At 43.3% G+C, this 144,179-nt stretch overlaps 2 protein-coding genes across 4 annotated transcripts; one reads left to right on the top strand and one right to left on the bottom strand.

Annotated features, from left to right (window-relative positions):
• Positions 1-45,546: 45,546 nt before the first annotated feature.
• Positions 45,547-109,036, bottom strand: LOC147881860 (zinc finger (C3HC4-type RING finger) family protein / BRCT domain-containing protein). 3 transcript variants are annotated; one of them, XM_087401820.1, is made up of 8 exons: positions 108,957-109,016; positions 108,728-108,861; positions 101,352-101,488; positions 101,118-101,251; positions 63,790-64,966; positions 63,506-63,694; positions 63,174-63,334; positions 45,547-45,763 (listed from the first exon to the last, which is right to left on the bottom strand). In XM_087401820.1, the coding sequence occupies exons 2-8, from the start codon at positions 108,819-108,821 to the stop codon at positions 45,709-45,711; spliced, it is 1,947 nt and encodes a 648-aa protein (XP_087257946.1). In that variant the 5' UTR covers positions 108,822-108,861; positions 108,957-109,016; the 3' UTR covers positions 45,547-45,708. The 3 variants fall into 3 exon arrangements, with proteins under 3 accessions (XP_087257946.1, XP_087257947.1, XP_087257948.1); XM_087401821.1 differs by having other exon boundaries at positions 108,728-108,870; positions 108,957-109,015; XM_087401822.1 differs by lacking the exon at positions 108,728-108,861 and having other exon boundaries at positions 108,957-109,036.
• Positions 109,037-132,148: 23,112 nt separating this feature from the next.
• On the top strand, positions 132,149-137,235 carry LOC147881859 (casein kinase 1-like protein HD16). The gene is made up of 16 exons (XM_087401409.1): positions 132,149-132,811; positions 133,015-133,140; positions 133,239-133,312; positions 133,413-133,482; positions 133,637-133,692; positions 133,784-133,855; positions 133,968-134,062; positions 134,147-134,213; positions 134,347-134,476; positions 134,617-134,835; positions 134,985-135,115; positions 135,378-135,552; positions 135,652-135,742; positions 135,864-136,021; positions 136,266-136,454; positions 136,551-137,235. The coding sequence occupies exons 1-16, from the start codon at positions 132,215-132,217 to the stop codon at positions 136,608-136,610; spliced, it is 2,310 nt and encodes a 769-aa protein (XP_087257535.1). The 5' UTR covers positions 132,149-132,214; the 3' UTR covers positions 136,611-137,235.
• The last annotated feature ends 6,944 nt before the right edge of the window (positions 137,236-144,179 follow it).

Genomic DNA, 144,179 nt, shown 5'->3' with positions numbered 1-144,179 from the left:
GTCTAATCTCCTCGGCCAACAAGCTACCCACAACATCATCAAATTTCAGTACTCCACTAGGTGCAGAGTTACTGACAGCTGTACGGAAGGTATCCCATGAGGATGGCAATGAAAATAAGGGAAATATTGCCTTAGTCTCCACATCGAAATTCATCTTCTGAGCCTGAAGCTGGCTGAAAATAATATTGAATTCATTCAAGTGAGAAGCAATGGAGACCCCTTCCTTCATCTGCAGCTCAAACAACCTCTTCATGAGGTAAACTTTATTAGAGGCAGTTTCCTTCTCATAAGTGGCACACAGTTTCTTCCACAAATCTTCCGTAGTCTACTCATTTACTACTGTGAAATAAATTGACTCTGCAAGATGAAGTCTAATAGTAGACTTTGCTAATGCATCCAACTCATTCCAATCATCCTCAGACATATTTGCAAGCTTAGGTTCAATCCTTGCCAAGGGTTTAATCTGCTTCTTTTGAATAAGCACATCCCTTATTTGTTCTTTCCACAAAGAAAAGTTTGTCCCATCAAACTTTTAATGCTGAAAAACTCCTTTTCAGACATGGAAGAGGATGCCATGATGCAAATGAAACAAAATCCCAAATGCTAGTGCCTGCAAGAGAGAATCACACCAAATACCAGGTGCACCCAAATGTGTATGCCACAATAGAGTGAAATATCACCAAAACTCAAAGCTCAAAGCATCAAAAGATGCATCTGACTCGTGCATACACTATGCATCCATATGAGCAAATCTGGCCCAAAAAAAAATGCCAACTGCAATGGCAATCCAAAATGCCAATAAGTGCCAAATGACTCAAGCATAAACACCGTCCACTGGCATATGCATCAATAATATCTCATCCAAGAGAGCATAGCACTATCAGTGCATTACCTGCAATGTGTCAAAGCTGTCCCTCAGCATAAAATAGCATCCATGTGCAAAGCGTCCATAAAAAAATGGCATCCCATAAGGCAATTTGGGCCTATCAGCGCATCTAATAAGGACCGTAATGCATCCAAATGGCCTATAAATCATCCACTGCAACCCAATGCATACCACGAATGAGCGCACATTGCTCAAACTACAACCAGAGTGATCTGTATAAGATATGCTTAAGAAATCATAGTCTCAGGATAATGACCGCTACTGAAAATAGAACCTGAGATGCCTCAAAACATGGGCACCATTGCATAATCGGACTCAGCAAGAAAATTTGCAAATATCTCTCTTCTGCCAAAACTCCAAAATCCCAACCGATGAGTGAGAAATGGGAGTCAACACTTATCCACTGCCATGTGGCATAAATCTAAGTTTTCAAAACCTTAGAATGAAAAATGCATAATAGAGAGACGAAATCGAATACACAGAGATCTATAACTCTGAAAATCCTCCACCGAATCATGCAGAAACTGATAGGTAGGGGTTTTTGGGCGTCCGGAACGCAATGGGACAGACGGTTTTGGAAACCGTGATCTCACTGGGTTCAACACACGGACTAAAAAAAGTTTTTGGAAATAGAGCTATTTGTAAACTCCACCAGAGTGTGAATGATGAGCAACATAGAAGTTTTCGAACCTCCTGAGTCCACCGAAACTGACAGATCTGCAAATGGTTGCTCCAAACTTGAGTTCCGACACCCGGGCAAAAAACGCAAGAACTGACACAGTGAGTCAGAAATCCAGTGACATGATCCCAGATTCAAGAATGAAGGTGTTTCCAAGCTCCTGAAGTGAAGTGGACACCAAAAGCAAGCAATAGGTGCCTCTATAAGTTAATATGGAGTCTCTGTCATCGACCGGAACAGGGAAAAGCTCAAAAAACGACTTTTTCTTTGAAAACACTTAACACGCTCTCAAAACCACTTTGCAAAACCAAAGTGACTTTTCCAAAGGTTCCTCCAAGGTCTCTACACACTCGGATGCAAGTAAAGTCACCCACAAAGCTTCCCATAGAGCTTCTCCTTCATCCCACAGAGCTGTGGAGCTTCAAGCATTCACGCACATCAGCTAGATCACCCGGGCTCTGATACCAGTTGAGAGTGCTCTCAATGAAAGCAAGAACGAAAGAAGGAGAGAGAGAGAGACAGAGAGCCACACAAGTTTTGGTGGGTGCAGAACCACCCTAATCTTCTTTTTCATTCATTTATATATGTGTTTGAGTATTGTATATAACCGAGGTAAAGGCACAGTGACCTTTAACCCCCACATGGATAAGGTGATGTGGCACTAGGCAGGGCTTGCTGACATGACATATGAAAGATGACATGGCAGGACGAAACGATGATATGTCCTAACAAAATCTCAGAGATGCCGACAGATTTTGTCATCTTTTTCGCTTATTGGTTGATGAAAATTGACATAAAATGAAGAATAAAATGCCGCTTTGTTATAGACGGTGTCGCAGGAGGCGTTGTCGATGTTGATGTAGTCCGTGAGCATGGAGGCGCTAGAGCCTGTTGATTGAAGCTTGTAGTAGGCGCACTATGTTGCAGGAGGTCGTGATGCTTTGAGATCATTGTTTTCCTGTGGGTTGGAGTGGAGAAGCTCTAGAGTTGTCTGGTAGTCATTTGTAGGAGGACTTGAAACACAGGGAGGAGTCGTTAATTGTCTTCATTGAAGGAGGTGACTCGCTTGAAGGCGGGGCTATACAGTCCGTTGGTTGAGAGGCTACATGCAATGGGAGCTACTGTTGGTGCTGAAGCTTGCTGGTGAGCCGTGTTGAAGAGTTGCTGGCATTGAAGGAGGCGATTGCCTTTGTTGTTTGGGGAGCATGTCGATTGTGAGGTCCGTTCGCTATCGATGCATCGTTTGCAGCAAGTGGTCGGCCGTTGTGCACTTGTAGTTTGCCATTGTAGAGGCTTGGGAGGCATAGGGAGTTGTCGCCCTTCGTAGGTGTTGATGTTGCACTGTAGCTTAAGCTGCTTGCTTTAGCTTAGTTGTTGTAGGTGCTGCCTTTAGATGGTCGTTGGAGTCTGGGTGCTGCTCCTAATATTCCAACGCAAGTACCAATTTTGGCAGAGACTGATTCCTATGAGCTGTTGGCTTCTTTGTTGCTATAGAAGGCTTTGTATACTAGTTGATCGCGGTTGAAGGCTCAGGAGATGAAGGCCTTGTTGAAGATGATGAAGGCCTTGTTATTGGCTTCGCTCTGAAGATGGCAGGCTGAGGAGCAGACTTGTAGATACAACTATCAAGGCCTTGTTGAGGTAGGAGGTTGCTCTCTCAGTAGAACGAAATTCCTCTCAATGAAATGCAACAGAAATCTCTCAATCCTCACAAAGAAATCACACATAGAGTCAACAAAAATCTATGGACAAAAATCACTTCCAATGAATGGAAATTCTCTACGGAAGTGAACTCTCACAAGAACTCAAGAGAACTCTCAATCTCTCAATCACTCTCACTCTCTCAAGAATCGCAATGCCTCAGCAGAAGGCAAGGGAGCTCTGATACCATGACAAAATATGAAGAGGGGAGAGGAGAAGAGTGGAGATGAGGAGAGAGGGCACAGCTAGAGAGCACACCACAAATGACTAACTGTACACTAGATTTAGTTGAAAAATAGAATATATACAAACCCATTTAGGGTTAGGGTTGTGGTTAAGGGATCTAACCCTTGTCACATCGGGGGATCGAGCTCTCCTAGTCATGAGACAACATCCTAATAAAACACTAATCTAAGGAGGATTCAACCTAAGTGCAAACATGATGAAGAGAGTACTCATGACATGTACCTCAAGTCAATTAGGTTCCAAGATAGATTAGCTTGGACTCATAAAGAGAATCTTGAGATAGTGCAAAGTGCTTTATTGATATTACTTCAAATGAACCTCCCTTTTATAGGTGAGGGTACCTACATCCATATGCTTGCTCACATGTGGGATATCTCCTCTATGCCATATGGTAGCTTGCCCTTTACTCATACCTTTACTCTACATGTGCTCATGGCACCACAACTCTCAACAACCCTTTCCTTTATAGCACTCTATAAGGTTAGTGCTATGCACATATGATCACATGATGTTGAGCTTGGACTCTCAATAGACTGGTAACTCTAAATAAAAAATCTCTCTAAGAAACAACATGCAGTTGTAGGCAACTCTCCACCCACAGCTATGCCCATCTTTTTGCTCCATTAGTAGATGTTGTTTGAATTATACTTGGTCTTGTTGCTCCTTAGTTGTTCTTACAATAGATACACAGCATTGCCCATCATGACATATGAAATATATTAATATATCTTGATCATAAGATACAAATAATAAAGTAACAAAAAAATTAAGAGAACAATTACCTTGGGGAGTTGGCATGATAGCCTGCCATTGAATTCACTAGCCACAAACGGTTGACTTCAAGGTTCCAAGCAATTAGACTCCAATGTAAGCTACATGACCAAATTAAAAATGATTATTGTTTAACACAAACTTACCAAAGAACTAGTAAAAATAAGGTTGGAGTTGATACTTACTCCACATGATATGGCATAAAGATGACTTGCACCCCATCTAAATTCAAAGGGCTTAACCAGGTACAAACATCTTCTATAGTCTTTTAAGGAGAACTAAGAATAGAAGAAAGGAGAGAATCGAGCATGTACACATGATTCTACACTGCACTAGGAAGCTGAGATATAACTACACTGCACCAAGAAATAAACAAACATTAGCTCATAGACATGATTCTGCACCTTGCACTAGGAAATTGAGATATAACTACACTATAAACAAATAAACAAATATTAGCTCATTTTAGTAGCAACAAATAAACAAACGTTACCTGAGAATGGCCAGGATAACATCATCATTAACCTCTTTTAAAGGATTGGAGAGGATTGAAACCTCCTCTCTACCAAAGCTCAAATACTGAGGTTCTCGTTTCAAAATGATCCTAACTTCAAATGAGCTTTCCATTTTATCCAATGCAGCCAAATTTGTAGAATGGGTCTCTATCATAGCTTGCATTCTATGTTTGTGGTCATTCTACTTTTCTATGGTGTCTTCAAAGCTTTTCTGCTCATGATGGGATTCTTCAACCAAATTTAGAGGTGGTTGCACTACTGAAGTAGAAGGGAGTGTCTCCATATTGATTTCATCCATTTCTTCTCCCTCTATTGCCTATAAAAAACATGAGGGATTAGATTCATTATCTTTACATTTAAATCTTATTTTAAAAATGCTATTTAGTTGAGAAATAGAGACTTCATACCACTAACTATAATCGTAGTGGCCTTTTTACATAAACCTGAGAGCCATAATTATCAAAGAAGGCATCAGCATCTTTCTCTTCATCCACCAACCTCTCTCTAAATGGGTCATGTAAGTCCATCTCTTCATCCTTCAAGGTCATCATCCATGTCATCAGTCTCCTTATGCTCTAGCTCTTTTTCATAGCCTATGGTTAGATCTGCTTGAAGCTCAAAATAGGCCATGAAATACTTGTTTTCAATAATATTTGTGGAGTTTCCTTTTTCAAGGAGATTCTCAAATAAATATCCCATCTTGCACAAGGTGACCTCCCAATCTACCAGCAGCAAATTCTCCACCATGGTAAGCAAGAGACTCCCACTTTTTGCTGGACTTCCAAAGTTGTTTTTTTGATAATGTATGGACTGCTTTTCTAGCATCAATCTCAAATTATTTGAATTCCCTAGATTATGTTCTTTTGTAATGAGTGATCAGGGTTGGGACTTCACATACACAAGAAGAATAATTCAAGAGATTGAATCGCTATGCCACCTTCTCTCTTGCCTCTCTTTGTTGCATAAACACCACTATAGATCTTCAAATCTGATTAATATGCTCAATCTAGAGTAACCTGCATGGCTTCTTTCTCTTGTTTATCAACAAAAATGACAATGTTGCAAATTGCCACTTTGCTAATGGTGGTATATACTATTCTATCAATGGAGTTATGGATGTTATCACTAGAAACTTCATTGATGAAGAATAGTTGTGGCTTGTCCCATGTGACTCATTCTTGATGAAGTCATCTTCTACTTGTGTGTTGATAAAGAAGCTATATGCTTGACCACATTATAGTCAATGTTACAATGACTAAGTGGGATTTGTTTCTTTGACAACAAATACTTAATGGCACTATACACTGCATCACACCTCACCTGTACATTAATGCATTGTTCCAAGTAGTGGTCTTTATCTTTCTTTCCAAAAAATCATTCTTTCTTTAAAAGTTTCTGTGCTGCTAGGGATGCATACTTGTTAGGTAAGTACTTTATAGGCCTCCACATCCTTGCAGTCAACTCCTTATCCATTACCTTTGACTTTTTGGAGACAAACAAAGGAGCTTCATAAGTCAACTCTCCATGCTCACATGCAATGCACACTTCAAGCATCTCATTGAACAGTTCAACAGGATTAAAAATGATGGAAGTGTAGTCAGCATATTTGTCTCTCACCACCTTGAGGCTTGTAATATTTTCTTCTCACTCTTGAGTTCCCCTACACACAATTGCACTCAAAGAAGTATAGAAGTTTGTGTGTCAGCATCTACTTTTGTGACCTTTCTCTTCAAATCAGGGTTTGGAGAACCAAATGTTGTCCATACAACCCTTGCCTTTTGTAAGACCTCTGATGTTGAGGATATCTTACGCTTTCCATGGACATAATGATTAAGTCTTTTGGACTCAATCAAATACTTGATCTCATGCTTGAATATACAAATGGTTGTAGGATAACAATGGAATGAAGATATCTTTGCACATTGTTCTGAAGTGAGTCTTTTTACCTCCTTTGCTTCTTTGGTGATCTAATGAAGCATAAGCCCAATGTTGACCATCAACGGGCTGGAATCTTGGGCTGGAATCTGCAATTAAGGAGGAATTCCTTCTTTGCTTCCTTCAACATATTCTCACCTTGTGCCTCTTGGCCTTGTTCATGTGGAATATTTTTAAGAGTGTCTTTAAAGAATTGAGTGAAGGTTTCCTCAAAATGTCTAGGCCCTGTAAGTGTAATTTGATCCAAAAAGCTATTTTTGATTGGACAAAACATTATTGGATGCAGGACCACGTTGCTTGCCACAGGTTTCTTTCCATCTCTCAAAGCCTCGTATACTTGTAGTGCATAGGATATATCAAGGTTCCGGCTATTAGTAAAGATAGCTGCAGCTTCCACATCTCTGGCATTCACAAACCATGTCCTTTGACCCCAGATATATCCCACATCATCATCTGTTACTGCTTCATTTTGACGTAGATTGAGATTTTTTCATCCTGATCATATTCAACTTCGAGTTCTAAGTCTTTTTCATCTTTCTCTTCTTTTAACCATTTCCCATCCACATGATCTTTCTTTACAAAGGGACTATGCCTTTTTCTAATGCCTGGAACCTGGCTCTTATAGTACTAGCCTTTTGCATTTCACATCATGGTTTGCCACCAGAAGGAGCTTCTACCATAATTGCCCTCCTCTCTTCTCTCTCATTTCTCTCTCTCTCTCTCTCTCTCTCTCTCTCTCTCTCTCTTTGGCAGCCATGGCCGCTAGGAGCCCCTCTTCTCTCTCTTAATCTCTCTCTCTCCCTCTCTCCTCTCTCTCTCTTTCTTTCCCTCCCTACTCTTCTCTCTCATTTCAAGAGCCCCTCTTCTCTCTCTTAATCTCTCTCTCTCCCTCTCTCCTCTCTCTCTCTTTCTCTCCCTCCCTACTCTTCTCTCTCATCTCTCTCTCTCTCTCTCTCTCTCTCTCTCTCTCTCTCTCTCTCTCTCTCTCTCTCTCTCTCTCATTTCTCATTCTCTATCTCTCTATCTCTCTCTCCCCCTCCCTACTCTCTCTACTCTCTCCCTCTAGTGGCCATGGCTGCTAGGAGCTGTGAAGAGAGTGGGAGAGAAGTAAGGACTCTCACTTGCAGCTTTCTCACATACACAATGGGGGAATACACACAAAGGTGGAGGCTGAAAACAGTTTTCCTCTTCTTAGTTGTGAAATCCAAAAGAACTCCCTCTTAGTATAAAAGAAATAGGTGAACCCTATATGTGGGTCTCAAACCAAACTCACCTAACTAAGGTGGCATACTAACTGAGCCACTTACTAGAGTACATAAAGATAGCTATCATCCAACTATTATTCATGGGCAGTGTACCAACCGCATCTACAGTTAACAAGTCAGTGATATAAATGCACAACGGTCACCCTCACATATCACGAGTGGAGCTCGATATTTCAACACTCCCCCTCGAGCTCAATCCCAATTCCTACACACCAAGCAGATCTCTGAACTTGTGCAGCTTCTTTGCACCCAATGCCTTCGTGAATATGTCAGCTACCTGATCCTCTGTGCTGACATAAACTAGATCAATAAAACCTACTAGAACCTTCTCCCGCACATAGTGATAATGCACCTCAATGTGCTTTTTTCTAGCATGATAGACTGGGTTATTTGCCAAGTGTATACTATGCGGGGGTTAAAGTCACTATGCCTTTACCCCAGTTATGTACAATACTTAAACACATATATAAATGAATGAAAAAGAAGATTAGGGTGGTTCTGCACCCACCAAAACTTGTGTGGCTCTCTCTTTCTCTCTCTCCATCTTCCGTTCTTGCTTCTCTTAAGAGCACTCTCAACTAGTATCAGAGCCCGGGTGATCTAGCTGAGCGTACGTGAATGCTTAGAAGCTTAGCAGCTCTGTGGGAGGAAGGAGAAGCTCTATGGGAAGCTTTCTCGGGACTTTACTTGCATCCAAGTATGCAAAGACCTTAGAGGAACCTTTGGAAAAGTCACTTTGGTTTTGCAAAGTGGTTTTGAGAGCCTGTTAAGTGTTTTCAAAGAAAAAGTCATTTTTTGAGCTTTTCCCTGTTCCGTTCGATAACAGAGACTCCGTATTGACTTATAGAGGCAACTATTGCTTGCTTTTGGTGTCCACTTCACTTCAGGAGCTTGGAAACACCTTCATTCTTGAATCTGGTATCATTTCATTGGATTTCTGACTCACTATGTCAGTTTCTACGTTTTTCTGTCCGGGTGTTGGAACTCAAGTTTGGAGCAACCATTTGCAGATCTGTCAATTCCAGTGGACTCAAGAGTTCCTAAAACTTCTATGTTGCTCATCATTTGTACTCCGGTGGAGTTTACAAACAGCTTTGTTTCCAAAAACGTTTTTCAGTCTGTGTGTTGGACCTAGTGATTGAGACCATGGTTTCCAAAAACGTCTGTCCCATTGCGTTTCGGATGCCCAAAAACCCCTACCTGTCAGTTCTTATGCAATTCGGTGGAGTATTTTTAGAGTTATAGATCTCTGTGTATTCGATTTCATCTCTCTATTATGCATTTTTCATTCTAAGGCTTTGAAACCTTAGATTTATGCCACATGGCAGTGGATAAGTGTTAACTCCCATTTCTCACTCATCGGTTAGGATTTTGGAGTTTCAGCAGAAGAGAGATATTTGCAGATTTTCTTGCTAAGTCCGATTATGCAATGGCATCTATGTTTTGAGGCATCTCAGGTTCTATTTTCAAAAGCGGTCATTACCGTGGGACTATGATTTCTTGAGCATACCTTATGCAGATCACTCTGGTTGTAGTTTGAGCAGTGTGCACTAATTTGTGGTGTGCATTTGGTTGCAGTGGATGATTTATAGGCCATTTAGATGCATTGCGGTCCTTATTGGATGCGCTGATAGGCCCAAATTGCCTTCTGGGATGCTATTTTTATGGACGCTTTGCACATGGATGCTATTTTATGCTGAGGGAAAGCTTTGACACATTGCAGGTGATGCACTAATAGTGTTATGCTCTCTTGGATGAGATATTATTGATGCATATGCCCATGGACGGTGTTTATGCTTGAGCCATTGGACACCTATTGGCATTTTGGATTGCCATTACAGTTGGCATTTTCTTTTGGGCCAGATTTGCTCATATGGATGCACAGTAGATGCACATGAGTCAGCTGCATCTCTTTTTAATGTTTTGAGCTTTGAGTTTTGGTGATATTTCAGTCTATTGTGGCATACACATTTGGGTACACCTGGTATGTGGTGTGATACAAACTTTTCTTTATGGAAAGAACAGATAAGGGACGTGCTTATTCAAAAGAAGCAGATTAAACCCTTGGCAAGGATTGAAGCTAAGCCTGCAAATATGTTTGAGGATGATTGGAATGAGTTGGATGCATTAGCAAAGTCTACTATTAGACTTCATCTTATAGAGTTAGTTTATTTCACAATAGTAAATGAGCAGACTATGAAAGATTTTTGGAAGAAACCGTGTGCCACTTATGAGAAGGAAACTGCCTCTAATAAAGTTTACCTCATGAAGAGGTTGTTTCAGTTGTAGATGAAGGAAGGGGTCTCCATTGGTTCTCACTTGAATGAATTCAATATTATTTTCAGCCAGCTTCAAGCTCAAACGATGAATTTTGATGCGGAGACTAAGGCAATATTTCTCTTATGTTCATTGCCATCCTCATGGGACACCTTCTGTATAGCTGTCAGTAACTCTGCACCTGGTGGAGAACTGAAATTTGATGATGTTGTGGGTAGCTTGTTGGCCGAGGAGATTAGACAGAAGTCTATGGATGGCAACAAGTAGGATGCAGCCTTAAACATGCAAAGGGGTAGATCACAGTTCAGGGGGAAGTCCCAAGAAAGAGGGAAGTCTCGTAGCAAATCTAGGGCACGGAACATTGAATGTTACCACTGTGGCAAGAAGGGCCATATGAAAAAGGATTGCTACAAGCTAAAAAGAGAGCAAAAGGATAAGAAAAAGAATGCAAATTGGGGTGCAAATCAAAAGGAAGAGAGTCCAAGGGAGGACAAAGGAAAAGTGAAGATCGAGGAGATCAATGAAGTCACACATGATAGTGACAATGAAGTTCTCTTCATGTCTAGTTTATCTGTAGAGTTGCTTACCACTTCAGATGATGCATATTCCCAGGATTGGATTTTGGATTCTAGTGCTTCATTCCATGTTGCTCCCCATAGGGAATGGTTCTCCACTTATGACAGTGGAAAGACAGGTTGTGTGCATCTTGGAAATGACTATGCATGTGATAGTGGGAGTAGGTGACATAAAGTTTTCTTTTGCAAATGGGTCTACATTTATCTTGAAACATGTGAGACATGTGCCTAAGTTGACCAAGAGTCTTATTTCAGTGGGTCAGCTAGATGATGCTCATTTTCACACCACTTTTGGCTCTATGCTTTTGGCCAGGGGTGCCAAGTATGGAACTTTGTATCCCTTACATGTATCAGGGGTACTTGATCATGTTGTGCAATAACCGAGCAGCAAAGCACTTCTTTGTGGCATTGCAAGGTGGGGCACATGAGCCAGAATGGAATGAAACTCTTATGCCATTTGGGTTATGTACCGCATTTGAGTTTCTCTGATTTTGAATTTTGTGAGCACTGTCTCTATGGGAAGAAAACTAAATCATCGTACAAAAGAAGGGGAAAGAAAGAGTTTGAAAAGCTTGATTTGGTGCATTCAGACGTATGTGGTCCCATGCCTACATGGTCATTAGGCGGGGCTGAATACTATGTGACATTCATTGATGATGCAACTAGGAAAGTGTGGGCTTATGCTATAGCTCAGAAGAGTGATGTGTTCCAGGTATTTCAAAAATGGCTGGCCTTGGTTGAGAATCAGTCAGGTAGAACGCTTAAATGCCTACGGACTGACAATGGTGGAGAGTATCTCTCTCATGACTTTCAGCATTTCTGTGATACACATGGGATTAAGACGGAGCTCACATCCCCTCGTACTCCAGATCAAAATCCAGTTGCAGAAAAGTTGAACCGTACCATTCAAGAAAGGTTGCAATGCATGCTTTCCAATGCAAGTCCTTTTGGTGGTTTTTGGGCTAAGGCAATGAAGACTGCAGTGCATGTGATCAATAGATCACCTAGTAAGAGTTTGGATGGTGGTATTCCTGAAGAGGCATGGAGTGGCAAGAAGCCCTCTTACTCTCATTTGCATATATTTGGGTGTGAGGCATATGCACATGTGCCAAAACAGCTTCGAAAGAAGCTAGATCCTAAGTCTAGGAAATCCATCTTTCTGGGTTATGGTGAAAGTCTCTGGGATCCAGAAGAAAAGAAGATCATACGTAGCCATGCTTGGACTAGTGACATCAGAGGATATGGAGCTTATGCAAATGCATGTCAAGACAGCTTTCTTGCATGGGGATTTGCATGAGGAAATTTACATGGTGCAGTCGGAAGGCTTTGAAGAAAAGGGCAAAGAGCATTTAGTTTGCAAGCTGAAGAAGAGTCTATATGGTCTTAAGCAAGCACCTAGATAATGGTATCAGAAGTTTGATGCTTTCAATCCATCCCAGGGTTTTAGAAGGAGTGAAATTGATCACTGCCTCTACACTAAAAGGGCTAAGGATAATAGCCTGATAATCTTGGCACTATATGTGGATGATATGCTATTGGCTAGCAAGAATACTTATGAGCTAGATGCATTAAAGGCCAAGTTGCATGAGGCCTTTGATATGAAGGATTTGGGATTTGCAGGTCATATTCTTGGTATGCGCGTCACGCGTGATCTGAGTAGGAAACTCCTTTGGCTTTCACAAAAAGAGTATGTTACAAAAGTATTGCAGCATTTCAATATGGAGGGGGGGAAGGCAGTGAGTACTCCATTGCCTCCATATGTGAAACTGTGTCATATAGATAGTCCCAAATCAGATGAGGAAAGGGCCATGATGGCCAAGGTTCCTTATGCATCAGCAGTTGGGAGTCTTATGTGTGCTATGATAGCTACTAGACCAGACATTGCATTTGCAGTGGGAGTTGTTAGCCGGTATATGGCTAATCCAGGAAAGAGGCATTGGGAGGCAGTTAAGTGCATCATGAGGTACATGAAGGGTACCAAGGAGATGTGCATCTGCTTTGGTAGAGGAGACATGCATGTACTTGGGTACACAGATTCAGACTATGCAAGGCATGTGGATAGTAGGAGATCCACTTCTGGTTATGTGTTCACCTTTGTAGGTGGCGCAGTGTCATGGACCTCCCTCCCCTCACTCCCCTCACTCCTCTCTCTCTCCTCTCTCTCCTCACTGTTCTCTCTTCCCTTAATTTCTCTCTCTACTCTCTCTCTCTCTCATCTTTCTCTCTCTACTCTCACTCCTCTTTCTCTCTCTCTCTGCTCTCCCTCCCCTCACTCCTCTCAACCTAGAGGCCGCGGCCGCCAAGAATTCTCTCTCTCTCTCTCCTCCACTCACTCCCCTCACTCACTCTCCTCACTCACTCCACTCACTCCCCTACCCGCCTCACTCCCCTCAGTCCTCTCTCACCTCCCTGCACCACCCTCTCCCCTCCCCTACCCGTGTAGTGCCTCCCCTACCCTCCCTACCCCTGCAGTGCCTCCCCTACTTGCCCCCTCTGCCCTCTCTGTGCCACCCTCTCCTATCCCCACAGTGCCTCTCCTCCCCTCTCCCCTATCGTCCCCCCTGCCCTCTCTATGCCTCCCCTACCCTCCCCCCCATGCCTCGCTCCTTCATGCCTCCCTACCCCGCATAGTGCCTCCCCTACCTGCCCTCTTTTGCCCTCCCCGTTCCGCCCCCCTCTTCCCCCTCCCCCTTCGCCTTGCTCCCTCATGCCTCCCTACCCCCGCACAGTGCCACCCCTACCCGCCCTCTTCTACCCTCCCCACGCTGCCCCCTATGCCCTCCCCATTGCCCCTCCTTGCTGCCTCCTCCCTCCCAATGCCACTTTCACCACCTCCCCCCTCCTCGCCTCCTCCACCTCCCCTCTGCCTTCCCTGCCGCCCCTCCTCGCTGCCTCCTCTTGCCTCCCGCCGCCGCTCTCATCGCTCTCACTACCTCCTCGCCTCCTCCACCTCCCCTACGTCCTTCTCTGCTCTCCCCCCCCTCTACCGTTGCGCCTCCTCCCCCAGTGGCTTCCTCCCCTCCATCCCCCCACCTCCCTCTCAAACCTCTCTCTCTCATACCCCTCTCTCTCTCTCCTCCCTCCCTCCTTTCCTCCCTCTCTCTCCCCCCTCCACTTCCCTCTTCCTCCTGGAGGCCGTGGCCCTTAGGGCTCCTCTCCTTCTCTCTAAACTTTCTCTCTCTCTCTCTAGTTCCTCTCTCTCTTTCTTTCTTTCTCTCTCTTCAAATTTTAGAAAAACAAATCTACAAAACTTAGATAAAAAATTAATCAAAACATTTTACAAGTACCTAGAAAAAGTTTGTAACTTTGCTGTGTCTTGCTTTCTTGCTCTTCCTTCCTTGCTTTCTTGCTCGTCCTTGCTTTCTTGCTTCAATGATATGAGGGGAGAATGAATGAAGGCAAGGAAGACTATATATATATAAGAAAAACTAGGTTTTCCTCCTCCTCTCCTATTGGCTTTCCATTCCTCAGATCCCATTAGTCCCCCTCTCCCATTGGACCCCCATCTCTCATCCCAATTTTCCATTGGACCCCCATCCCTCATCCCAATCTTCCATTGCCACCACTCCCATCCCACATTTCCACCACGTCCCATACTCCTCCCATTTCCCCATCCCACCCTTCCATTTCCCAAAATCCCATATTTCCCCATCCCACCCTCGTCTTTTCATCCCCTATTAACTCTCCTCACTCATTTCACTCCCTTATTATCTGACTCCCCTATTACCTCCCCCTCTCCCGTTCCATTCCTCCCTCCCCACTCTCACTTCCACTTCCCATTACTCACTTGCCATTTGCAGACATTTAGTTTGCAAGCTAAAGAAGAGTCTCTATGGTCTTAAGCAAGCACCTAGAGAATGGTATCAGAAGTTTGATGCTTTCATTCGGTCCCAGGGTTTTAGAAGGAGTGAAATTGATCATTGCCTCTCACTTCCACTTCCCATTACTCACTTGCCATACACATTTGCAATCTATTAATATATTATTATATGATTTTTATACTATTTGCAAACTTACATGTGGGCAAAATCACAGATGTCAAAGCGAGCCTATCGTGGTCATACAAGAACTGTGCTTTTATCCAAGGGCGTATTTACAAGGGTGTATTTATCCTCTTCAGCAAGCTTATTTCAGCATTTATTTCGACACAATACTCAAGGTATGAAGTGCATGATTTGTGCACGAGGTGTTTACTTTGTTGTATCAAAATTGTTTGCCACACACACACACATATATACATACTGAGAATTTGCTAATATTATCGCATCTACATTTCTTTGATGGGCACAAAACTTTGTACACGCCTCAACCTAGGTGATATTGACTTGCATACAAAGTGGCACACCCATCCCATAAGTACTTGTTTGGATAACACACATGCAAATGTATTTTATGACGATTGTGCATAACACTAGGATAAAAATGGTGTAAAATGCATGATCGACTATGGAAAGCATATCCAATGGGCACAAGACTTTGCACATTCCTCAACCTAGGTAGTATTGAGTTGTGTGCAAAGTGGCATCCCCATCCGATAAGTACTTGTTTGAATAACATACCTAGGATCATGTTTTTTCATGGTTCTGCATGACACTAAGGCAAAAACGGTATTTAATGCCCGGTCGGCCATGCCAAGCATATCTGATGGGCACAATACTTTGCATGTGCCTCAAAATTGGTGCTATGGTGTTGCATGCAAAGTGGAACACCCAGTCAATAAGTACTTGGTAGGATAACACACCTAAGCGCATATTCTTTGTCGGATGTGCATAACACTAGGGGGGAAACAATGTATAATGCATGATTGACCATGCAAAGCATAACCGATCAACACAATACTTTGCACGTGCATCAACCTGGTCGAACTTGACTTTCCTGCAAAGTGGCTCCCCCATCCGACAAGTACTTGTTTGAATATCATACCTAGGACCATGTTTTTTTATGGTTGTCCATGACACTAAGGCAAAACCGTTGTTTTATGCTTGATTGATAGTGCAATGCATATCCAATGGTCATAACACTTTGCACACACCTCAACCTAGCTGTTATTGACTTACATGCAAAGTGGTTCACCCATCCCATAAGTACTTGTTCGAATAACACATCTAGGACCGCGTTTTTGATGATTGTGCATAACACTAAGGCCAAAACAGTGTTTAATGCTTGATATGTGTACAAAGTGGAACCCCCATCCGATAAGCATTTGTTCAAATAACACACCTAGGACCGTGTTTTTTTATGGTTGTGCATGACACTGAGGCACAAACGGTGTTTAATACTTAATATACCATGCAAATCATATCCAATGGGCACAATAATTTGCATGCACCACAACCTAGGTGGTATTAAATTTCATGCAAAGTGGCATGTCCATCCGATAAGTACTTGATCAGATAACATACCTAGCAGCGTGTTTTTTTACGAATGTGCATGACACCAAGGTAAAAATTGTATTTAATGCTCGATCGACCATGCAAAGCATATACAATGGGCACAATACTTTTCGTATGCCTCAACCTATGTGGTATTGACTTGTGTGCAAAGAGGCACACCCATCCGATAAGTACTTGGTCGGATAACACACCTAAGAGCATGTTTTTTTATGGATGTGCATAACACTAGGGGAAAAACGGTGTATAATGCATGATCGACCATGCAAAGCATATCTGATGGGCATGATACTTTGCGTGCACCTCAACCTAGTTGAACTTAACTTGTGTGCAAAGTGGAAACCCCATCCGATAAGTACTTGTTTGAATAACACACCTAGGATCGTGTTTTCTTATGGTTGTGCATCACACTAAGGCAAAAACGGTGTTTTATGCTTGATCGACAATGTAAAGCATATCCGATGGGCACAATACTTTGCACATGCCTTAAACTAGGTGGAATTGACTTATATGCAAAGTAGCATGCCCATCCCATAAGTACTTATTCAAATAACCCATCTAGGACCGTGTTTTTTTATGATTGTGCATGACACTAAGGCAAAAATGGTGTATAATGTGTGATTGCCTATGCAAAGCATATCCGATAGAAAAAATACTTTGCATATGCCTCAACCTATGTGGTGTTGAGTTTCATGCAAAGATATGCGCCCATACCATAAGTACTTGTTCAGATAACACACATAGGAGCGTATTTTTTGATGGTAGTGCATATCACATAGACAAAAATGATGTGTATAATGCATGATTGACAATGAAAATCATATTCAATGGGCATAATGCAAAGTGGTACACCCGTCTGACAAGCACTTGGTTGGATAAATTACCTAAAGGCGTGTTTTTTATGGTTATGCATGACACTGAGGCACAAATAGTGTTTGATGCGTGATATACCATGCAAAGCATAGCCAATCGGCACAATACTTTGCACACACCTCATCCTAGGTGTTATTGAGTTACATGCAAAGTGGTGTGTCCATCCGATAAGTACTTGTTCAAATAACACATCTAGGATCGTGTTTTTTTACGGTTGTGCATGACACTAAGGCAAAAACGGTGTATAATGTGTGATTGCCTATCAAAGCATATCCATTGGGAACAATAATTTGCATATGCCTCAACCTACATGGTGTTTAATTTCATGCAAAGTGACGTGCCCATACCATAAGTACTTGTTCAGATAACATACCTAGGAGCGCGTTTTTTGACAGTAGTGCATATCATAAGGATGAAAATGGTGTATAATGCGTGATTCACAATGCAAATAATATCCGATGGGCACAATGCTTTGCGCACACCTCAACCTAGCTAGTACTGACTTGTGTGCAAAGAGGTGCCCCCATCCGATAAGCATTTGTTCGAATAACACACCTAGGACCGTGTTTTTTGATGGTTGTGCATGACACTAAGGCAAAAACGGTATTTAATGCTCCCTCGACCATGCAAAGCATATCTGATAGGCACAATACTTTTCATGTGCCTCAAAGAGGTTGTATTGAGTTACGTGCAAAGTAGTACGCCCATACTATAAGCACTTGGTTGGATAACACACCTAAAAGCGTGTTTTTTTATGGTTGTGCATGACACTGAGGCACAAACAGTGTATTTAATGCTTAATAAACCATGCAAAGCATATTCGATGGGCATAATACTTTTCACGCACCTCAATCTAGGTGTTATTGAGTTGCATGCAAAGTGGCATGTCCACCCGATAAGTACTTGATTGGGTAACACACCTAGGACTGTGTTTTTTTATGGATGTGCTTGACACTAAGGAAAAAATGGTATTTAATGCTCAATCGACCACACATAGCATATCCGATGGGCATAATACTTTTCTTGCCTCAACCTAGGTGTTCTTTACTTTATTACAAAGAGGCAGGCCCACCGATAAGTACTTGGTCGGATAACACACCTAAGAGCATGTTTTTATACGGATGTGCATATCACTAGGGAAAACACGGTGTATAATGCATGATCAACCATGAAAAGCACATCCGATGGGCACAATACTTTGCATGCACATTTACCTAGTTAAAATTGACTTGCGTGCAAAGTGGAGCCCCCATCCGATAAGTACTTGTTTGAATAACACACCTAGGACCGTGTTTTTTTATGGTTGTGCATCACACTAAGGTAAAAACAGTGTTTTATTCTTGATCGACAATGCAAAGCATATCCGATGGGCATAATAATTTGCACGCACCTTAAACTAGGTGGAATTAACTTACATGCAAAGTGGCACACCCATCCCATAAGTACTTAATTGGATAACACACCTAGGAGCGTGTTTTTTTTACAGATGATCGACAATGCAAAGCATATCCGATGGGCACAATACTTTGCACACACCTTAAACTAGGTGGAATTGACTTACATGCAAAGTGGTGCACCCATCCCATAAGTACTTGTTTAAATAACCCATCTAGGACCGTGGTTTTTTATGATTGTGCATGACACTAAGGCAAAAATGGTGTATAATGCGTGATTACCTATGCAAAGCATATCTAATGGGAAAAATACTTTGCATATGCCTAAACCTATGTGGTGTTGAGTTTTATGCAAAGTGATGCATCCATACCATAAGTACTTATTCAGATAACACACCTAGGAGTGCGTTTTTTGATGGTAGTGCATATCACAAGGACAAAAATGGTGTATAATGCATGATTGACAATCCAAATCATATCCGATGGGCACAATACTTTGTGTGCAACTCAACCTAGGTGATATTGACTTGTGTGCAAAGAGGTTCCCCCATTCGATAAGCACTTGTTCGAATAACACACGTAGGACCATGTTTTTGGACTGTTGTGGATGACACTAAGGCAAAAAATGGTATTTAATGCTCGAGCCTCGACCATGCAAAGCATATCCAATGGGCACATTACTTTTCATGTGCCTCAAAATGGGTGGTATTGAGTTGCATGCAAAGTGGTACACCCATCCAATAAGCAAGTGGTCGAATAACACATCTGAAAGCGTGTTTTTTATGGTGGTTATGCATGACACTGAGGCACAAACGATGTTTAATGCGTGATATACCATGCAAAGCATAGGTGATGGGATAATACTTTGCACGCACCTCAACCTAGGTGTTATTGAGCTGCATGCAAAGTGGCATGTCCATCCGAAAAGTACTTGATCGGATAACTTCTCCCACCAATAAATTAAGTACTAATTAAAAATTATAATAAATAAGTAGATTATTAAAAAGAGACTCATATTTATGTAGTTGTTGCTGCTGCAGCTTGTTTGCAAAGGACTCTCACAAAGGACATGGCTATAGATTTTGTTCCAAGGATGGATGTGATTTTATGTAGCAAAAGAGAAGTAGTTGCATTTGCTACAATCCAGATCCATATTCAGCTTGCCACTTTCGAAGACTTGGCGAAGATAAGGTGGTAGTTACTATATCAAAGATTCTTAGTGCACATGTTGAGCTAAAGTATAAATGTGGACATATGGAAACACTTGGAGATGTTATGCCCTACAATACATCCAACAAATCATTTATAGCATGGCACAGAGACGAGACTTTTGCAACAGATATTATCAAGAATACAAAGTGCACCACCTTGAATTTTACTGTAGGGGACATTTTACGAATGAGGTCATTTGCAAATAAGAATGCAGTAGAAGGTGAAGTATTGGGATCTGAATAAGTGGAGCAATGGTCATTTGCATAGATGAGGATTCTAAAAGCCACTAGGTTGATAACATCCTTATGTGATCCCTACTATGAGGTAGGCAAGAATATGAGATGGAGCATGCAATTTTTAAACATGAGAAAGAGGCATGTGGTTTTCAATGATAAAGACAAGATATACTACAATATCAAAGGACCTAAAAAGCCATGCCGATGTGCCAAGCTCTATCACTTCAAACATGGATGATTTTAATGTACTCAATTATAGAAGTGACATCTTATCTGGAGTGGATGAAATCGTTGGTTCCGAGAAACAAAAAGATTTTAGAAGCGAAGCCTTATCTAGGGTGGATGAATTCTTGCACAGTGAGAAGGGAAAAGGTTTCAATAGCGATGTCTTGTTAGGTGTGGATGAGTTCATGCATATTAACAAACCTGGTTCAAACTTGTGGATTTGTGAAAGCCATGCAAGATGTCCCAATGAGTAATGTTCTCTCAGGAGTGGAAGAGTTTCAAGGTTCTCAATACTCTCGTAGAATATTAAATTCATTGAATGGCCCTAAGAGTATGTTAAAAATGAGGATGAGATCAATAGAGGATTATTCAGTATTTAACTTTGATTGTGATATGGCCAAGGATGCAACGACCAATCATGGATGCTTGGTTACAAACAAACGTGAGGAGAAGAAGTGCATAAATACAGATAACAACATGCACGAGGAACAAAAACAGTCATACAAATGCATGAAGAGAAAGTGAATCTAGGAAGATCCACAAAAGCAAGCAAAGAGGAAGAGAGTAATGAAAGAGAAGAACATGTTAAATGCATTGGGATATCTATGTTGCAAGCGAAGATGTATGCACTTCATTGATCTTGCAGACATCAGTGGATGCATGGTGTGGAGGTATGAGAGAGGCATATGTTGACGGCGGTGCACAAATAAGTGTCATGACGAAATGAGTGATCAAGACCTAGTGATAACAAAACTTAAAAATCCACTATACAAAGGGAGAGAATACCTGGCCCTAGTAGTGGATATCTTTATCACTATTCATTTACCTTAGGAGCTTAAGAAGAGTCACAAGTATCACTTCATATGAAAGTGCAGATAGTATATGATGATTGATGATGTGCTCTACATGAGAGGGGTTGATCAAGTTTTGAAGAGAGTGACCTAGAGAGAAGAGATGTATTATATACTGTCATCCAGTCATGAAGGAGCTTGTGGAGGACACTATGCTTTTAAGATTACATTGCGAAAGATACTTCAAGAGGGTTATGTGTGGCCTTCAATACAAAAGGATGTGCAGCACTGGTGTAGATCATGCCATGAATGCCAAAGGATGGGAAGAAGAATTCTTAAAATGGAGCTGAGAAATATAGTGTTCGTTTATGATATTTTTGAGAGATGGGGTATAAATGCAGTCGGTCCTCTACCAAGAACTGCTAGAGGGAAGTGTTACATGCTTATTGTACTGGATTACTTGTCAAAATGGGCAAAGGTGAAGACAGTAAAGAGAGAGTGGGTAGCAAAGGGGTTGTTGATTTTGCATATGAGCATATATGCTACAAATTTGGGATTCTCCTAGAGGTACTATCAGATAATGGTCCTGGATTCAGAGGAGAAGTGATGGATCACTTGTGCAGTAAGCTGAATATTAATCATAAGTATATCACTCCATATTACCCTTAGTGTAATGGCTTGAATGAGAATTTTAATGGATATTTCAATTTGATGATGACTAAGATGACGGGAAGTCACACCAAAAACTAGGATTTAGAGATGAATCGAGTTTTGTGGGCATACAAGGTAGTAATGAAGCACAACACTCAATTTTCTCCATTTCATTTGGTGTATGGGAAAGAAGTAATACTACCACTAGATGTGGAAATACTAGCCTTAAAATTTTTGGTTGAAGAAGGATATGAGCCTGTAGATAGTTACAGGGAGAGATTATTGGCACTAAGGGTGATGCAGTTAGATAGGGATTTGGCTTTTGAGCATTATGCCAGAGTGCAAATGCGGAGGCAAGAGTTGGAGAATGCAGAAATTAAGGAAAAGGGAATCAAAGATGGAGACTTGGTCCTCAGATACAATAGCAAACTGGATAGTACCTTTCATACTGCTTTCCAAACTAAGTGGGAAGGTCCATACAGAGTGGAGAAGAAATTTGAAAATAGCAATTACTAGCTGACTGATTTAGATGGCAAAAGACATAAGAAGAGAGTCAATGGTATCCATTTGAAGAAGTATTTTGTACAGTTGATGGTAGCACTAAAAGAGGAAGATCGTGAAAATGATGAGCTGTGATAGAAGCGGTGGAAATCAGTGCAAAGTGAAGAAGAAGAGAATCTGGATATATCATCTCTTTTCAACTCACTGCTGGACATGAATGTCATAGCAAAAGAAAGGGGTTGCTAAAGGTGTGTGGATAAAATTATATATAAGTTTTTCACTTGTTGCATGCTGGTGGATAGGCACATAGCTAGTGGATGGTAGTTTGGAGTTTATGGACACTCTCATCAAAAGACTCTACAGTGATGTAAATACCTTTTGAGATTGTAAATGCTTTTGTAGGGACTCTTGCGAAATGATGATGTGCAGTGTGGGTGTACCAGACATTCCAGAGCATGGTATCCTATGTGTGACTGTGTGCTTGTGTGGGATGACATGTTTTTAATAGTTGTCCCGCGCCATTCATGCATGAAAGCATGAGCATTTTTTTGACGTGGGTGTCTTGTAAATCTAGTGTGTTGGGATTGTATTCATCATAGGGTGTGCAATTAGATACTAAGTATTTGTGGCAAGCATTTGTGTACAGTGAGTTTATTGTGTGGTGCATTAAAAGCCTCGAGAGTGGAAAAAAAAGGCAAGCATGAGGTGGCTAATAAGAATGACGTGGCTAATTTTGAGAGCAAGTTGGCTACGTAAAGAGGAAGGGTAAGCTTCTGGACTTGGAGCTGGCACGTACGTGAAGCCTGCGCTTCCAGTACAATTCCGGAAGGTTTCGTGGGCACACAGAGGATGGACACGCGAGCTCAGAGGCCGGAGGGAGCAGTGGAGGTAATCGATCGTGGAAGCATCTCCAAGGGGAGGAGCTTGGGGACGGTGGGGCATCGCTACTTTACGGGGGGAGTGCTCTGAGAACAGGAGAAGCCGGGAGTTCGTGAGCTTTGAGTGCTCTGTGAGAAGGAGGAGTTATGGCGCAGCTATGCTCTCCAGCCGGTTAGCAGATGAGAGCTTCTCAGACTACAAGAGACATGAGCCCCGTGAACTCCGTGATGACGGGAAGTCTGCTCAGTTAGCTATCTTCTCGTAAAGGACGAAGGAGGAAGTAGTAGATGAGGCTGTAGCAATTGGTTGTGGCTGGAGGATCATAGCGACAGCTATTATCGTAACGGTCAGGCCGTGGCTACGCTGAAGAGCCGGGGAAGAGCTCTGTTTGTTTGAGTCAGAGTAAGTAGCTGTGTTGGGTCATCACGTAAGAGATGATCTTAGATGACGAGCTTGACGGTTGGGAGGCTGGGAGCTTGGTTGAAGGGCATGACTGTTGTTTTGGAGAGCTGCTCGGATCCGGCTGAAGGAGTGTGGCTCTTGCTGGTCGTGAGTCACTGAACAGAAGCATGGCGTCTCTATTGTGGAGGATGGGATACCTTGGACGGAAGAGAGCGTGTGCGCCAGGTCGATGAGAGAAGCCGCGACGCTGGAGTTCTTGATACAAGGTAGTTGGTCGTAGAATGCACGTGAGCAAGAGAATAGCTACACGGTAGCTATTATAGTATGAAGACAGAGATGGATAGGAGTGCTGAAGGGAGACCACGGGCTGGACAAACATATATAGAGGCTGGTGGAGAATTCAAGGGCTGAGGTGGATCTTTTTGCACGGGTCTTGAGCTTGCTAGTCGTCATATAAGCGCATAGTAGTTTATAAGGCAGAGAGTGGAGAAGCTTAACCCAGGTGAATGAGATTAAGAATCATTTTGCGACGTAGCATCTCGGGTATGTCTCACTCAATAATCCCGACCAGTGAATCGTATGGCTTGAAGGAACCCAGTGTTCATTGTTGTTCATGGAAGAGGCTTTGCTTGTGGCAACAGAGACTATAGGCAGGAGATGGCTGTCCATGCAGTCCAAAAGAGCAAATCCATTAAGTGCTTATTAAGCTATTGAAGTGGATTCACTTGCACGGTGACAACTTTGGATACATAAGGCAATTGGCAACTTGAAGATCAAGCCGGGATTGTTCAAATGTTTTGCCATCATGCGATACATGATGGCAATCATGTGTATATAAAAGTCTTCATGTTGTGCATATTTAAGATGTGGTTTTGTGTATGTCAGAGTCTTTTCTCAGTCTAACTGCAAGAGTCTGTTTAGAGTCCTGGTGTTGTGGATACATGCTGAGGTTGCTAGGATATTGCTCTATGTATAAGCTACCCACACTACACTGATCCCACTCGGTCCTGGCCTTAAATGTTTTTTACTGTTACAGTCAAAGAGAAAAATGATTATGTCACTTGAGCTCGGGCTGGAGACATTCACTCAAAATCTTCATCCCTACACACATCTACACCCAACACATCCTCTGGCCACATATCATCATGAAGCCATACAACCTCTGCCCACTCCTCATCACTCACATGTATCACTAAAGTCCAATATACCATGGACCACTGAGAGCAAAATCTCAACATAGAATCCCTCAAATAAAAGACCGCATATCCCCAGCCCAAGCTCAAGTGATATAATCATTTTTCTCTTTCACTGTAATAGTAAAAAATATTTAAAGTCAGGACCCAGTGGGATCAGTGTAGTGTGGGTAGCTTATAGATAGGGCAATATCCCAGCAACCACAGTATGTATCCACAACACCAAGACTCTAAACAGACTCTTGCAGTCAGATTGAGAAAAGACTCTGACATACACAAAACCACATCTCAAATATGTATAACATGAAGACTTTTATATACACATGATTGCCATTGTCCTCCCATCATGTATCTCATGACAAGACCACATTTGAACAATCCCGGTTTGATCCTCAAGTTGCCAATTGCCTTATGTATCCAAAATTGTCACCGTGCAAGTGAACCCACTTCAATATCTTAATACGCACTTAATGGATTTGCTCTTTTAGGCTGCATGGACATCCATCCTGCCTATAGTCTCTGTTGCCACAAGCAAAGCCTCTTCCATGAACAACAATGAACACCGGGTTCGTGCAACCAGCCAAGCATACACTTCATCTGTCAAGCCATACATGGAACTACTCACAGCCATGGTCTCTCCATCAAAGACCCGCCTGACTTAAGCTTCTCCACCTTTGGTACTATGTGCTTATATGATGACTAGCCAACTCAAGACCCATGCAAACAGATCCGCCTCAGCCCTTGAATTATCCACCAACCTCTATACATGTTTGTCGAGAGCCGTGCTCTCCCTACAACACTCCTATCCATCTATGTCTTCATACTATAATAGCTATCATGTAGCTACTCTCTTGCTCACGTGCAATCTACCTTGTATCAAGAACTCCAGTGTCGTGGCTTCTCTCATGGACCTGGCACACACTCTCTCTTCCATTATCCTAGATACATTATCCTACCTACATATTATTTCACCAAATGGATGGAGGACCGAGCCACAAGGAAAGATGATGCGCAGTTTTTATATGAATAAGTAATCACACAGTTTGGTTGTCCTTTGGAACTAGTCATCGATCGAGGAACTTATTTCCTCAATGAAATAATATCAATCCTGACTAGCGAATTCATGATCATACATAGGAAATCTATGCCGTATTATTCAGAGCAAATGGCCTAGCCAAAAGCTTGCACAAAACATGTTGCACAATTATAATTGATACACTTGAAGCCAGTCGTACCAACTAGGAGCACAAGCTCATTGCAGCGCCATGGGCCTACTGAATGTCTTACAAAGTGGCAAAAAACTGTACCCCTTCAGCTTAGCCTTCGAGGTGGAGGCGGTTATGCCAATGGAGTATGTAGTACCTAGCCATTGCATCACAGTCAAGGAAAGGCTCACCAAAAATGCTTTGGCAGAGTGCTTAATTGATCTTGAATGGCTAAATGAGATGCAATTGTGCACAACCTATTGCCTTTGAGGGGAGAAGGCAAGGCATAAAAAATGGTTCGACCACAACCTCAAGAACAAGGACCTTAAGGAGGGGGATCTGGCACTGCTCTATAGCATCTACAACACCAACCACATACTTAAATATAGGGGCATGGGTCCCTACTACGTACTGTCCAGATTAATTCACAAGACGCATGTCGAATAGCCACACTAGAAGGAGTCAAGATGGACAGCTATCTTAATGGTAGCAAATTGAAAAGATACTATGGTCCCCTCACTCTACAGGCCCTCTAGACCATACACAGGGAAAAGGAGCTCAAGGTCGAGGTAGCCCGAATATTAACGCTAGGCCATCCAAGAAGCCAAGATACACAATGCCAAATCAAACAATGAAAACAAATGGCTTCAATGTTTAAGGCAACAATAGAACACCTAGGCCCGACTGATGAGCTAACGGTAGATTTGACTAGGTCGAGTGTCCAATTGCAAGGCCCAAGAACAAGCATCGAGGCACTCATGGATCTCAGAGCGAGCCACAACGTCATCTCTCCCGCGAGGTATGGGAAGCACTAAAGGTACCCCTAACCCTTACTGTTGCTTCAGTTCAGGTTAACAACGATCAAATCTTAAGTACATTGGGGTATGTGGACTTGAAAATAATTATTGTCTACTAGGTGGTAGAGATTTGTTTATATGTTCTTCCCACAAACATGATCGATGAACAAATGATCCTAGGAAGGACCTAGTGCTATGTCATAAATTGCAAAATCGACTGAAGAGCAAGAACTACTACTCTTGCATACAGTGAAAGAACCTTAGTAATTCCACTCTGAAGACCGTTCCACTTCCCCTCTTGGGGGGGTCACTCATCATATGTAACCCTATCACGTGAGTTCAACAGAAGGATAATTTTTATTTCTAAAATTTACAGAAATAAATATACATAAGGGACTATTTAAAATAGTTTTGGGAAAATTTTACAGATTTGTATAGAAAAGGGGTACGTTTTATTAACAAAATCTTTTACAGATAAGGGATTTCAAATATAGGCCTTGAACACATGTGATATAGAGGGTTAATACATAGTGACCCCCCCGAGCTTCCCCTACAGTACGACCACCTACAAGAGGCAAGGAGCTTTTAAACAAAGACAATTGCAAAGCTCCAGAGCCCTCCAGCGCCTCTTGGTCCAATCCCCAAAAGGAAATCCATCCCAATGCCGCTCAAAGTCCCAACCCTAATTGCACTAAAGGAAAATCTTTTCCACAAACTACTCTCTTGCCTCTACTTCCCATGCCCAATGCTATGAGCATGACCCAAAGATTCTGTGAACAATGGGTGTACAAGGCCATCCTCCTTTGTGCACAACACTACTCTGAAAGAGGTCAACAACCTTGGAAGACCAAAGCCATTGAAGGGTTTTTGACCCCTCTTACCCTGCACCAACACGGGCAATTCCATCAAAGAATTGGGCCCAATGATCCCAATCACCTCGCCACCAGCAAGTACAAATTCCAACACTCCACGAGGAAAAGTTTCACAAGCATTGGGTTGTGATAAAGCTCCTGAAAGCCCAAGGCTACTATCAAGGTGAGCGATGCATTTGGGTTCCAAAGCTTCCAAAACCACAGAATACACAACCTCAACTCACTGGGATTGGTAACATAGTAACACAATAACCTGTGTCAACTCTTGAGGCAGTCCCACAAGAACCTACCCTCAAGCCCAGCCCGACGAACAATTCCACGAGCCCAAAGAATATCATGATTCCACACACATTGCAACTCAATAATAAAGTCGCCAAGGTCATTGAGTAGGCAACACAAGAACTGACCCCTAAAAGCAGGGTAGTTATACAAGAACCTTCAAAAGTCACCGTACTACTTAGGGTAGCACCCACAATGTTGCTTGGACCTACTCGTTGAAAGTCAGCGTACTCAGGGTAGCACCCACACTATCACTCGAACCTACTCCTCCTATCAAATCAAAGGTCACGGTACCACAACAACCTACCCTCTCTTTGGGTACAGCCACACAAGAACTCTAGTGCCTTGTTTTGAGAGAGGTCCATCAAAGTGAACGCCGTAGCACCGATACACACCTGACAACTAGAATGATGCACAAACTCAGCACATGCTTTACCTGGCTGATGATGAGGTATGTTGCTGTTCAACATTCAACTCCATGGCATTCCACATAATTGACCCTTCCTTAAGGTGCGAGATGATCAATTCTACGTCTACGTGAGTCCGTACGGTAGGCATATCACCCACATGCACTAGTAGCTCACAAGTCCTTGGTATTCACAATGCACCCACCCACATTCATGGTCAGCATTAGGTGAATATGGCCAATAAATTTTTGCATTTTCATATTTTTTGCATCGTCGCATGCTGACCTCACAAGTCTATGCACCCCCAAGTCTGTCTATCCCATTTCATCTCCCAGGCAACATCCTCAGCATTAGCAGCCCCCCCTCAACAACTCTAGCAACAACTGTCAACCCGACAACCCATCGCCATAACTTCCATCCCATCGGAGTGTCATCTTAGCCATCCTGTTAGATCATCATCTTAGCCAACCCGTTGGATCGTTTGCCATACAATCATCCCACCAGATCATTGTCTTAGCCATCCCATTGGATCGTTGCCATACAATCATCCTATTAGATTGTCGCCTTTCTACCATTTTGTTGGATCGTCACCTTAATGCTATCCCCCTGGTCGGTGGGATACTGAAAACTATAAAATGACCCCTAATCCCCCTAGATCGTTACCTTAGCAAAAACAACTAGAATTTCCACATCTCCTTACCTCTTTCCATACTACCCACGAGCCACTGTTTGAAGGTCCTCAACCTAGTCCTCCTCCATAGACTCATTCATTACCTGCCTCTCCTATTTCTTTCCAAGGGATCCTGAAAAAGAATTCTTCAAATTTGAAAGGGAACTTGGTCTCCACCCCCAAATCCAGCACCTGTCGATCCATTGCCCATCGGCCCATTTGAATCCGAAAGCACATGCTCAAGGTCAATCAAGATGCCATCTGACATCCCTACATCCAGAATACAAACCGAGGAGGAGATCACAACTCAATAGACCTCTTAAGAGCCATCAGTAGTGGCTACCACCCCTCCTTCTCGATCATCTAGGAAGTGCTTACCAAATTTAACAAACGGGGAGTACAAAGTCATAAGGTCATTGGCACACTCTCCACTCAAGAAAGCCTGGATCCACAGCAACTTAACAGATGTGCTATCTACTCCAAATACTATATGAGGGTCAAGATTATACCCTCTATTACCACAATGCGGCCGCATACCAAGCACTCAAGGATACTAAGGTGCAAACATCCTTGGTGACGATAGGTCTCAAACTAGTTGCAGACCAACTGCCATGTCACCTTAGCATGAAGCTGCTCAGGGAGTTCATAAACACTTATAATTCAAATTCATAGGTTGGCATAGTCCGTGATGCAACAGGGACCCCCACTTCCACCACCTCAATGTGGATAAAGTGTGCTCTACCTTCAGCCTACTAGTAGTTGTAGAAAAGTATACACACAAGAAGAATATGTATGAGCCCCTAAGCAAGATGTGCAACTTCGACAGGAAGAAAAGCAAGGGTCGCATCCACTTTTCTGAGATCTCACATTGCCCGAACTAGATAAATCGGCAAGAGTGCTCCAGCTATTGACCCAAGTAAAACACTTGGACCACCATCAATCTATAGTGTCAAACATCCTCGTGAGGCTGGTAGAGCCACAGGTCACCAACTGGGTAGATTATCTCTACACTTAGATGAGGGAGGACCTCAAGACACATGGCAATGTCTTGGGCAACCCAATGCTTTACATGCCCATACTTTACCACATGTTGGAATAGCAGCCGCCAATCAAATATGGGCTGGCTAACAAAGAAGCCACGAGAAATGTGCCAATAGAAGAAGAGACAGCAGCCGCCACCCCAAAAGGTTCAGAATTTATCCAAGTGCGATCCATCAAGCCACCTTGCTCAACAACCACTCGACAGTCAACTAAGGGAGCAATATGAAGACCATCAATTGTAGAAATTCTTGGAGATACAGAGATGCCTCGAGGCCTCAAACCATAAATCTAAAGTTAAGGCAAGCAACAATCCAAGCCCCCATTGATGTGGAAATGTTTCAAGGGGAAGATACATTAAATATTGTCCTCCACCCTAGGGCAGAAAGTATTTCTTTCCACCTCCTCTCCTCCCCAGACTACAACTACCACCACAATATAGCCCCAAGAGCCATCTTCTTTTATCACTAGCTCTTCCTCTTCTCCATTGGTGGGGCTCATAGAAGCCCTACATTTTTATAGTGCACCTGAGTACCAAACGCCTGGAGGATACAACAAAATATCAACTGAACAATTATCAAAGGCAAACAACATGGAACTCCAACTACTGGATTCCATGACTCAAATCCCTTAGGTAATGCGCACAATTTTGCAATGGAGGTAAGAGCACACCTCCCAACTATCCTCCTCTCTACTACAAGCACCAAGTCAGGGCATGCAAAATCCACACCCTCATGGTCACGACACACGCTACCAGGCAAACTACCCTGACAGAGGAGTACAGGGCCAAGGTCGAGGACTTGGAGGTTACTATTACAAAGCGATGGACCATCTGTCTGACCATCCTCCACCAAAATCTTGACCACTGTCACCCCATTCTAGCTACATGTCCTACCTCTCCTTAGAGCTTCAGCCCACCAGCCTACTGTCCCTTAGATCTTCAAGCCTTAGCCACCCACCCCATTCTCTTAAAATTCCAAGTGTGGTGTCGAGTAATCATTGAGTCCACCAATTATCCACAAAACGATGATGTGATGCAACTAGCCAACCCCGACGAACTGAACCCATGGGTCTATACTCTCGAAAGCATACAAGTCGACATTGACAGAATGTGAACCTATGGCTAGGCTTCGGTAGTTCAAACCCAAGGGCATTCAGATGCCTATTCCTCCATGACCTACCACCCCCTTGGCATCATCATTTTGTTCAATACGGTGCTACAAGCTCTCCAAGCTCACACTAGTCCTTGGTGAGCAATTTTGAAACAATTCTTGTAGCATACCCTGAAGCTATCACCGAGGAGGATGAAGCCATCTCCTTCTTTTAATGCTACCTTCCCCCCTGTTGAGAGATATGGTGCCATAAGCACATGTAGAGCAAAGGTATGAGCAAAGGTATGAGCAAAGGGTAAGCTGCCACATGGCATGGAGGAGATATCCCACATGTGAGCAAGCAAATGGATGTAAGTACCTCACCTATAAAAGGGAGGTTCATTTGAAGTAATATCAATCAAGCACTTTGCACTATCTCAAGATTCTCTTTATGAGTCCAAGCTAATCTATCTTGGAACCTAATTGACTTGAGATACATGTCATGAGCACTCTCTTCATCATGTTTCCACACAGGTTCCATCCACCTTAGAGTGCTCCATAGATCCTGAGGCACGCATGTTTTGTCATGGTATCAGAGCATAGGTTTAGCTCTCCTAGTTTAGCTCATTAGGATTGCTCCCATTCGTAGATTAGTTGTAGGCATGCCTTAGGAACTCATGAGTTCTCCTAGATTAGTTTTTAGTTTTTTTAGATTGAGAGAATTCCGTCCATTGAATGAAAATTCCGTTCATTGCTATGAGATATTTCTGTCATTCTTGATGAGAGAGAGAGAGAGAGAGTTCCTTTTAGAGATCTATTTTGTGAGATAGATCTGTGAGAACTTCTTCTTCTTCTTCTTTTTCTTCTTAGAGAGAGCTTGTGAGAAAGAGACTCTGTGATTGTTCAGTTTGTTGAGAGTGTTGAGAAAATTCGACTTCATCGACCTACGCAACTACAGTAGCCAATGAAGAAAGGACTCCACGAAAAGTTTGGGCAGCTCCACGAATCCAATGAAGGTGATTGAGTGGCTGAAAACAGAAGTCGACGTTCACACAGGGCTCTTGCGCCTCCTACGTAGCCTACGACCTCCAAGCTCCTAACTCCAGCGAAAGCTTTAGCAATTCAGCACTCCAGTGGCTCCTCGATTAGTGCCAACCCATCATCTTGACCGCCTCAACCTTGTCTTTGCTCTACAGCAGTGCCTACCAGCAGCCGTTGCACCTGATGGCAACTGCAAGCCACTAGAAGCTAAGCTACTACGACGGCTCACCTGTAGCTCACAAAGCTCTACAGCTGCATCTACAACAGCAGCGACTATTAGATGAAGGCGCCTCCTCCGTCAACCGGTTGTGCAACGAGATGGTCTCCTGCAACAACATCTGTTAACAAAGCAATCAACTGCGCTTCAGCAGCCCAGCTGCCACCGCGAATGTGAAAGTCGAGCTCCCGCAACTCCACTAGCCTTCGAGCGGCTAAGACGGCTCTGCACCACCGCTCCTACAACGCCTTCCCTCATCAAACCGGCATCCTAGCATACTTTAAGATTTTGCCTGGCCTTCTTTCATTTGTAAGGGACGACGACCCACTTCATCGAGCTCGCTCTTTGCTGGCGTCTGTTGCCTGAACGTATTCTGCGAACCGCTTTGAACGTCATCCAATGCCAAACAAGCTCCTAGCCTCCTATAAGCTTCACAGCAGCGCTACCAGCGCCATCTACATCCTCGAGCAGTAGCATCGTTGGTCTACGGCCTCCACAGACGACTCGCCTCAGACGACTCTCCCACTCCAGCATGGTTGTGTCAAACCCTTTATGGCTTCTCCACAAGCCTCAAGCCACAAACCTCCAGCATAGGATGCTCTCCAGCTCACTTCAACGGCTTCTTCAACAATGCTCCAAGCTCCCTCGACTCCATTCGACCTCCTTCGTCCACAGCGCGCCACCGGCAGAGCAAACGACCTTATCCCTCAGTCTCCAAAGAGACACGTGGCAGACCGTGGTTAATTCTAGGTTAAATTAATGCTTTGGTTGAAATTTTGCCACGTGGCAGATAAGGGTATGGTCAACTTAACAGACCATGGTTAAATTACAGTTAGAGCTAGTTAAGCCACATCAGCATGCACAGTCAGCAGTGCCTTCTAAGCACACAGCCTCTTGCTAAGCACAGTATGGAATTCAGCATGTGAATCCCTGTGCCACATCATCAAAGGCTGTCTTCTTCATAGAATCTTTGACAAGCCATAACTTGCAATCCAAGAAGAATTTGTATATGCTCCAAAAAGGAAAAGTGATCGTCTTTTCGAGCTCTACACGTTTGTCAGATCAGAATCATTGTATGCAATTAGACACTGCCAATATTGAAAGAATTCAATTGGTAAGACCTTTGCAACCATTGGAAAAAGCAAAGCATGAATGCAAACATCGATGTAAAAAGCAAGCCAAAAGCACAAGTGCATGAGATGACCATAGCAGGAAGCATGGCATCCACACAAAGCATCAAGGCACATGGAAGAACAAAGCATCATGCATGAAGCTACACCAAGCAAAGAAGCAAACGACATCGTCATCAAGCCATGAGCCAAAAGGTGACATCAATGGAATGTATTGAAAAGCAAAAACCTTGCCAACCTTGCCTATGTTTTTGTAATCAAACCTGACCACCTGAGAGTAGCTATGAAAGCACCCAGGGGAGGTATTGACATGTAAAAACCACACTTGACCACCTTAACTAGCAATGTATGCACTAAGGGGAAGTGATGGATTTATAACTCACATCTGACCACCTTGCAGTAGCCAAAGGATTATGGCACCAAGGGGAGGTGTTGAGAGATATGGTGCCATAAGCACATGTAGAGCAAAGGTATGAGCAAAGGTATGAGCAAAGGGTAAGCTGCCACATGGCATGGAGGAGATATCCCACATGTGAGCAAGCAAATGGATGTAAGTACCTCACCTATAAAAGGGAGGTTCATTTGAAGTAATATCAATCAAGCACTTTGCACTATCTCAAGATTCTCTTTATGAGTCCAAGCTAATCTATCTTGGAACCTAATTGACTTGAGATACATGTCATGAGCACTCTCTTCATCATGTTTCCACACAGGTTCCATCCACCTTAGAGTGCTCCATAGATCCTGAGGCACGCATGTTTTGTCACCCCCCCGGCAGATATTCCTAATGTAGATCCCACACACCCCACAAATCCCCCCACTGCCCTCAGCAACTTGCCAATGCCATCTTGCCTCCCCTGTCCAATTGATGACAAACTTCACAATCTCAACAAGCAGATTGTCTTCAACTCGGACATCGGCCCCTTCCAATTCCAAGACTTACGCCTGTAACTTCCGGTTCGAAATCTCCATGGCCATCACATTCACACATTCGAGGACATGCATGCCACCTACTCTGGCATAGCTTCCATTGTTTCAAAGTTTCAATGACCTTATAATTATCAAAATCTCCCATGATGCATGCACTAGAAAAGCAAGAGCATAAACAGCAGTCCCATATGATGTGTAAACTTCATATCCCATCAATGGTGTTACAGTCATATATATTCCTCCTCTCTACTTCATCGACCTTCACCTCGCGGAACACTCTATGTTAACTATGCCCTTATGGAGAGGCTAGACACAAGCCATGTTGTTGCATCGTGGGCATTTTGCAACTTCTTTTGAGGGAATGTTAATTGATTCCAATAAAGAACTCACTTAATAATAGCACCACATCCATCATGTTTCCCCTTATCATGGTGGGATCCAAGGAAATTCAAGCATATTTAGACCCATGAGTAATTTAAACCTTACAACAAAATAGAATCGATGAGCTAATATAGGCTTAAAGGAAGCACTATCTTACCACAAACAATGTTGTTTTATCATTTCCTTGTCTTGGGAATCATCGTCTTTTGTTAACCACTCCTAATGCAATAGAAAATCATGATGGACAAACAACGTGTAACGTTCTTTGTCATCCAAACTATAGAAATGGTATGTGTGTTGCATGTTCTTGAACTCTTTTGAGTCTACTAGAAGACAAGTACCAGTCATAGAGTCCAATAGGTGGTTGTAAATGATATGCACAAGAATTATTATATGCTCGTTGTTCCAATGTGCACTTTGTATTTCATCTTGCTATCGAAAAGAGTGGTTTTCAACCAAATCAATCATAGAGATAATTTCATCCTTGAGTGAATTGGCAAGGCACATCCTGAATTGCTTGTCTTGTGAGTGTGTTGTGAAATCATAAAGCACATATTTTGGGATGGATTTTACTATGTGGCTGATGAGCTCCTGTGGTGGAATGGTCTTGCAAGACAATACCCATCTCTTTTTGTTTGATTCTACAACATCAACCATTTCAAATCTCCTCCATGCTAAATGACAAGGCTGTCTTTCTTGAATTCATTTGGGTAGAAAATTTGAATTTGCTTTACACCATTCTTCACACCAAACCATGAACATTTTCCACAAATGCATTCACTTTGGAGCTGCTTATAATCTCCCTTTAGAAAAATTATTGGCTCCCACATAGAACATAGTGTGATAAACCTGATTGCAAGCCCCAAATGCATTCAATTTTGTGCCACTCAAAATCTCCCTTTGGGCTAACCACTGGCTGCACTTGATAATAGTATGTCAGGAGCAATTTCCCTCAAAGTCTCACAATTAATTGCAAGTGCACACACAGCCAACATCATATAATGAAACACAGACACACACTCCATAGGCAACATCACACCATAAATGAAAGATCCCAACATGCATGACAACACATACACTCTGTGAAATAAGGGGATAGATCCTATTGGTGTTACTCATGATGTTCTCACACTGGAATGGAGAATATAGATGAAACAATATCTAACTATGATGTTGGTCATGATGTTCTCACTCAAGTGGAGGATATAGATGGTCTAACATCTAACGATGATCATGGTCATGATTCTCTCCATAGAGTGGAGGATATATATGCCAAGACATCTAGCTATTAAGGAGAAGTAGTTCAACCACACAATACAAGAGGCATTGGCAAGCTATTGACTTCAATGAACTTGTCTATACTAGATTTCCATTTCCAAGATATTATAAACCATGAGATAATTCTCAAGGCCACTCAATATTTGACTTTCAAGACAAAGATTTAAGAGAAATCAGTTCAATGGGTAAGATCTCATGACTAGGAAACAAAAGACACTATTCTTAAAAATAAAGTATGTGTGTCAAGGCATGTGACTTTTTTGCAAGAAATTTTGCATTGTATAATTCACAAAAGATGAGGCCATACTCCTAGGTGTTTGGAGTATGATAGGGACTAATAGACATAAGCATCCTTATAAAGAGTTGTCTTGATCCTTCAACAAGGTCATTAGGACTTGAAGACAAGATATTGTAAAACTAGATTGAAACCCATGGTTAATGGGATAGCCATTTACAAGCAAGGATATCAGTGGTGTGGTTAATACGACTACCACATGGTACATATTGGAGCATTTGAGACAAAGGTGATAGATAAAGTTGCTCATAAAATTCATTGAAATTCCCACAAACTTAAATGCCATGGAAACACTAGAAATGCAATTATAGCATTAAAGAAAATCCTTGAAGAGCATGCATTGCCATAGCTTCATCTTCACCAAACGATCTTGGATAGAAATGTAAAATGCCAGCATGATCTTCCTTGGGGAATTACAAAGAACATTGTGCTAGAAATCGTTTTTAGTAAAACATTGTGATAGGGAAGAAAACATAATTTCAAGGTCAACCTTGTATGTAATTTGGCATGGATAATTTTTTAAACATTAAGAACTATCAAATGGCAATAGGGGAAAGTAGGATCAGCCCCAAACCTGGATCTCCATAGGTTCATTGCATCCCACCATTAATCAAAAGCTAGAAAAAGAGAGTTATTTTTCTATTCCTATGGGATTTCGAGAGTCTCCTCCAAAAACTTTTCTATAGATCAGCAGAAATATGAAAAGCATCCTACAGAAGAGCTCTGGAGGGCGTCCCATCTCTATAACTAAGCAAAATTCTCTTGGCATTAGAAAATCTCTACAACTAAGCTGAAATCTTTGGAGGGTCTCCCATCTCTACAACTAAGCTAAAATCTCTTGGCATTATGAACCATGTAATGAAAGAAGGGGAGGGGCTCGGTTCACTCACCATGACTAACTAAGTGCAATACATCATAAAGGATAGAGTATAAATAAGAGGAATTAGCTAAAATTGATCTACGATTTATAACCAAGCCACCTCGGCTTGCATGAACACCCAACTTTCTAACCTAGCAAGCTCGAGATAGAACTCGGCACACTGCTCTCTTGTTCTCTTTACTCTCCGTGTTACAACCGCATCTTTCTAACTATGCAAAACCACCTTTTAAGAGAAATAAAATTGGTGTGACGTGATGCTACTTGCAATTTGGTTAATCTACCGCTATCTCCTACACCGTGATTGCAAAATAGTGCTCGGTCTACAATGTTCCACCACTTTCAAGCAACATTCAGTAACTACTTTGAACCCTGCACACACTGAGCCTAGCCCGAGGACTAACATTTTTCCTTGACTATTAGTGAGCCATGTCCTCACGAACAAGCAAGAACCAACTACTACTCGAATGCTAAGGCTCTTGGATTGAAACCACGCTAGCATCGGAAAGGATGGCATTTTCGTCGGGGTGGTGGATTGGGGTGAGCTGGCTGACTGGAAGGACCAGCTTCATCTACAAGTGAGGCTCAAGGAGGAGAAGTTGGAGGCTTGGTGTCAAATCTTTGTTACCCTTGGGGAGGACATGGATGTAATGAGATAATGTCAATAAGGGGCCGCTCAAGGTTGGTGAGCCAATTGTTGACAGTCCACATTTTAGCCACGGGATCCTCATGTGGATTGAAGATGCCTGGGCCGTCTTAAAATTAGTTATGTATGATGAAACACGATAACCCTCTCCTGCTATGTGGTGAGAAGATCCTTACATAAGTCTCAAACCTGATTCCTCATTGTTGCTGTCTCAGTGACATGGCTATAATCAGCTTCTCAAGCTCCACAGAATCTTTAAATAATAGGAGGGAAGCTCAGGAATTGTCAATTTAGGTAGCTGGCATATCTAAGCAGCGATCAATCGTCACTCAGACTTGATAATATTATCTTCTATAAAATGGTTAAAGGCTTTTATATCTTGGTCGTATACGGATATAATGGGCTACACTGGCCAGAGTACACCCTGAATGGGAGAGCAGTGAACTCGATCTCTTCAATCTACCACCATGCACAATATCTAACAGGTATCTTCTCCCGACCTTGTACTCGGTGCAAAACTTCGGTAACTAGCACAGCCTTAGGAAGATTCTCCCTATGAAAATTTGGTTTGGCATCCAAAACATGCTCGATTGTATGGACTCTCACATCACGTGTTTGTCAAAATTGTGAATTGAATTGCGACATCTACAAAATCACAAAAAGTTTAAGTGGTCATACTCCTACACTTCACTCAGCCAACTAGATCAAGTAGTAGTAGTGCTTGGGTTGTTACCTCTCTACTGCCTTAGACCACGATAGAATTCAATCCCGAGGTACTTGCCTATGTGTTTTACTATGAGAGCATGCATACTAGCCTGACCTACTGGATCTCCTGGTCTAGTGGCTAAGGTCAAGGTAGCTTATGGGCGTGTTCATCTAGAACTTGGAGGAGACGGATAAGTGATTGAATTTGAGCATATTACTCCAACTTTGCTCGTGTGTTCTCCTCCCTCAATTCTTTAGTGTCAGTAGTTGCTTGTCGTAGCCAGGTGTTCTCCTTTTCAATCATCTCTATTTTAACTTGGGTCACCTCGTAAAGCTTTGGATCGACCCTTTGTTGCATTTTTGCCAACGTATGTTGCAACTAGATGTTAGACCCTACAACACCCATGAGCTCCCTCTAGGACTTGGCAACGATTAGTTCTAGTCTGTCTACTTTGAACTGGAGATTGCCAAAGTCCGTTTGCAACTTGCTATGGGTTTGGCACAGCTGGGCGTAGCTCTAGAGTAGATGTTCATGAATCACTCTCCTGTTGTCCAATTGCTCCTCGAGACTTTTGTACTCTCTACTAGATCCACCTTGAGTCGTCTCAAGCTAGCTATTTGATTTGAAAACAACTTACCCATCTCCTCTCGGAACTCATGACATGTGGTTGATTCATGCTCTCTAGATGATATTCATGGCCAAAACCTTGTGTAATCTGTGTCTCCATGTTGTTGTTGTTCCATGCCTGTTCAAGTTTTCTCTAGGTCTTAAAGCCCTTCCAAATTGTTTCGTATAGCCTGTTGTAGATGTCGGTACTAGGGCTGACATCATCACTACCTCTTCGTAGCCTTTTCTTATTATTTTCCCTATGCAATTAGGTCCTCTCCACCTATGGACAGCCTTGTGGCATAGCCATGCCAAATCTACCCTCCAGGAGTTATACCATTTGCTAAGTACTTGTTTCTTTGTGATGTCCACATGGCATCTTGTTTTGGTATCCATGTGGTAGTCCCATTGTAAATCCTTTTGTTCTATGGTTCACCCCTCAGATGCACTCCTCATTTGGGGGCTCATAGATGGGAAGGTGACCATCCCTATTCGAACATCCCTTCTCACTAACACATGTGGCATGATGCCAACCTGTCGATGAAGATGCTCCAGTAGATCTCATGTCATAGCCCTCTATATCACTGCAGTGTCGATGTCACTTCTTGGCTTTTCATCCAGTGGCTCCCGCTCCACCAAGTTCGGTTTCGCATAAGCACACCTTCTTGGTACACAGGTCCATCCAAGGTAGCACTTGATGGCACCACCACCTTCAATCATGTATCGGCCTTTAAACTTGAGTACTCTATGTGCCAGTATCCTCCAACTATCCCCCTCATGATGGTTGAATAACCTAAAGTCCTTGAGGCACCATGCTCTCATACACTATTCAAATTAAATTTACTCTCACTTCGTTTGGACTTTTTTTTGGGACTGGTCACCTCCACTCAATATCACTTAGTGAACTACAAAATTGAATTTTTTGGAGCACTAAATGGGTCACTTCAACAAAAGTATGGCCTAATAAAGCTCAAAATTCCCCAAAGCCACCCAGGTGACTATACAAGGACCTTCACGAGTAGCCACTACTAGGAGGAAGGTTTTTTAAAGGGAGTCGAGCAGCTTCAAAAAACTATGCAAGGTGGACGTGGCACTATCATCCTCAAACTTGGTTGGCTTTTAGCTCTTTCACTATAGGAGCTTGATCTTATATTTTGTTCTTTGATGTATTGCATGATCTATTTCTCCCTTGAGCCTTGCTCTTGGAGTTTCATTCATACTTAATAGAAGTCTCTTTTTTTTTAAGAAATAATCAAAATTCATGCTCAAGATGTGCACAAAATTGCTTTCAAAAGAAGGTTTCATCAATATAAGTTTTTGATCATGCCATTTGGGCATACAAATGCTCTAGCTACATTTGTCATGTTGGTGAATTATATAATACACCCATATATTGAGGAGCTTGTAGTACATATTATTGACTATTTACTCTTTTATATCAAAGTCTTGTTAAGCATAGCAAACATTCAAAAGAAGTTTTTCGTACCTGATATAAGCCAATCTCTTTGTGACTAAGAAGATATTTGTATTATGCATGGCTCATGTATAATATCTTGGTTTCATTATAACTTTTTCTTGGGTTGGAATGGATCCAAAGAAGGTGACTACAATTTTAGTGTGGTCGGTACCTAAGAATATCATAATTTTACGATCCTTCTTAGGATTTTAAAATACAAATAAGAGCATATTCTAATTTTGCCTCTAAATTAATTGAGGTGACCTCAAATAGCATACCTTACTTTGGGACGAATCAGTAAGAAATCTTTGTGGCAATAAAGAGAGTGGTAGCTCAAGGACCTATGATAAGGATTGTTCATCTTCAAAAACTATTTTCCTTGGAAATTGATGCAATTGTCATTACGATAAGAACGTTTCTATTGCACAAACGGACACAATTCTCCTTCAAAAGAGGGAAGCTTTCATCTTCTAAAATAGTGTATGCCACAATCTATGCATTGAAATCATAGAGACATTATTTATATGGTATAGAATTTTATGTTGATGTCGATCATGATACTCTGAAACATTTTTGACACAACAGACAAAAGCAAATCCCTACGAGCTCCCATGACAATTGTGGCAGCCCCGACCAATGCATAGATGACCACAAACACAAAGCTCTCCTCTACAACACCATTGCGCCATCGACGGAATGCCCCAACGACGGCCCTTTACCTCCACTACTCATAGAACACAAATAACCCACAGGTCTTTTTAAAAAATGACACGTGGAAGATAAGAACCTACCTGGGTTAGTTCCAACTAACCTTGGCTTAACTGGGTGGTCTGTGTTTTGACACGTGGCACCTTGTTGGATAAAGGTAACCTAGATAAGGTTAACCTTGGGTCAGCCTTATGAATAGGATAGGTTAGTTAATTAACCTAACACGTAGGCTTATCCTCCATGTATCACATCATCTGGTACCTCGCATAACACATCAACATCTAGGGATTATCTGCCATGTCAACATCCTACTACTACCATGTCATCATTATCTGCCATGTGGCAATCAACTGCCACACCAGTAATCTAGTCAGCACTGCCATGAGGGTGCTATAAAAAGATGAAACGATCGCTTTTTTGTGTTCTATGCACTCGTCACATCACGTGCACATTTCAATGCAAGTATCTCTTACTTTTGAGCCTCGCCCACAAATCCACTTTCGACATGCACATCAGCCTCTACATGGACGCATCTAACCCAACACATAAAAAGAACAAAAGAAAAGAAATTTTCTTATTGTTCTTTCATCGATCGAGAGTTGATATAGATCTAGATCAGAGTATACTAGCTCGCCATAGAGAAGACGCTTTGAATTTCTCCAAGTTGCCAATCTAAGCCATGCCCCAAATTCTCGACTAGTTCCTACTCGGAGTCAATCCCTACGCTCACATACGGTTTCACATCATCACATTACCTGAAACCTTACGTTCATTAGTTCAATGAGCTGTGTTCATAGACACTGCCGATTGATCAGTAGGCAAATAGCACATGATTTGATTTCACACACATGCCATCATTATAAAGCCTATTTGGCTATTTCACGACATTATGCACTTTATTCCAGCCTTGTAATGCCTATAGCTATTCTCGACATCATTTGCCACAAGCCTTGTAATTCAGATCGGATTATATATTGTAGTTCTACCTTCACTGACAGTTCAGATTTCACTTGCTACAGTTAATGTTTTGCACTGATTCAGAAAGTGATTTTCATGACACTTTGAGTACATTTCTTACACCATATCTACGACTAGCAACCTCAATTTGAAGGTATCTGCTAAGCTAGACAACTCCAATTATGGCACATGGAAATACCAAATGGAGACCATTCTTGTACTTCGACACAAATGGGAGTATGTCGATGGATCTACACCTAGACCATTAGATGGTCCACAACCAGTAGTAGCTTTGGTCCATCTGTTGTCACAACACCAACAGCGAGATCTCCAACTACATCAACAATTTCTACACCTGAAGCAAATCCTGCCATTGCCCGAGCACAGGCAGAATGGGATAAGAAAGATAATTATGCATATCATCTAATCAAGCAGAATGTGCAAGATGTCATGCTAGGATAGCTGAACACCGTCAAGACATCAAAAGAAGCATGGATATATTCGCAAATCTTTAGAGTCCACGAAGACTTCCAGGATTGTCACACTCAGAAACCAAATCAACCAGAGTTTCTGCAACATCACAATGAAACCGATCATGCTTATGGACTTCGAATCAAAGACTACAACAATCAACTCGCAGAAGTAGAAGAGACCATGAATCCACCAAAAATGATTCAAGTCATTCTGAATGGAGAGGGATACGAGAATCTAGTCCAGAGTATTCCATCCAACGATAAATTCCAACACTGAAAAAGCTCTAGTCAATCTTACTTGGTGAAGAAATCAGAACGGGCCATTCATGCACGCAAAGGTCATTCTAATGATCAGGCATTCATAACTTCAAACAGAGACAAAGGTAGATCATTCCAGAGAAGTGGTCATCATCAACAACAAAGTCATCCGCAAAGTAAGCATCAGCATCAACATCATCCTCCAACAACATCAGAATTCCAATGATGAGGGAATGCATCCACCAACTTATCAAACATCTAGTGCAACTATTGTTATAAGTTTGAACACTATGAAAGAGATTGCTGCAAGAAGCAGTACGACCAAGGCGGTCAATCCAATAGCAATCAATAAAATTTTCGCGGTAGAGAAAATCATCATGGTGGACATTCTAGTCACAGTCATTTTGCAAATGAGCATGGAAATATGTTTCTTGCAAATAAGGAAATGCAAAAGACTAATACAATGTACCTAGACATTGATTACAATCCAAAAGAGAATTTCAGCTATCAAGTCGACCAACCAAATCAAGATCCTTGATACATCTATAGCAATGCATCATCTCACATGATAAATCATTAGGAATGGTTCACAAATTTGAAACCATTAGAAGGTTAAAAAAATGTCATCTACACAGCAAGATAATACACTAAATCCAGTTCAAGGGACGGGCATTATCCCTATGAACAATTTCATTAGTACGAAAAGATTGATGAAAGATGTACTCTATGTTCCGAAGCTCAACAAGAATCTCTCGTGAGTAGATCAAATGACGGAACACAACTATCAAGTCATCTTTGACGGAGATGAATACACTATCAAAGACAAATCTAGAAGATTTCAACTAGTAGAAAAAGCAATCAAGGAAGGACTCTTGTACAGAATGCTAGCTACAGTACCAAATTTGCATGCCATGTCAACTCAACCACAACAGATGTCACTATCCGAAAAAAGACATAAGCGATATGGTCATGTTAATTTCAAGAGCTTGCTAGATCTCAGGAATCAAAATATGGCAATCAAGTTTTCTAAGCTATAATTTCTTAGAAAAGTTTGCGAAGCATGCTGCTTCGGCAAACAAAAGCAATCCAACTTTAGCAAAATCACCTCTTGAGCAAGAGATATTCTTGATTTGATACATACAGATGTATGGGATTATGCCTAGACCCGCAACATCAATAGTTCACTTTACTACTTGACTTTCATCGACGACAACAACAAATATTATTAGGTCTACATTCTAAAAATGAAACTGAAGTCTTTTCCATATTTCAAGAATTCAAAGCCATGGTAGAAAACCAAACAGACAGAAAGATCACAATCATGAGATCAAACAAAGGAGGCATGGATATTGTGACAGCGACTATGCCGTAAATCATGAGACCAGGAGATCCACACAAGGATATGCATTTTTCCTTGATCAAGGTACTATATCATGGTTATCACACAAATAGCTTTCTTTATCTTCGACTAAAGCAAAATATAGGACACTCACTACTACAGGTGCATGTGAGGCTATATGGCTCAAAAGACTATTGTCAAAAACAGATTACTTTGATGAATCAAAGCCAACAACAATATATTGACATAACCAACTAACTCAAGCATTGGCCAAGAATCAAATATATCACTCTAAGACGAAGCACATTGATGTCAGTGAGCACTTCATCAAAGAAAGAGTATTACTTGGTGACATCACATTACAACATTGTAATAGCAAAGAGAATGTTGCAAACATTTTTACCAAACCACTCGATAAAGAGCTTTGACCAAAGGAAGGATATCCCCATTAAAGGAATGTGATGAAATATAATGTTCAGAATTTTTTCAATTCCCCAGAATTATCATCTTAAGGGAAGGCCTACTTCATGATGTTGATCTTGAGGGATGGTGTTGAGAGATCATCCTCAACATCATGTGATCATATGTGTATAGCACTAATACTTATAGAGTGCTATAAAGAAAAGAGTTAGATATCCTAACCGTAACCCTAAAGAAATTTATATATATTCTACATTTTTAACTAAATCTAGTATGCAGTTAGTCATTTGTGGTGTGCTCTAGTTGTGCCCTCTCTCCTCATCTCCACACTTCTCCTCTCCCCTCTTCATATTTTGTCACATTAGACTCTCCAACACATTGAAAGGAAATACTCATTGCAACTTGGTTGCATCAGTTGTTGGGAGCAATGGACGACCTCCTAAAGGTGGCAAAATCCTTTTTGTTTTGTAACAATTTTCTTTTTGTAATATGATTTTTCATCTTTTTCATTGAAAAAAATAATAATGTGGTTAATAAATTGAATGAAGACCAAAAGAACTAAGGTTAATAAATGCATTGGGAAGTGTTACCTAACAAACAACTAAGAATAGAATAGAGCGTTCTAGGGGAATAGAGACACCTTGGTGCATGCATGAACATTGAGTAACGATTGAGGCATATGACCAAAACTTGACAGATTTGCACATAAGGGCGATGTATGGAGAGATTGTCTAAGGGATGCAACGGTTTTGGTTTGCAACAAGAAACAAGGACAAATAGTAGTAGTTGTTTATTAAAAACCAAAATATTAGCACAAAATACTAGCACAAACTAATATCAAGAAAACTTGCTTGCAATGTAGCTTTGTTTTTCCCCTTTTAAAGACAAAGCATTTCGTTTAATTGTATATAAAATATACATTGCATGTCAAAACCATGTCCAAAGGACAATCCCTACAAAAAAAATAAAATCCACTCATAAGCATGTCCTCAAGACATATTTTCACAAAAAATTTAAAATAGCATGCCCCCTACTTAGTCTAATCTTCTTGCAAAGAGGTGGAGTTGATACCACCATGTTGTATTTGCCCTGCAAGAATAATAAGCAAGCCATTTCGTTGAGTTATAACAAGTGTAACAATAAATAAGGCATGAAGTGGGGACAATTAAATATAACAGCCACCTACCATGTTAAATGCATTAGACTTTTCTTGATAACTCTTCCTCCCAATTAAAAAATCTTCTCTAAACCTCATTGCTCTCTTTAGAAACCAACCAGATACACATACATTATTTATGTAAATGATACAACAAGACCTCCTTTGTGGACATTTATCGCTCAAATTATGGGCTTATCATCTAAGCTTCCCACATTCTTAACAAAAGAAGAGTCATTGTGTACGAAATCTATTGAAAAGAAGCCAAACAAGTGAAAACCTGACTCTGTGACATAAGCATTCCCGACATGTGAACTTCAAGAAAGCTCATCCAAGGCACCCTACCAATTACAGAAGGTCCAAGCATTTGAATATTGCATGCTAGGTCGTCAATACCTTATGCATACTCCACACTGGGTTGAGCAACAGATCATACTAAGGTACCTAATTCCATGCTTACAAATTGGGGGCACAACCGACGGGTAGGACACCACAACGGACCACACATGTCGAAGCCATCAATGCTCCACACACGCTTTATGCCACTGTAGCCCATTATATCACTTACTGCCCTCTTAGGCTTGACCTCTCTGCCAACTTTCAGATGACCATCATACTACAATGTTGCCAGCCCCCATCTTCTCCATGAGTCCATATATACCATTGTGATAATCACTCTTGTGTTCGTCATGGGTGTTGATGCCCTCTTATTACAAGCTCCACGCTTCAACACGTTGTAACATGTTCTTTCAATCTCATAGACCCTTCAGTCTTTTGAAGACTTCTAATAAACTCTCTCTCTCTCTCTCTCTCTCTCTCTCTCTCTCTCTCTCTCTCTCTCTCCAAGGAAAGCATGCTGAGTTTACAAAACAAATCACCAAAGGGAAAACAGATATGTTAGAATGGAAGAATGTGGTAAAGAAAGGTGCGGCAGCCCCCAAGAAAGGGATCATCTCTGAGGCTCTGGAGGAAGAAAAGAGGAGCAGCAAGGCCTTGAATATCTTAGTTAGAGGCCTAACAATAGGAGATACCCCAATGTCAGATGCCAAAACCTTGTTGACCAAGATGGGAGTCAACCTCACATGTGAGACAGCATGGAGGGTTGGCAAAGCTGAGGCCCCAACAAGACCCCGTATAATGGAGTTCCAGGCAGCAAGGGACAGGTCTACCCTCATGAGCATGAGGGCAACGTTGAAAGGGACGAGAATATACTTGGACGATGACCTCACATTGCTACAGCAAGAGCATCGGAGAGAGGGAATGGTGCGTGTTATGGCAGCAAGAGATGGAGGTAAATGGGCTGTCTACAAAGATGGTAAAGTGATCATCAGAGAAAGAGCAGAATGGGACGAAAGGGAAGAAAGAGAAGAGGGGTAGATGGACAGCACATGACGGTGTCAGACCCAAGAGATAAGGGCACAAGGGAGGCTGAGAATAGCAGTGTGGAACTGTAATGGTATTGTTTGGTCCGACCCTGGGGGTTTCCTAGAAACATACACCGACAGAGACATGATCCTCTACACCGAGACCCATGAAAGCCCGGCAAGAGGGCTGCCCACAGTGATGGGATATACCTGGGAATCAGCCCACAGGAAGTAGATGAGAAGAGACAATGGACTACGGGGGTCGGGAGGTGTGGCTGTCCTCTTCTTCAGAGCACATCTGAAACCACTCATATCTGTGATCCGAAGAGAGGAGCATGCACGATACATGTGGGTGTGTGCACAGCGACCAGATACACGCCCGATTTTCATTGCAATATGTTACTTTCCCCCAGACACATCATCCTATGCACGAGAAGTCACCACTGACAAGCACAGCCCATATGAGATTATTCATGAGGACATCATGGAGATTTCTAGACAGGGGGACACTCTCCTCCTTGGTGACTACAATGCACGTACTGTGAACAGACAGATGGGACAGCTAGATTTCGATGAGGATTCCCTCATAGTACCGGAGATGGATGCAGCAAAGCTGGGGATAGTGAGGCAGTTGGCAGATCCAGATGCACCCGTGACAGCATATGGGAGGCATTTACTCGAGTTGGGAGCTATCCATGACTTCATCATATATAGCGGGATCCGGAGATGGCCATCATTGGGTGGGCTCACTTGTTTCCCACATGGCAGGAGGAGTAGCACAGTGGATTATCTATTGGGTCCACTAGTCTTTGCCTCATAGATAACGCGATTTTATGGTGCCGCCTCCACTCGGGGCTGACCACTCATACCTTGCCTTCTGTATCCAGGCCACCATGCCAGCCATGAGGAGGGCCCCCCCGCCACCCACTCGCGTTCAGATCCATTTTGACCGTACTCTTGACCCGACATATGTGAGTCACCTGGCTTCTAAGCTTCTAGTCTTACTTGGAGAGGGCATGGACCTCGCACACGCATCAGATACCCTTGTCTCAATGATATAGGATGTTGCCACCAAATCCTTTCCCATGACTCGATCTACACGTGTTTCAGATGGGAAGATGCCCCAGAACCCTTGGTTTAATGATGAGTGCAAAGAGATGAGAGCTTACCTCACACAAGAGCGAGCACTGGGACTCTTGACTTTACCAAAGGTATAGCAAATCTCACGCCAAGTGACAGGGCGTAAGAAGCGTGCTTTCCTCATACACAGGATGGATGAGATGATCGAATCCTTTCGCGGTGGAGATCCTACTATGTGATGGGGACTCTTGTCGAACAAGAAGTCGCTCTTCCCTATCACCGACCCAACAGTCTGGCATACGTATGCATGCCCTCTCTATGATGTCCTGGGTCATGCACCACCTGATATGCCCTCTATGCTTAGACCCACTATGTGTCACTTATTTACTGCACAGAATGTACGGGCTAAGGGAGGGTACGTGCCCCACGTGGTCTATCAGACTGGGTTGAGAGCACTATCGGAGTAAAATAAGGCTGCCCCCTCTCACGGTGTAGATACTGTTGTAGGCAAATGACATAGTCCTCCTATCATCCTCAGCAGAGGGACTGCATAAACATCTAGAGGCTCCGGAGAAGTTTTGCAGAGAGAGACACTTGACAGTTAACCTTGGGAAAACCAAGGTTATGAACAACACCTCATGAGCAATGTCCCGTCGCCATAGTTTGATATACCGACATGAGCCAATGGAGATAGTGCAATCTTACGTAGTGTTCACCGGACCAGGCTTCACGATGATGCATACAGGTATGGCACAACTCACATGAGGATGAGGTGCTCTGGCCTCACTAGAGAGGTAGTGCTCACAGACACATTTCTAGGACCCTCTGACGAAGGGTTGGCTTTTTGACACGCTGCTGAGACCGACTAGTATTGTTTTGCACTTTATCTCATGCCCGCGAGGCCTCTTGCAGACATTAATACATCTTTCTTTCTTTCTTTATGCTCCCTCCCCTCCCGAGCTCCCTCTCTAGAATCATTCGCAAGTGGCTCAAGAACCTTCAATGGGTTACTCTAGGTTGGTCCAACCCTTAATCATATGTTGCGGGACAAAGAGAGCCCCCAAAATCCATCGCCACTCTGCTCCTCGCCATCTCCAAGCTCCAAGCCTTCCTGCTGTGGGACTGTCTCAGGCCCGAAACCTGTACACATACTGCCTGGGTGCCCCTATCCTGTCCGTGAACGTGTGCACCCAACTCCACCTCCAAGAAGAGGTAGTGAATCTTCTATAGAACCCCCCTTCAGCCCCCCAACCAACACTCCCCTTCAAGCTATGGAAGAGGTGAACGTTTGTATGCCTTCCCCCCGCCCCCCCACCTCCCACAGATTTTCAGCAAAGGGTAATTTCTGCAAAGCAAGAAGGGAAAAGAAACAAGAAAAAAAAGAGCTGAAAAGGAGAAAGAGAAACCCACGAAGGATGAGAAACAACAGAAACAACTCAAAATTGATGATGTGAACAAATGCAACAATCGAAGTCGCTTTCACATTGATAGCACTGCCATAGAAGGCAACCACCGCAACCCCTATCCTAGATTCTTCAACCTTGCGTTAGTCTCTACATCACCATCACCATCATCATCACCGACTTCCAATACACCGTCCTAGAGGTGAAAGCTCCACGCACTATGGATGTGACGGCACCAGGACCGGAGTGAGCAACATCATCATCATTGCTGTTGGGATCAAGGGTAGCCATGACATGCCATCTTTTTTTTTTTCATGACATGCCCTCTTAGCTAGACTCTCTACGCCTCATCATAGTACATGTGGGGAACTAGTTGTGTGGAAAATAGATGAATATACAAGGAAGAACTCAAGCATGAAAGACACCAAAGATCTACCTAACTATAGTACACTGCTTTATTTATACATGATTGCCAAATCAGCATACAAAACTGCGCTGAGACCACCCCCCTAACTACGACATGCAGGAGATGGAGCTATGCTGTAGAAATGGGACACCCAGCCTCGCCCATAGGATGGCTGCAAGGGGCTGTTGGAGGCTGGGAGCTGGATGCTGAAATGGGGGGCAAGGTCCCCTTTGTATAGGGGCTGGAAAGGCCCATTTTGGCCGACCCAATCAGCCTGAACTGGCCGACCAGCCAATCGGCTGGTTGGCTGGGCGGGTCGGGCTGTTTGCTCGGAGGGGGTTGAGGCTGCCTATAAAAGGCGCCTCCCCCAGCCCACTTTCCATACATGCTGCTGCCCTTTGGAAGCCACAAAACCCGCCGAATCTGCTGCATAGGGAGGCAATTGGTTGACAAGGCAGCTAGTTGTCACTGCCACCACGGCTTCACCCTGGTGCATGTGACATTCCCCTCTTCTGAACTTGTTGCTTGGTGGATATCTCGCAATGCTTTGCCCTGGCGACCCGAACTACTCCGCCTTGGTTTGTGAATTGGGGAAGTGAGAATGGACCCTCGTAGCTTGTCCCTGACTCATCTCTGGTGGACTAGAGCTGACAACAAGACCGCGGCGTACGACAAATGGATCAAAATGTGTCACAATGCTCCCTAGTGTAGGGGTGCATGTGACATTCCCTCTTGGTTTAATTCAAGATGATGATAGGTAGCTGTTGAGGGACTAAGTGAATCTTCCAAGCGAACGTGATCTTGATCACCACTAACTGCTGCTCAAAACTTGATTGTCCTCCCAAAGAAATGGGGAATAACAGTCTCGCACTTGGACTGATCTGGTGCCGCTCCAAGAGGCTGAGGAACGAATGCTTTGCTATGATAACACGGCGGGCCAATAAAAACTCTTGAGAACCAATATTGCCGTGAAGATTGGAAGCCGAACTGCTGATGCCATTCAACCCACCACGCTACTTCCACTAAGTCAAAGGGGAGAGACTTGGTTTTTGGAATTCTAAAATTGTGAGTGGAAACAGTGATGCTCGAGTTTGGCTAGTGCTGCCTATCCCTTGTTGGTCGCTTGGTGAAGACTGTGGTCCTGAGAAGAGAACCTCTAGGTATGTATAGGATGTAACAGTCTCTATTGGAGGCCCATCAAAGATAAATTGCTCACTTTGCGTGGCACCTTGGGATGTGTTCAAAATCATGACCTTCGTTTTACCTAGATTGACCTTCAAATCATGTGTCTCATAGTTTCATTCATGGCATTACCCTTCGAGAGTGCAGTGCCTCCGCATCTGTAGCCTAGTCAGTCCTTAGTAGTTCACGGGGATAGCATGCAGTTCATATTTCTAGGAGCCTATTGCAATACGTCCCACAGATCAAGATTTCGCAACACAATAGAGAGACCTTCGGTATTGCTTCTTGCTCGGATGATCCACAGCAAGCCAATGATTTAATATCAAATCATGCTAGCAAAGTTCGGGGCTACACCTCTAAGCTTGATGCAGCCTTCTAGGCACTTATCTCCATAATGTCAAGCATTTTGGTGCCATGACATCCAGATGACGCAGATTCCCATGGCTAGCCTTGACTTCATCCATGGCATTGGAGGCCAAGGGGGATCGGATGAGCCGATATGGTCAAATACGTAGATGTTCTTCAAGCTTGGGACTACAGATGGACAAGTTACCAACGTTTCGTATAGCATTGAGGCTCAATCCATTCCGCTCACATGTCAAGAGATGAACCAAGTCATCAGAGAGGATCTCCTGCAGATGCACATAATCGAGAGTTGATAAGCACATATTGGGCTTTCAGATAAACTCAGCTTCTACAAAGATCATTGCTTACGGATCTGAGAGGAGTTCACAGTATCACCACATTATATAAAGATTCATCTCCTACATGCACTGAGAATCTCAGTATTGGTTTTGGCCCACTTAGAGAGTTCCTAGCACATCCTGATGAATGGCGTGTGGCCAATTTCCTTCTTGGGTAGACCAGCTTATACGTGCGCAAGAGAGCACATGAGGGACTAGCTGAGCCACACAAACACTTATTTTTCCTCCGATGACCGGAGCCAAGGACAGCAAGGAACCAACGAAGCAGAGACCCAAAGTCCACAATTCGATAGACCCAATCCTTTTTCTCCAAAGATTGATAGACCCAATACACTCACATGAGGACTACAAACATATCATCTCTCTTCAACATGGGGAGACAAACAACTAGATTGACAATAGCACTTGTCAGACAATGGGTTACATCACAAAGACTAGATGGAAGGCATGGAATGTAAAAGCCGAGTGCCCAACAACGATCTATCAATTACTTTCTTCCTCGACGGCAACCCTCACTAGGTCCCAAGCCACTGTCAAACATAATCCTCTTGTCTCTCCTTAGTCGTAGGTGGGGTTGGTCCCACAGATAGCATACATAGGTCCAATCACTTAAGGGGATAGCTAACCCTTGATGTTTCTCCTTTTTGGGTTTTCCCTCTCTCGTAGCAACAGTGCAGTGTATTTTATTTTTTCTCGTCACAAACGTCAACCTTGGGTATGGGTGCATATTTAGTGACCCCACCCTTATTTTTCATTGTATTTGATTTTTTTCAGTCTCATAGGACCTTTGTTCTCTGTAGACGCTCCAGTTTCATAACACTGCCTCCGTATAGAGACTGGTCAAGCGGAGGGGATACCCAGAGAGGGCTGCATCTGCAACTGATGGGAGATCAAGTCAAAGGATCATTTGAAAGATGGCTTCAACTCTCTACCCAAGTCTCCTATCCTACCCAGACCAGAGATGCTTGGCATCCTTCATTTATGGGGCCGAGCACAAAGAGTGGTTTCTCAGGGCCCGTAGGGGAGATCCCGTCACACACACAAACTCCACTCAGACCACGACCATTGAGTTTTTCCAGCCAAACAGTACAGACCAGCACAGAGGCAACGACCATAGGAACCCAATCCAAAGTGAGAGACACGCCAAACTCGATAGCGTACTAAGGCATAGATCACGCTTGGGGACTTCACTGCCATGCTCACTAGGTCAAGCTCACAATCTAGAGTAGTGACCGTGACACTTGTTCACCGCATAGCTACAGCCAAGACACTTCAGTGGGCTGTACATGCCGATAGCCACCAACGCACTATCACAAGGTTTCTTCCACCACTACAGCCTCGCACACGGTCGATCCTCTCTTAGGGTTGACGCTCTCGCTGGCCTCTACTCTCATTTTGTTCACCGACGCCATTATGGTCATGACTATGGATCATAAATTTTGCATTCAAATTGGGTGTTGATGCTACTCTAGTGGCTCCACCCATCAGTTCATTGTATCAGTTTCAGTCTCATAGACCCTTTTTGGTCTTCCAAATACTTTTAATAGAATCTCTCTCTCTCTCTCTCTCTCTCTCTCTCTCTCTCTCTCTCTCTCTCTCTCTCTCTCTCTCTCTCTCTCTCTCTGCCATGTATGCTAGCCCCTTTTGGGCAGGAGATCTCAGTGTTGCAGATTGGAGACGAGTAGAGAGGTTACAGATCATCATGTTCTCCAGATTGATCAGAGCGAAGCCCACGGTACTGCATCAGATTATGCTCGCAGAGTTCGGAGCTACACCCCTAGCGCTAGATGCAGCATTTCAGTCAGTTACATACTTGCATAGGATCAGGGCGCTCGGAGACTCAGCAACAGGCAGAGCACGATTACCGTGGCTAGCACTGACATCCTCACAAATGTTAGCGGAGAGAGGTCATACTTTTTGTTGGTATCACACACTCCACATGGCTCACCTCGTTGGGCTTGGATATGGATAGGCTGCCACCATTTCGATACAGCATAGATGCCCCTCGCCTCCCTCTCACTCAACATGAGCTCAGTCAGGTTATCAGGGCAGATTTGTTGCAGCTACACACGTTTCGCACTTGGGTTCATCCCACGGAGCTTCCTACGAAGATGGCCACATATCGTGACCATTTTCTCAGGATTTCAGAGGATGGCTTCATCATATCCCCAGGATATATCGGCGTTCATATGTCGCACTCACTCAGGATTGCCTTGGGCCAACTCAGGGTATCTTCCCACAGATTAGACGTTGAGGCCGGCAGGATGCATCGTACAGCTACCGGACATAGACCCAGGCGAGAGACTAGGATATGCCCTTGTTGCACTATGGGGGAGGTGGAGACTGAGGAGCACTTTGTTTGCAGATGCCCTTTATATTATGAGATCCGTGGCAGATTTCACTGTTTATTTGGGCACGGATTTGGACCTCTCTCTCGGATTATGGAGTATGAGGATCAGTATTGCTTAGCATTGTTCATCGAGGAGATCACCAGATACAGAGAGAGATTCCTCAGAGAGCACCGTCGCATCCCTGCCAGAGACCTGGTTATTCATGAGGAGCAAGACGAGGCGCAGGACCATGAGCACAGAGATAGCCCATCTTGCCAGAGAGCACCGATGGTTCCACCCCGAGGATGTACATATGACATGATCCGGCAGCACCGCAGGATGATCTTACACAGAGGCCGTACCCGTCGCTTTATTTCTAGATGACGGAGGATGATGGCAGATTTTCGGAGGAGATTGCTCCATGGAGACTTGGCACCGCCAGCAACCCACTTGACACTTGCCCAGATCTTCACACTCATGGCAAGAGGCATGGTCGATGGCCATGACTTCCATCATTTCTTTGGATCACAGACCCCTTAGGGGAGACGATGTTCCTCATATTTCATATTTTACATTTTGTATCTAGGCATTTTTGGTACTCTATTTCATTTCATTTTGTATCTAGGATTTTTGTAGCCATTTTTGGCATCTTAGCTGTATTACGATGAGGCCACCTAGTTGGCGCATCGTTGATGATGTATTTTCCTTTCGGATGATTTTGTGTCCCATAGGCCATGTATGGCCTTCCGTGGACCTTTAATAAAATTTCTTTCTTTCTTTCTTTCTCCCTCTCTCTCTCTCTCTCTCTCTCTCTCTCTCTCTCTCTCTCTCTCTCTCTCGTGATAGGGATAAGAACCAAAGTTGCACAACGGTACTATTTAGCGAGCTGGTGTTGCCACACCCTCCTACTTTTGTATCTCAACCCTTTTAATTTCAACTCGGACAGGGTCTTTTCGATCCCTCGAATAGATGGGAGACCCTACTCGTGCAGGTACATCGTATACCAGCCAGGGAAGTGGAGTTGACCCGCTATGCACAGGAGCAGGCCAAGTTCACTCAGGACGTGGCTTGGATGTAGGCTCGTCACATTCAAGAGCAGGCCAATATCATCCAGATGCTGAGGCAAGACATGGTTCAACTCACGAAGGAGCTCTCCTCTACTCGTACAATTACAAGGAGCACACCAATAGTCGAGGCCCAAATTGCGAGCATGCAATCAGTGATTGAGGAGACGTCGAGATGGGTTGACATTACCAGACGGGAACTTGCAAGGGCAACCATTTGAGCTACTCTCGTGGAGCAGTAACAGAGAGCCAGTAAGACTCTCAACATCAGAGTTCGTGGTATCCCACGCACTGAGGCTATGCCGATGACAGATGCGACGGCTTTCATGGCTACTCCTCTGGCTGTAGCTGAGCACAAGATCGAGAGGGCATGGAGGGTGGGAAGAGACCCCATTTGAGAGCAGCCCTACGGTCCCATGACGCTCAGGCATGACTTTTGGCTTTACGACCCAGGTCAATCCTACGAGATCAGCCAGTGATCTCCATGGATGAGGACCTCACCTCACTACAAGTTGAATAGAGGCGCTCCCAGTTGCAACAATGTGATTAGGCCCGTAAGGAGGGAAACTGGGAAGTAGTCCGAGATGGACGACTTCTTACAAGCCCCCATCGGGTATCATCCCCCCCCCTCCCGCATAGGGAGGCGAGGCTATGAGACTCAGCTCTCCGAGACCCTATCTTGCACCATTTGGTACTGTAATGGTATCTTATGGTCAAAACCAAGAAACCTCTCGGAATCCTATACAGGTGGCAACACATCAGAGTCCAAAGCACCCACTACTAATAGTCAGCGGGTACACATGGGAGTCTGGTTGCGGAGATGAGACTAGGGACATAGGGGGAGTACGTGGATCAAGAGGGTAGCAATTCTCTACAGATTCACGCTTTTAGGGGTCATTTCAATAGAGTAGAGAGATACACATTCCACGTTTCTTTGGATCCAGATCCAACACATGAACAACTGAGATTTGTTTATTGCAATATGCTACTTTCCTCCCGAGACCTCCCACTTTGTGAGGGATATTCGAGATGAGGTTGAGACATCTCCATTTGCAGCCCTATATCAGTCCATTATTGATTTCTCAAGCCGCGGAGAAGGCCTCCTAGTTGGAGACTTCAACGCGAGGACAAGGTACCATTCCTTGTCTTCAAGGATGATTCCATTCTACTGCCAGACGTTGACCTTGAGGATGCAAGTATGATACAGGTTTCGACTGACAGACAAGTGCCAGTCACATCTTGAGGGCAAGCCCTATTAGACCTCAGCAGGATGCATGCTCTCATTATCTATAATGGTCTCGATAGATAGCTTACCTCGGGTGGTTTCACATGCTTTCCACATGGGGGAGGGGGGGTTCTAGCGTTGTTGATTACATCATGGGATCCCCTGACTTCCCATCATGCATCACTGATTTCATTGCAGCACCTCTTCCTCCAGGGGCTGATCACACTTACCTTTTCTTTAGCATTTCCACTCCCTGCCATTGCACAACACCTTCTACCCCACTGAGATCTTACTCCACCTATCATGATATACGGTTCGACGGTTCGACCGTGACCACTCACCTACTTACTCTGATCGTCTGTACATAATTCTTGCTTACATTGACTTCATACCCTTATTAGAGGACCGCGCTGCCCTCAGCACCCGCTCACTACACGAGGCTACCCTTCATGCTTTCCCTCACACCACTTGATCCACACGCCCACCACCTCCTTAGAACGTACCCTGTAATAATTGGTACGATGAAGAGTGTAAGGCTTTACGCTATCATTTCAAATTCGAAACCAAAAACAGCCTTCCGAGCGACGCTATGCGAGTATCGTCGATTGGTACAAAGGAAAAAACTAGATTTCGTTCGTCGGAAAGAGGAGGAACTACTGAACATTTTGTTTAGTAATAACTCTAAAGACTTTTGGCGGAGATTTTTAGAGGGACGGTCCCCCTCACCACTCACCGACACTCAGGTTTGGTATAACTACGCACGCACATCATATGACATCCAAAATCAGCCAGCCCCTGACCTTTCACATATGCCATGCCCCACATCCTGCACCCTCTTCACTGCAAGGGGAGTGAAGGGTGCCGTAATGAAACTTCATAACGGCCGAGAGAAGGATCATGAGGGGCTATGCACTGAGTTCATTGCATATGAAATTAACCTCCTAACCCCGATCTTAGCAAAGCTCTTTAATGAAGCTGTTTGTTTGGGGTTTCCACGCACTTGGACTATTAACATTATTTCACCCATCCACAAGGTAGGGATCCCATGAGCCCAAAGAATTATAGGGAAATTATGATTGGACATGTTATGTCCAAGATCTATGCATCAATGCCTGATTCCGAGGTCAACAGATTTGCGGAGTGTCGAGGACATAGAGCAGCAGGACAGATAGGATTCCGACGTGATCATGGAACCATGGATCACATTCTCACGCTCAAGTGTATGATCAAGGAGGCGAGCACACGGATGTAGAGGATTTACTATTGCTTTGTGGATTTCCGCAAGGAGTTTGACACAATCCCGAGAGCCCGCCTCATACGGCGCATACAAGATTTGGGTTATGACCACGAGATCATTTGGGCTGTCATGACACTTTACGACAGAGATGCAGGCAGGGTCCGGAGCAGAATCTCGATGAACATACGAGATCATGAGCACTATTGGGGTTAAACAGAGGTGTCCTTTATCACCTACCCTGTTTGGCCTTTACATAGATGAGCTCGAGATAGTGATGCAGACATGAGGAGGGGATGATTGCTCTCTTGCTGGCACATTGATCTGGATATTGCTTTATGCAGATGACGTGGCTCTTCTATCTTCCTCTGTAGAGGGACTCCAGAGACACCTTGACGCACTTCAGTCCTTTTGTGAGTCTCATGATTTGAAGTTCAACCTAGGTAAAACCAAGGTTATGATCTTCAATACATCTCGAGCCGTCATGCGCCAGGAGCAATTCACGTTTGATGGGTCACCTGTTGAGATGGTTTCATCATACACGTATCTTGGGGTCGTCTTCTCCGGACCCATCTTCACTATGAGACGCGCGATGCAGGCACGCTTGGGCAGAGAATACGCTTCATTGGCCAGACTAGAGAGGCAATTCTTCCGCTCGCACTTTCAAGATCCACGGACCAAGGGGCTGCTCTCACTCCTTGGTCCGCCCAGCAGGAATGTATGGCAATCCTGTTGGGAGCCAAACTTATCGGATATAGAGTGGGGGTGGGTGGAGCGGCTACAAGTTCTCATGCTATCACAGATGATTCGTAGCAGTAAGCCATCTTTCTCTCACCAGATCATTCAGGCTGAGTTTGGGTCATCTCCCTTATAGCTAGATGCTACATTTCAGGTTATCACATATCTATACCGAGTCACAGAGTATGGGATTTACTCTTCCAGACATAGCAAACTACCATGGCTAGCATTGTGTTCCTCTATGACACTCTCAACAGGAGGTGACCAGAGACGCTGGTATGCATGCACAGAGAGATGGTTTGAGGGACTATGGCTCCACATGGACAAACTCCCTCCCTTCTAGTACAGTATGGACGCTCCATTTTCTCCCCTCATGTCACACAATGTCAACCAAGTAATCCGTGAGGATCTCTTACAACCACACACATTCCGGGCATGGTTGGAACCGAGCGAAATCCCAATGAAGCTTAGCTTCTACAGAGATCATTGTTTACATATCACAAAGGAGGGTTTCATTGACCCACCAGAATACACGCAAATCTACTTACCCCACTCACTGAGGATCTCTATCGAACAGTTCCGGATCTCTGCACATAGACTTCACATCGAGAGCGGCAGAGCAGAGCGCCTACCCAAGGAGAGGCGCCTATGCACATTATGTGACAAGCAAGAGGTTGAGACGGAGGAGCACTTCATCTTCAAGTGTCCCGTTTACTATGAGATCCCAGGGCGTTTCTACTGTCTCTACTGTCCAGATCAGAGATGCTTGGTAGGCTTCATTCCTGACGTACTCAGGCACCGCGAGAGGATACTTCGATCACGGAGACAAGAGCAGACCTCTTTCGTGGCAGATCCCTCTCAGATCTCTATCACGGAGTTCTTTCAACCATATCAGTTGGACTCCCCCGAGACGAGACCTCGACATGATCGAAACCCAAAGCTTGTGACTCAACAGCTCAGACAAAGGATGGGCGCACAGATTACACTTGGGGATATCCCCTCCATGTTTCGGGTCGAAGCCCGGTCAACAAGGGTTACTATAGCCCTTGTTAGGCGTAGAGCTATGACCAAGATGTCACAGGATCGCTTCCTCGAGTGGTCGACAACACGCTATCGCTGATTTCATGCCTCCAGTGTCTCATCCACCCCTGATGTCTTGATGATGATGATGATGATGATGATGATGATGTGACTAATATGTAGTCGACCAACGACATGACTATGTTGTACTTAGTACTTAGTACTAACATTTTGCATTATGCATTGGTGTGGATGCTCCTTTAGTAGCTCCATCCTCACAGCTCGCTTGTACCAAGATTTTCACAGCCTCATAAACCCATCGGTCTTCCAAAGACTTTAATAAACTCTCTCTCTCTCTCTCTCTCTCTCTCTCTCTCTCTCTCTCTCTCTCCTAACCATCACAACAACCAACAACACCATCACACGAGCCACCACACGTCAATCTGGCATATGGGTCATCGTCTAACCCCCGAGCTAAGCCCCTTGCTCATTGTTAGCTTCAACAAAGGGGCCTCCAACTCAAGCGCAAGTAGTCATGGAGACCTCCAAAGCCTCAATGCATCTGGCTCTCCAAATGTGCCATGCTGCAATGCTAGCTAAGATCTCCCATGGAGAGTCGACCGAGGAATGAGCAGCCCTGAAGAGAGTGGCCGGAACATCCTCTAGACAACATGACTCCAGATGTGAAGAGCCGAAGAGGAGTCAAGTCTCTCAAAAAAGACCTGGGGCTCTGAAAGAGTAAGCCAAGCCACCGATCCCCAAGTCATATAGAAAGGTAGGCGAACAAAAGTCCTGAAAAGTCTTGCAATCCCCTTCGATATGATTCTCGCCTGTCTACAATCCGAAAGGCAGTGTTGTATTGTCTCCAAAGCATAAAGGAAACGAGGGCAAGAAGGGTCAGCTCCGAACCTGGATCTCCAATGGTTTACTGCTATCCCACCATGAATAGAAAGCCAAAAGAAAAGAGCGATTTTTCTATTCCGGTGAGATTTCCAAAGCCTCTGCCAAAAAAATTTCTGCAAGTCAACAGAAATCTGAAAGTTCTCCCAATAAGGAGCTCTGGTAGGCATCGAACCCTACAGCTGAGCTGGAATTTCCTAGCATTAGTGACCGTGTAACGAAAGAAGGGGATGCCCTTCTCTCGGTGCCCTTCATCTAACCATTCCCATTCCCCAGGGTCCCACTGCAAAAACTTAATTGGGACACCTCCATGAGCCCAAGGCGATGAGAAGCGGGTCAGGATCCAAGTACCACTGTGAAAGAGAGCCATGCTCCATGAGGCCCACTATCCTGACTGGCTGAAACGGTACCTCCAACAAGATATCGTCTGTGGATCTGGACAGCCTGCCCCCCGAAGAAACATCAAAGACTAAGGCATCCTCATGTGTGTCATGAAAAGCAATCACCTGTAAAGGAACTCCCAGTCTGAAAAATGCCCCCATCCAAGTGGAGCAAGTAATAGGCATGTCATCTGTGTCCACCCAATCCAAGGGCAAGGCTGCATCAATCTATCGGACTCTCCCTGCACTCCCTCTCAGATTAAGAACCATCTGGGCCTATCGGTCTGCCGGAAGCTTCCTGAAGGCTTTCCACGCTCCCACAGTAGATGTAGGGCCCCTCTCCCATCTTGGCCACTGCATGTAAGGAGAAACTCCAAGTGGTCTGCCATGCTCATCCAAAATCCTGTCATTCCACATGATAGGCTGCCTTTCAATCTCTTCACGGGTGGATGGGGAAATCCTGCGAAGAGTACTCCTGAAGCTGACCCATGCTTTCAGGATAGCAACCATAAAAGGGAAAGAGAGAGATCTGAGGTGGGATGTGGTGAAAACCCATCTAGTACTATGTGTCCAATCCTCTCCTAAAGTGAGCGTGCGAGACTGTATGCATCTGATAAAGAAATCATTTCAAGGCTCTTACCTTGGCATAAGTCCTCTCACAACGACCTTGCAGAGTAAAGCTCTGCACTGTAGATCCAGGTCGATGATATTCAAACCCCTTTTAATTGTAGGAAGAATCAAGGTCTCCCAAGCTACCCTGGCTGTAACATCAGATGTGCCATCTAGACCACTCCACAAAAAGATTCGAACAGGCCTCTTAAGCTGAGTGATACAATCCCTAGAGTGGCACCAACAAGAGCAAACAAACCAAGCTATGGCTAGAAGAACCTAGTTAACCACCACCACCCTGGAAGCCAAGTCAAGTTTGGCTGAGCTCCAAAAAAGGAGCTTTCTTCTGATGCTCTCCAACACTCGAGCAAACTGTTGTGAAGGAGAGATGCCCACCCCAACCTGGCAATCCAAATATCTAATGGAGACACCCTTCTGTACCCAAGTGAAGCCAAAATCAATACCCCAATCCGGAGTAACATCATCGCAAATTCAAAAACCATTGGATTTATGCCAATTAATGTGTGCACCTGCAACTGTGCAAAATAAATCCAAGGCTGCTGTCCGGAAGAAAGTGAGCGTCCTGGGGGAGGCATATAAAAAAACAGCCGTGTCATCTACCAACTCACTATCCAGGAGCTCTTCTTCCCGGCTGATAGGAAGCCTCAGCCCATAAATATCAGCTTGAGATCTAATGTAAATACTCATAGCTTCCGCCACAAACAGAAAAAGAAAAGGGACAAGAGGACATCCCTAGCGGACTGATCTAGAAATCTGAAACCTGTCCCCTCTTACCCCCCCAATGAGCACCTCGCTATGGGCTGATCTGCAAAGAGAGGACACTCCTCTAGTCCATGCATCTGAAAAACCAAAGCGAGATATAGTACCCTCTAAAAAAATCCCAGTCTACTCTATTGTAAGCTTTCTCAAAGTCCAAGAGTAGAATGGCCAATCTCTGACGGCTCTACATGGCCCATTCTGAGCCCTCCCAAAATGAGAAAATATTATCAAAAATACTTCTACCATGCACAAACCCTGTCTGCATGTCATGAATCAAATCTGGAAGAAAAACCTATAGCCGTAGACTGATGGCTTTCGCCAGAATCTTGTAAAAGGTGCCCAATAGAGTGATGGGTCTCCATTGAGACACAAGATTCCTATTACCCCCCTTTGGGATGAGATGAATGAGACCATCTGTAAGTGAGTCCGGCATCTCACCAGAGTCCCACACGCCCTGTAGGGCTGATGTAATGTGATCACCAATCTGCTCCCAAAAAGTAATAAAACAGGAAGGGGTAAGTCCATCCGAACCTGGGCACTTGCCCTTGTGAAGGGCAAGTAATGCAGCCTTGAATTCTGCATTGGTGAAAGGTGCATCCAAAGAAACATACATCTCATCCTTCACCAATACAAGGATACACTACCAAATAGCCTCTCTGGCATCATCTATAGCCTGTGTGCCCGCATCTGCAATAAGAAGGGATGCAAAAAAATCTAAAGCTACACACATGACAACATCAGGATCTGACTGTAACATGCACGTAACATGCACATCTGATAGCTACTCTGTAATATAAAGTCTCAAATTTTTTTAACCCAAACAAAAAATGTGTGTGTGTGTGGAGAGAGAGAGATTTGTAAAAGCAGCCAATCGACAAACACTGACTTAAAGTAAAATTAGTTTCATGAGTGGAAATAATGTACCTTCGGCTTTGTGTACAACGACCACAAAACCATGATGCATCAGAAACTGGGACCAGTGGTGGATCAAGACAAAAAGTATGAGCCGAGCGGTGTCCACAACCACTGCAAGTAAGCAGAAGCTCTTCCATATCTCTGTTTCCACACATGATACATGCATGATTCTGCACTCCAAATACGATTGACAGCAGCAATCAGTATCTGATGACAATACACCTCAACTAACCATAAAGGTGCTTCATTCAATGGCTTTACATGAACTGTATTTGTATTATAACATGCTTTATAACAAGAAGGGAGACAAATCAGAAGTATCTAGCCGAAATAAATCTCACACTAGGGCTCTCTTGCAAATTATCAGAACTCCGCTTTCCATTATATCCCAGCATAACCACTGTTTCATTAAAAACTCTAGGAGTGTTCTGTGAACAAATCCCAAAATCATCCAGTCCATCTTTTTTATCTCTCCTTGTTATTATATCAAATGGTGCCTTACATAATGGGCATGTTGGTGTTTTCGTTGCCTGCAAAAGTGTGAGGTTTAGAAAATAACCAAAACAATGTAATAGTAGCTTCAAAAGAAATTTAAAAAGCTTGAAAACTCAGCAAAGTGTAATACCCCTTCTGATGCCCATTTTTTAATGCAAGGAAAGCAAAATTTATGGCCACAAGTAAGAACTCCTTCTGCTGATGATATTTTCTCAGTGTGACAGATGACACAGGCAATGCTGCTAAAGGGTGATGCGACCGGACTTGTGCAAGCTTTCTCACTTGGCATATTTTGTATGGCATCAACACAACATAGAGTCTGAGGAGAGGAAGGAATGTGCCCAAAGGTTTCTGGGCTTTCTATAGCTTCATCAAGATTTTGGGGAATGATTTGCTCATTCTCTGGCACTTCCTCAATTGATGTTGTCATGTACTTCAGCATCCTGTCGTTCACTGTTTTCCTTATCAATCTGCGCTTTTTCCTATGTCTCATAGAATCAAAAGTTGGCAAAGACAGCTGAGCCCTCCTCCTGGCGCGTGGATGTTTCTTCTCACAAGATGATACTGGAGTAAAATCTCCGGTTTCCTCAGATGATGCTGTCCCTATAGCAGCTCTATTACATGGCAGCATAGAAGAAGCATCCTCATGTGAAATGCTAGTGCTATCAATAGCTTCCATTGGATTTTGCAGAGTGTTTGGAGCTTCTAGATCTGTCTCATCTGCAATCAGCACATAGTCCAAGATGCTGCAAGAGGCCTTTTCTCCTAAACACATATGTTTCCTTTGTCCAGCACGGTCCTTGTTAGGAAAAGACAAGCATGCACGTTTTGTTGGGGTTTTAGACTTCGGACTTCCTTCCTTGAAAACTGATAAAGCCTTGCCTTTATGTTTTTCTCTTGCCTTTCGAATACCCCTTGGAGAATGGGACATTATAATCTTCAAATTGTTGCTAATGCTAGGTATCTGCAGATCTTTCTCTGATAGGATTCCCCAACAGGTGCTTTGTACTCTATGCTGTGCATAAATACCAGGATCAGTGTGGGCCCTTTCTTTTGTATTCGGGTCGATTCCAGTTCTCGCATTGGAGTGCTTCACTGATGTGATTATTCCCTCCTCCACTTCTGTTTGAAACACACCACTCATTGGCAACTTGACCTTCGCAGTATATGGCAGGGTTTCAGACACTAAATTTGGATTGTCTTTCGCACAGACATTTGAGACGTTCAGACTTTTTGATGTAGAAGAACAAGCAACGCTTCTCTGCAGATGAGACTCCTTCCACAGTAACGATCCAACAGCTTTACCACTGACATCAACAGTGAAAGAAAAGAAAACTCAAAATCAAAACCCTAAATTCAAAACTCCAACCACAGCTCTCTATCTTATCTGGTGACTAAACTAGGATGCTCACTCCAAAATTATCAAGAATAAGCATATAAACACTCTGCTTGACAAAAAAATGTCCATGTTCACTGCAGTAACACTATTCATCACATGAAATATGAGCTCTATAAGCATAAATTTAGCCGCAGCAAGTGTATAAGCCCTCCCTATTGCTATGAGTCTTCTCTTCCCACAATGAGCGGAAAATGAGCACCCACAGAAACAGGAAACCTCCTCAAAGGATCATTAGAGACAAGCAGAGGCTTGAGGGACAAGGCTTTGCGGGGAGCTCTGAGACACAAACATTTGAGCCACACTTAGAGCCTCCTTGACAAGAAGGATTTAGGCATATCAAATCGCCACTCCTCCTGACAGAGAACCCACCGTGGCCCAGCCCAGGAAAGGAATATCGGGATGTAGAACTGTGTAGGGTTGGGCCTCTAATCTTCTATGGCAATTAGACTGCTTCTTTGTTTGCATATGCAGAGGAGATAGTTTGAACAATACTTATAATTAGTGGTCAAGACAACCCCATAAATTATTTATAGCTAGGGGTCAAGACAACCTCTTCCTCACCGCACCCTTTTCTTCTTCCTCCATTGCTATTTTCACCCCTCCCTTCCACTTTTATTTTAGTTTAAAATTTAACTATTTCCTTCACTCTCACCTCTCTTCTATCTCACCCAACCCTCTCTCACACACTCTCATTCTTGCCAACCCACCCCCTCACGGATTTATATTTCGCCCTCACCCATATCTGCTGCCAGCCCCCTCTCCTCTCTCTCAGTTTGCCTCCACCCCACCCCCTCTCCGATTAAGACATCCAAACCATAATCACCAAGCACACAAAACCCACTCCCTTCTCTGATTTCGATCTCCCAAAATTATCCCCCTACAACACCAAACTTTACCTTCTCTGATTACACCTTCACACCCCCCCCCCCCGATTTCAACCTCCCACAGCCCCAAACCCCCCCTCCTTTCTTGATTTTTCCTTCCCAAAACACCTCCTCCCTACAACCCCCAAACCCCCTTCCTAAGACTTTGACCTTCCAAAAACCATCCCTCCTACAGCGCCCCCCCCCCCCCCAATTTATTCACCCTCACAAACCATTCCCCCCTCCAGGCCCCCCCCCCCTCTCTCTTTTCTCTCTCTTTCTCCTCTGATTGCAACCTTCCAAAACCTTCCCCAAACACCCCCCTCCCCTTCCCCCAAAAAAGATAAAACTTCATCCCACTCCACAGCAGCGAACAGCCCCCTTTTTTATCCGATCCACTTCCATGACGAGGTCTGTGTTGCCCTCTTTTGATGGAGATGCAGCAACATAGAGAGACCCTATTGCCGCAGATCAGACAGCAAGAGGTGACATTACCACATGAGACCGATCGAGCATAGCAACATGTCACTGACTTCTATGCCTTCAGCAGCCCCAGGACACAATGGGTTAGAGGAGGAGATAGCCAACATGAGGGCAGCATGGATCAATGGGAAGAGATGATCCGGAGCAGTGGGCCCAGCAACACAAAGACCAAATCATGAACGATAGAAGTCCAGCCCACCACTGCTCTACTAAAGACGAGCCTGTCTAAGCTGAGGTGTCATTCTTGATATGGCCCACCAGATGTAGAGGTCACAGAGATCACGCCCATAGCCAAAGCAAAGGATGACTCCACAAACACAAATACATGACAGCTTAGCACTCAGCAAGAGCCTTAGCAAGCCCTTTGCTTCAGCCCACAGTGGCTTGTATGAGTTACTTTCTGGATTGTAATTTGGCTCATATTCCCGTAAGGCCTTCCGATGACATTTATACCCAACTCTCTATGTCTTCCACCATCGTTCGCCACGTGCAAATTCCATTCGTCGTAGCCTCACGTCCATCTCTCTCATCCACCAACGTTCGCCTCAACATCTCTAGTTACGTGGGGAGCTGTTGTTGCATCACCTGTGAGGTTGTGCCATCGACGTTAACCCGGATCCCCTCCTTCGCGAGGCGTTGTTCTGCTAACCCGGCTCCCCCATGGCGTGGAGCTGTTGGGACGTGTGGTGCATGTGGCACGCCCCCCTTCATCAACCACCAACAGCCCTTGCCTCAGTTTCCGCCTCCGCCGCCTTTGTTGTTGCTGCTGGCCGCCCTCTCTGCACCTGCAGCTCTGTGGGCGGCACCATCTTGCCAACCATGGGGTGCTTTTCCCCCGCCATCAACTCCTGGGGGCACACACCCCCGCGCAGACTACAAGGCCTCTCTAGGCCCCAACAATAGCCCATGGGGGCACCCTCAGGCCCCCCCAGTGCCCACGCAGTTCACAGGGCCTCTCTAGGCCCCGACTACAGCTCAAGCAAGCCCCCCCCCCCAACCCTTGTGTCTAGCCTTCCAATAGGCAGGCCATCTCCCAAGACACAATTACCCACCCACTCCAACCTTCAGTTTCAGTTTCAGCATCAGAAAGCACCAGCAAATCAACAACAAAGGACATCAGCAAAGGGGACACACACCAAAAAAAAGCATATTCAAAAAATTCAAATCCAAATTTTGAACTTTAAAATGCAGAAGCACATGTCCAGGATGGACTGTTCACCTGACAAAAAAACAAGGGAAGAAAAGGAGAGAAAATACAATGTCATTTGGGCCAGTCCACAAAAGATAGGTGACCAGCAGGTCAAAATTTGCATAGATACCATGAGGGATATTTCCAAGATGCATAATGGTGGTGACATTGAAAACCTACAGAAGATACTTGCGGGCAGCAAGGACGTGGATTGTAATGCTATGCTGCAAAACATGGGTACCTCCATGGAAGAGGAAATGAACAAATGGAAGTCAGATATGTATGTACAAATGGGAATCCAGATTGGTAAGGTACGTTAGGAGATGACCCACATGGTTGATGCCAAGACTAACCAACACACAGTGATGATCAAAGAGCTAGAAATGCAGGTCACCAAGCTCAAGGAAGAGAATGAACTACTGAAAGCATGTAACTCACTTGAAGAGGGGGAAATCCAACCATATCTGAATGAGGAGTTGAACATGCTGAAAACAGAAAATGAAAAACTCAAGGAAGAGATGGCTGCCCTACTAATGGCAATACAAGGGAAGCATGAGGAGTTCTCCAAGCAAATAAATAAGGGGCAGGCTGAAATGAAAGAATGGAGAGAAGTGACCACTAAGGGAAAAGCAACTCCAATAAAGAAAGAGTTCATTTCTGATGCCTTACAAGAAGAAAAGAGAAGAAATAGTAAAGCATTAAATGTCCTTGTTAGAGGTCTAGTAGTTGGGAACACCGCCAAGGCAGATCTGAAGCTTTGATCACTAAGATAGGGGTCAATCTCAGCTTCGAGGCAGCTTAGAGGATAGGAAAGGATGATGCATCAACGGGACCTATGATTGTGAGGTTCGGAACACTAGCAAACCGGTCTACCTTCATGAGCATGAGGGCAGCTCTGAAGGGGACTAGAACATAGTTGGATGATGATCTCATGCTCTTACAACAAGAGCACAAAAGGGAGGGGATGACCTGAGTGCTGGCTGTGAGGAGGAAGGAAAATGGGTTGTATATCGAGATGGTAACGTTATCATCCGAGAAAGGATAGAAAGAGGTGGAGGAGATAAGATAGTGCATGACAGTGTCGGGTCTCTGAGACAGAAAGAAAGAACGAAAGAAAGTTTATTAAGGTCTTCGGAAGATCGATGGGTCTATGAGACAGTGAAAATCCAGGTACAAACGAGCTGTGAAGGTGGAGCTACTAAACGAGCATCCACACCAATGCAGAAAGCAAAAAATGCAAAATGCTAGTACTAAGTACTAAGTACAACATAGTCATGTCAATGGTTGACTACATATCAATCTCATCATCATCATCATCATCATCATCAAGACATCAGGGTGAATGAGGCAATGGAGGCATGAAATCGGCAATAGAGTGTTATCGGCTCCTCACGGGTGCCGCCCAGTGACGCCTCTTGGTCATAGCTCTGCACCTAACAAGGGCTATAGTAACTCCTATCAGCCGGGCTCTAACTCTAAACAAGAAGGGGATATCCCCAAGTGTAATCTGCGTGTCAACCCTCTGTTTGAGCTGTCGAATCATTGACTCCGGATCACGATCATGTCGAGGCCTCGCCTCGTCGAGGTCCATGTGATCTGGCAAGAAGAACTCCGTGAAAGAGCTCTGAGAGGGATCTGCCAAGGAAGAAGTTTGCTCCTATCTCCGTGATCGAAGTATCCTCTCGCGGTGCCTAACTACCTCATGAATGAAGCCTGCCAAGCATCTCTGGCCCGGATAGGAGAGGAGGAATCGAGACAAAACCCTAGAGCTATCTCTGAAGAGACAGTAGAAACGCCCTCGGATCTCATAGTAACAAGACACCTGAAGATGAAGTGTCCTCCATCTCAACCTCCTGCATGTCACATAATGTGCATATGCACCTCTCCTTGGGTAGGCGCTCTGCTCTGCCGCTCTCGATACGAAGAGACCCAAAACTGCCCAATGGAGATCCTCAGTGAGTGGGGTAAGTGGATCTACGTGTATCCTGGTGGGTCAATGAAACCCTCCTCTGTGATATGTAAGCAGTGATCTCTATAGAAGCTAAGCTTCATTGGAAGTTCGGTCAGTCCAAGCCAGATCCAAAATGTGTGTAGCCATAAGAGATTCTCACGGATTACCTAGACGACCTCGTGTGACACAGGAAGGGAGAAAATAGAGCATCCATACTATATTGGAAGGGAGGGAGTCCATCCATGTGGAGCCCCAGTCGCAAACCATCTCTCTGTAGGCGCTTGACAGGCCTTTATGAGACTTCCAGCGGATCTGAGACTTTTAGCAGTTGGCCATCTCAGAGGGAGTGCACTTAGGATACAACAGATACAGGCAACCATTCTGCCAGAGTGGATTAACACAGATGACATGCCGCTTACAAAGTCCACTTGGTGGGGAGCGTTCTCAGGGACGGGCATTCCATTACAGATCATTGCATTGCAAGATGCACATGAGGATACCCTTGTCTTTGATGTTCAGTCTTATCAGATCTTCTGATGATATTCTTTTGGAGGTTGCCTTTCAACCTGTTAGGATTGCAGGATTCATAGAGTGGGGCAGGGATTCACAGTGGTATCTTGTCCCTGATCCTATTCTCCTTGCGCTGGGGACGTAGAGACTGCAGCAGCTGAAACTGAGGCTGAAGGTGAGGATGTAGCGGGGGCTGAAACTGAAACTGAAACTGAAGCGAGCACTGAAGTAGAAGTAGAAGCGGAGACTGAGGTTGAGGTGGACCCTGCCTGTGCTTTGTTGGCAGCTCCAAGTCTGCTTCAGTTGTAGCGCATGTTCACATCCTCGAGTTTCAATTGTGTTTGCTAGTTTTTTTTTGTCGTCTTTCTTGGCTTTGTCCGTTCCTTTTTCACCTTTTCCCATTTCTTTGGACTGACTTCTGTATTCTTGGTGCAGGTCGTAGTGCAGCAGGAGCAGGAGCACGAGGCCCCCCCATGGCAAGAGGCACACCCAGGGCTGGGACTGGAGGTCAATGAAGAGACGACGGGTTTTTTTTTTTGTGGGAGGGGGTAGGCTAGAGGCTAGAGCCTAGGGGGGTTAGGCTAGAGGCTAAGGCATGGGGGGGGGGCCAACCGGCGGAGAGAAGATAGCAAGATGGGAGCAGGGCGGGCAATCGGGGGCGCAAAGGCAGGAGCGGAAGCCGAGGCGGCCTGAGAGGGAGCAAGGCGAGGCAAGGCAGAGGGAGTGAAGGAGAAAGCGGAGGGGAGCGAAGGAGAGCAGACGGGGGAGCGGGGCAGCGCCGAGAGAGGGAGGGCAATAGTGCTGCAGCAGCAGAAGCTGCAAGCAATGCTGCAACAGGAGCTGTAGAGACATAGGGCAGATTGAATACGGCTGTATGGATTTGTAATGGTACTCTTTAGTCCAGTTCAAGCGGCTTTTCAAATACATGTACAAGTAGAGACATTATTTTCTACACCGAGACACATGAGAGCCCAAAGAGAGGGCTGCCCATAGTGACAAGTTACACCTGGGAGTCAACTTATAGGAAAAGAACTGCGGAGAGATAGTGGGGTACGAGGCTTTGGAGAAGTGGTTGTCCTCTTCAACACACACTTGAGACCATTCGTATTTGTGGTACGAAAAGAGGAGCATGCACGTCATATGTGGATACAAGTCCAACTGTCAGACGCCAAACCGATCTTCATTGCAGTATGCTACTTTCCCCTTGACATGCATTCATATGCTCATGAGGTCACTACAGAGGGACACAGCCCGTTTGAGACGATACATGATGACATCAGAGAACTCTCCAGGTGTAGTACCATTTTAAGACGGTACATGATGACATCATGAGGTCACTACAGAGGGACACCCTCCTAGGGGACTTCAATGCAAGGACAAGAGATAGACAAGTGGACCTACTAGATTTTGCATACGAGAGAGATCCTCACGTGGTCCTAGAGCTAGATGCCTTGAATAATGTGACAACATACCGGTGATTTTTACTGAGTTGGGAGTAATCCACAATCTCATCATCTACAATGGCCTTCAGAGATGGCCATCATCTAGAGGGTTCACTTGTTTCCCACATGGCAATGGGAAAAGTCATAGTGGACTACATGCTGGGCCCTTTATCTTTCGCTTCGCGGATACATGACCTTACAGTACGCCCTCCTCCACTCGGAGCTGACCACTCATATCAAGCCTTCCATATCTCAATTACCATGCTAGTTACAGAGAGAGCTCCTGCCACGCTTGCTCGTACCCAGATCCACTTTAATCGTGCCCTCGACCCAATATACATCAATCACTTAGCCAGAGAGCTTCCAACCCTACTAGGAGATGATATAGACCTTGCCCACGCCGCAGACACCCTTGCTTTAGAAGTACAAGACGCCGCCACCAAATCCTTCCCAATGACCTGATGCACAAGGGCTGAGATGGGAAGATGCCCTAGAACCCTTGGTTTGACGACGAGTGCAGAGAGGCACGAGCGCATCTCACACGAGAGCGAGCCTTGGGTCCGCCGCTAATGCCATCTGAGGCTCACCGGATCTTCTGACAGCTGACACGCCACAAATGTGTGTTCTTGCAAGCGCCTATGCAGCAGTAACTCCAAAAAACAAAAATGCCTGGGGAGGCCTTAAATCCCCACATGCGCAGCGGCCACCTTAGATTCGTCGTGTTAACCAACAAAAGAATGAGCCGCCAAATAGCTTACAATGGCTCCCAAGGGACTCCGGGTGGCTGGAAATGGCTGAGGGGTGAAACCCTGACCTGCATTGATACCACTATAGGCTAGGGCAAGCAATAGAGGCTCAAGGAAAGAGGCAATGGAAGAAAAAACGAGATGCTGAAGTGTATTGCTGCAATCAATGAACTAGTACACCCAATATAACAAAACCCTAGGACAGTGTGTCCTAGCTGGACTAAGTGTCCTAACTGGTATATGTACTAATTGTACCATGTGTCCTAACTACCTATAACTAGGCCTACAAGGCACATACCAAGGAATGAGTGGCACCTATGGATAGCCCATAGAATGGCCTACATTTACCTCATGATAGATAAGAAAAATGGACTAGGCCTCAAGGCTATATTGAAATGGTTGTTCTCTATTAATAAGGAGTCCCAAGCTTGCTCACCATCAAGCATACCTACTCCTAACCCCCCCACCGTCACTATTGCCATAAACGAGGTCAAGACTAGCCATCCTGATGTCATGATGCCGAAGCCCTTGACATTGTGATGTATGTGACCACCTAGAAGGATGCATCAAGCTATAAAGGAATATCCTCAAACTTTGCTAGCAATATATGGTGTGGGATCCATGGCTTGCTATTGATCATCTATGAAAGAAAAAGAACATGCAATCTCTCTACAGAGGACTATCTATCTCAGCTAGATCTCGGACCCAAAAGGAGCTACCATAATCCTAGCTGGGCGAACAAGAGAATCAAAGAGGGAAGATTTTCGTCTTGGTATCTTGAAAATGAACCTAGAAGCACTTATGCTCTAGCCTGGCAAGTATGGCATTTAGCCCTTGCTCAGTCAGGCCTGCATAATTCGTTTCCTTGTGAAGATCATGCCTAAAACTAGTGTAGGCTATCTCATGGGCTATCCATAGATGCCACTTATACCTTGGTATGAGCTTTGTAGGCCTAGTTATAGTCAGTTAGGACTATTGGTACAGTTAGTTTATGTACCATCTAGGTCAATTAGGACACTTAGTCCTATTAGGGCAGTTAGCCCTAGGGTTTTGTTATGTTGGCTCTCCCTTGAGCCTCCACACTTCAGTTTTTGCAGCAATCTTTTACAGCATCTCGTTTTTCTCCATTGTGCTTCCATTTTTTAGCTTCCATTGTTTCCAACACCCAACAATGGTATCAGAACAGGTCGGGAATCCATTCCCTCAGCCATTGATAGCTTTCCCAAGCTGTTTGCAGCCTCTGGAGCTTTCATTCTTGCTGGTCTTGCTTGTTTCCACACTCCCACGACTGTTTGAGACCTTTCCAAGCACTTCTGTCGCGAAAAACCTCATTTTGTCGCAAGAAGACCGCACTTTGGAGCAACTCTCACGAAGGGAACTGTTTTTCGGTGCATTTTCCAGCTTGCTACAACAAAAAACGACTTATATGCAGTGGTCTGGATGGGAGAGAGGCCCCGCCTACACAGTAGGCACTTGGAAGGCTTTTATCAGGCTACATGAGGATCAGAGACTACAGTCCGTGAGTCACCTCAGAGGGGTAGCACGAAGGATTCAGCAGATAGATGCAGCCATCCCGATGAATGGACAGTTGAGATGCCTATTACTTCCACCACTTGGATGGGAGCTTTTTCGAGGACAGCAGTTCCTCTACAAGTGATCGCTCTTCGAGGTTTCGGGGAAGATGCTTTGGTCTTTGACATCGGGGATGGAGGTATACTCTCTAGATCCACGGATGATATTCTTCTAGAGGTTGCCTTTCAACCTGTCAGGATTGCTGGTTTTGTGGACCATGGAGCGGGCTTGCAATGGTACTTAGACCCCGACCCTTTGCTCTTGGCCTTGGGATCCTAGAGGCTGTGGTTATATGGAGGTGCACCTATCAGGTGCTTGCAGTGGGACCCAGGAGAGTGGGAGTGAATAGATCATGGGCACCGAGAGAGAGGGATTCCCTTCTTTCGTTTCACGGTTGGTAATGCCAGGAGATTTCAGCTGAGCAGTAGAGGTTGGATTCTCTCCAGAGCCCCCCATTGGGATAGCTTCTTCATCACCGCAGATTTGCGTAGGAATTTCTGGAGGAGGCTCTGGAAATCCCTCAGAAATATCTTTTCTTTTAGCTTTCTATTCATGGAGGGATTGCAGTGAACCTATGGAGATCACGATTTGGGGCTGATCCCACTTGCCCTCGTTGTCATTCTACAGAGGAGTCAGTGCATCATTGCCTTTGGGACTGCAATCAAGCGAGAATTGTTTGGAAAGGAGTTGCTCGGATACTCAGCATTTTTCATACTTCCCCTTTCTTCATGACTTGGGTCTCGGTCGAATGGTTATCCCTTACTGGGCCCCAAGTGTTTTATGAGGGTGAGCCTTCTTCTTAAGCACTCTCGATCCAACGATAGGAGATAGAGCCCTATTCTCTTCAGGATGTACCACATATACCTTTCAGAGCTTCACATGTTTCAGTGGACACCTCTTGGGAGATTTTGGCCAGCATTTCCTCTTGGCACATTTGGAGAGCCAGATGCATAGAGGCCTTGGATGACACCCAGATACACCCATCACAGGTGTTCACGGGTATTTGGAGTGACACGGTTCACACTTTGATAGCCATATGGGCTAGCATGCAGGGCCCTTCACAGGCAGCCTCTTCTAGGAGGACTGTATTTCTTCGAGTTTGGAGAGGTTCTCCCTTTTTCTCGTAAGCTGCTACCGGATTGAGATGGCACTATCAGTCCCAATCCTTTCTTTTTGGCTCTTGAGCTTTTCATGCATTGCATGGTGTATCCCGTATTCCCGTATGGAGCTTGCTCTAACAGTTTTCTTTAATACTTAATGGAAGTCTCTTTTTTGCCCCAAAAAAAAAAAAAAAAAACCGACCATGCGAGCATTTACAACAACTGTACGGAATTCCGAACCTGTCCCAAAAAAAAGGGGGGAAAAAAACGTACACACGTAAAAAATTGTACGAAAATCCATACATCTATCCGGTCTATCAAGATTTCAATATATTCACTACAATACAGGCTGCCTCGGGGTGCACACCAATCATTTCTCAGATTTTACAGCACTTCGGAGTCGTCTCGAGCTCCACACCAGCATTTCAAAGCTACCTCAAGCTACGTACCAACATTTCAGAGCTGCCTCGAGTTGCGTGCCAATATTTCAGAGCTGCCTCGAGCTGCGTGCCAACGTTTGGAGCCATTTGGAGGTACTGAATTGATCCAGAGACTTCTCTTTCAAACCTTCCCTCCTCATTTGGCATCCCTTTGCCTTGGGCTGCGAGCTTCTCTCCATTGGATCTCTTTCTCTCCATTTCTATGTGCTCTCCTCCTCGTGGGAGCACTTCTTTTGCTATAATTCTCATTTCCAGCCCTCATTTGCTCGCTTTCAAAGCTTGTCACTGCTGTTCATCATTGGGTAAGCCGTTGTTGCATTGCCTTTTTCCAATTTTTGCTTCATTTGCATTTTGGAAAGACCTCGTGTTGCCTTTGGGGATTTTTCTTGCAACAGGTACACCTTGGGACAACGGAGTCTTTTGCAGACATAAGCTTTGAAGCTTGGGCAGTTTTTTGGCACTTGATTCTAAGAGGTTGCCTTTCTCTCATTTGCTTTGCCAATTGGTACATTTGCCTTGTATTTCAGCATCATGTTTGGTGGCAAAGATGATTTGTTTAGGCTGATTGGGGCCAATGACAAGCTTGATGGCACCAATTACCCCATGTGGTCATACATGATGGAACATATTTTGGTTGCCAAGAATCTATGGCATATTGTTTCAGGTTCTAAGATTAGGCCTACACGCACTGTTACTGGTGCTTCTTCAGGTGATGGGTCTTCAAGTGATGGTTCTACTCCTACAGCCAGGACTCCTGCACCTCTTGCTCTAGGTGCTTTGCCTCCTTCACAGGAGCAAATTCAATGGGATGGTCGTGATGCCAAAGCACATGCCTTGATTGCTCTTTCAGTGAAACGGGTTATTATCCCTCATATTCGGTCTTGCAAGACAGCTAAGCAAGCATGGGATCAGCTTGCATCTTTGTATCAGGTGCGGAATGAGGCAAGGGTTGCCTATCTACGCAGGCAATTGAAAGATTTAAAGCTTGATGAGGGTGGTAACGTGGATGCCTATCTCACTAATATGAAGGATTTGAAAGAGCAGTTGGCCAACATTGATGAGATTATGCCTGATTCTCAATTGGTTTCTAATACCCTTGATGGGTTTCCTGATTCATATCAAGGCTTTGCTACTACATTCAGGTTGGTTGCAGGGGGTGATGCCAATCATTTCTCATTTGACCAGCTTGTTGCTCTTCTTCTTCAGGAGGCAAAGTCGTGTGAATCCCAATGCTACTATGGCTAGTGATCAAGCATTTGCTGCCCATCATAAACACAAAGGTAAAGGCAAGGTTTCAACTAGAAAGCCCTCTCATTCCCATGCTGATCATTCACATGGTGCCTCTTCTTCAGGGGATAACAAAAAGAAGAGATGTAACTATTGCAGGAAACCTGGGCATGATATTTCTGAATGCAGGAAGCGCATAGCATCTAAAAAGAAAAAGAAAGCGTTTGGTCTTGCAGTATATGGTTCGTCTAGTACAGAAGATCGACATGAGTCCGCTAATTTTGCACAAGACCACCATTGGGCTTTCTTAGTTACATGTTAGTATAATCCTAATGTTCATGATGCTTGTATGGCAGTTTTAGATGTTTGTGTTGCCTAGTTCTTTGATAGTGGTGCTAGCAAGCACATCACTTCCTGCAGGAAGTTATTCAGCTCATTGGAGCTTACATCTAAGGAGGGTAGTGTCGCATGTGCCAATAATGCATCATATACCGTGAAAGGTATTGGGCAAGTTGCTCTTACTTATGTCTTTGGTGGTATTGTCACTCTAGAGCATGTGCTTTATGTTCCAGGCATTCGTAAGAACCTCCTTTCTATTTCAGCCATTGCTACATGTGGCTTTCAAGTTATTTTTGATCGTGTGGGGTGTGTAGTGTATGATGTTACACATGCCTCTACCCTGGTTTTGACTGACACATTGTCTAGCGGTCTTTACAGACTTGATGCTTATGACAAATGTTCAGATGATGATGCTGCACTTGCCGATGCACATGCCTTTGGTATTGATTCTACCATGGCAGATACTCATTTGTGGTATGAGAGGTTTGGACACCTCAATTTTGGAGCCCTGGTGAAGTTATATAAGGAAGATATGATTTTGGATCTTCCCAAAATGCATATGCCTACCAAACATGTTTGTGAACCATGCTTACTTGGTAAGATGCACCGTGCTGCGTTTCCCAAGGATGGGAGAGTTGGTGCTTCACGTAAGCTTTATTTGGTTCATAGTGATATTTGTGGACCCATGAGGGTTGCAGCTCTTGGGAGGTTCTACTATTTTGTTACTTTTATTGATGATTTCACCAAGTGCACTTGGATTTTCGCATTAAAATCCAAGTCTGATGTTTCTTCATGCTTCAAGCACTTTATTGCCTTGGCTAAGAATGAGAGTGGGCTGCACATTGCTCACATTAATACAGACAGGGGAGGTGAATACATGTCGAAGAAGTTTGTTGTTTTTTTGGCTTCCCGTGGCATTCATCATCGATGCACGGTGCCTTATACTCCTCAACAGAATCCCGTGGCTGAGCAGAAGAATAGATCAACGATGGAAATGGCCAGATGCATGTTGAAAGGCAAACATTTGCCTAATAAGTTGTGGTTAGATTGCGGTCATGTGTGCAAATTACATCTTGAATAGATGTCCTACAAAGGCATTGCAGACTATCACACTTTATGAGGCTTGGACGGGTTGTAAGCCTCGCATTTCCCACTTGAGGACTTTTGGATGCTTAGCTTATGCTTATGTGCCTTCACAGAGACGCACTAAGTTGGATGATAAAGCTGTTAAATGCATTTTTCTTGGGTATAGTTCAAAGAGCAAGGGCTATAAGCTATATCAGCCCCGCATGGGCAAGTGTTTTGTCAGTCGCAATGTTGTGTTTGATGAATCTTCCACTATGCCTCTGCTGGACTGTCAAAAACAGCCCGTTGTTGATGCCCCATACATATTTGATAGCTTCATGCCTCTGTTTCCATCCGATGCTTGGGTTGATGTTCCATCTGAGGTTGTCCCTCCTCCATCTGTTGGTCATTTACAGCCCCATGTGCATGCAGAAATTCAGCCTGATATGCCTACCATTGATCAAGATCATTTGCACTAGGCTCTTGATCAAGAAAGAGCAAAAATTCAGGAGCCTAAAAAGATACCCCGTTGGCTCCTTGACACATTAAAATACAACAAACAAGACACTCCTCAGCCAGTACGAGAGCAGCTGTCCGGAAAGAGCATGCTAGTTTTGTTGCTTATGCTTTGGTTGCTATAGCACGCAATGAAGAGCCAATATGTCATCAAGATGCCTTTCAAAATGATTGTTGGATGAAGGCCGTGCAAGCTGAATTGGACTCTATCCATCAAAATGACACTTGGGAGTTGTGTGATTTGCCTTATGGCAAGAATGCCATTGGAACTAAGTGGGTTTATAAGATTAAACGGAAAGCTGATGGTTCAATGGATACAAAGCCCATCTTGTTGCTAAGGGCTATGCTCAACAGCATGGCATTGACTTTGAGGAGACTTTTTCTCCCACTTCCAGGATCACTACCATTCGCATTGTTATTGCTTTTGCTGCCCACTTTCATTGGCAGATACATCAGCTTGATATTAAAACAACTTTCCTTCATGGGCATTTGCAAGAAGAGGTCTATGTTTCCCAACCTCTTGGCTTAAGGTTGACGGTTCTGAAAGCAAGGTATGCCGCTTGAAAAAGTCCCTCTATGCATTGAAGCAAGCACCTCAGGCTTGGTATTTGAGAATTCATTCTCATTTGCTCACTTGGCTTTCAGAACAGCCCTGCACAGGCTACCCTTTACATCCACAAGCGTGGGACAGATTTGCTGATTTTACTCCTTTATGTGGATGACATGCTTGTAACTGGGACACATGCTCAGCAAATTGCAGATTTTAAAGTTGATTTGCAGCAGACATTTGCTATGTCTAATCTTGGTCTTCTACACTACTATCTGGGCATTCAATTTGCTAGCAGTGAGGGGGGCATTTTAATGTCACAATCCAAGTACATTAGACAGCTTTTGCAGCGTTTTCAGTTTGAGGATTGCAAGCCAGTATCCACACCATTAGAGACTCGTTTTCACTTCTCTTCTCAGGATGGCAGCGGTACATGTGATGTCACTCTTTAGAGTCTTGTTTCCACTCTGTAAAGCAGCATAGGTCCCACATGCCATGCACCCTAGGGGAGGGGTCCTTTGATTGTGTATGATAATTCAAAAACCATCCATGTATACTATCCACTTGCCTCTGGCCCTAGCCTCCGTGACTTCCTCAAGACTCTCTATTTGTCATTGCATTATTTGCATGGGAGTGGTCCTCATTGAAAGATACGAATTCCTTTTAAGGTAGCCCTCCTTGCCTAGACAATTTGTTTTGCTGTTGCACCCTTGAATTGGATGACAGCAAGGGGTTGCAAGATTTTTTGCAAAAATCCTGTCAAAGGGACATGATACGATAAGGCGAGACCAGTAAGGAACCCGCAACGCTACTGCGGCATTATATCGATTGAATGATTAAATGATCAAATAACAAAATATGTATTTACAGCTGGGCGCTAGAAATTTTGCGAGGAGATTGAGCTATGAGATGTCTGCATGGATAATTGTTGGTACACTTCATCTATGTGTGTGTGTGTGTGTGTGCACGTGCGTGCATGCCTTCATGTGTGTTACGTCCATGCGTCCATGTACACGTGTGTGTATATGTGTGTATGTGTGTGCATCTATGTGTATGAAGGCATGCACGCGCGTGCATGCCTTCATGTGTGTGCATGTATATGCATTTGCATGCACGTGTAATTGTGTGTTTGCACACAAGCTTGCATGTATGTGTGTACATCCCTTGCCTATGTTGTGCACGCACCCCCTACATATGTGTACATGTGCTATGTATACATTTATGTATGGTGTGTGCATGTATGTGTGTCTGTCCTCGCATGTGTGTGTGTGTGTGTGTGTGTGTGTGTGTGTGTGATGTGTGTGTGTGTGTGTGTGTGTGTGTGTGTGTGTGTGTGTGGTGTGTTAAAATGGATCTTCCAAAGACTTCAACATAAACAGGAATATTGGAAAATCTCTACTTGGCCACTTCATGTCAGGCTCAGAATAGTACAGTCTATTGTAATGTCCTATGTTCAGTTCTTTTTGCCTTTGTTACATTGGTCCCCCAGAGATATTTCAGCCTTTATGTCTCAAGCTATGGAGCTGTTATGGAGGACAAAAACTGCTGTCAAAGCATTGAGACTGATGAAGATGGAAATGGTGTGCTCTCCAAGGATGCATGGTGGACTGAATGTTCTCAATATAAGATATTGTGACATGAAGTTGGGGGTAATAAACTTCACGCACCTCTTCACTTCCTGCTGCTTTCGAACTGACTGACAAAGATATTTATCATTGAGAATGGGACATTAGAAAGAAGCTTTTATGCCAAGATACCACACCATACTTTCCTCCCTCAGATGAGAATGAAGATGGTAACATCCCAAGTGATGTTGTAATCAAGCATAGGGAGAAGGAAAGGATCAGCAAAGGCCATAATCTCAGCGAGCCGGTCTGCGCCAAAGAGAAGAGTGATACGTTGTTGAAAGAAGATCTTGCGGCTCAACATGACATGAACTGATATATATCGAGGAGTTTGAAGGGGCTGATTAGGTCGGATGGGTAGATTCCGAGGAAACATTGCACCTCCTTCATAGACACCTTTACACTTGGCTCAAAACACTCTACAAACTGTCACTAGACCCAGAGTCCTATAACTTTCAGTAGAGACATGATATCAGAGATTCAAGCACACAAAGAGATACGCCTTAATATGGGCTTCGCGCTGATATAAGTTTCATTGAAAACAGACAGACGGTTGAAGAGATATGGACAGTTTACTGGAAGGGGGTAAAAACTGTCATGAAAACAAACTGTCAGACACAGAGACTCATAACATTTTGCAGCAGTATCTGATTCAATATCAAAGCACCTAGAGACATGCGCCTTAAAGAGAGCTTCACGCTGATATGTGTTTCATAAGAAACAGAGAAGCGGCCAAAAAGTTATGGACAGTTTACTAGACGGGGGTAAAAACTGTCATGAAAACAAACTGTCAGACACAGAGAATCATAACTTTTTGCAGCAGTATCTGATTCAAGATCTGATCACATACAAACATGCGCCTTAAAGAGAGCTTCGCGCTGATATAAATTTCATTAAAATCGGAGAATCAAGCAGAAAGTTATGAGCAAAATACTAACAGGGGGTCAAACTGTCATGAAACTGCTCTCCACCCATGCTAATTTCGCCTAAGCAGGATGCTCCCTCAAGACTCCACCTTCATCAACGATCCACCCCTCATAGATTTTGCCTAGAAGAGGGGAAGAAGTTTGCATGGTGGCTCGGGAAACAGATGGACCATGTGTGCACAGTGAGCAGCCGAATAGAAAGAACTTTTAAGGCTTTGAAAGAAAGAAAAGGGAAGAGACACTCAAGAGAGAGAGAACCTGAAGTGACCTTCATTACAAATAGGGTGAGAATCCACTCCAAAGGGAGAAGAAGAGGTTTCATACATACAAGAGGGAGCGGAAGCTCCAAGACTACTCATAGAGAGAGAATAAACTAGAGAGAGATGGACTCAAGAGTCTACATAAGAGAATATCTACAAGAGGGAGAGAAAGCTCATGAAAGAGGCTTGGGGAGACTAGAGCTACAGCAACGTGAGGCCTAATGGTGGAAGAGATTGATGAACAAGGAAGAGGAGGGCTCCTTTTATAGAGATTTTGTTACCCTCCTTCACCCATTTACAACTGTTGCGTGTAGATTCCTTTCCCCATCAATCACATAAGCACGTATGTCACCATCCATGTCCTTTTTGGCTACTCTTGCCATGTGTCCCATCACAAGATGCTCAAGACTCTTAAAATATTGAGAAAGTCAAGAGTCTCCTCACATGGAGCCCATAGGGACCCTCTCTTTTTCACATGTCCACATCCTCCTTATATTATTGAAACACATGGACATGAGCCCACCTCTTTATATGACTCACTCTTCCTATTTCTAAAAAACTCCATAATATCCCATACACAAATAACTCTCACCCCATACCAAGGTATTTATAATTCATACCTATGGTATTTACAATGAGCCATTCCACTCATCCTCTCCATCCCATACAATATCATAGAAAATAGAAATAAGTGAGAGCCGCTAAGCTATCACTTGATACTCAAACTCTTATCAAACATAGAGAAAAACAATACCAATGCCAAATTAAAAATATCAATTTTTGGCGTCACAAGATCATGTACTAGGAAGAAAGGTTACTATGCTCCATACTTTCTTCTGTCAACAACAGCCATGGACTTGTATGATAACATCCATGTGTGTCAATATGAGGACATCTGCTTATGGCCATTGGACTACTGATCCTTAGGAGGTTGTCATTGGGAGATTTGTAGGGAAGATACCTGGCTATCCTTTCTCTACTGCTCTGATACTTGATTGGAAACAGGTACTTTCTAAGGTCAAATGGGCTCCTGATAATTGCTCGGGGGGGACAAATTCAATGAGAAAAGAAAGTATTCATTGGAGTGCCATCTTTGACATTCCACTTGCTTTACAGGAACCAGTTCGGGCATATAATCTCATGAAATTGGGAATTAGATACATCAATGATGTGGTAGATGATCGGGGCTATGTCTTATCTTTTCCTCAGGCCACTGCTTCCTATGCATTGGGAATGCATAATAGGTCGATATGGAAGAAAATTGCTGATTTGTTACATTCTTTTCTACCTATTCCTCCTGTGGCTAGCACAGACAGGCTTATGGATTGGTAATCGCAATCCTCTGCCACATGCTCTTATCATGTTCCTCTGTTTGTTTTGACCTCCATCAAAGCCTACAGGCTTCTTCAGCCAGCTCCATGGATTCAGCAATACGCTAATACTCTGTGGCATATCAAGAAGCCCCTCTCATAGTGGCGTAACAATCTCCGCATCTCCATAAAATGCCTTCGAAACAAAGACTTTTTCCCTGGAGATGCATGACAGGCACATTGTCAGTGGGAATCACACTTGCCAAACGTCACATTGCACCATCCACATGTTTACAATGTCAAGCTCCTTCAGAGACTGTCCCTCATTTGCTTTGGCACTGCCCGGGTTCTAGGAACCTCCTTGGGAGAATTTCAGATCATCTTCGGCTCCGTTTCCCGAGTCATAGATTTGGGAAACATTTTTCGTTATTTGGCAGATTTATGCGGTCTTTGTCTCAATACTCACTATTTCTCTCATGGGTGAGATATTGGGCTCTTTGGACAATCTGAAGTGAGCATAATTAGGCATACATGGGTCAACAGATTCATAGGTCATATGAATCTTTCCGAGCCTCATTGCGGCAATCCTTATATGATGCCTGCCATGAGGGTGATATACATGCTTCTTGCATAGATCTTTTCTTTTTATGTTTCTGATCTCTAGGATACTCTCCATTTTGGACACTTCTCATCTTGTAAATTTATGAGAATATAAATATACTGCACTGGATTTACAAACCAAAAAAGTGTGTGTGGTGTGTGTTGCTGTGTTGTTAGAGCAATGGAGACCTCCTCCTGCCTCGCCAACCTCGTCTTCCTCCTCGTTTCTGTCCGTACAGTCACCCTCGCCGTCTACCTTGCCTTCCGTACAGCTGCCGTCAGCTGTACGGCCTTTCGTACTATTTCTGTGCATCCTGCTGCCCCCCGTACAGACCCCTGTATAGCTTCCGTGCTCCCTGCAGCTCCCCGTACGGCCTTTCGTGCCTACTGTATGGCCATCCATACAGGTTGTACGGTCGACCATACAGCCTGTACCATCAACTACGCAACCTCCTTCCACCTCTTTTGTCTTCTCTGCCTCAGCGCCTCCTTCTGCCTCTGCTTCTCCTACTCGTGTTTTTCTTCGACAAAAGCATGGTGGTTTGTCTGCCTCACCTTTGATCAAATCGGCAAAGCTGGATATTTCCGATGGCCCTTCTTCTTCTCTCCAACTAGATCTTCTTCGCCAATTGTGCTCTACCTCTGTCGCAGAAGTTCCTTCATCGAGTTTCCCGCTTGTTTGTTTCTTGGATTCTGCCCTTTTGGTCTCTGATCTTCGACAAGCTCAACAATTTGGAGTCTGCCTCTATTTCATGGGCAGGGTTTTATCTTCAACTCAGCTTCGTCATTGGGCTGATGTCGCAGTGGGTCTGGATTGTACTTCTTCCTTTGTCTTTCTGGGCAAAGGATTTTATTATGCCCACTGCTCTTCGACTGAGGTGGTAGAGCGCCTTGTCAGTCATGGTGGTGTTCCTGGGGCTGGTTTCTTTGCCTATGTCTTGCCCTGGGATCCACTTTTCAATCCTTCTACAACCCTTCTGACTCACTGTCCGGTTTGGATTCTTGATTTGGGATTTGCCCATCCGATGCGCATCAGGCTCCATTTTGCATCTTTTCCCACTGCATGTTATCGGTGCCGACAAATTGGTCATTTTGCACGTGCTTGCCCTTCTACATCCAGGCTCCTTCTTCAGCTGTCAAGGTTACTCTCCCTTCTCCAGTTTCTGCTAAGGCTTCTTTGGTGAAGCCCTCTACTGCTCCGAAGCACTACTGGAGAAAGGTTGATAAATCACAGGCAAACCTTCCTCTTGCTGAAGAAGCTCAGGATTGCACCCTTGTTGAGCACCATCAGTTTCCTTCTACTCAAGATATGGATGTACCCCTTGCAGAGGGCATTTTACAGGATGATATGCATGCTCTTTCTCAGGATGTTGCTGCCTTTGCTCTTACTCAGATTGATCCTCCGAATGAAGCTCAAATGCTAATCCATGCTTTATCAGATGCAGCTTTTTCATCGGAAGATACGGATGTTGATTTAGCTTCTCTGCCTTTGATGCCTGTGCCAGAGTTTTCTTCTGTCCGGGATGCAGAAGTACCTTTTTTACTGGAATCTTTTCATCCCATGTTACAACAGGTTTTTGACCCTCTGATTCAAAAGTTTCACGTACCAGCCTATATCAAGAAGAATCACAAGGGCAAAAAACAGCTTGTTTTTATTGATGGTGTGGTTTCATCACTGCATCAGTTTTTACAAAGCAACAATTTGAAGCTGGAGGATGCCGTGTTTGATCCTCCTCCAGGTTATATGTCACTTTTTACTTGGCTACCTCATGACTTTTGCTCTGAGGTTTTACTTGTAAAAACTTTTTTTTGTACTTATTGGTGGGTTTTTACCTCTTTTGAGGTTTCCCACATAAAAATATAAAGATTTCACCCCAAAAAAAAATGTGTGTGTGTGTGTGTGTGTGTGTGTGTGTGTGTGTGTGTGTGTGTGTACACCTCTACTTTGAGCTTTGTAACCAGAATTTCTATCATGAATAAACCTTCGGGGGGGTCCAGCCCGACAAGATTGTCCTAGGCCCTAGTGTGTTGTGTGTGTGTGTGTGTGTGTATATGTGTGAGAGAGAGAGGTGTAGCGAGGTGAAGAGAAGCGATGGAGATCTCCTCCTCCGCACAGCCAACCTCGTCCATACAATCTTCCGCCCTGATTCCATCCGTACAGTCCCCGTCTGTACAGTCCCCTGCCATGCCTCTACTATTTGCTCCGTCTTTCGTACAGCTGTCGTCAGTTGTACGGATTTTCGTACCACCTTCGTTCACCCTGCCTCTGCCACCCATACAACCTCCTGTACAGCCTCCCGTACAGCCATCGTTCGCTATGGACCCTTCCGTACTGTCCTTCGTCCCTGACATACGGCCTTCCATACAAGCTGTACAGTCGACCGTACAGCCTGTACAGTCCCCTGCGTAGCCTCCTCCCTCTATTATTTTCTCCGCCTCAACACCTCCCGAGTCCCTCTGCCTCTGCTCCTACTCGTGTGTTTCTTCGCCGAAAACATGGTGGTCTGCCTGCCTCTCCTCTCGTCAAATCGACAAAGATGGATGTTTCTAATGGCCCTTCTTCTTCACTCCAACTGGATCTTCTTCGCCAATTGTGCTCTGCCTCTGTCACAGAAGTTCTGTCATCGAGTTTCCCGCTTGTTTGCTCCTTGGATTCTGCCCTTTTTGGTCTCTGGTCTTGGTCTCTAGTCTTCGACAGGCTCAACAATTTGGAGTCTGCCTCTACTTTATGGGCAGGGTTTTATCCTCAGCTCAACTCCGTCATTGGGCTGATGTTGCAGTGGGTCTTGACTATATTTCTTCCTTTGTCTTTCTAGGCAAAGGATTTTACTATGCCCAGTGCTCTTCGACTGAGGTGGTAGAGCGCCTTGTCAATGATGCTGGTGTTCCTGGAGGGTTTTTTTGCTTATGTTATGCCCTGGGATCCACTTTTCGATCCTTCTGCGACACTTCTGACTCACTGTCCGGTTTGCATTACTCTCAAAGCGCTGCCTGTGCCTCTTCTTCAGCATCTCACAACTCTTGCAGCTTTTTTGGGAAGGCCTCTCCATATTCCGAGACAGGAGTTCTTGCAAGCCTCTCGTGATGTTCGTCTTTGCATTCTGTGGGATATGATGCAGCCCGTGCCATCTACCCTGGATCTTGATTTGGGATTTGCTCATCCGATGCGCATCAGGCTCCATTTTGCATCTTTTCCCACTGCATGTTATCAGTGCCAACAGGTTGGCCATTTTGCACGTGCTTGCCCTTCCATATCCAGGCCCATACCACCTGCTCCTTCTTCAGTTGTCAAGGTTACTCTCCCTTCTCCTCCGGTTTCTGCTATGGCTTCTTTGATGAAGTCTTCTGCTGCTCCGAAGCACTACTAGAGGAAGGTTGATAAATCACAGGCAAATCTTCCCCTTGCTGAAAAAGCTCAGGATTGCACTCTTGTTGAGCACCATCAGTTTCCTTCTATTCAAGATATGGATGTAACCCTTGCAGAGGGCAAATTATAAGATGATATGCATGCTCTCTCTCAAGATACTACCCCTGCTCTTATTCAGATTGATCCTCCGAATGAAGCTTAAATCCAAAACCCTATTTCATGAGATGTAGCTTCTTTATCGGAAGACACGGATGTTGAGCTAGCTCCTATGCCTTTGATGCCTGTGCCAGAGCTTTCTTCTGTCAGGGATGCAGAAGTATCTTTTTTATTAGAATCTTTCCATCCCATGTTACAACAGGTTTTTGACCCTTTGATTCAAAAATTTCGGGTACCAGCCTATATCAAGAAGAATCATAAGGGCAAAAAACAGCTTGTGTTTATTGATGGTGTGGTTTTATCACTGCATCAGTTTTTACAGAGCAACAATTTGAAGCTGGAGAATGCTGTGTTTGATTCTCCTCCAGCTTGATATGTAATATTTTACTTGGCTACCTCATGACTTTTGCTCGGGGGTTTTACTTGTTAAAACTTTTCCCTTGTACTTATTGGTGGGTTTTTACCTCTTTTGAGGTTTCCCACAGAGAAATATAAAGAGTTCACTAAAAAAGTGTGTGTGTGTGTGTGTGTGTGTGTGTGTGTGTCTATGTTTGAGGATTTCTCTACATGACATGCCAGATGATCGGCTTCCACACAGAAGGCTCCTCATGGTTAACAATAGCTATTTAGATCATGATCATTTTAAGGCCATGGTGTATGATGCATGTCAACCTCTTTCACCTCAGAGTTTTATTGATACTGATTATGCCTGGGATGCATTTGTTGCTCATATGCAATCAGTTATTCGGGATTATGGCAAAAATTATCTCAAAACATTGAGGGATATGGTTGCTCGGGCAAAATCTACCTATCAGTCTTTGACTGAACTCGTTCATTTTCGGTCTTTGTCTCTTGAAGAAAGCACATCTCTATGCCAAGTTAGACATTGTTTGCAAAGTAATGATCATAGAAAAATTCCCAAATGGGAGACAAGAGCTCGTCAACGAGCTTTCTTGGATAAAGGTTGCTCGTCGAAGGGTTTTTTTAAAAGTTTACATCATAAGCGAGAAGCTACCAATATTTATCGTACTCTGCTTTCTGATGGACATTGGACTTCCTCTCGAGCTCAACTTGCTGCAGCTTGTGTTTATCATTTTTCCAGACAATTTGAACAAGCTAATCCTCTTTCTCCGGCAATATTAACAGCCCAACTCAATTACTGCAACATGTTTTCCCTATTGCTTCTCATGCACAAGCTCTTAAGCTTAAATGTCCTTTCACTGAAACAAAATTGACCACAGAATTGACCACTGCTGCCCAATCTGTTCAGATATCGAGCTCCACTTGTGATATCCCAAGGTGACCGTTGTGCATTTATAGCACCGACTTGTTAGCTGCAGATACGGTTGATACACCGCCCATGAATAATAGCTGGATAACAGCTATCTTTATGTACTCAGTTAGTGGCTCAATTAGTATGCCACCTAGGTTAGCTGAGTTTGGTTTGAGACCCACATATAGGATTCATCTATTCCTTTTGTACTAAGAGAGACTTCTTTTGGCTTTCACAACTAAGAGAAAAATTGTTTTCAGCCTCCACCTTTGTGTGTATTCCCCCATTGTGTATGTGAGAAAGCTGCAAGTGAGACTCCTTACTTCTCTCCCACTCTCTTCACATGGTATCAGAGCTCGGTTCGTGATAAGGAGCTCAAGAAAGCAAACCAAGTTCGCAGTGTCTTGATAAGAGGATCAGTGTTGCTGTCCTTTTTCAAGTTTGGAAGCAAATCTCTGCAGGTAGCACAGCCGGAAAGTACAAGAGTGCACTATCTCATATTGAAACACCCTTCGCGGTACGGTGAGAGAACAGTATATGCTGCGGGTAAGAACTAAGCCCTTAGTGACATTATTTTTTTTATTCAAGGTCCGTTTTGGCGTCGAAAGTTTTCCACATGCACTCAAAAAAGTGCCCTATCTTTGCTCTGCGACCACTGTTCTGCAAGTTGCCGTAGAAATTGCATCGTTTATTGCCTGTTGATGCAAAATCGTCACTAGAAAGTGACTGTGTGGTCAAATACCACTTTACATTTGCCCTTGTGAGGCAGAAGTTGTGTTTTTTGCAGTGACAGAATATTTTTGCAGTGTTCTGTAATGGCGTCTGATGCTCTTTCACGGATTGTCACTGAAAAGCTTAACAAAAACAACTTCCAAGCATGGAAGTTTAGAATGACGAATTTCCCTAAGTGAAAAGGCTATTGGGAGTTCATTACTAGAGCTGAACAAGAACCAGTTATTCCTAATGTTCCTAATCAACAGGAGTTGCAGGCATTTAAAGGCTGGCATGAGAGAGTCAGAAAAGTTATGTATTGGCTGTCTATCAGTATTTCAGATTCTATGATTATGCATATTCAGGACGCAAGCACGCCGAAAGAGGCATGGGATACTTTGACAAAAACATATAGCACAAATACGGAAGCGAGGAAAATGCAACTCAAGCAAGAGTTGCATAATGTGCAGAGAGAAAATATGAGCATCAATGACTACCACATGAAGGTGAAGAAGATTGCAGATGCACTTGCTTCTATTGGCTCGGCAGTGAAAGATGATGATTTAGTTTCTGTGACCTTGAATTGTTCTAAGAAAGAATTATGCACAATTCCGTACATCCATTGCCGTCCGTGAAAAATTTCCTGATTTTGAGGAGTTGATTGCTCTTCTAATTTCTGAAGAGCAGAGAAATGGTGGTGCATCTTCTTCAGGAGGAACTTCAAAAGAAACTGTCTTCTACTCAAATGCTGGAAGAGGAAGAGAAAGAGGTAAAGCAGGCCGATCTGGAGGCCGTGGCAAAAATCACAATATGTAGCAAATTCAAGAAAACCAGTCCTATGGAGAAGGACGTGGTAACCTTAGAAGCAAGGGAAGCTAAAGAGGTCGTGGTGGATGACAGAGAGACCAAAATGCAAACAGCAATGTTGAATGCTACTACTGTGGTAAAATGGATCATATGGCTAAAGACTGCTACAAAAAGCAAAATACCATCATGAATGGAAAATTACAGCAAGGCAATTATGCATCCTCTAGTAGACAGGGTGATGACAGAAATGAGCATTTGTTTATGGTGCAGCACATGACTAATTCTGTGACAAGTACAGAAGAAAGCAATAATGTGTGGTATGTTGACTTAGGTGCGTCAAACCACATGACAAGCAATGCAGAATGGATGCAAGATGCAAGAAAAATGAAAAGACCAAGATTTGTGGAGACTGGTGATGATACTACATATCCTATTGTGTAGATTGGTAAAGTTCCTTTGTCTATGCAGGATGAAAAAAAGAAATACATGTCTGATGTATTTCATGTTCCGAATATCACCAAGAACCTGGTTTCTGTTGGTCAAATGGTTGAGCAGGGCTTGTAGGTCAGATTTAATTCTCATAGATGCTTTGTGGAGGATATGAAAAATAAAGATCGCTTGATAGCAAAAGAGAAGAAGAAGGGCAAGATGTTTACGTTGGATGCGGACATGCCTGAATTAAGTGCAGCAATGTTTGCATATGGGACCAGTGTAGTTGTAGATATTGATATCTGACATAAACGCATTGGTCATGTTAATGTACAGCGACTTAAATTAATGCAAGCCCAAAATATTATTACAAGATTGCCTAAGTTCAAGGTTGCAGAAATGCATAAGGTATGTGAAGTCTGTCAATTTGGAAAACAGGCAAGGAAACCATTTGCTAGACATGTTCAAGAGAGTAAGAGACCATTGGAATTAATCCAGTTTCATGTGTGGACTACTAAAGCTGCATCTATTGGAGGCTGTCATTATTTTGTTACTTTTATTGATGACTACAACAAAAAATTTTGGCTGTATTTTATGAACAAGAAAAGTGAAGTGTTTGGGCATTTCAAAGCTTTTAAAGCTATGGTTGAAAAAGAAACAAGCTTGCAAATAAAATGCCTAAGGTCAGATGGAGGGAGAGAGTATCTCTCAAATGAGTTTGCAAGGTTCCTACATAAGCATGGCAAAAAGCAGCAATATTCATGCAGTCATATCCCACAACAAAATGGACTTGCAAAAAACACGCATATTGGAGAGGTATCTCGTGCACCTTTGTGTGTATTCCCCCATTGTGTATGTGAGAAAGCTGCAAGTGAGACTCCTTACTTCTCTCCCACTCTCTTCACACGATCATGTGGTAAATGGAAATCTCCGAGATGGGATGGCCTTACAGTGGAATTTTCTCTTGCATACTGGAATCTTCTCAAGCCCATTTTGCAACATATGATCAACCATGCGTGGGAACAGCAACATATGCCAGTTTCTTGGAAAAAAGAGCTAGTAAAGCTTCTTCCCAAAAAGCACATTTGTAAATCATTGGCTGATTGGAGACCCATTACTCTTATGCCTATCATTTATAAAATCATCACTAAAATGGTGGTTGATCGTATTAAAGGATACTTGCATGATGGTTTACATCCTGCACAATATGGTTTTGTTCCTCGCAGCACATCACTGATAATATCGCAAATGCTTATGTTGGAATTAAGTATGCCAAATACACAAAGCACGATGTTCTTTTACTGCAAGTTGATATTGCCAAGGCTTTTGATACTGTTCAATGGGACTTCATCTCTCAAACAATGCATGCTATGGGATTTGGACAAAAATTACAGCATATCATATACTGGCTTTATAGTGACAGTCAAGTTGCTTGTATTCTTTCTAGGAATATCTATGAAGCATGGACTCTTCGTTGCTCAGTGCATCAAGCCTACCCACTTAGTGCGCTCCTGTATGCTATAGCCACACATCCCATGCTTCAGTATATGGATCATCTCATAGCTACGAATAAGCTACATGGTTTGGAAATTCATGATAGTAAACCATTCCTTGCTCAAGCTTATGCAAATGATTCTTTTTTCACTCCCCGCAATACAGAGCAAGATCTTTCTGAGCTGATGCAAGCTCTTTCTTTATATGGTTTAGCTACTGGGCTTCATGTAAATTTTCAAAAATCAAATTTGTTGCCTTTGCATTCCAAGGAATGGCACTCTCTTTTATGGCCTAAAGAAATCATCCCACCAACTCAATTGGTTCGTCATCTTGGCTATCCTTTCAGTTCGACACTTTCTCCTCGTCAACAATCTGATTGGATTCTCACAACTCTCAAGAAAAAGCTGGAGTACTGGAAATTGGCAATTTGGCCTCTGCATGTTCATCTTCGAATTGTGCAATCTATTCTGATGGCGTATATTCAATTCTACTTGCCTCTTATTATGTTCAGCAAGGCTGATCTTGCCTCTTTTATGTCTGAGGTGCTAGAAATCTTCTCGTGTTCTCGCCATGGCAAAAAAAGCTTGCGTTTGCTTCCGGTACAACAACTTTGTTCTCCAAAGATGCATGGAGGTCTTAATATTCTTAATATCCATCTGCACATTCTTGCCCATAAGGGGAAACTCATGCTACAGTTTTTGCAAGGTTCTCAACCATGGGCTGCCATGATTCGTCATTTTCTCTTGCATGTTGAATCTCCAGCTTTTGGTCATTGGCAGCTTTCCAAGTGGGAGTTTCTTTTTGGTTTTGTGACAAGCGAAATTCCCGGCTGTCCTTTGGTTTCCCATTTATTGATGGATTAGAAACATATCCTTCCTCGCTTGGATTGGCATGGCAGTGATTCCTTGCAGGGCAACTCTTTCAGAGCTGAAAGTATACATTGGTCTAGAGTGTTCGCCCTTCCTTTGGCTTTGGAGGAGCCTCGATGTTCGTATTTTCGAGGTCTCAAGGGGATTCGTTTGGTTCAAGATGTTGCTGATGATGCTGGAATCACCCTTTCTTTTCCTTTGGCCGCTGCAAAATTTGGCCTTGGAATGCATTATTGTCCACTTTGGCATAAAATTACTTTGATGCTCCAACCTTTTCAGCCGGTTGCTCCATTGCATCTGCAGGATCATCTTCAAGACTGGACACTCTCTTCTGTGGGCTTGTCATGCCGTCCTCTACAGTTTGCACATATTACTGTCTCTTCTCTTTATAAAGTTCTACTTCCTCCGCCATTTATCTCTCAAAGGGCAAACCAACTTTGGCATCTTCATTGCGCTATGAAATGGTGGTGGAAACGTTTGAGACAGATTTGGCATTCTAAGATTCCTCTCCGTCAATAGGTTTTCTTGTGGAGAGCTTTGTTGGGTGTTCTTTCTCATGGACAACTCTTGGCACCACGACATATTGCTTCTTCTATTTGTCACAGATGTCTGGCTCCGATAGAGACTATGCCTCATCTCTTTTGGCATTGTCCTTCCTCTCGTGCTTTCTTGGACTTCCTTGGGCAACTTTTGAGAGCTCGATTTCCTCATATTGTATGTGTGTGTGTGTGTGTGTGTGTGTGTGTGTGTGTGTGTGTGTGTGTGTGAGAGAGAGAGCATGAGTGTATTTTTATGTGTGTATGCATGTGTGTATGTGTGTTGCATACATGTATGCATGTGTATGTGTACCGTGTGTGGTGTGGTGCATACGTATGCGTGTGTATGTATATGTGTACGGTGTGTGATGTGGTGCATATGTATGCATGTGTATGTGTATGGTGTGTGGTGTAGTGCATATGTATGCGTGTGTATGTGTGCCCGCGTGTGCATGTGCATGTGCATGCCTCTTAGTTCGCTACTGTATCCCATTGCTACTCATCCGTTATTGTTGCATATGGACCATCTTGCAGATACAGGGCAGCTTCATGGCTTGCAAATTCCAAGGGCACAGCCGTTTCTTGCACAGGCATATGCTGATGATTCATATTTCATGCCCAGGAATTCTCAAAGTGACCTCTCTCATTTGATGCATACTCTGAATGATTTTGGCATAGCTGCTGGACTGCATATTAACTTTCAGAAATCGCATCTTCTAGCATTGAAAGAAGCTGATTGGCATGCACTTCTCTGGCCATGCCACATTCTCTCTTCCCATACTATTGTGAGGCATTTAGGGTATCCCATTGGCTGGAATATTACCCCTCAACAACTCAAATGGGTGCTTCAAAAGATTAACAAGAAGCTGGAATACTGGCATTTGTCCACTTGGCCTCTACATGTTCGAATTCGGATAGTACAGTCTATCATTATGGCATATGTGCAATTTTATTTGCCTCTTCTTCCCTGGTCTTTTAAGCATTTGGCTTCCTATATGTCCCAGGCTATGGAGATATTTTGGAAAAGCAAATCTCAAAAAAGGCTTTGCGACTACTTCCCATGCAGTCTGTTTGTTCTCCTAAGACTCATGGGGGACTGAATATTCTCAATCTTCAGTTTCATATGTTGGCAAGAAAACATGACATCCCATGCATATGGGCCTTGGATTACAGATCACTGGGAAGCAGTCATGACCACATTTCAGTTGAAAATTCCTGGTGCTTTTATTCATGATTGGAAGAGAATTCTCTCTTATGCTAAATGGTCAGGTGCTTCTTCCCATCATGGTAATTCTCTTCGCTTGGAAAGCATCCATTGGATGCAAGGTGTTTGAATCGCCTCTTGCTTTACAGGCACCTATTAAAGCATATAATCTTATGGAATTGGGCATAAGATTTGTCGGAGATGTTGTGGATCAACATGGTTATGTGCTTTCATTTCCACAAGCTTGCAGGACATTCCCTTGGGTCTGCATCATAGGCCCATTTGGAGAATACTTACAACTATGTTGCAGCCATTTGTTCCTGTTCCACCACTGTTTGCACAGGACAGATTACTGGACTGGAATCTGACTTCCTTATCTCCCGCTACCTGCTCACTTTCAATGCATAATCTGGCCTCCTCGATGGTCTACAGATTTCTTCTTCCACCGCCATGGATTGATAAGCATGCTAACACTCTTTGGAATTTGGATAGGCCTTTATCTTGGTGAATCACAACTCAAGAAATTTTGGAAAGCTAAATTGCAATTGAAACAAAGACTTTTCTTTTGGAGATGTATAGTGGGAGCTTTTTCCATTGGGGTGAAATTGGCATCACGTCGCATTGCTTCCCCTTCCTGCCCCCGTTGCTCTCATCACCGTGAGACAGTTCCCCATTTGTTATGGTCTTGCCCGCACTCTCGGATATTGATCACTCATGTCTCTCATTTGCTGCGGCTTCGGTTTCCCTCTATTAGATTCGGAAAACTCTTCTGGATGTTTGGATGCTTCTCATCTCAGATGTCTCCATTCCTCCTTTTCTTTCACTGGGCTCGTTTTTGGGTACTATGGACTATTTGGACATAGAGATTGCATTCTAGGATGGGACAACAGTTTCCTCAGGCATATGCTTTCTTCAGAATGTCCCTCAAGCAATCTTTATATGATAGTTATGCTGCGAGGGACTTGGATGCTACTAGCCTTGAAGTGTTTTTTCTGACTGTTTTTGAGTTCTTCCATTAGGCTCTCTTTTGGAGTCTAATGTCAAGTACATTGATTTCATGTTAATAATATAGTTACTCGTTTCACAAAAAAAAGCATGTGCATGTGCATGTATGGGTGCGCGTGCTTGCACGTGCACACCTGCATATGTATTTATGTGTGTGTCTATATGCATGTCTGACAATGTGTGTTTGCACACACACTTGCATGTGTGCACTTTTCGGGGGTCTGCATGCTGGTAAAACATGATATGCAGCCCACGGTTGCTTACAATGACCCTCAAGGTCGATGGATGGTGATCAGGTGCATCTGGCAGGCTGATTTCTATGAAGTAGCATCTATTTATGCCTCACAAACCTCTGCGACTAGAGCTCAAATGTAGGCCTCCCTCAAACAATATCCATGGCTGTCCAATGCTTTTTTGTGTGGAGACTTTAACAACTCGCCTGCCACTCAAGACAATACCACTCATCGTTCTCACATGATCCCCATTGAGCTTCGACATTGGGAAGATATACTCTCATCCCTGCATGCAGAAGTTCTATGGCTCTCAACAAGGGACAGAGATATGGGTTATACATATCATCACAATGCCTTTACTCATTACTGGGCTCGACTTGACAGATGGTATTTGCTGCATGCTCAGCAGTATGCTGATTTTACATATACACTATGGGTTGATCACTCCCTCTTGCTATCTGATCATTTTCTAGTATGCTTGACATTATCAATAGCACGTCTAACAGATGATATGCCTTTTTTTGGTCGTCACATGCTCCATGTTAATAGTGCTTATTTGCTTCATCAACAATTTCAGAACATGGTGAGAGTGGCTGTCCGTCCCCTCCTCTTACATGCTCAGGAGGATATGGATTTTGCTTGGATCAATCTTGCTCATCGCTTACAGACTGCTATTCAAGATTATGGACGGAGTTACATGGGAAACCTCAGGCTCAAGCTGAAATGGGCTCAATCTCACAAGCAGCAAATGGATGCAATCAGTTCTCATAGGCAGCTTACCTCTTCTGAACAGGATTCGTGTGCTTATGCGGTTCATATCATCCACCAAAATGATCTTCGCAAATTAAAGAAGTGGCAAATCCGAGCTCGCATGAAACCCCTTTTGAATAAGGGCTGCTCCTCCAAAGCCTTTTTTAAAAGTCTCCATGCGGATAGGCGAAAGGAGAATATTTGCAGGATCAAGAAAGATGATGGCACCTGGACCACTTCCAAATCAGAATTGGAATCGCAATGTTCTAGTCATTTCTAGCATCTCCTTTCTCTTCAGCCTGATCATTTGATGCAAGTGAATGCAGCTAGGTCTCAATTTCTTATGCATGTCCAACCCATATTGTCTCGAGAACAGGCTCATGCATTGGAGCAGCCTTTTATGCTTAGTGAACTGGATGATGCTTTGAGTCATCTACGCAAAAGCAGCTCTCCTGGTTGGGATGGATTGACTGTCGAATTTTTCCGTGCATTTTGGGGTGATCTCAAGAACACTCTTCTTCTAATGATCAATCATGCTTGGGCAGAACAATCTCTTCCTCCATCCTGGAAACATGGCCTAGTCAAATTGATTCCCAAAAAAAGGTTGTGTGAGACGATGGCTGATTGGCGGCCTATATCTCTCATGCCTGTCATTTACAAACTCATTGCTAAAATGATTGTCCTCAGGGTTCGCTTCTTTTTGCAAGTAGGACTTCATCCTAGGCAGTATGGGTTTGTCCCCAGAAGGTAGATCACTGACAATATCTCCAATGCTTTGCTTGCGATTGAGTATGCCAAATATTCTAAACAAGATGTTCTCATTCTGCAAGTACACATTGCGAAAGCATTTGATACTGTCCATTGGGATTTTCTCTCTCAGACTATGCATAAATTGGGATTTGGCCCTCGGCTCGTCCATATCATCTACTGGCTCTATTCTCAGGCCACGGCGCACTACTTGCTTGGTGGTGGGTTGTCAAGAACCTGGACTATGACCCGCTCAGTGAGACAGGGTTGCCCTCTCAGTTCCTTACTGTATGCTATTGCTACCCATCCGTTACTGTTGCATATGGACTATCTTGCAGATACAGGACAGCTTCATGGCTTGCAAATTCCAGGGGCACAGTCATTTCTTGCACAGGCATATGCTGATGATTCATACTTTATGTTCAGGAATTCTCAAAGTGACCTTTCTCACTTGATGCATACACTGAATGACTTTGGCATAGCTGCTGGACTGCATATCAATTTTCAGAAATCAAAACTTCTAGCTTTGAAAGAAGCTGATTGGCATGCACTTCTCTGGCCAGGCCACATTATCTCTTCCCATACTATTGTGAGGCATCTAAACTACCCCATTGGCTGGAATATTACCCCGCAGCAACAACTCAAATGGGTGCTTCAAAAGATCAACAAGAAGCTGGAATACTGGCATTTGTCCACTTGGCCTCTACATGTTCGACTTCGGATAGTACAGTCCATCATTATGGCATATGTGCAATTTTATTTGCCTCTTCTTCCCTGGTCTTTCAAGCATTTGGCTTCCTATATGTCCCAGGCTATGGAGATATTTTGGAAAAGCAAATCTCATAAAAAGGCTTTGCGACTACTACCTATGCAGGCTAGCTAGTAAGTCCCATGGGCTGCTAATTTCCATGAACCAATGCGATGTAGTTTGCATTGCTGGTCCAACCCAAGACTCATGGGGGGCTGAATATTCTCAATCTCCAGGTTCATATGTTGGCAAGAAAGAGCACTATGATTGCTGATTTTTTTCAGCAAAAACAGCCATGGGCTATTATGTTATTAGCAATGTGTGGAAACATGGCGTCCCATGCATATGGGCATTGGATTATAGATCACTGGGAAGCAATCATGACCACATTTCAGGGGAAAATTCATGGTTGCCTTGTTTCTACTGCTTTTATTCATGATTGGAAGAGAATTCTCTCATATGCAAAATGGACAGGTGCTTCCTCTCTTCATGGTAATTCTTTTCGCTTGGAAAGCATCCATTGGAGCAAGGTGTTTGAATCGCCTCTCGCTTTACAGACACCTATTAAAGCATACAATCTCATGAAATTGGGCATAAGATTTGTTGGCGATGTTGTGGATCAACAAGGTTGTATGCTTTCATTTCCACAAGCTTGCAGGACATTCTCCTTGGGTCTGCATCATAGGTCCATTTGGAGAATACTTTCAACTATGTTGCAGCCATTTGTTCCGGTTCCTCCACTGTTTATCCAGGACAGATTCCTAGACTGGAATTTGACTTCCTTATCTCCTGCTACCCATACGCTTTCAATGCACAATCTGACCTCCTCGAAGGTCTACAGATTTCTTCTTCCACCGCCATGGATTGACAAGCATGCCAATACTCTTTGGAATTTGGATAGGCCTTTATCTTGGTGGCAATCACGACTCATGAAAATCTGGAAAGCCAAATTGCCATTGAAACAGAGGCTTTTCTTTTGGAGATGTATAGTGGGAGCTTTTTCCATTGGGGTGAAATTGGCAGCATGCCGCATTGCTTCCCCTTCCTGCCCCCGTTGCTCTCATCACTGCGAGACAGTTTCTCACCTATTATGGTCTTGCCCACACTCTCGCATATTGATCACTCATGTTTCTCATTTGCTGCAGCTTCGGTTTCCCTCTATCAGATTTGGGAAACTCTTCTGGATGTTTGGATGCCTCTCATCTCAGATGTCTCCATTCCTCCTCTTCTTTCACTGGACTCGCTTTTGGGTACTATGGACCATTTGGACACAGCATTCTAGGATAGGTCAATAGTTTCCTCAGGCATATATTTTCTTCAAAATGTCCCTCAAGCAATCCTTATATGACAGTTTTGCTGCAAGGGACTTGGATGCTACTAGCCTTGAAGTGTTCTCTACCTGTTTTTGAGTTCTTCCATTGGGCTCTCTTTTGGAGTCTAATGTCAGTGTGTGGGAGACTTCCCATCTTGTAAATTTATGAGAATATAAATACACTGGATTTTACCCAAAAAAAAAGTGTGTATGTATATGAGTGAATGTATGCTTGTGTGTGTGTGTGTGTGCGCGCGCACGCGTGTGCACCCCCTACCTATGTGGTGTGTGTTGTAACTTGTATACACATGTGAATTTCACCCCCCACCCCCCAAAAAAAGTGTGTTGTGTACACATGTCCATGTGTATGTATGTACTTGCAAGTATGTGTGTATGTGTGCACACCTTGTGCCCATATGTACACGTAACAAGTGTACATGTATGTGTGGTGTGTGCGTATACAATGTGTGCATGTGTATTGTATGTGTTTTTATGTGCATGTATGCATATGTGTATATGTGTGTTGTGTATGTGTATGTGTATGCATGTGTATATGCATGGTGTGTGCGTATGTAATGTAGGCTATTGGTAGTCCAAGAGTCCAAGGGTGGTAGTCCAAGAGTTGATGGTAGTCCAAGAGTCCAAGTGTGGTAGTCCAAGAACCCGTGATAGTCGAAGAGCCCATGGTAGTCTAAGAGTCCAAGGGTGGTAGTCCAAGAGCTTGTGATAGTTCACAAGTCCCTAAAAGTCCAACGGGGTCCTCCATGACCAAGTGATAGTCCAAGAGTCCAAGGGTGCCACATGGCAGCATTTCCTAAGCTCTTCTCCTCCAAGTTGCCACATGGCAAATTCTTCTTTTTTTGGACAAGCGCGGGGGGGGCTAGGTGATGTATTATTTATCAACCACCCTATCCAAAGGGCCATTGGTAGTCCAAGAGTCCAAGGGTGGTAGTCCAAGAGCTAATGGTAGTCCAAGAGTCCCAATGTGGTAGTCTCAAAGCTCGTGATAGAGCAAGAGCCGATAGTCTAAGAGTCCAAGGGTGGTAGTCCAAGAGCTTGTAATAGTTCATGAGTCCCTAAAAGTCCAAGGGTCCAAGGATGGCATCCAAAAGATATTGATAGGCAAGAGCCCAAGGGTGGCACATGGAACATCTCCTAAGCTCTTCTCCTCCAAGTTACCACGTGGCAAAAAAGTCTTTTTTTTTTAAAGAGGGGAGGGGGGGCCGGGGGGGGGGGCCCTGGGTAATAGGTAGAATAGATGTATTATTTATCAGCTGTGTCCAAAGGGCTAGTTATGTTACCTTTAACCAATACCTTTTCGGGATTAGGGGATTTGCTTAACTTCCAACTCTTCCCCTCAAAGTTCTATTGAATAACCATTTGAGGCTTCTGCCTACTTACCACCTAGCACCAACAATGAACATCTTTGACCTCCATTTTCTTTGAATCCCAATTTCATAAATCAAGGGTGCCCTGCTAAACTACAACATGGACAAGCTTGCTCAATGAATTTGACTTGAAAAGACAGTCGTATAAAAGAAACTTGCCAAGCTGACACGCATATTAAGAGATACTATTTCAATTCTAATTTTCTCATAGTTTTAGAAAGGGGAAGTTTCCCTATATTTGGAAACTGCGAACAAATATTATGAAAGTTAAAACAAAAAAATATCTATTGGCATAACAATCAAAATCTCTACCCCTTACCATAGCATTGTATAGGGACTTTCAGGAAGGCGCCTTCCCACTTTTACACAATCCTCAAACCATCGATGATTTACGATTATTGTACCAAACTTTTTTGCCAACTCATACTTAGCCCCTTGAAATGTCCAACACACCTTCAAGAAAAAACGTGAACCATATATCATTTTTTGTATGCTTGTCGGCACACAAAACATCACGAGGTAGATAGCATTTCTTGATGCAATGAGAACTCACGAGATGTGTAGTTGCTCTTCCTAATTTTCCCACAAAATATGCCCCTGAAGCATTGATGAGTTTGATAAGACTGGATCGTTCCGCTCCAACATAACCAGTTACACTAGCCACAACAGAGTCCATTCCAGGTATTAAACCTGCAAGACCTACTTATTTAGCAATAAGTCTCAAAATAATAATCTAATTCAAGTGGAATCTAGCATTCTAATTCAAGTGCAATCTAGCATTCTACAAATGTAGACTCAAGGTTACAATACCAAGTTTTGAAACCACGTGCTCTATATCTTTATGCTTTGAAAATCAATGATATCTTTAACCAAGTGACAAATGGAACTAGAATCTATTCTCTATGCAATTTGTTGTCATCCTAAATCAAGCAAACATTGATCCTTAGAAACTCAGTAACTATAATCAAAATTACGATATTTTTCAACCCATGCACTTGCACTAGCAGACCACACAAAAGCGAAAATTTCAGAAGTTGTAATGATTGATATGCTGTAATGATAAACTCTCATATGAAAAGGGTGCTTCCCGTGACCAGTATTCGGTCAAAATGTGTAATGATTTGTTATGTAGCTTAGAAGCCTCGGGTGATAATTTAAGCAAGGACGAATGAAATGATGCTAATTAGGAGCCCAATAAAACCAATATATCATAATAACCTAACAATTGCATTACAAACAAAACCAACGGTAAACACACCAACTTACATAAGACCAAACCAAGACTAAAAACAAAACAGAATTCCTAGAAAAGTAAATTACACAATCACACTACAAACCATACCAATGCTACACGTGCAATCTCACGCAAGACCAAACCAAGGCTTAAAATGAAAGGGAATGCTTAGGAGATCCAATTACAAAATAAAACCTATATCATGCGAAGTCTTTTCTTTCATATTTAATAGAAGTATTCTCTCTGAAAATTTTAAAAATAAACCAAGGTTAAAGAAGATGTGCAGGTATGTAGACCATTGTTGGAGGACACCTTCTACTTGTTCTTGAGTGCTCTCCCAAGAGAGCTGATGGAACATCTCATTCAATCATCTTTCATTCAATCATCTTCCCTATCTTCCTCATTGTTTTCAATTGCTTCCGACACCATGGATCGCCATTCCTTGAATGTGTCATATGCCTTTGATTTCTTTTTCTGGATGTATACATATCAAATCTTCCTACTGATGTTGTAAATGGAGATCCAAAAGTATACTACACCTCCAAGTGACTAGGTAGCAAATATCTGAGTCAACCAACAGAGGGTTATCGTCTCTGAAGTTGGCTTCAATGGAAAACAATTGTTTTTTTCCTAGAGAAAAGGAGCTTCTATTAATGCTTGAAACACCAACCTATAAATCAGCAATCCTTGAGCCACTGATCAAGTGAACATAGAAAAGAAAGCTGGTTGAAAAGAAGAAACTGGTCTGTTTTCAAAGAACCCAACTCACTACCTAGGGAATCTCTGAAACAAGGACTAACAACCAGGGAGGAGGACTATACAACCAACCAATCCCTCAGGGTGTGACCATTTCAGCTTTAGAAACGCCAAATTAGGTCTAAAACGCTATAGAAATATCAGCTTTAGCTCTAGAACAACCGATTTAAGCCCGAAACATGTTTCGGAATGCTAGAGCGCCACTCCCTAGTAACTCTAGGAACATTCTGGGAACGTTCCCATGTTAGCCCTTTGTTCGGAACGGTGTTCCAGACATTCTAAATGTCAAAACGCCATTCCCTGGTAACTATGCCTTGTACTGATTGACCTTGGGCTTGTAATGACTAAAAAGGAGTAATATTGACCTTGGGCTTGTAATGACTAAAAAGGAGTAATATTGACCAATGCTTTTGTTGGACATCTATTTTAGACATGTGTGGCGATGATTACAGCCTCTTCACAAAATACCTTGATAACTTTCTATGCTTGAGCATGCACATGGTCATCTCCATAAATCATGTGTTTCTCCTCTCTTCAATCCCATTTGTGGTGTGTAAGGCACCCACATTTGATGCATAACCCCATGCTTCTTCAAACATGCCATGAAATCATCAGACATATTCTCCCCTCCTCTATCAACTTTGAGTGTGTTTTAATCTTAGAACTGGTAACCAAAGCCTTGAATTTAATATTTTGCACCTCAATGTGTAGTAGTATTCAGGGGTCCACAAACATTACTATACAACCTCTATTGCTCTCATTGAGCCATCCTTTGGAAAAGGCATCGATACAATTTGCCAAGAGCACACCCTTTACAAGTTGAGAATTGGGCTGCTGTAATTTTGGCATTCCCTCAACCATATTGTGATTGAACACGTAAGCCAAAGAGCACATTGGGATGTGTTGACACAGCCATAGCATGATATATAAAAAAGTTTTGCATCAAGCTTATAAGGCCCCACCATATCATGAACTGAAAATTAGGCATCGCATATACAAGTTTCATCTACACACTATGCATGCGAATCCCCATGGGAAAGATATCTTTTACTGCAAAAGCAAAATCCTTGTCAACCTGCACAAAATAGGCTTGTAGTTGAGAATTACATTCTTTTTTTTTTTTCAAGAAAGAGACTTCTATTAAGTAAGAGAAAAAACCCACGAGAGCAAGCTCAAAGCAGAATACGTCATGAAATCATGAGGATAAAAAAACCCCCTCAGAGTGAGGTGGAAAACAACCAAGGCTGAGGCTGAAAGTGCCACCTCAACCCTGTAGTAGTCTCAAAGAAGAAAGGAGAATCCTTCCATTCCCTGAAGAAAGAAGCCCTCCTAGCTGAGGCTGCACGGGAGTCTCCTTGCATACTCATCCATACGGCCATCAAAGTATGTACGATGTCTATCCAGATACTAGCCAATGTGTGCGAGGGATGAACCTAAGTACCCTCCAAAGCCTCTGTGCATCTGGCTCTCCAGATATGCCAAGATGCTATGCTCGCTAGAATCTCCCAAGAAGTATCCACATAGGCATGTACAGCTGTAAAAGGAAGGTGTGGTACCACATCCAACGAGCAGGACTCAATCTGATGACGTCGAACCGAAATGGCTCGAGAGGAGTCAAATCTCTCATGGAATACCTAAGGTCCTATAAGAGAAAGCCAAGCCACTGAGCCCCATGTCATAAAGAATGGGGAGTGAGCAAAGTGACTGAAAATCCTAGCTACCCCCATCCAAATCATCCTCGCCTGTTTGCAATCTCATAAGCAATGCTGAATAGTCTCTGAAGCAGAGAGGTAACGAGGGCAAGTAGGGTCGACTCCGAACCTGGATCTCCAAAGGTTCACTGCAATCCCACCATGGATAGAGAGCCAAAAGAAGATAGTGATCTTCCTATTCTTGTGGGATTTCCAAAGTCTCCTCTAGAAGCACCTCTACAAATCCGCAGTGATATCAAATGTCTCCCAATGCGAAGCTCTGGAAGGACTCCAACCTCTACTACTGAGCTGAAATCTCCTGGCATTACTGATCGTGTAACAAAAGAAGGGGATGCTCTTCTCTCGATGCCCTGTGTCGATCCACTCCCACTCTCCGAGGTCCCACTGCAAATACCTGATGGGAAATCCCCCATAGAGCCAAAGCCTCCAAGACCCGATGGGGAGTAGCCGGGGATCTGGGTCTAAGAACCACTCTGAATCTGATCCCTACACCAAAAGACCTACAACCCTGATAGGCTGAAAAGCAGACTCAAGCAAGATGTCCTCTGTGGACCTGAGCAATCTGCCATCATCCTACACACTAAAAACTAAAGCATCCTCCTGTGCATCTCGAAAGGCCAAAACCTGAAGCGGAACACCGCCTCTCGTAAAAGTGCCTGCCCAAGTGGAGCAAGTGAGTGGCATATCATCTGTGTCTACCCAAATCTCTGGAAGGGCTGCCTCAATCTACAAGATCCTCCCTGCACTCCCTCTGAGATGTCATGTCAACCTTGATTTGATCTCCTCTGGAAGCCTGCAGAAAGCTTTCCAAGACCCCCTAGATGATGCAGGTCCCCTCTCCCACCTGGGACCACTGCATGTAGAGTGAGGCACCCAGTGGTCTGCCATGATCATCTAAAATACTGTCATTCCACATGATGGGTTGCCTATCAATCTCTTCACGAGAGGAAGGAGGAATCCTCCGAAGAGTGCTCCTGAAACTGGCCCAAGCTTTCAGAATGGCAACCATGAGAGGGGACAAAGGTGATCTGAGGTGTGTTGTGGTGAAGATCCACCTAATACTGCTCATCCAGTCTCCTCCTGAAGAAGGTGTGCACCTCTGCATGCTGCTAATAAGAAAGTCCTTCCACGGTTCCTGCCCTAGCACATGCATTATAATGACGATACCTATAAAGGGAGCAAAAAGTATGTGTTGAGTCATCAACCAAGTTGGAATTGTGTCTTATCAAACTCTTTCCTCCTACACTTGAAGTCTAAAGCATTTCAATCTTAAAGTACTTCAAAGCCTTTGCTGAGAAACAACCTCGAGGTTGATAATTTTACACAGCCATTTAGTTGAAAACACATTAGGATCAAGACCATAAAGACAGTTAAATGTTTAAAGTAAGCATAAGAACCATAACAAATGCTTGTGGGCTGTACGGGCTGAGCAAAGAGCTATTAGAGAGAGGCTATATGGGCTAAGCAGAGAGCTGTACGGGCTGTAAAACAATAAATGACAACTCCAAGATAAAGTACATCTTGTCAACTTCCAAGGTACCTTAGCCAGTGAGCTGGAAAACAGACAAAGCAGGCTGCAAGATAGCTAGCTTTTGCTCTTGATGCCTTATGGAAAGCTGACTCTTTGTATTGTTTTCAGAAGTTTTGGTACTTTTCTCTAAGAAAAAAGGGTATTGACAAATTTTCCACATAAGAGCCGTACCTAAAATGCCCTTAAGACCCTTATAGTAAGGTAAAATGATCAATCTTCTAAAAATATATTGCATAGGTGTCCAATTGTCAAGGCTTGTGCAATCATGAGAACAAGAGATACACTTCACTTTTATCTACTCTAACCAATCTCGACTTGATCCTCAAATTGTGGAAACCACCAAAGGCCAATTTCGGCTATGATAACCAATCCAGAGAGTGGAAATGCTATAAAGGCCCTATGTCGGTGTATGGGAAGAATCAACCATGGTCCCAATCCCTCACCTGGCCACTGCAGCAAGCAAGGAGCCATGAATCTTGCCAAAAATGGCCATGAGAGTATGAACAATGACTACCAAACCACTGAGAGTGACTGACAGACATAAGCCTTTGTGTATCTCAATCTCCAAATCTGCCTTGGAATAGACTGGCAATGACCTCCCAAGCCAAATCAATAGAAGGAGAGTGAGGTCTATGCATAGATACTAGTACTGCATCTAGAGTGATAGGCTGAGAAACTCTTCTCTGGATCAAAAAGACCATGTCGGAATTTACTCCCTCATTAAATACCTGAGGACCTAACTGTGTTAGCAAGTGCCTATTTCATCCTTCCGAGTGAAGTTGCGAGTATCTCTTCTCATCCTGCCAAGTAGCAGTACTCTTCTTATCTTGCCAAGCAAATGTGCAATTCCCTGTCAGAGCCTCGAAGGCTCTTTAAACCCCAAATGTGATGCTGGCAGTTGAATGAATTCTAGTGCTGTAAACAATCTCAAGCATCTAGGAGTTGTACCGCCTGGGGCATCTAGGATGCACATCAACGGCCTGTCTCCAAGTGTTCTCTGAGACTCAACCATGTTGCAAGAGCCAAAAGAAGATGGAAATCTGTCTCATCCGGTGGGATCTCCAGGGTCGTCTCCAAAAATAAATATGCATGGATAATGTGCTCTCCTAGTGGGTATCACTGTAGGCTCTGAATCTTGGCTCATCTAGCATTCCTAATTGTGCAGTAGAAAAAAAAGAGTCTTGTGGGGAGATACTGCATCAATCCATCGCCAATCTCAAAGATCTCATGATAAGCGCTGGAGAGGGCATCCACCATAAAGCCAAAGTAGCAAACTCCATGATTTTCTGCAGGAGTTTTTGAGTTTTGTGTCTCGTTGACCTTGTTAGGTGGCTGAATTTCTGAGTTTCTGTCAGTCTGGTCCTGTGTGGATGATTGAATGTCCCAACCTGGCCCTGTGTGGGAGGTTTCATTCTTGATTGTAGTTTAGTCTTGTGTGGGTAACTTAATTGCATCATGTTCCTTTATACAGTTTAAGGGGGGAATTGTTGGGGTATTAAACCTCAAATGAGATCACCACTGACATTTGGGTTGGCCATACAAGGCAGCATGGCAAAGACTGCTATGTAATAGCATGTTAGCTGGCCGAATCTAATCAAGTGGTGACTAAATCAAAGGCAGAATGCCTATGGCAGTTTGAGACTCTATATCACTTTGTGCATGGGGGCTTCACATGCAAATGATGAGACTCGAGCATGAATCGTGTATTTGGGTTTTCAAGATAGTCAAATGTCTTATAGGTATAGCTGTAGATGAGTGTAGATAGCAATCTACCTACTTGAGCAATAAGCCCACTAGGGATGAGCTCATTTGAAATAAATTACAAGAATGTTATAGCAATCGGCCAAGTCTTTGTCTTCTTCATGATTCATTCAACCATATTGTTAGAGCGATTCATAATTCCATCACTAGTAGGTAGTGCCTACAATACCAGAGAAGCAGTAAGTGGCAAGAATGGATTCAACATGTGAAGAGCTTCTCCTGCATTTGTCCGCTTCAAACTCACATCTAGAGCACAATAGAATAGAGATTCAGATATATGCCAAGCAATCAAAGAAGAAGAGAACACCGTGTCGGTGTTTAAGAAGTTAAAATTCAATTAGTATAGCCCCAAATTGGGTCTATTGCAGGATACTGCTCATTTGAGCCTTGGCTTCAGGTTTCTGAATAGAAGGTTCTGAATAGTGATGAATGTTCGATCAGTAAATGTAGTCCATCCTTACTTGGTTCATACCAAAACTATCCTTGAGATTGGTGCAACTGTCTTGAAACACATAGTCCCATTCACAGCATTCGCCATTGCCTGCAAATCATGCTACGGCAAACACTACGGCCATTTTGGAGGAAAACTTTCGCGACTACCTTGAGGGATAAGGATGCAAGTGCACATTCTCGCATCATGCAAGGTCACAGAAGTGTTGCGACAAACGATGGCTGGAAGGACACTAATGGCTTGAAGACTACCTGAGATAGCTAGTCTGCATTGTTAATTACGCTGTTCCTGGCAAAACAATTTGCATTTGCCTGCATTGAGGAATCATCTTTTCCCCCGTGACTGAGGCGATGCTCTCATGCTGGGATAAAATCAACCACTACCGAGAAGAGAATTCTTTACAGGCAATGCTGCAAACGAAAAGTCGCGAAAGCTTGGAAAATGCAACGAGGAAGAAGGCGGGAATGAGGGATCGGATAGGTACCTGAATGCAGTGGGTGAGGACTAATGTTGTGAAGATTGTTTTGTACGCTGTTACTAGCAAAGCAATTGGCATTGTGTCTACGTTGAGGAATCATCTTTTTCCCGAGAGACTGATGCAATACTCTCAGGATCTTCCTGTGCGTGCTATGATAAAATCAAACACTGAGAGGAGAATTCTTTATGATGCAAACGAGAAGGAAAGGAAAGGAAGCTATGGTGGGAAAAAGTACCTGAATGCAGAGCGAGCTCGCCGTAAGAATCCATGGAAGACGATGAAGCTCCAGCACAGAAAGACAGCAATTTGAGAATGAGAAAGAAAGACATTTTTGTGCTTTTATAGTTCCCAAGTTCAAATTCAAATCGTTCCCACTCCATTAACTCTGTTTTTTAAAAAATTTACCAATACACTAAAGTTGCATTTAAAGAAAGGGTAAATTCATTAAAGAAGAAATTAATTAAAAATGTTTTTTGTGTAAGCATGTGTGTGTGTGTGTGTGTTTTTGGCCTGCCCTTACAGGATAGCCTTAGCAATGGTTCTACTTTGCAGATTTTGGCCTGCCCTCTGGGTAGCCTTAGCAACGATGCAATATTGGCAAAGCAGAAATTAGGCATTTCATGAATTTCCCTCTCTCTCTCTCTCTCTCTCTCTCTCTCTCTCTCTCTCTCTCTCTCTCATCTTCTTACAAGGATCTCCACCTTTTCTCCCCCACCCTCTCTCTCTCTCTCTCTCTCTCTCTCTCTCTCCCCTTTATCTCCTCCAGTCTTCCTCCACACCATTTCCAGTGGATTCCTTTTTGTTTATTTTTTTTATCTTGGGCAGGCCTTATGAATGATTGAATGTCATTCACCTTGTTAAATTTGATAAAATCTAGATTTTTCTAATTGGCCTTTGTTAAAGCTATCAACCGAATAAATGGGGCAATTATGCACAACTAACGATTTTGGGCCTTTCTCTCTCTCTCTCTCTCTCTCTCTCTCTCTCTCTCTCTCTCTCCACCACTTGTCCCTACCACCCACCCCTCGCCTCCCCATTCTCTCTCTTAGCTTCCCTCACTCCACCACTAGTCACTCTCTTTCTCTCTCTCTTGGCTTCCCTCACTCCACCACTCCTCCCTAGCCCCCCCCCCTTCGCCTCCCCATTTATTTTGGGCAGGCCTATTGAATGACATGTGTCATTCATTTTGTTACATTAAAAAGTCCCATCAACAATTGAGCCATACAATTTGAGAATGAGAAAGACAGACAATTTGCTTTTATCCATCCCAAGTTCAAATTTAAAATCCTTCCTAGTTCCCACTCCCTATCATCCACCTTTTGTTGCGCATGTGTGTGCGGCACACACATACACACAGGTTCACACTTGGCACCGTTGCCGATGTACCACCATCCCCCCCGCCTAAAGCTCGAACCAACCCCCACCCAAGTAGATATCCTATCCCCGAATCACGATTCTTTGCATGACTGTAGAAGTCAGAATCCAATTTGTACAGCTAGTTGTCGCATTTATGAGTGCAAGTTGGTGTGAACACGGGAGGCAACAGCCAAGCATCATTTCAAAGATTGGGCAGGCAGATTGGAGCAAGATGGCCATCCTCCCAAAGGGGGCTTGGGCATTGACGTGCCATGTTCGGACAAGGTAGCCAGAGAAATTGCCAGAGATATGCCCCTCATGATCATTCATTAATTTGCATCGACATACATGGCAGCTTCACGTCCAATTGGCTGACGAGTGCTTGGGCACGGCTTGGGTGGGGGGGGTTGGACAAGCTTCTCTATCTTCGGACATGTCAAGGGTCGAATCAGCTTGCTACAAATCACTGTCGAATCAGCTTGCTACAAATCACTCCATGCCCCTTTTACAATCATCACCACTGCCCCATTTTAACTCACCCTAAAGACACCGGCGCAAGCATCAAGCTCAAGCAGTTTGGGCATTCACCTACCTAAGCTAGGCTCATCTACAATCTACTACCTTAGGCCACGGGAAGTTGCCCTCTCATAGTTTTTGTGTGTGTGTGTGTGTGTGTGTGTGTGTGTGTGTGTGTGTGTAGATGATTAGGGATATGTCTTATCTTTTCCTCAAGCCACTGCTTCCTATGCATTGGGAATGCATCATAGGTCTATATGGAAGAAAATTGCTGATTTATTACATCCTTTTCTACCTGTTCCTCCTGTGGCTGACACCGACAGGCTTACGGATTGGTAGGCAACCCTCTGCTACATGCACTCATCCTGTTCCTCTTCCTACCTTAACCTCCATCAAAGCCTATAGGCTTCTTCAGCCTGCTCCATGGATTCAGCAATATGCTAATTCTCTGTGGCATATAAGGAAGCCCCTCTCATGGTGGCGGAAGAATCTCAGGATGTTATGGAAGTGTAAAATGCCATTGAAACAAAGACTTTTTCTTTGGAGATGTATGACAGGTACATTGTCAGTGGGGGTCACACTTGCTAAACGTCGCATTGCACCATCCGCATGTTTAAGATGTCAGGCTCCTTCAGAGACGGTTATTCATTTGCTTTGGCACTGCCCGTGTACTAAGATCCTCCTCAGGAGAATTTCATATTATCCTCGGATCTGTCTCCCGAGTCACAGATTTGGGAAACATTTCTGGCTCTTTGGCAGATTTATGAAGTCTTTGCCTCAATACTCACTATTTCTCTCTTGGGTGCGATATTGGGCTCTTTGGACAATTTGGAGTGAGGATAATTTGGCATACTTGGGTCGGCAGATTCACAAGTCATATGAATCTTTCCGAGCCTCATTGCAGCAATCCTTATATGATGCCTGCCATGAGGGTGATATGGATGCTTCTTGCACAGAGCTTTTCTTTTTATGCTTTTGAACTTTGGTATACTCTCCATTTTGGAGACCTCCCATCATGTAAATTTATGATCATATAAATATATGCACTGGATATTACCAAAAAAAAAGTGTGTGTGTGTAGATTTAATAATTCCATCAATAAATGAACCATACAATCGATTGAGTCATAGAATAGCATAACAACATTAACTAGAAATAATTCAGATATGGAGAATAAATACTTAAAGAACTCTTAAGTTTAATTTGAAATGTATTATTACAACAAAACCATGGTAGGGTTACAAAAAATGAGTAAATAAGTGTTGAATCCGTCAGGTAGTCTGGGCTCCAAGGTAAGGGTCCACTTACCTTTCACCATCCAAATAAACCATATGTTAAAATAGTATAGCTTAATTTGGGTAGATAGGTAATGCTTGTTTCCCCTGGATTGTTATTGCTTTATCTAGGAACAAGAACATCCCTCCAGATTCTAGTGTATAAAAGTATAATGATGTCACTAAGGAAAGCACTAATAAATAATGTGTTAACTCAATTTTAAAGGAAATGTACCAATAGACTAAAGTTGCATTTAAAAATGAGTAAATTTAAATTAACTAAAGAAGAAATTAATTTAAAAATATTTATGTAAGTGTGTGTGGGTGTGTGCGTGTGCACCCATGTGTGTTTGTGTCTATGATTTTATTGATCAAAATGTGTGTGTGTGTGTGTGTGTGTGTGTGTGTGTGTGTGTGAGAGAGAGAGAGAGAGAGAGAGACTGGTGCCATGAGGCTCCCTACAATTGGCCATTTCAAATCCCTAATTTGTCATGTTCACATTGAAAACTTTTAGGCTGTGACATCACATGCCCCAAAATGAGGGTGCACCATGTGTCGCCCTTCCTCCCACTTATGTGGAGCACAAAACCCATGGACGAGCCCTCTACTTACTGCTCTTGGATTGCAGCACCCCAAGTAGCATTGTGTAAATTCGCAGCCAAAGCCAAATTGTAAGAATCTCCAAGGATGTAAGAGCAAGTTAGCAAATGCATGACTTTAAAAGTGTGGAGTCCTCTACGAGAATGTCCACAATTGTGACATCCATGTTCTAGTAAGACTCCCCTCAAATTTTGATAGTTTTTTCCACACGTGTTCTTCTGAAGTGTGCTTTAATGTTTGACATAGACCGGGCCATCATTAGTGCCCTCCTTGCAATGCTTGAGAGCTCACCTTTGCATACTTGTGTCAACAATTGTGCATTGCCAATCAAGCTCACCCTAGCTTGAATGTTGTTTGAATGTCTTAAATATTGCAACATCCAGTGATTGTAGTTAATGCAAGCTCACAATATCCCACTTCAGCTTTTGCACCATTCATGGCTTATGTGTCCATCAACAATCAACAAGTGATTGGTTAAAAGGAGATACTCTCTGCCATCAAAGCTTTGAAGGGGTTTAACCATGTAATGAATAGTTAGGCCATCATCCATGCCTTGGTAGCGTTTGAATGGAAAACACAGCTCCAAATCAAACCCCTTCATGCATAACTCTCCTACCCTTGAATATGGAGTAATTTGTAGGGCAACACCATGGAAGTTAACAAAATCATGAGCCATTGTCTTGTGTTTGGTATCAAGCCATAGACACTAGGGACCTCCTTGCTCGTATCCCTTTGTCTTAGCTCCCTTCCACTCTTGTTAGCTTGCATTCAAAATATTGGTGGGTGGTAGGCATGAAGGGCATGCGTGGTGGGAAGATTTTCATGGAAAGCCTTCAAAACCTCAAGCCTCATATGGATTGCATGTTCTTTGTCGAAGGCCTCAACACTATGGAATGACTCAATAGGTTTTTTAAAAGAATCCCATTGGTGATTAGGCTCACATAATCCTTAGCCACTTTTAATTTAATCACTTGCAAGCTAATTCCCTGTCCGAGAATGTTGACAACATTGTGTTCATGGGCTTCCAAGGTTTTTGCGAGCCTCTTTCTTTTTTTAAATTTGTTACAGCCTTCCAACAATGCAGATATGGTCGATGTTGTCATTGGAGGGGAATGTGATAATGCAAGCAATGCGATGGAAGATGTCCAAGAGGACAAGGGCATAATCCTTATTGCTTTTGGCCTATTTGGTATGCATGTTGGGGGAATGGGGACTCCCAATTGGCCTTGGTTGAGGGCTAGATTGACATAGTTGGGGGTGCTCATAGGGTTATTAATGTACCAAACAACATATCTTTGAATTTGTTTCTCGATGATTGATTTCATAGGGAAGGGAATCTCCTTTGTGATGCGATACTTTGGATTTTTGAAATGATGTTGCTAATTAATGTTAGCTACAGAAACATGATGAAATTTGGTTTGGATTCATAAGAGTGTAGACTTTCTCTAGTGTGTGTTTCTATGTAGGTGTTAGATTACAAGATTCATAACCTAAAGGTGGACAAACAGTCTGCTTATTGTGTTGCAATTGAAGTTTGACTGGGTGATCTTCACTTAGTACCTGGACCTCTTTTGGGGAGGATTCAGGGTGCATACCCTCTAGGAACCCCTATAAGTGTGGATTGCAAAGCATGCTACCCTTCCCACCACCAATTCAAAACAATGTCAAAATTATGGCCACTGCCCACAAAATAAATGCTTACCCTAACCCACAACGGGACCTATGCCTTCCTAGACTAGTGCATGTGCTTTGATAGTTGTCCCCTTTACAATGCAATCACCATCCTTCCAGATGACCATATTGTTCACCTCAGATTCGTTGTGCCCTTGGCTATGATGGATTGTGGCCTTGTACATATTAGATATGCTCAATGCCCCACCCTCTTGGTAACCACCAGTGGTCCAAGGTGCTCAAGTTGTAAGGCCCTCATATGAGGAGAAGCCATGTGTGAGCCTGGAACACTGGATGCTGACTTGCATGTCAGATGAGGTCTATCAATGAGATCGTTGATGGTAGAAAGGTGATTGTGTGGGAGTCCCTTACTCTTATTGGGGTCTGGGGGCTAGCTGGCCCCCAGCTGGGGGGTTTTCGGGGGCAAGAGCCCCCAAGCAACGGTATAGGAAATATTCCCTGAATATTCCATGGTGGACGACTAGTCGGTTCCACCGACTAGGTTGACTGGTCGGCTCCACCGACTAGGTTGATTGGACCGTTCCACCGACTACATTGGTCTGACTACCGCCCTTGTAGCTATAAAGAAACGACCTCCCCAATCCATTGTATCAGATTAGTATAGATCAGATCAGATCTTCCAGCTAGTAGCTCTTCACCTAGTATCTGTCTAAATCGCCATCTAAGCTCCACTGTGGGAGTGCACGGGTGGACAGAGCCATCATCTATACTGCATCAGTATTGAAGGAAAATTTTGTTTTTCTCCAGTTAACTGTGTACTCTCTATTCTTTGTTCAAGTTTTTGTTCCGCCGCGTCGTGTAATTTAACATGGTATTAGAGCCCAGGCGGCTCTAAGGATCGAAGAATAGAAGAGAGACGAGGGCTTCAACAACATACGGAGTGATGGCAACGAGAAGTGGCTCAATGGATTTGCCCACCAGCCTTCACTGAAGGCAAGCTAGATGGTACGAAGGCAAGCTAGATGGTACGAACTACATTCTATGGAAGTTTAAAATCAGTGAAGGCAATCTAGCTTGCCTTCACTGAAGGCAAGCTAGATGGTACGAACTACATTCTATGGAAGTTTAAAATTACTGCTATTCTAGATTCATATGAGCTTCCAGAGACAATACTGGCGATTGACCCAGAACTACAAGGAACCCCCGACCCAGTAAATCCGGGGAGTACAATACCTCCTAATGCTGATCTTCTACGAGCTTGCAAACACAGGAACGTAGATGCTTTGTGTGCCCTGGTTACAAGTACTACTCATAGTGTTTTGACCTTGATTCAGCATACATCTAAGGCAACTGTGGCTTGGAACATATTGAAGAGTCAGTATGAGACACGAAATCAGACAAAGATCCATAACCTAGAGAATCAGGTCACAGCTGAGAAGTTTAATGAAGGAGAGACAGCGGAGGCGTTCATAACTCGAATTAAAAGTCTGCATGACCAGATGGCTAATGCTGGGATACAAAAGACTAGCGAAGAGCTAGCTCAGCGGTGTCTCCGAATATGTCTACCAAGGTTTAATGGACTAGTAATAGTGCTTAACACTCAGGTGAGACCCCAACCATTGTCATTTGAGGAGTTCTGTGCTTTACTTATGGAGGAGGAATTGAGGCTTAAAGCTCAAGATGGAGGCGGCAATGGGGACGCTGCGTTCTCTGCCATTGCGAAAGGCAAACATGGTTCCTCCACCAAAGGTGAGTCCTCTACTAGTGGTCACAAAAAGAAGAAGGGCGGTAAGAAGAAGTTTTAGGGAGAATGCTTCTACTGCAAGAAGAAGGGCCATGTCATTGTAGATTGCCGGGTCAAGAAAGCAGATGAAAAGAATGGTACCTTGAAGAAGACAGATAAGGGGAAAGAGACAGCTAACACAATGGAAGTAGAGTTGGATCTATTTCTGGCCTTCGAGGAAGACTATTCCTTAGTTCAAGAAGCGTCAACCACTGATTCATGGGTGTTGGATAGTGGTGCCTCCCGTCACATGACCTGCAAGAAGGGTCTATATTGTTCCATGTAGCCTCTATAGGAACCCATCACTGTGACGGTTGGAAATAACACAAAATGCCCTGTTGAGGGTACAGGTACAGTTTCATTTGTTTCTGTAAATGGAGATGTTAAGAAACTATCTAATGTGTTGTATATTCCATAAATCAAGAGAAATCTGCTATCTGTTGCTTCCATAACTAACCTTGACCATGAGGTGAGGTTCGACAAGACAAGAGCAAAAATTTTGGATAGTGCAAGCAATCTTGTTGGCACAGGAGTAAGGAGGAACATCCTATATTAGCTCAGTGCTCTTACAACCACCGTTGGAGTGGGCACAAGCAGACTTTGGCATGAAAGATTCGGCCACATCGGGTTTGCAGTGCTGAAGGAGATGCAGAAGCAAGGTATGATTGCTCACTTACCTGCAGTAGCAAAAATCAAAGAACCATGTGAAGCTTGCATGCAACAGAGAAAGGCATTCCCACAAGAAAGCAAGAATAGAGCAAACACTCCTCTAGAGTTGGTGCATGTTGACTTGTGCGGTAAGATGCCTACATAGGCCTTGGGGGGATCTTCCTATTTTCTATTGATCGTCGACGACTATAGTAGGAAGATGAGGGTATACTTTCTTCGTGAAAAGGCTCAAGCTTTTGGTAAATTTAAAGAATGGCTACAGCTTTTTGAAAATGAAACAGGCAGAAAAGTGAAGAAAATCAGATCGGATGGTGGTGGTAAGTTTGTCTCTATAGAGTTTGGAGATTTTTGCAAGAGCAAAGGAATCAAGCGACAAACGATGACACCACATATGCCTCAGCAAAATTCGGCTGTTGAATGCCGAATGCGGATCACCATGGAGATGGGAAGGTGTATGTTGAAAGGTGCTGGATTGCCAAACCACTTTTGGGTTGAGGCTGTCAATACTATGGTTTACATCCTTAATCGCAGCTATACAAAGGCACTCAAAGGTAAAACACCACATGAGGCTTACAGCAATAAGAAGCCATCTGTCTCCCACTTCAGAACGTTTGGGTGTGAAAGCTATGCGCATGTACTAGACAAAGAGAGAAACAAGCTACAACCAAAAAGCACCAAATGTATCTTCTTAGGCTATTGTGGATGAGAAGAAAGCCTATAAGTTGTATGAACGAGAGGCAAAGAAGATCATAGCAAGCCGCAATGTGGTGTTCAGGGAGCACCCACATGCAATGGAGGCAGAGAAGAGCTCTTTCACTTTATCATCAAGCGAAGAGGTAATTCACTATGGACCTGTCCTAGGAGCTGTAAAGGAGGAGGAAATATTAGATGATGAAGGTATACGTCACCAACCTATTGTTACACCATCAGAAAAGCCATTGCCGTGATGGGTAAGGCAGTTCTATGATCATGATAACCAGATGCCTATGTCTGTTGAGCAGCATGCAGATGGACCAAGGCGGTCTTAGAGAATCGAGGAGCAAAGGAGGGCTTCTGCTCATAGCCAATATGGCCTTGATGGCTGAGATTATTGTAGAAGCAAAGGAGCCTGCAAGTTTGGAGGAAGCACTTGCAGATCGAGATTGGAAAAACGCTATGCAAGTAGAATATGACAGCATCATGAAGAATGAAACTTGGAAGCTGGTAGATTTACCACCTAACAGAAGGGTTATTGGCACTAAGTGGGTTTGGAAGGTAAAGTACAAGGCCGATGGGACTTTGGAAACGTATAAAGCCAGATTGGTTGCACAAGGATTTTCGCAGGTTGAAGGGTTTGATTTTCATGAATCTTTCGCTCCAACTGCCAGAATGACCGCTATTCGCACAGTACTATCGGTGGCTGCTCATAAAAAGTGGCCAAATTATCAAATGGATGTTAAATCAACATTATTGAATGGTGACCTCAAGGAGGAGGTGTACGTGGCTCAGCCACCAGGGTTTGAGGCCCCCCATTCTGAGAACAAGGTATGTAAGTTGAAGAAAGCGGTATACGGGCTGAAACAGGCCCCAAGAGCATGGTACCAATGGATAGACAAATTCTTTCATAAATTAAACTTCAAAAGATGTGCCTCAGATCCTAACTTGTATGTGACAGGAAAGGTGGAAAATCTGCTATTATTGTTCTATATGTGGATGATCTCCTTATTACGTGTGATTATGAAAACATCATCCAGCAGGCTAGAAAGGCATTGAGCACTGAGTTTGAGATGATAAACTTAGGCTTAACGCACTACTATTTGGGGATTGAAGTTTGGCAAGAGCCAGGCAAGATCTTCATCTCTCAGCAGAAATATGCAAGGGAGATCTTGAAGGCATTTGGCATGTCCGAGTGCAAGGAGATAGCTACACCTATGGAGGTAAATGCGAGGCTATCTATGGAGGATGCCTCACCACCAACAGACATCGAGAGCTATAGGAAGTTGGTCGGTAGCCTCATCTATCTGTGCAACACTAGACCGAACATCAGTTTTGTTGTTGGCGTTTTGAGCAGGTTCTCCAATAAGCCCGAGGAGAATCATTGGAATGCAGGGATGCAAGTGCTCAGGTGTGTGAAGGGCACTCTTGATTATGGCATCACCTATGGTACGGGCACTTCCTTGGTTGGTCATTGTGACTCAGATTGGGCTAGATTGCTCAGGTGTGTGAAGGGCACTCTTGATTATGGCATCACCTATGGTACGGGCACTTCCTTGGTTGGTCATTGTGACTCAGATTGGTTGGTCATTGTGACTCAGTTCCTGGATATTGTTTCTCTTTAGGTTCAGGTATCTTCTCTTGGATCAGTAAGAAACAACCAACAGTGGCATTATCTTCTACCAAGGCTGAGTACAAGGTAGCATGTTTTGTTGGATGTGAAGTAGTGTGGTTGAGGAGGATCTTATGGCACATGGGAGTGCAAGAGGATGAGGCAACTATGCTGAGGTGCGACAATCAACGCTGCATGGCCATTGCTAAAAATCCAGTGTTTCATGCACGCACAAAACATATAGAGATTCAGTATCACTATGTGCGTGATTTGATCAAGGACGGGAGAGTGGAATTGGTCTACTATCCAACAGAGCAAAATGAAGCAGATATCTTCACTAAGGCACTCAGGAAAGATCAGTTTCAGGGTCATCTTCAAAGACTCGGCATTGGGCCGAGAAGGTGAACCATTGGGCCGAGAAGGTAGTTCACCTACAGGTGGACATTGAGGGGGGGTGTTAGATATGCTCAATGCCCCCCCTCTTGGTAGCCACCAGTGGTCCAAGGTGCTCAAGTTGTAAGGCCCCCATATGAGGAGAAGCCATGTGTGAGCCCGAGACACTCGATGTGATTTGTCCATGTTAGATGAGGCTATCTATGAGACCGTTGATGGTAGAAAGGTGATTGTGTGGGAGCCCCTTACTCCTGCTAGGGTCTGGGGGGGTTCCCCCGAGGCGACAGTATAGGAATATTCCTTGAATATTCCATGGATGACTAGTCAGTTCCACTGACTGGTCGGCTCCATCGACTAGGCTAATTGGACGGTTCACTAACTACGTTGATCCGACTACTGCCCTCATAGCTATCAAGAGGCGACCTCCCCAGTCCATTGTATCAGATCAGTTCAGATTAGATCAGATCTTCCGACTAGTAGCTCTTCACCTAGTATCTATCTAGATCGCCATCTAAGCTCCAATGTGGGAGTGCATGGGTGGACAGAGCCATCATCTGTACTGCATCAATATTGAAGGAAAATTTTGTTCCTCTCCAGTTTACTATGTACTCTCTATTCTTTGTTCATTTTTTGCTCCGCTGCGCCATGTAATTTAACAGTACACTCTAGACCATCTGACAAGTTAACTTTAAGTCAAGCCTTGAGTATGATCCATAGATACATACAAAATATGTAAGGCAAGACAATGATCTTGACTATAACAAGCTAAGGGAGACAAAGACATTGTGTGCAAGGAACATCCATAGCAACCATGTCTAGATAGTCACATACTCCATGTACGGAGCTCAAATTGCCCGACTACCCCCGAGCTATTCTCATTCTCACTCTCACTCTCACTTGCATCAGATTTCTCACTCTCACTCACACCAAGGTGTTGCAATGAATCTCACTCTCACTCAAGATGATACAATCATAGATGGAAGAAGAATCTCACTCTCACTCGCACTCTCACTCTCAATCTCGAAGCTTCTGAAATATGTTGCCTTGCTATAGACAAATAGAGAAAAGCAGGGGGGGGGTGACCACAATAACTATAAGATAGGGCATATATCCTTGTGTGTGTGTGGGTGATTGGATCTTTTTTTTGGGCATTTGCATGGTCATATTCTAGGGTATCCCTTTTCTACTTGCTTGATTAATGATTGACAATAGCTCTTGGCTCTAGCTCTTGGCTCATCTGCATTGGTTGGCCCATCCAATGGATTCTGAGAACATCCTCTATCTACAGAGCATTCGTTGGAGCTGTGTGTTTGCTCCCCTTTTAGCCCATATATAGCCTAGAAAGTCTTTTTTACTGCATTTTTTGGCATTCCTATAGTGGACAAGGTGTTGGATGATGAGGGCTTCACACTCTCTTTTCCTTAGGTTAGGAGACAACTTTGTTTGGGTTTGCACAATAGGTCTATTTAGCACGTTCTCGCTACTATGCTGCAACCTTTTCATCCTATCCCCGGCTAACCTTCCTCTAGTGTATCGGACGTTTAATGGGGACTTATGGGTCAATCTCCATTCTCATTTGTGAATCTTATTTCCAATAAAGCTTGTCATATATTACTTCTATAGTCATGGATCCAAGATCATGGGAATTGTTCATATGGCATCTTGACAAGTCTCTTACTTAGTGGAAGGTCTGTCTCTGAATTGTGTGGAGTAGTAAACTTCCTCTCAGGTAGCGGGATTCTTATGGCACTATTTGGTAGGTGCATTACCAATGGGTTCTTTGTTGATTGCTAGGTGTATAGCTTCCTTGTCTTGATATACCTAATCACATCCGAGGGAAACTATCTTGCATCATCTCTGGACCTGCTCTATTGCTCATGATTTTCTTCCTAAACTAGGGGCTTATCTTCATGCTTTTTTTCCTAGGATTCCTTTTGGTAGGCAATTCTAGTTGCCTCTACACCAGACTATGTTTAGATCTTCTATTGGCATCGCTATTAGGTGTTGTAGTTATTGTATCATGCCTATTACCTTCAACTCTATGGGCACTCCTTAGTAGATGTTTATCATTTTTTTCAATGCTATGTACATCAGTCTCTTCGAGATGCGAATTCTCTTGGAGAACTTCCTTAGCCCAAGTAGAAGTGTTTTATCAGTGCTTTTTAGCTCTAAGTAGTAGTTGCTCCATTATGGGGCAGCTATGAGTGTACATTCTTCTTAAATAAGACATGATACAAATTAGTTTGGTTCAAGATGTTGAAAGAAAAACGGAGCCTAGAGAAGAGATATCACATATGAGGCCTCTAACTCTTGGTTCCAATCTTGGTTTCAACCAAGGTCTTCTAGAGAGCTTAGGATGGACTTTTTGAGATGTGTAAAATTGAAGTTATCAGTGGTAGACCCATGGCACAAATAGGCCTTTGATACCATTGTCAATGAGCATAAGAAGGAAGAGATAAACCACTAATTCAACTAATATCCCACACTAGATCAAAACGAGGGATATATGAGTGATGCACAAGGGAGTGAGTTGTAGTTTGATTTCTGTGAGAGACATAAGCCAAAGCATGGCATGCAGGGTGGTCAATCTCTAGAGCTTTAAAAGCAATTAAATTATAGATTTTCATTTGATGTCGACATTAGTTGCTCATGTCTAGGCTAGAGGATCATACCATTGAGCTATTTTCAAGATCCTCACCACCTTGTAGAGCGCCCTACATAATGAACAACATGAAGAAGGGAAAGTTTCAATTTAAGTATTTAGGTCGTGTGATTAATGCAAAAGAGATTAACGTCGACCTAGAGAAGGTAAGAGTGATTAAGGAGTGGGCTACTCCTAAGAATGTAGATGCATTGATCTCCTTCCTTGGTCTATGTAGCTATTTAGGAAATAATCATTTAGAATTTCTATAAGATTGGATTACCCTCGTGGACTTCCTTAAGAAGCAAACTATTTATCATTTGAGCAATAGTGATTCGAGTGCCCTTGAAGATTTGAACCTTGCATGGATGACTACTCGTGGATTCACTTTACCTAATTTTGAGAAGTCTTTCTTTGTTTGATGGATGGATTCTAGTAGTATGTATGGAAATCAAAATGGGTTGAGTACCTTCAAAGGTTTGGGTAACTTGATCTACACCAACCTGGGAAGGAGAACGTATTGATGCACTTAGGCCAAAGGCTAGCATTCATTTATTTCAATCATTAAGGAGGAGTCCCTAGGTGGCACGAAGATTACACACTAGGGCGATAGTGACTTTGGGATTATATACTCCAAGTTGCTATTCAAGTCAAGGAGATGATTTTGGAGGTCATTTCATGCTTGATAAATAACTTTTGAAGGGATGTTTTGTGAATGTACCAATTACTCATTGATCTCTTGCCTTTGTAGCTTGCAAAGTAGTCCATATGCTATGTATAGACATGTTCAAGATACCATTGATGCTATAGATAAATACTTCTATTGGCTAGGACTGCGTTTAACAATGTGTGACTTATCATTCAAGAGTGACCAAAGCAAAACTCTTGGATTATGTCAGCATTTACATGGGTTTCCTAAGACAAAGAGCCATAAGATTTTGCTCTAAATTTTTTTATTTACAAGAACTTCCTAAGTCTGTGACTTTGGCACGTTTCATTAATCAACATCGCACATCTTGGAGAGGTCTTGGTCAAGTTGTCTTGTGCATCACTAGGGCTTTTGCAAGCTTTGTGAGCCTTTTCCTCTAAACATTAGTAGTCTTTTAATACTCATGCCTTGAAGCTTTTTGGAGTTTGTTTGAGAGATTTGGTTCTATTGAAGGCTTTCTTTGTCATTTTGCCAAACATGGCTTTGCCATATGATTTTGGCCAGCTTCTACTCATATCACTCCAAATGCATCAACTAGATCTTGCTGGCTCTTATATGTTGCATCACCCTTAGTGTGGGCCTCCAATGCCAATGAATCTCTTTCTCTAGAGCATCTCTCGCTTCAAAGGTCTTCCTCTTCTTTAAAATGAGACAATGATGGTACATGGGACTATGATAGCACGTGGTTGCCTACTAATCTTGCTCATTATTGTTGACTACAAGTATATGGACAATTTGTATTAGAGTCTTAGATAGGATCACTTTATGCAATTGGCTAAGATCTTTTAAACTATCTCTAGTTGTTTATGCTACTTTTTGGCCTTTCGGAATCCTTAGAAGGCTCTAAGGATTGATTCTAGGCTACTATTGTACAATATTTAGAGTCTTCAAATGAGATCACATATTGCTTGTCAACCTTGCAGCATCCCCAGAGTAGTCAACTCTTGGAGAACTAACTAGACTTAAGAAAACATCCCTAGAGTAGTATAATATTGGATAACCTCCTAGAGAAAACAGCACTTTACATAGCTCAATCCACCACTTTTGGTAGTCACCACCTCATGTGAGTTGGTTGATCTACCACCTCACTCTAATTTCTTGAGCTAGTTTAGCAGCCACCTCTATGGCCTAAAGTAGTAGGGGAAGAAGAAGGTTCTCACCGCTTACAAACTCAAAGTGTCCCCGTCTCACTAATCCTCACAATACAACCTTAAGATAGGCTAAAGTAAAGAGTTTGTGTGGGCAGGAGACTCTAATATACGACTCTACCAAAACAATATTTGCATGGGTTCATGACCAATCAATGAGTATTCCTTTACAATATATTTATAAAATACTATTACTGTGGAGGAGAGGGAGCCTAGAGGGAGATTTAGCTTGAATTAAGGATGTCAAAGAATTTATAGGGAGCTTTGTGGAAATGTAGCATGTGACAATTGGACTTCATGATAGGTGCCATGATTGTGACTAATCAAGCAATAGACAATTCAATTTACCATTCTAGATTAATGAGATTGTGAAAAGGTCCAAAAGGCAAAAAAGGGGATTCATAATACTCCATACCTTAATTTGTTAACACAAGGAGGTCAACTGGCAAAGGAAACCCAAAACTTCATATGCCATAAGATGACAAATACAATGATCGAATCTCGCAAACAATATGAATTAGAAATAAAATTTCCTAAAAAGAGATTGATAGCTCAAAAAACAAGAGGACACCATTCTTTAACATGTAAGGAATGATGTTCTTGTTCATAGTTTGGAGGAGGGCATACTTTAGCAACTTTTGCATAAAGCTTCTCATAAAGTGCATTAGAGCGTGTAGGATCAGAGGATGAGAGCTACATCCCATAATACCTTACTCTTTGTATTTGGGATACAATGAATTTTCATACTATTTCAGGTTTGTTGAGAAAGCATGTATCAAGATGGTTTCAAAAAATGATGCCTTTTGATTGTTATGAAAACCATATTGCAAGAACAACCACTTTTTGACAAAATGAAAAAACATGATATTTTTTTTGAGATATTTTGAAAATTCCAAATTATTACCCACCATTTGCAAATAATTGCTCTTGAAGAAAAGAAGGGTTTACAAATTCTATGACTAACAAATTTTTTTTTCAAGAAAATTAATTCATTAAGTACGAATGAAAACCGCGAGAGCAAGTTCAAATGCGGGAGTACATCATGCAATGCATGAGGAAAAAAAACAGCTCAAAATGAGCTAATAAAGAACCAAGGCGGAGGCTGAAAATGCCATCTCAACCCTGAGGGAGATTCAGAGAAAAAAAGTAACTCTTCTAGCAGTGTGGCTACTCTGGAGAATCCTTGCATGCTCACCCAAATGGCCATCAGAGTGTGTACTATGTCGGTCCAAATACTGGTCATAGCCTGGGAAGGCTGAACCTGGATACCCTCCATCGCCTCTCTACACCTGGCTCTCCAAATATGCCCAGCTGCAATGCTAGCCAAAATCTCCCAAGACATGTCTACTGAGGCAAGAGCAGCTCTGAAAGGAGTGAAGGCAGCTTTGAAAGGAGTGAAGGGAACATCCTGGAGGGAACAAGACTCCACTGAGTGTCGCGGTACAATGAGAGCTTGATCAGGATCATGTCCCTCAAAAAACACCTGAGGGCCAGTAAGAGATAACCAAGCCACTGAACCCCAGGTCATATAGAAAGGTGTTGTATGAAAGATGATGAAAATCCTAGCAACACCTTTCTAGATCATCCTCACCTATCTACACTCCCAAAGGCAATGTTGTATTGACTCAACTACCATGTGAGAACGAGGACAACTACGGTCAACCTGGATCTCCACAAGTTCACAGCAATCCTCCATGAATCAAAAGCCAAAAGAAAAGAGTGATCTTTCTATTCTGGAGGGATTTCCAGAGCCTACGCCAAAAGTTCTACACAACTGCGAAAATGTGAAAACTATCCCAATGTGGCGCTCTGGAGGGCCTCCAACCTCTACTACTCAGCTGAAACCTCCGGGCATTTCTAACTATGTAGCAAAAGAAGGGGAAGCTCTTCTCTCGGTGCCCCTCATCAATCCATTCACTCCCCTGGGTCCAAGTGCATGAACCTAATATGGGAACCACCATATAGCTAGAGTCTCCAAGACCCCAGTGTAAGGAGAATAGGATCAGGGTCAAGATACCACTGTGAGTCCTTGCCCCACTCCATGAAACCTGCAATCCTGATAGGCTGAACCTTCAAAAGAATATCATCGTAAGATCTGATAAGTCTGCCTCCCGATTGAACATCAAAGACAAGGGTATCCTCATGTGCATCCTACAATGCAAAAATCTGTAACCGAATGCCCGTACCTGAAAAACGCTCCCCAACAAGTGGACTCTATGAGTGGCATGTCATCTGTGTCGATCCACTCTGGCGGAATGGCCGCCTATATCTGCTGTATCCTGAGTGCACTCCCTCTGAGGTGGCCAACTGCTAAGAGTCTCTGATCCTCTGGAAGTCTCATAAATGCTATGTGAGAAAATCCTTCCAGGGCTCCTGGCCAAGCATTAGTCCATGTACTACAAACTGGCAGAGCAAGGCCATACACTGCAAGTTCGGGTCAATAGTATTGAGACCTCCTTCTCCTATGGGGAGAATGAGGTTCTCCCAAGCCACCCTGGCTACAACATCTGAGGTGCCATATAAACCGCTCCATAGGAAGTTCCTGATAGGTCTCATGAGCTGAGCAATACAACCTCTAGATCTACACCAACATGAGCAAGCAAACCAGGTAGTGGCCAATAATACCTGGTTCACAACCACAACTCTAGATGCAAGGTCAAGTCTAGCTAAACTCCAAAAGATGAGTTTCCTCTTGATACTCTCCAACACGGGAGCGAACTACTATACCGGAGAGATGCCCACCCCAACCTGGCATCCCATATACCTGACGGAGGCTCTCCTCTGAATCCAAGTGAGCCCTATGTCAATCCCCCAGAGTGGAGTGTCCTCATCACTGATCCAAAAACCATTGGATTTGTTCCAATTAATGTGTGCATCTACCACAATGCAAAACAAATCCAATGCCGTCCTGAATGAATTCAGTGTTAGTGGAGTGGCATCCAAAAAAGCTGTCATACCATCTACCAACTCATTGTCTAAGAGCTCATCCTCCAGCCTCAGAGGAAGCCTGAGCCCTACAATCGTAGCTTGAGCTCTAATGAAATAGCTCATAGCCTCATCCACAAAAAGGAATAAAAAGGGGTAGCCAACTACTGTTAAATACTTACTTAATAAGGTAGCAATCCAATGTGTGCTAAAACTCTTACCTCTAGTTGCATTTTTTGTGGTAGACTAAAGCATATCACAAGGTTAGGTATAGTGATAAATATTGAACAAACTATCTTCCACAAAATGACTTGGATTGACCTGCATATATTCATAATGCAAGTAGATCAAAGGATGTTAACATAGTTTATTTTTGCACATGAGAGTGTCAATGGTTTTCAATGTAGATCAAGACACCATTCCAAATTGCGATTGTATTTGTCTTATTACTCTCTTATTAAATTTGTTTATCATGAGATTATCATTGACACCTATCCATTTGATATGTTTGTTAACTAGAGTAGACTTATAGTAGATTGCAATGCTGGGGAGAGAAGGACCATAGAGCACACAATGTCATGTGGTAAGGTAATTTGATGTCAAGTGGTTATTTCCTTTTCTTTAGATAGTAGTGAAGACACTAGCTTTGATGAGGAAGAGGAGATTGCTAAGTTCTCTACATAGGGCCTTTGGATTGTAGGCCTCCAAAGGGAGAAAAGCATTGGGTATGAATTCCACGATTGCAGCCTACCATTGGACCTTATAACTACACTTGAGAATATTATAGGTTGGCATGATTGAGCGAATCCAAAAGAGGACCAAAAGATGAGGTTGTAGGCACTCTACACATGCGCGTGCGCGCACACACACACACACATGCATGCGCACGCGCACACAGAGAGAGAGAGAGAGAGAGAGAGAGAGAGAGAGAGAGAGAGAGAGAGAGAGAGAGAGAGAGAGAGAGAGAGAGAGAGAGAGAGAGAGAGAGAGAGAGAGAGAGAGAGAGAGAGAGAGAGAGAGAGAGAGAGAGAGAGATGCACCTTTAGAATCTTGTTTTGCTGCTTGGTATAAACTACATAGTGGTGGTTTAAGGTGACATGTTTTTTTGGATAAGATCATTTCAATGTGGGAGTCCCTCACTTCATCCCTCGTGTCCCTTTCCTTTGAGAGAAAGGACAATGAAGTTGTACCAAATTCATACTTCAAATTGCAAAAGATTGAGACAATACTATTTTGTAACATACACATTGCATATGAAACAATGTGTGAACTTCTAGTATGGGGCATAGAAGTTTTGAGTGCATATCTTGTGGAGTTAAATTCTATACATCGTGTTATAACTAGGCTTTATGTAAAGCCATTGGTCCACCTTGTATGCATTGAGAAGGATCTGTGTGAGACTTTGCAATTAAAGTACGTCTACTAGAATCTTGCGTGAGTTGTTAAGACTAGATGAGATGAGGTTATCGTTCCTAGATTTGTGTTACCAAAGGGACATTGAGAGTGCATCCCTATAAAATGTGGCCATTAAAATTTTATGGACATGTTGTGCTAATGATGCCAAGTTGATGCGAGACTTTATTCATGAGTACAACTTCACATAAAGTCTTTGGTCCTTGATCTTGTGTGCATTGAGAAGGAAATATACGAGCTTTTGACTATAAAAGATGGTACTACAACTTGTTTGAGTTAGTCTAGCTATGTCAAGCTACCTTTCACGAAGTCAATGCTACCAAAGATGCTTTGTTTGAGTTATTCTAGCTACGTGAGTTATTTTTCATGGAATCTGTGTTACCAAAGTTTCTAAGTTGCTTTCTGAGTGCATAGACAACATGTGGCCATGACAACTTCATGGACTTGATCTCGTGTCTTAAGAAGGAGATCTTCTGTAAGGATAGATATAAGTGTCTTTTTTCACATGACTATCAAATGGCTTTTGCCCAATTTTTGCATCATGCTCATGCTTCAAATTAGTTAAAGAAGAGAACCATGATGTATTTGTTATTACATTTATAGATGAGTTCAAGAGTAATCGGTTTATGGTTTGCATTCATTTGTGCATCATGCTCCATTTAATCCTATTAAAACACTTTGAATTGGACTTGAATTATGGATAAAATATTTGAATAGGCCAATAAAGCAAAAAATTATATCCTTTAAGCAATAGGTTCAAGGAATTGTCCAAGAAGCTTATAAATTGTAAAGTCTATGACTTGGGAAATGCAAGCAGATTACAAAGTTTTAATCACTATTAACAAGAGTCAATGAAAATGTCTTGATGGATAAATTTAACATAATGGGTTCAGTTTCTTGTAAAATTGATCATGTTGATCTAGAGCTCCGTATGGTTCCAAAGCCAACAATTTTCTATTTTTGCATAGAAAAATGCTATGACAAAAACCAAATTCTCATTAAATTTGAAGAAAATCACACTGATTAGGCATGCAACATTACTCTACTAAATTAACATAAGTAAACTTACCTAACTAAATTAACCGAACTAAACTAACTTATCTAATTCAATTAGCGCATGTTGAGGAGACACATGATTATCGATCCATTCTCCCGAACACAATCGATGGTAGGAAAAGCAACACAAAGCAAATAGGGGAGTGGGGACTTATTGAAGCGACGTGGCAACTTACTAAGGCTAGAACTAACCACTCAAAAAGGCACTTCACACTTTCATTGTCTTGCTAGACGCTGGTTGCCCCATAAACAGTGGTTTAGAACACTCAAAGAGACACAATTTAGCATGAAAATGAAGAGGGGGTTGTTCTTCAAGAAAGCCATGTGCTATGAAAGCAAAGACAAGGGAAAGAAGATCATGAGCAAAAATCGGCAAGCAGATCGCAAGCAAGCTCTGTGCCAGTGCAGGTTGTAGTGAAGCAAAAGAAGAAGAAACCAGCCGAAAGCGATGATCAAATTCAAAGGACCCTCCTTTTAACACAAGTAAACCTTGAAGCAATCAAAATTTGTCCTCCATTCTAGCAAAGTCTCCTCAAAGCTATCTTTGAATGTCCCAATCACTTGTATTCCTCATAAAAGGCAGTTTTGAAGCGAGTCGAAGCAAAACCATTCAAGCATGCCATCTTCATAGGAAGAATCTTCCTTCATCAGATTAAAGGATTTGAGAATGAAGCTTGAGTCTCCATCATGGGGTTGCACCTTGTCGATGACCTCCATTAAATTGGTGTCCTTTTTGAACTATCCCCAGAGTGACCTTGAACTACAACGTCTTTTCCTTCCTGGCCCTAATGCGGCAAAAGGGGGCATAGAGGGCCTTTGGGTTTTTGAAATCAATGCAAAAATGGGGCAGACAACGAAACTATGGCAAGAAATCTAGTTATTGCCATGGCTTAGGGAGTGATCAAACCTTACACACTGGTTGATCTCGATTTTAGAGCTGAAAGGAGCACATATGCTTTATGGCAAAATTGGGCAGGAGGTGGGCATCTAGACTTTAAGGGCAAAATTAGGCAAGAGGTGCGCAACTAGATCTTTGGGGCATGTAGCTTAAATTTTCAAGTCAGGAGTTATTCATGATCATCGTACTCATGTGCCAGAAAGAGCTACAATCATCGAAAGTGACATGGATTAAATTTTCACATTGAACTTAAGCTAATTGGACCGAATGATTTGAGAATGGGATAACTTAGTTTAATCGCATTCATTTGAACTCGAGAGGGAACTAATAAATTGATTTTCGATCAAAATTTTCTTAAGGGGACATATTACCACATTCATGAGGGAAAATGAAGGCATAAGGCCCCAAAATTTCCTATAGATCAATTCAATGAAATTGTTATGATGGATATGGATATGCTTGAGCACACTCACGGTTGGCATAAGGTTCCAATGTCTCCAAAAAATGTAACAACAACTTGAATTACATTCAAAGAAATCAATAAGGCAAGAGTGAATTAGAGATAAGGAACTGGTAAAGACTACCCTAATTTCATTCATCTTCCTTACATTGATCAATCTATAAGTGCCCAGATACAACTATTTAGAGATGGAAAACAATGAGGACTTACAATATGTATTTGTATACCCAATTAGAATTGTGGCACATGTTCCTCATTATAGATGATGAGCTAGTGAGTGATCTACAACCATATACTAGTCATTAAGAGTGTGAACAACAAACGAAAGAGGAAGAAAGGTGAATTGACAAGGAGTTATGGGGAGTATGGGTTTGATAAGGGCTTCAAGTTGGGGTATGCGCTTTGTGATTTAAGTGATGTGAGAGATTTTTTGACTTTTTCAAGAAAAGTGGGCCTTCATGGCCTTCATATAGTGTTGCTGGCCTAAGGAAATGGGATTGCAATAGAGCAACAATGTTAGAGCGTGCTGCCGCTTGTTGCCAAACCACTAGAAATGCCTACAGATGCCACCGCCTGCATGGTTCTTCCCATGTAATGCCCCGAAATTGATAGTGCTAAAACCTAGCATTTGAACACCTCGTTAGACATGGGAAAATGCTCTGGTTTGTTAGGCATTCTGAAGTTGTTTGGTAACAGAATTTGTTTTTTCGCTACTTGGGTTGGTGACTTCATTCTGATGTTTCAAAACAGTCTATCCCATGTCCGCTCCTTCCTGCATAGTTCTCTATGAAATAAGTCATGGAGTAGGCTTGACTCTGACCCGGTCCCCTGTAACCGTGCTGACGTCAAAGAGTGCCGAGCGAGGACACGCTCGTAAGCACTCGTGGTGTGCGGACTTGGATGCGTGACTAGCGGAAACAAGGGGTGCGCAAACGTGCAAGTTTCTACGTACAAGATATCGGCCTCTTTAGAGAGGGAAACAATGGGTGTTGAGCGAGGACATGCTCGTAAGCACTCGTGGTGTGCAGACTTGGATGGTCGACTAGCACGGAAATTGGGGGGGTGCACAAATGTGCAAGTTTCGACAGGCAAGATATTGGCCTCATCAAGGGAAGGAAACAATGCAGGGTCCAAACAAAGGAGGGTGGAGAATAACAGGAGCCCTCAGAGAACACATATATATATAATAATAATAGGAGCCATCCAACGTTGAATTGGAATAAAAGAAGATGATATAGGAGTGGGATATTTGGGAAGGGAGGAAGGAGAGTGAGGGAAATAATGGTGGGATTAAGGGTGGGATTAGGGGGGCAGATCAAGGGGAATGGCAAGAGAGGTGTGGGATACTTTCTGTGTATTTTACAATTTGGTTGCATTTCAAGGTCTGTGTTTTTTCGCCATAGCCAAAAACCTTCAAGCTCGCCATCGCCATAGCCGAAGCTCTTCATCTCCATCACCATAGCCAAGCTCTCCATCTCCATCGCCAGCCCCCCATCTCCCTCCCTCCCCAAATCCCAAGCTTCCCGCCCCCTCCCATCGCCATAGCTCCAGCTCCTTCCCTTCCCCCCACCTCCATCCCACCGTTTCCCCTCCCCATCTCCCCTTCCCCTCCCCTCCCCCATGATCCCCCCCCCTCCTCCCCCCCCCGAGTTATGAGTGCATTTCGTGCGGTTCGCCCCCCCCGCCCCCCGCCGCCTCGAGTGCATGGGTGAAGGATGCCAGAACTGCGCAGTGGAGCGCGCCAGCCTCGCTCTCCACCCGCAGCCTCCCCGGATGCGCTTCTTCCCGGCGTAGATCCGAAAAAGCTCCAGGAGCAGCAGCCCCAGCAGCATCATCATCAGCAGGAGGAGCAGCAGCAGCTGCATCCACAGCCCCAGAGGACCGCCGCCAGACGTGGAGGCGTGGGACGCAAGCGCGGCCCGTCGGCCGGGAATGAGGTCCTGCCCCCTGTCGTTGCCCGCGAGCCCGTGAGGACGCGAGCCGCGGTTGCCAAGGAAGCCGCATTAGGAACCCAATTACCCAAAACCGAAGGTACAGGCCGTCCCGCCAAGCAGGCCAAGGCAGCGCCGAAGCCCAGAGCTAACCAGGCACCCAGAACACGAGCTTTGGGTCGGAATAAGTTTGCCTCTCAGCCCGATCAGCCGTTAGATCGTTGCGATCTTGACAAAGCTGTTGCGGATATTCACGCGGAGGAGCGGTCTGCGGAGCGCCAATCCAGCAAAGGGAAGATGGAGGAGGAGAGCGCCGGTAGAAGCGTGGAGAAGGTCCCTGGAGGAGAAGATGAAGGAAGCACCGCTCCCCTTCCAGAGAGGGTAAGTTCAGGCTCATCTGCCACACTGATTTGCTCTTTTGTGGTCCGATCTTTCAGATTGTTAGCAACAGCTGCTTGCAAATGGCTGGAATCCACGGGTTTCCTATCTATCTACTGCCTTTATGGACTTCCCTGGTCATCTGATCTGCTATTCAGTCATTTTGTCAATCAAAACCTTTGTTTGCCTTGTTTCTTGTTTGGCAGGTGCAAGTAGGGGGTTCTCCTGTGTATAAGATAGAAAGGAAGCTGGGAAAAGGTGGGTTTGGACAAGTGTATGTAGGACGTAGGACGAATGGTGGAACAGAGCGGACAGGTCCCCAAGCAGTTGAGGTAACATAGCTTGACCCCGTTGTTGGGCATTTCTTTTCCCTGTTCAGGGTTGTTTTGCTGGAGTGCCTTGTTCCTAAAATTGTAATCTCGGTGTGCAGGTTGCTTTGAAGTTTGAGCACAGGAATAGTAAAGGTTGCAATTATGGTCCCCCATATGAGTGGCAAGTATATAAGTAAGTGTTCTCTCCTGCCAACATGAATGAGGGTAGCCTTTGAAGTCTCGTAACATTTTGTAGAATGCTCATTGGTTATTTCCGTGGTGCCCTCTGGCAGTACGTTAGGTGGAAGTCATGGTGTTCCTCGTGTACATTATAAAGGGCGACAAGGGGACTACTATGTCATGGTAAGTATGTGAAATTATTACTGTTTGGAATGTCGCGTGTTTGTCTATCTAGGTTATCAGGAAAATCATGGCAGAAAGCTTAAGCACAGTTGGATTGGTGAACTGGAATCATTGTACAAATGATGGACTTGAAGTTTACCTTAATGTCCTACAGGTCATGGATATGCTGGGACCTAGCCTGTGGGATGTATGGAACTCATCTGGGCAAGCGTAAGAACATGATTTATGGCTTCAATTATTCCCATAATTTGTCAATCTGCAGGGAGTTTTTCTGAGTGATATTTTCCTGTTTTTTCATCAGGATGTCTACGGAGATGGTTGCTTGCATTGCAGTGGAATCCATATCAATATTGGAAAAAATGCATAACAGAGGGTATGTTTGATTGATATCTGTTTAACATTGCTGTTGGCTTCATTCCTCCACGTTGCATCCTTCAGATTGTGCCTTTAAATCGTTAAATACTTCTTCACTGTGTGTTTTCCAGGTATGTGCACGGCGATGTTAAGCCTGAGAATTTTTTGCTTGGACAACCTGGAACACCTGATGAGAAAAAGTTATTTTTGATAGACCTTGGGTTAGGTTAGTTGTCAATCGCTTTTACCTTCTTTATTTGCAGTGAATTTCTCCCTTGATTTTCTCTGCTCATATGCCTCTTCCTTGCAGCAACAAGGTGGAGAGATGGCAGCACAAATCAGCATGTGGAATATGATCAAAAGCCTGATGTTTTCAGGTATTCTTATCATATGGGTTTTTTCTGTGGAATGTATAACCAGTTGCAGTGTCATGGCCTACAATCAGTTTGTATAAGTTTTGAAGCATATTGTTGAAAACAAGTTGACATATCTTTAACGGTTTGACCTCAGAGGAACTGTCCGCTATGCGAGTGTGCATGCACATTTAGGTCGAACAGGCAGTCGGAGGGATGATCTTGAATCATTGGCCTATACTCTAATTTTTTTGCTTAGAGGCCGTTTGCCGTGGCAAGGTTATCAGGTTTGTCAGTACTTAATTTTGGAATCACTGGACTGAAATTTTATGCAGTTGACCATCGGCTTTTCTGTGTTATAAGTGGGGTTTCAGCAATTGAAAATTTATGCAGTTGACCATCTGCTTTTCTCTGTTATAATTTTCAGGGTGACAATAAAGGGTTTCTGGTTTGCAAAAAGAAAATGGCAACATCACCTGAGATGCTCTGCTGTTTCTGTCCGCTCCCTTTCAAATACTTTTTAGAGACAGTGGTGAACATGAAGTTTGATGAAGAGCCGAATTACGGGAAACTGGTCTCTCTTTTTGATGGTGTTATTGGACCAAACCCTGCTGTGAGGCCAATTAATACTGACGGTGCCCAGAAGGTATTTTCAATGCTCTGAAGCATTCTTGGTCTGTTAATAGCAGGACTTTTCCATGTCATCAGCAGGCTATAGAAATCTTATTAGTTGTATCGGTGATTCTTTAAACTATCTGCATTCTATTTGCTAAAAAAATGATTATTTTGATATAGGTTGGCCAGAAACGAGCAAGACTGATTGCTGAGGAGGATGAAGATGATCAGCCTAAGAAGAAGATTCGTCTGGGAATGCCAGCTACGCAATGGATTACTGTATACAATGCCCGTCGGCCTATGAAACAAAGGTATGATTCGTAAAATATGAAGGTGCAACTTTAATTCATGAAATGCTTTTCATGGCCTTGAAGGCAAAAGTTTTCAGTGTAACTCTTAAGGGGATCTTTTGCTGTAAGGAAATTATTTTGATTAATAGTTGAAGGACAAGACAATGAGATAGTCCGACTTTGTCATTCAATTTCTAAAATGTCCTTCGGTTAAGAGCATCTTGCCTCATGTCTTGCGTCTAGACAAGCATATTGGAGTCATGCATATGGATTGATCTTGCAGGTATCATTACAATGTTGCTGATAATCGCCTAGCCCAGCATGTTGAGAAAGGGAACGAAGATGGCTTGTATATCAGCAGCGTTGCATCGTGCAGTAACTTGTGGGCTTTGATCATGGATGCTGGAACAGGGTTCACAGCTCAAGTCTATGAACTCTCGCAGTTCTTCTTACACAAGGCACTTATAGATCTGCCTTACCCACTAAGGTGCTCATAGGCTAGTGCTGTTTTGGGTTTTGAGAATCTTGTTTTGACACTGTTCCTTCTGTGTATTCAGGAATGGATTATGGAACAGTGGGAGAAAAACTATTACATCAGCGCCATTGCTGGAGCGAACAATGGAAGCTCTTTGGTAGTGATGTCTAAAGGTAATTCTAAGCAATTCTTCATTACTGTTCTATGTTTTACTAAATGAAGAAGCAGCTTTTGTTGCTATACACAGGGCATGTCTCTTTGTTTGTTTAGAAAGAGAGTGCAAATTCTATGCAGGAACGCAGTACACTCAGCAGTCTTACAAAGTCAGTGATTCTTTCCCATTCAAGTGGATTAATAAGAAGTGGAGGGAAGGGTTTTATGTTACTTCTATGGCCACTGCTGGAAGCCGTTGGGGTGTAGTCATGTCTCGGAATGCAGGTTTCACTGATCAGGTGAGCTTTCGGCAAAGGGCTATCTGTCTCCTATCTCATTTTCTCGCTCATAGTTTGATGAACCTCTGAATCAGTCAGCTGTCAGGGTCACAAAGGCTCACGTCTAGAAGTTTGTAATTGTCCTGTTTTTTTGTGAACTTTCAAGGCCTTGGGAAGATGTGAAAACCATGTTATATTGGGAGGTCCTTGCCAGTTATGCAGACATTTTTTGTATGATAATTTTCCTACACCCTTGGTTTTCCAGGTTGTCGAGCTGGATTTTCTGTATCCAAGTGAAGGTATTCATCGTCGTTGGGATAATGGTTATCGTATCACAGCAACAGCTGCAACTTGGGACCAGGCTGCTTTTATCTTGAGTGTGCCAAGAAGAAAGCCTGCTGATGAAACACAAGAGACCCTCCGCACGTCAGCATTTCCAAGCACACATGTAAAGGTTGGCAATCTATACTACTTTTATTTCTCCGAGTTTCAGGTACTTTTATCGATGGATATATATTACATTAATGAGCTTGCTTTTCTTTTTTCGCAGGAGAAGTGGTCCAAAAACCTTTACATAGCTGCTGTAAGTTATGGACGTACTGTCTCGTAGTAAAGTCTCTTGTAAGCACTGTATCTTTAACAATCCCTCCCAATACTGGAGGGACAAGGCTCTCGTGTACTCTTTTCACAAGGAACTGGCACCCCTGAACGCGGCTTACAGTGTTCAATTGGAAGGCACAGCTGTCTGTAGTCGGTCTAGTCAGATTAATATTTTGAAGCAAAACATTATGGGCTGTCTCAAAGATGCAATTGGTGGGTGCTTTTTTCTTTTTTGTGGTGGACATCCCCTCACCTCAACAGACCACCTCTAGGTTCTTATCGGGTGTTCTGCAATAAGGCCCCCCTTCAACAGCCTTGAAATGGCACTTGTTTCATGCTGCTGGACTGGCAAGTTGTATACTGAGGCATAACTGGGACAGCTTTCCTATAGTCAATCTGTAATTTTCCAGCTAATCTGGTTTTGCTGCGTTCCATGTCTCCATGTCTGTGAAATTGGTAACAGAGTGGGTGCCACTTTATTGTAGTGTTATTTTCTAATATTTGTAGATTTAATGAAACTGGGATAGGTATTATGTGTCGCGGTGGTTTATTTGTAGGATGGATGAGTGCGCATACAAGGGGACTGGAAGATTAGTTGACTGCATATTTCAAATTTGACACGACTCATGTCTATTTTTTATGGTTCACCATATTGATGAGGTGTTCACTAATTAACTTTTTGGTGGCTACTTCTAACATTTCTTATTTTAACGAGGACAGCCTGATACTAGCTTTTCCTGCAGATACTAGTACAAACCTCATGGTATGGTTTGACCAGAGGAAAATGAACCTAAATCAGTAACGTAGGCTAAACGTTTTACTGTTTGTCTGACTGTAACTGGGTTTAGCTTAACATTCAGGTGGCTGAAGCATCACTAATTGCAGTTGTGTTTCAGTAGCGGAAGGATGGCATCCACTGCTCTCCTGATGTGTTCTGTTTGAAGCTGGAATTGTTGCTCCGGAAAAGGGGTCAAGAGAGGTCCTCATCCTTTGGCTGCCCTTTGCTAACTCTCAGAATGGTGTGCATTGCTTTCTTTTTATTCTTTACTCTTTTGAGGACGGCAAATCTTTCTGAGGTAATCCAGGATTTGATGCATCACTGTTATTAGAAACAAGGATGTTTCTGGGCTTGCATGCGAATGTATATGTGAGCTTCTGAGAGCATAGCCCTTTCTCACTGTATATATGTATGGTTTGTCAATTTCTACCATGCTGCTTAGTTATGGAAGAGTCGTGCATTTCTCAGAGTTTCACCTTTTGAGGAAATTGCTATGCGAAATAGGCTTTCCTATTAATCTTTGGTGTTTTTATAACGAGTTTGATTAGCACTTTTACATTACAGCTTACAGCTTCTAAGACTTGTGACTCTCCTGTTATGTTTGAACTATGTTTTTAATATAATTATCGATTGAGAAATGAATTTCCTACTTTAAAAAGTCAAACTAGTTTGGGATGCTGTATTGATCTTTTGCCAAGTTTTTGAAGCCTTTAAATGTCCACGTAATGGTCTCATTAAAGGAGGTCTCAAACTAAGTTTGTGTTGACAAAAGGAAAGTTGGTGAAGCATGGGCTTAATCAAACTTTGGTTCAACATCTACACTGATAAGAAAAGTGTAAAATTGCATTGGCTCATTGTTCTAGAACTTGATGAAGGAATTGTAAAGGAGGCACTGGTTAATCAAAATGCCATCAGTGTCAACTGGCAGTCAAAAGCTATCAACTGGCAGTCAAAAGCTATACTTCTCTCTTTTTGTCTCTCTCCAAAAGAAGTTCTAAGCGCTCATCAACTAATAATGCAATGAAGCAAAGGCACCCCAAAATAATGAAAGGATTAACTCAAGAAAGTAAGCAAAAGCACCCCAAAATCACAAAATGTGATTTGGTAGTGTAGGTTGATGCTTTTCTTTTGTCGCAAATTGCTGGGTGAGTTGTGAACAAATAAATTGTATAAACTGCCACTTGAAGGGAACTCTTTGCATTACAGTATTGTATAAAAATCTCATTACATTGGTCCCATAACAATCTTAGCGACCAATTATGGACAACTGATTTCAAGGAAGATTGAGGTGGCAAGACGGATGAAAAGGTGGATTTTAAACAGAAGTAATGAATTGCTTAAGAGGGGACGGGGGAGAGAGTGAGCATTTGCAAAAGGTCGAGTTTTGGTGGGTGAACGTCAAGCTAATACAATGTACAGGAAACCCTCGTTATTACTATAAATTATTGAAGAATCTGATGGATACGTAAAAACCAGTTATAGCCCAATGCTGTAGAAAGACAATGCTCTAGTAGAATGGGTGATCGTATGTGGTACTTGAAGGGGCAACTATTGAAAATTTGATTTGGTTTGATACATGTAAAGGTCGAGTTTTGGTGGGTGAACGTCAAGCTAACACATATATACAGGAAACCCTCGTTATTATTATAAATTATTGAAGAATCTGATGGATAAGTAAAAACCAGTTATAGCCCAATGTTGTAGAAGGACGATGCTCTAGTAGAATGGGTGATCGTATGTGGTACTTGAAAGGGCAACTGTTGAAAATTTTATTTGGTTTGCTACATGTGAAGTTACGAACGATCTCAAGACAATGCTTTAGTAGAATGTACGAGGGTGATTCTCTGTGGCACTTGAAGGGACAACCGTTGGAAAATAAAAAGGGACAACCGTTGGAAATTTGATTTGGTTGGATACATGTTGAAGTCAACGAATGATCTCAAGACCAGCTTTAATTGTTGAGTTTCCCTTGAAATTGGGTCCAACCTTAAGTGCAATAAGGTGCAGTTAAAATTTTCAGAAACGTGAGGAATACATTTATCTTGCACAAAGTCAATAGCAAAGCTCCCAGCTATCTATGAATGACTTACATATCTGTGCCGAGGAAATTGGACTTTCATCCTTACAAGGTTGAGCAATGTAATTGGTCTTTTAGTCCTTAAAGTGTGTGTGAGGCATGGGGTGTCTAGGTTCAGTTATTAGGCAAAAATGTCAATAGGGGAGGAAATCCTTGAAGGCGCTCCTAAACAAAGAGTTTAGAGTGGAGAAAGCCACGAGCGTTATCATCAAGCAATGGAAAAGCTTCTATTACAAGTCTATTTGGCCAATGACTTGCCGAAGAGCCATCTAGTAGAAGTTGCATAAGTGGGGAATGGTTTTTTAAGAAATAAAGGTTGTGTTCTCCTTAAGACACTTAGTAGTTTTTCTATCACTAACTACATGAACCAATTATGCTTATTGAACATACAAAGATACATAAAAAAGCTCTCTTGTACATCTATTTAGCCAAGACACCCCCAATAGCCATCTACTACTTGAAGGTATATTCATTGCCCTTGGTTTCATGAAACTTCAAAGCATTTCATGAAATTTAATGAATTCTCTTGAACCTCTAAGGCCAAATCGACAAAATTGTTGGCAAAGAACTTTGAGCAAAAAGTTACCTAATAAAAGAACCAGGCCCTTGATTCTCTCATCTGCCATCCCTTTTTGGATAAGTCCAATTAAAGAAACAATCCCCAAGGCAAACAAGACCGAGGCCAAAAGGCACCCTTGTCGTATGGAGTTGTGCATGTCAAAGTGACCCACCACACCTCCATTGACCAAATACTATTTAACAATTTCTCCCAACGTATCACCAAATGCCAATTGCTCCAAAACACCACTAATATGGTTCCATCAAACATAATTACAGGCATTATCCAAATTGAAACCAAAGAGAAGACATTGCTAACCTAAAGAACAAGCACAGTTAACCTATTTTTGAATGTGTCTCTACGTTTAATGAATCTAGGCTACCATCATGAAAATGTCCCGTATTGTAAGGGTAAGTTCCTTATTCCACCCAAGAATCAGGCTCCAAATTTATCTTTTAGTTTATTCTTAACTAGTTGAATATCTATGTCAATGCTAAACCCAATCCCAATGGGGCACCCAAATGCCTAATGATAGTTTCTCTTCCTGACCAATGAACTCCAATTGACTCAGTCCAAACTAGCTCCGACCTAGCACACTAATTCAAAAACTCAGCAAAAATCCTTCAAAGGATCAAATAGGTTTTCAACATTACCACGTAAGTCATGGGTCCAATATATCTGATTTGCATTTCTCCCAATTGGCTACTATCATATCTGCATGTTCCTTAGCGAAAATCATCCAATATAAAAGGAACACCAAGTGATCTCTTCCCATAAGCAATGGAAGTGAGAACGACAAAATCATAGGGATATGGTCAAACAACCTAGAAAATAAATTGGGGTCATGCATCCACTACGCTCTCCAAATTCATAGAATCTATCAAACTTGCACTAAATTCATGAACTTTCCTTCTATTTGTCTAGGAAAAGCCACTCTTGGACCATTTTTACACAATCAAGTAAACCCCAACCCATCCAAAGCTCTTCCCAACTCTCTACCTTAGAACTAGAGGCACCTCTTCTATTGTGAGATATATCCTCTAGTCTCTCTATAACATTCCAATCACCCCCTAAAAGCCACTTGGACCTCACTATATTTTCACTCAGAAATTGCCAACATGCCCCCCGCTCACTAGAATTGTTAGGAGCATACGGACGCAAGATAGTAAATGAGAACTAAATGTCAAAACTTCAACATCTAGGAGGTGCCCCCAAGATCTCCAAAGAGCTCCTTTCTAGAAAATGAACTCTTTAACAACACGGAAGTACTCCCCTCTCTCTACACAAGTAGTAGACCCAAACTTAATAGCCTTGATTCCTAAAAGAAAACCAAAATAGGTCTTCTTTGCCGCATTCTAATTGTTGCAGTAGGATTATTCCTAGGTTGACATCCTAATGACCCGTGTGCCCTTTCTTCTCAATAAAATAGCACAAGCTCTCAACTCCCATGAGAAATTTAGATTGAATATTAATCTTGCCTAACCCCACCCCCCACTTGGGACCTCAATGTGATAGGGCTTTAAAGGTAGGTATCACGAAGGAATTGGAATGCATTTTCCTACCGCCTCTCAGATTCCTAGCTGCATCTTTAATTCTTTGAGGGAGTGGTGAGACTCATTGGCCATCTTCGACCTCCTACAAGTCTTTCTTCAGCATCAAAATTTCCTCTAGATTTCTCTTCCTATGGTTTACATTAGGTAAATCTTCATCATCTGCTGCAACTATTGGGGTGGTTGTGGGACTAAGCCACCATTAGACCCACTATCTCCTAAGGAGGGTTGACCCATCTAGGAGAGCAAGTACCTTTCCCTCCACTATTATCCTCTAGGAAATCATTTGTTCCCTCGGGTGGCATCCCACCAACTACGTCCATAGCTTTTGCTTTGCCTTTCTTCCCAATGGCCTTCCACTCCTCTCCTTTATGCTCTTTGGGGTAGCATCCAGTTCCCCTACATCCATGGACCCACTTTGACTTCTTTATTAGATTCACCTAGCTTCTGAATCTATGGAGTGGCACCAATAGGCCCTTGAGCACCTGCAACAACATCATCGCCCACATGCATGTCCTTTCCATCTCCATGCACATCCTTTTGTAATTTTGAGGGATAGTCGCACACGAAATAGCCTCATTCCTTGGAGATAAAATAATTGTCTTGGAAAGCCCCAAACAAACATGTTGTATGCAACAAACCCTCCACGTGATCATGATGTCTAGCTGTTTAGCAATATCTTAAGCATCATCCCACAATATCCATGTATTTTTTGGCTCAAAAGGCATCCTCATAGATACTGGGATGAGGAGTTGTTTGCCTAGTGCATATACCAAGTAGTCCAATGCATCCCCCAACCAAAGTAGTGGATTAGGAAAATCAACCCATGTAGGACGTTAGTGGTACAGAAACTCATCCACACTAAAAAAGTGATAAGTGGTATAACCAAAATTGTAGCTCTTGCATGGACAAATGACATTCCAGCAATAACATTATGGAGAGCTTGTGATACACAACAATGATCCCCCCTCGGACCAACTTACCTAGCTCAAGTATGATTCTATTCCTAGGCACCTTGTAACTATACGGATGCTTGTAACCTGTTTTTTGCAACCCCTTTTTTCCCGACTCTTGGGATCTCCATGCAACGTCCACATGCAAAACATGTTTTGGATTCCTCATTAGAGATGACAAAAATCCCTCCACTGATGTGAGTTTCTACAACATTAGTGTAAGAATCAATGTGTCCCTTGTTCATATTTTTGTTGTATTGTATTGTCCCCAAGAAGAGCATAGGGAACATTCCTAGGGCTTTGTGGCCAGAAAAAGCATAGCTCATGAGGATGGAAGATTGATAGAGTGTTCCACCCCCTTCTACAGCAACTCCATCTCCCAATTGTAAGCATGCATGCACGGGCAAGCCCCGCTAAAATTTTGGAGTGCACTTGTGAGTTCTCCAACACAAGATCCTAAGGAAATAGGTGCAATGGCCCAATGTGGCGAGACCTTCCTCAACATGACCAAGGCCAATCAACCCCCACAGGCCAAGTCAGGGCACCCTGCCATAAAAACTAGCCCCAAGTGTCCCTCAACCCAACAAGACCAACTCAGATGCACCAATCCTCCTCAAGCATCGAGAGACAAGAAATGGCCATGACCCCAACAAGACCAATTCCAAAGATGCACCAATCCTCCTCAAGCAACAAGGCCAACTCCAAAGATGCACCAATCCTCCTCAAGCAACAAGAGACAAGAATTGACAAGGAACAAGTAGTAGCTAAGAAAAGAATCACCCTAGTCCAAGAGCAAAAAGAGAGCTCCTCGGGTACTAGTATCCCTCCATCATGTTAGTAAACATGATGGAGCTACACAAGCCTTGTTGGCTTGAATAGCTTTGTGCAAAGCCACCTCTAGCATGAGTAGCTCTAACATGGGCACAAGTGAAACTTTTACATTGAAAGTTAATAAGTGGTTGCACCTATCTTTGGTTAAGGAGAAATAATTCTTAATCAATTGAGACAAAATAGATGGGAGACACAACGAGCCATATGTAACACCTAGTGCATGTGCGTGCAATGCTCATCGTAGTTGAGATGACTCATGCTAAAGTGGATCTTTGGCGGAGAGTCAAGATGTAAGTGTGATTAAAATGCTAGAAGAATGTAACGGCTTACCCAAACACCATGTACAAGTAAATTGAATTGTGATTAGATGGCACATATGAAATAATTTGTTTGCAAGGATAGATTCCTATGAGGTTCTCTCTTGCATGAGTGTGAAATCGCAATCTCATGTGACGTTGTCCTTGCCTATAAAGGCAATCCTTAGTGTTAGTTCCTTCTTTGCTTAAGCTTCTATGGTAGATATGGACTTTTAGACTTACATGCGTTCCCCTCATGAGCACATTTTGTTCTCCTCCCCAACTAAACTAGGAAGGGCCTAGGCTTCACACAGCTTTTCGAAACATTCATTCGTGACTATGCTTGGCGTTTTCAGTAAGCTTAAGTATTGACCCATTACGTAGATGATTGAACTTGATGAGTATTTCAAGAATTTGAAGCATTCAATCACCACTACATTTTTATATAAGATCAAGCCTTTCTAGGTCTACCTTTTAGGCATCGTTTTGTGTTCATTTTTGTGAGAAAGCGTCCTCTTAATCGCTCACCTTTCTT

Source organism: Dipteris shenzhenensis, chromosome 30 (assembly GCF_047967505.1).
Source record: "Dipteris shenzhenensis isolate YYH24624 ecotype China chromosome 30, Dip_SZ_1.0, whole genome shotgun sequence".
NCBI lineage: Eukaryota > Viridiplantae > Streptophyta > Polypodiopsida > Gleicheniales > Dipteridaceae > Dipteris > Dipteris shenzhenensis.
The sequence above is the reverse complement of the archived record's forward strand: the minus strand, read 5'-3'. Positions and strand labels throughout refer to the sequence as shown.

Excerpts from the sequence above, each read along its gene's own strand:
- LOC147881860 (XM_087401820.1), bottom strand. The coding sequence starts at position 108,821 with ATGATTCCTCAACGTAGACACAATGCCAATTGCTTTGCTAGTAACAGC. Across the intron at positions 101,252-101,351 it reads GAAGAGCAACTACACATCTC|GTGTGTTGGACATTTCAAGG; the intron begins GTGAGTTCTCAT and ends TTTTTCTTGAAG. Across the intron at positions 63,335-63,505 it reads ATTTGCAAGAGAGCCCTAGT|AATCATGCATGTATCATGTG; the intron begins GTGAGATTTATT and ends TTTGGAGTGCAG.
- LOC147881859 (XM_087401409.1), top strand. The coding sequence starts at position 132,215 with ATGCCAGAACTGCGCAGTGGAGCGCGCCAGCCTCGCTCTCCACCCGCA. Across the intron at positions 133,313-133,412 it reads TATGAGTGGCAAGTATATAA|TACGTTAGGTGGAAGTCATG; the intron begins GTAAGTGTTCTC and ends GCCCTCTGGCAG. Across the intron at positions 134,836-134,984 it reads ATACTGACGGTGCCCAGAAG|GTTGGCCAGAAACGAGCAAG; the intron begins GTATTTTCAATG and ends ATTTTGATATAG.